Source organism: Onychomys torridus, chromosome 1 (genome assembly GCF_903995425.1).
Source record: "Onychomys torridus chromosome 1, mOncTor1.1, whole genome shotgun sequence".
Lineage (NCBI taxonomy): Eukaryota > Metazoa > Chordata > Mammalia > Rodentia > Cricetidae > Onychomys > Onychomys torridus.
The window spans coordinates 145,726,502-145,870,680 of record NC_050443.1 but is presented as its reverse complement, the minus strand read 5'-3'; the positions used below and the strand labels follow the sequence as shown (position 1 = coordinate 145,870,680).

The window sequence follows — 144,179 nt, the reverse complement described above, 5'->3', positions numbered from 1 at the left end:
ACTAGATAAGAGAATTATAAACACTAAAAGAAAGTGCCCAGAATTCCAAGCAGAGGATGTACTGAAGGAAAAACAACTAAAAGGGATCTTTTAGTTAAAACCAGGTCAAATGACTTACCTAAGACTGCAGGCTTTTATCATCATGGAGCTGTGGGATTTGCTTCACAGGTATTTTTCATATTGAATATTCTGTCTCACTTCTAGCCTTGCTTGGAGGAAAAATTCTATTTTATCCATTTATGTAACAACTGAAATAAAATTAAAGAATGGGATTGGTCTCAGGAGGCAAGTGCATGTACCTTTCAACCAAAAGGGGACACAAGTCATTTTCTGGGTCCATTGTCCCTTGCTCACTAGGAATGATGTTGCCAACATTCAGCAACATCCACTTGGCCCCCTTTCTGATGACAGCTGTACACAGAACATTACTCTAGAACTATTTCCTGCTTGGGGTCTTTTTTCCCTTCCTGTCTTTTGCCTTCAGACTCTAGAGCCACCTTCTGCTAAGGGTCTCTTTTCCCTTCCTGTCTTTTGCCTTCAGAGTAAACCAGAGTTTCTTGATTTACAGATATTTTCAGTGGGATGAAATAGAGAAAGGGCTGTTCCACACACTGAGGGACTTTTAGCAATCACCCTAGTAGATTGCTAGTAATACTGTATCTCCCGGGCATCGAAATCAAAATGCCTCCAAGACACTGTCAAATGTCCCCTCTAGAAGTCTGTCCTTAAATTTTAGTATCCACTCCTTGTTGGGAAGCGCTAATCATTAACTGGACAGACAAATCAGTAGCTGCCAATAGAACATCAAACATGAAAACCACAGCTGCTAAAATAATGGTGTGTTTCTCAGACCCCTTCGCTTTCATCATCTACTATTTTTACTCTATTTATAGCTTCTATCAGATATGCCTTGTGCAGAGAACACATCAATCAATACATGTCAGTGTAAATGAGTTGATCAAATCTTCCTGGGAGTTTTCCCAAATCCCAAATCAATTTAACTGGCTGTTGGCTTTGGGCCATTCACTTCACCTCTGTGAGACTCAGTTTCTTGATTTGCCTAATAGAAACTGATATAGAATCCCTGCTAGTTCTAAACCACCACAACTTATTAGGTTTCTGTTTTTACAGGAAGCAGAATAACAGTATTGCACCCTTGTGAGAGAGGAGAGAGGTGTCATTCTCTGGGGAAAGGCACACATGTGGGAGGAAGCAGAAGCAGGCACTAAAGGGAGGAGGCACTGAAATTTGATGCTGCAGTGTAGCTGAGGCAAGCGCCATCTTCCAACACAGAGACATCCAAAGTTGACGTCTGCATTCCCCCCTCCTTTCAATCTTAGTAAGAAGACATCAAACAGGTGGAGCTTTGCTTTCCTGGATTAAAAAGTTCTTGGAGTATGGGGTCAAAAGACTAAGATTATTTTTCTTTCCATTTTTTTTTCTTGCAAAATCAGCTTTCCTAAAAATGGATTCATGGTTTTTCTTAATCTTTATTTCTAAGATTCCAAAGCTCAATCTTTCCAAAGAAGATAAATAGTTTCCTGAAGTGTGTGTGTGTGTGTGTGTGTGTGTGTGTGTGTGTGTGTGTGTGTGTGTGTTAGGTGGATAGGAAAGACTGGAGAGGATGCTTGCCTTAAGTATGATCATTACTCTGTGAACTTATGCTGGCCTTAAGTGTTTGTATTTTACATGTGACCTGAGTCAGGACAGAGGCTAAAGAGGTTTAGGCAGCAGAATAGACCAGATCAATACACTGGAGACTTGTCATCCAGATAGTTCTTATCTAGCTATACTACCTATTGGCACCTTATTACCTTGATAAAATTAATGATTGCAGTGGATTGTATAGACCCTTCTTTACACTGAAAAGGAAAAGCAGCGCCAGTGTGACTGCCCAGTGAGTTAAAGCAATTGCCACAGCCTCATGATCTAAGTTCAATGCCTGGGACACATATGGTAAGAGGAGAGAATTGATTAGATAGATGGATGGATGGAAGGAAGGATAGATAGAAATAGATAGGTAAACAGAGACAGATAGATAAGAAAATACTTCATAATAAAAGATAAAAACAAAGATCCAACCTTGTCGATGCCTCCTTTCCCTAGTCACCCACACCCATCTCTTAAGCCCCTTTGAAGCAAAATTCCTTGAAAGAGCAATTTACATTCTCTAGTTTCCAAGCCACTTCCATTTCTTCTTTTATCTCTTTCTCTAAAATCAGTCTACAATGCCCTGACATCCACACTGGTAAGTTCAGTCATCACTTTTCACTTAGTTCAAATGAACAGCAGCATTTGAAGCAATTGTTTGCCCCATGCCCTTTGCTTTTTTTTCTGCCTCCATAGTTGCTTTCTCAATCACCTCTCCCCTGGTTGTGACTTGTCTCCAAGCTCCCGCTGTTGAAGTGACCTAAGACATTTTGGAGCTCTTCCCTATTCACAGGTACCCATTCAGTGAGTGCTTCCCTAAGGTAGCTTCCAAAACTCCCTATATGATGATGAGCCCCCAGTGTATCCCTCGAACCCAGATGTGTCTTCTAATTGCATACTTCCTCCTGGACATTGTCCTTTATAGAGACATATCATATCCAAAATTCAGCTGCACATCACCTCAATCCTACACAAAAACCTGCATTGCTCATAATCTTTCTATGGAAGTTCATAAGTTTATCCTTCAAGCCATCCTGGTCAAAAGATTGGAAAGCCTTTTATGCCCTACATCCAAACATCAAGAAGTTCTGCTCATTCTACTTCCAAGACAAACCTAGAATCTGACCTGTCCTCACCTGATTATGGCTCTCCTTGACCTCAGCAGCAGCAGCAGCTCTCATCTAGATGACTGTGACACTTCTAAACTAGTGTGTCTTAGCATAAAGTCAGACCACGGGATCCCCCTACCAGGCTCCTGGTTTCATTCTGATCTCATTTCCTGTTTCCATGTTCATTCCACTCTTCAGACACATCAGTATGCTGCATCCATATATCGGCAGAGTCTCTTACCTGCAAAGTTTCTTCCTCAACATTCAGGTGGTAATCCCTCGTGTATTTTATATTTTATATTTTATAATTAATTTAATTTTACATATCAGCCACGAGTTCCCCTGTCCTCCCTCCTCCCACCTCCCAGCCTCCCCCCCCCTTCACACCCCATTCCCACCTCCTCCAAAGCAAGGTCTCCCCTGGGGATTCAGCTCAGCCTGGTAGATTTAGTTGAGGCAGGTCCAGTCCCCTCTTCCCTATACCAAGGCTAAGCAAAATGTCTCAGCATAGGCCCTAGGTTCCAAAAAGCCAGCTCATGTACTAAGGACATGTCCTGGTCCCACTGCCTGGGGGCCTCCTAAATAGTTCAAGCTAATCAACTGTCTCACTTCTCCAGAGGGCCTGATCTGGTGCCATGGGGACTCCTCAGCTATTGGTTCACAGTTCATGTGTTTCCACTAGTTTGGCTATTTGTCCCTATGCTTTTTCCAATCATGGTCTCAATATCACTTGCTCATATAATCCCAGGGATTGCCCAACAACAGAGAAATGGATGCGATCTACATGAGCAAACTAGACGTGGGGTGGGGGGGTAATGGAGGGCAAGGGTTGGGGGAAAGAGAGCTTAGGGGAGCAGGAGGTCCCAGCTGGATCAGGAACAGAGTGAGAGAACAAAAAAGACATACTATGATAAATGAAGACCCCATGGGAATAGGAAGAAGCAGAGTGCTAGAGAGGTCCCTAGAAATCCACAAAGATACCTCCACAACAGACTACTAGCAATGGTTGAGAGTGCCTGAGAAGACCTACTCCGGTGATTGGATGGCTGAACACCCTAACTGTCATGGTAGAACTCTCATCCAGTGACTGATGAAAGCAGATGCAGAGATCCATAGCCAAGCCCCAGGTGGAGCTCCAGGAGTCCAATCAGCGAGAGAGAGGAGGGATTGTATGAGCAAGAGATATTGTAATGTTTTTCTTAAATGCCTTCTGTTCAGTGAGATCCACCATGACTGCTGGATTGAAAGCTGCAGTCCATGCTCCTTATTTTTCTCATTGCTTTGACAGGAGAGAGGACAAAAGCACTTCAGGAAAGAAGGATTTATTTTGGCTCACAGTTTGATTCTACAGCCCCATATGGCAGGGATAGCTGTAGGAGCATGTGATAGCTGGTCACATGACATCCACAGTCAGGAAGCCAAGAGAGATGAACACTGGCACTCAGCTACTTTTTCCTTCCCAGTCAGTCCTGGAACTCTAGCTCAGGGACAGTGCTGCCCACATTTAGGGTGAGTCTTTCCTCTTCAGTTAAACCTTTCTGGAAATGCCCACACTGTCATGCCAAGAGGTGTTCCCAGGGTGATTCCAAGTCAAGTCAAGTTGATGATGAAGGTTAGCCATCACACAGCCATACACTTCCAGCCCCTCTTGTTTGCATTTACTGTTTACCTCCAGCACTTATCACCTCTTATAAGAGGTGATATAATTTCTTCTTCATTACAATCTATCAACTATGTCTCTTCAATAGGTTGTAAATACTGCAAGGGTGGGAATTATTCGTTTTCACTAATGCATCCCAAAACTCTGCATGGCAGGCCCTCAGCAATAGTCTAGAGTGCATAAAAAGTCCAACAAGGTCAAGCAAGTTAAAGAATAATTATTATTGAGAATCTTGAAAAGTGAGACTTTTGTTGGTAGATTTTAAATATTTTTTTCTACTCTCTTTTAAACAGTAGAATCATAGCATCATTTTATAGTTAGTTTCATTTCTGTTTTTTCTTTGACTATACTTTGTAGACGGGTTCTCTTATTGTTAAAATTATTTTTCTGAGGAGTTTTGCTCTGAATCGGTGTGAGAATTTGCTGACTTAAGCTCCAAAGTGGAATATTAAATTATTTTGATTTTCTTTGCCGTTTTATGCCTGTAAGTCTTGTCAGAAATAATACTGAGGAGTTTCAGTGTTCTACAGAAATAGAAAACTTTACTTAATTCCATATCCTAAGTTGTATAAGAAATAGCACTGATGTGAACATCCTTTTATAGAAGTCTAGATGGTGCTTTCCTTACAATAAACTATTAAAGGAAAAATTATTGGACCCAAAAGTGTCAAGAAAAAAAACCTACAAAAATTATTCTTCTGTATCCCCAAGCTGCCCTTAGAAAAGTTTTAGCAATTGACACTTCCACCAGCGACACAAGGCATGCCTACTATGCCTTGTCCACAGCAGAGTATGCCTTTAAAATGCCAACTTGGTTTAGGGGAGTGGGGTAGCCAGCTTCTTTTAATCAATATTTCTTTGGAACCTTGCATTAAAATGGTTACATTTTAAACTCCTTGGAATACATATGTATTGTGATCAAACTTCACAGGCTTCCTGTGTCTGATCACCTTCCCTTTATATAAAAAGGCTTCTGCATAAGACTTCTGGCTCTGCAACCATTTACTGCTGTGATCTGGAGAACAGGTGATGAAGGCTTGAAGGATTTCTGCAAGAAGAGACAAAAGGATGTGGAAATGCTGGCTGATGCAGAGTGGTACCAAAAAAATGTGCTTGGATGAGATTTGAAGGAGTAAACTGAGACTGAAGAACAGAGAAGCTAAATTAGTGCATCAGACATAATCAGTAACCAGTCCTCATTCGACTTTCTGTCAACAGCACTTGGCATAATTGATTCTCTCTTCATCTCCCTTCTGGAACTCACACCTGCGTTTCTGCCTGCCTCACTAGCTCCTTCCCAGCATCCTTTGCTGAAGATCCTTCCTCAAGGTCCACATCTTTAATGCTGGTGCCACTCCATGATTCTCTCATACATGACTCCCCTTTTCTGTTTTCCTCTAGATTCTGACTTCATCTGACTTGTTGCTTGGCTGTAGACACAGTCTGTATGCTAACAACTCAGACAGAACTCCAGCCCAGGCCTTTGCCCAGAACTACAGACTTGGATCCCCAGCAAGCTGTTGACATGTCTACTTGGATGTCTCTGCTCTGCATTTCAAACTTAATATGTCCAAATGCAAGCTGCTGGCCTCCCTCGCCCACTCTCATTTATCCTGAAAAACAAAATAAACAAAAATAAAACAAGCACTATTTCTACTTCAGGATTGCAACAGCCCCTTAACTTATTTTCTCTTCTTTGGCAAAAGGAAAAAATGATCTGATTGCACAAGCCAGATCATAATTCAGTTCTGTAGAAGCGTCTGGTGCCTTTCAAAGTTCTTACAAGGGATGGTAAGAGCCTGAGTGTTCCAGAGCCTACTCTGCCACCCTCCCAGCCTCATTTCTTCCTACTTGCTTTCATGTTCTCTTCACACTGGACACACTGGCTTGCCCGCTGTGTTCCTCTGGAGATATAGCAGGGAAACACCCCCTCACTAGCGTTCCTAGTGCTTCACAAGACACCCCTGGGGTTTCTTCTCACTCCTTTGGGTCTTTACCCATATACCACCTTCCTAGATAATCTTCTACTGGTAAAAGTAAATTAATTAATTAAAAAAATTATGTTCTTCCCTCTTGGGAGCCCTTATCACTCCACTTTCTCAATAGTACTTATTCCTACCTGCAACATGATGTTTTTAACCATTTATTTACTGTCTCCCTCCCCTGGTAAGGCTCCATGTGCCATAAAAATGGCTGTTTTAGCTCAGGGGGTGCCTGTGATAAGTTTGACCCTGAAGACGTACATCGTGAAAAAGAGGACCAGCTCCCACAAGTTGTCCTCTGACCTCCACATGCATGCGTGTACACACATACAATAAATAAATGTATAAATTTTTTTAAAAGAATACTTTTTTTAAAGATTTATTTATTTATTATGTATACAATGTTCTGTCTGCACGCATCCCCGCAGGCCAGAAGAGGGCACCAGATCTCATTACAGATGGTTGTGAGCCACCATGTGGTTGCTGGGAATTGAACTCAGGACCTTTAGAAGAGCAAGCAGCACTCTTAACCTCTGAGCCATCTCTCCAGCCCCGAAATGTATAATTTTTTTTAAGAATAGCTATTTTGATTACTGCTGATTATTTTCTTATCCCCATCATTCAGTCTAGCCAACAAAAGTTAGTTCATTATTGTTGACAAAGATAAATGGGTGGATTTGTAAAAAGTCCTATACAGTGAAAATATTAAGACTTTATAATATTCTTTTCAGAATTTCAAGTTAGCTTTGTAACTTTCCTCCTGAAAGCTGTTTACCACAGAAGAGCTTCACTATTGCTATTAAACCAGACTCACCAGTATTTTGCTTATTTTCACTCTTATAAAGAAAACATTTCCTTGAGGTGGCTTGATTACAGTTTCAGAGGTTTAGTCCATGATCATCCTGGTGGAGAACATGGCAACTTGCAGACAGACATGGTGCTAATCAGAAGTGCACTGTGACACTGGGAGGACTTTGAGCATAGGAGACCTCAGAGCCCACCCCCACAGTGATGCACTTCCTCCAACAAGGTCACACCTACCCCAACAAAGCCATACCTAATAATACCACTCCTTTTGGGGCCATTTTCTTTCAGACATCTTCAGCATAATGGAAGGAATTGGCTTTGCTTTTACTACAAAGCCTGCAAATATAATTTTTGAATAGATTATCATATTGAAAATAGGTGTGGGATCAGTTAAGGAGAACTAAGAAGTCTCAGGAAGTTGGAGACTGTATCTATTTGTCCAAGCTGTAGAACATTAAAAAAAATGTAAGTAGAATGGCAAAGCCAGCCCACCTGGGCCCCATGACAAGGATGAATTGTATTTGATTCTTGATTCTGTCAGTTACCAACTGTGAAACCTTAGCCATGAGAATTTGCTCTCTGAAATACATTTTTTTTATTCATAAATTGAATCTGCCTACAAGGAAGCTTTAGCTTTAGGGAGGGGTCAACTGCTTATGCTTTCCTGAAGTGACAAACCTGTCTTCACAAGCCATGCATTCAAAGTGGGGGTTATTCCAGATGCTCTTTATATTAATCCCAACTGTGTACTTAAGGGATGAGAAAACAACCATGGGATAATATGAAGCAATTGGCTGCACAGTGACATGGATTTGATCCAAAACTCATTTACCACTCACTCTCCAAAAGTCATCACCAGATCATTCTAGATCTCTTGGTATCACTATCACCTCAGGCTCCTTGTCTAACTTTCCTAAAAGCATCTAGATATTCTCCTTTCCCAATCATTGTTACTCTACCATGGAAACCAGGTTTTTCTGAAGAAAGATATGTTCTGAAGAAAGCATATCATGTGTGCTATTGGGGTACAGCAAAAGTCCTTCCTCCAGAGATTGGATCTTCAATTTAATCATAGTCCAGAGAACTCTAGACCCTCAAGTCACTTGGATCTGAGAACACAATTAGGGTCCTCATATTTCCATGGTGACAGCAGGCATCATACTTCTGCTCACCAGTCAGTAAATTTTTTTGTTATACAAACTGAGCTTTATTTGACTTTACTGTCCATCTAATGCACTGCCCTTGGTAACACTAGGCTGTATTAACAACCATGCCAGATGAGTATGAGTCAAAGAAATTGACTGCCTCACTATACTTGATACATATCACAGAAATTACATCATTATGGGATATAACCATTAATTCCTGCTTTGTTGCTGTTGACATTGGGAAATTTCATTCGAAGTATGCCCTTTAGGAGCACAATCTAATGATAGCATCACACACCAGCATTTGAGGTTTATCAAGCACAACTATCCTAAGGTTCTCAAAGATGTCACTGTTGTCTCCATTTTCCCTTTGTGAAAGAAAGGAATCCTGGTCTTTCTCTGTGAGAATAGCCAGGTCAAAAATTCTCAAGTCCCCCATAATATATCCACATAGCACTTCTACCTTCCTGATCTCAATATAAATTTCTATCTCACTTACTGTAAACCCACATGGTGACCAAGCTTTAAAGCAACATCCTGAAAGATATTCAGTTCTATGAGAGGCCATGTCAATGATTTATACCCTGTCCAGATTTACAGTTTACTCTCTCTAGTACAATCCCCTCTCTTATTGTCTTTCCTGGTTCTCAGCAGAAAAATATTACCTAGTATCTGCAATTTCATAAACTCTCATCCTGGAATCCATTTATTGCAGAGGTTATGCTTGAGTTATCAGCCCACCAATAGTGAGAACCTTTAGCCTAGAGGCAAATCTTGAAGATATTAATACCTATCTTTTGACCACATGAAAGTTGCTGTCCAGTCCTCAGGTAAAGGGAGGCTATTCTTCAGTAAGATGGGGTAGAATTCTGTTTCCACTAGCCTCCAGGATTCAGGAGCATTAGAGATGTATTTCCAAGGTTCTATGTTTCATCCAACCTAACTGTCTTACTGCCAGGGCTTAGTACCCTGCTCTTCCTCTGGAAGATCCTATATCTGACTGTCCTATTCTACTGTTCCATTTTACTGTCTTGCTTGGAATCAGGGTAATTTTTGTTCCAAGGATGTGACCTCTGGTTATGAAATCTCCTTATTTTCTCCAGAGTGGTTCTTGGAGCACTAAGGATTAAAAGTTCCTTTAATTCCACTAGAGAAGCCTTTGGGATTTATGTCTTGAATTGAGAGTTGACTACTCTAAGATTATAATTTTGCATTTGCAAAGCTTCCAGTATTGTTAGCAGAGGTGTGCCTATTCCTCATTCCACATAATTTTCATCCCCCACCCAAACTTCAAGTATAGTCACCATATAACCCAATGTTTCATCTCTTACCTCATGCTACATCCTAGTTAACCACCATGAAAATCTTAGAACTAAGGATGGATTTGTCCAAGGGTTAGCAGTCTCTACCCACCACATGTAATGAGAAATCTATTGTTATCAAACCAGTGAGCAAGTCCATCTTGAGGGTCCACATTCCAGGGCCACACACGCTGCCAACTGTCTAGACTACAGTTTTTCAAGATGCAGGGTGTTGGGCAGAATTTGTAGCCTGCTACTTTAAGGAATGCAATCCCAGTGAAACATTAATAGACAGGACAGAGACAAGCAAGGATAGAGAGCTGATATAAGAGTCCCTTCCAAGATGACCACCATGTGGTACCAATCAATTAACAGGAGACAACTTGTATCTCAGGATCATTTTAAAACAGTTAAATGAGTTGCATTTCGGGACAGTTTATACAGAGGACGGGAGACAAAAGACTTTATATAGTGACTCTCATCTCTCATTGGTCAAAAACTTAGGCCTCAGATGTTAACTAGTCCTTGTTTCTGAGTTGTGCCAGAGGTCTCATGCCATCTCATACACAGAGACAACAGGAATATATACCAGCACAGAGGGACAGTGGCATTGTTTAGCTGTGCCCAGGAAAGGTTAAATGAGCCTGTACTTAGGTAAAATTGAAATAAAGTACATGTGCTGGGAATCCAGAGTCAACTGAGACTTGGAGGATATGGGGTAGCACTGAAAGTTAATATACCAAATCAGGAACCAAAATGCATTTCCCAGCTTCTTCTTTGGTGTGTATGAGTGATTGACAGGCATCCATCATTCTTGACAATGGCAGAGCTAACTAAGTGATGCAGGGGACATACATATAGTAACCTGGGGCCAATTGTCCTTCAAAGAAGGCAGAAGCTTGTGCTTATGAAGGACAGGAAATATGAATGTGGGTACATTTTTGCCACAAGAAATGACAGCTTACTTCTTATCTCTACTCTGGACCTCCTAAATACCTTGGCAGCTATGATCCTGATGTGAAGCTTTATATAGTCTAAGGAAATTCACTCAACAGAGTGAGCATGATGCTGGATGTGGTTGTGAAAATAATGACTAGTTTGTGCCTAGGCTAATTTAGATCCAGTGTTGAAATCCTTTCTAAAACTTCTTTTGCACAACTCAAGGCTTTTTTATCTTTTTCCAAAATATAATTGACTGTGATAGTCACTGGCTCATAAAAATACCATGTGGATAAAAGAAGAGTTCAAATTAGATTGTGATAGAATGATGTTTTTCTTAGAAACCAAGGATACAACACAAAGCATCACAGAAAGATGTCTGTAATACTCCTGAGACCACTGTAATGAAGTCTGCATCTTCATGATCCCCTTGTCTCATTTATAAAATTTCAGCAACCCCTCAGCCTAGACTAGTGGTCCTCAACTTGTGGGTCTTGACCCGTTTTTTTGGGGGGGGGAAGGTCACTTGATATCCTGCATATCAGATATTTATATTATAATTCATAACAGTAGCAAAATTACAGTTATAAAGTATCAATGAAATAATTTTATGGTTGGGGTCACCACAACATGAGGAATTGTATTGAAGGATCAGACTAGGAAGGTTGAGAATTGATGGCCTAGATTCTCAGCTGTTGACTGTTTGCTGTCACTGTTTCCACTGCATCACGGGTTACATCTGACACTCTTAAATTCATCTTGCTTTTGCTCTTAAAATAAGACTGATTTCTGTATCAATCTTTTTTTTTTGAAACCTGTGTCACACTTTGTGATTGTCCTGAAATGTCCCACCTCTGGATGCATTCATACCCAGGTCTGTGGGGTCAGTTTCTGGGACCTCAGACAGAATTGCCAAGTCCAGGAGATCTCTACCATGCCATCTCCTGGCCTGATGCTACACTCTGGGCTAGAAGCCCGTGGCTTGGTCTTCACAGAACTAGGAAGTTTTAGCATGGTTCTTCTTAGAGATGTGTTGATAGTACAGATACATTTAGCCTTGTTCTTTAGTTCTTTTTTTTTTTTTTAATAAAAAAAGACAGTGCCATTGGAGGATGTGGGGCAATTGGAACTCCTATGCAGTGTTGACAGGAAGGGAAAAAAAATGATGCATCTGCTTTAGAAAGAGAATGGGAAGCTCCTAAGATGGCTCAGTCGGAAAAGGTGCTTGTGGCTAAGCCTAACAAACTGAGTTTGATTCCTGGAACCTACACAGTGGATTTAGCCATCTAAACAATTCCTAACAATCCTCTATAGCAGTGGTTCTCAACCTTCCTAATGCTGTGACCCTTTAATACAGTTCCTCAAGTTGTGGTTCATGTCAGCCACAAAAATATTTTTGTTGCTATTTCATAACTGTAATTTTGCTGTCGTTACGAATTATAATGTAACATCTGTGTTTTCTGATGGTCTTAGGTGACCCTTGTGAAAGGGTTGTTCAACTCCCGGAAGAGGCCCAACCCACAGGTTGAGAGCGGCTGCTCTATACAGTACTGTACCTGTAGGCAGAAACACTGTATCATACACTTAAATTCCAAGAGAATTGTTCTTATGTAAGGTGTTTTTGATGTGTTTCTCTATTTTGTTTTGTCTTCAAGACAGTCTCACTGTGAAACCATTCCAGGTTTCATGTGGAGTGTTTTAACGATGCTATTTAGATAAATGGAATAACCCATATAGAGTTTATCTTAATTTTCAAAAGCAAACTGTCAAAAGTCAGCAGGCCTCCAGTCCTGCTCTCTGTGGAACCTGTGGAATGTATGAACCAGTAAATGAAGCTGTAGCTGGTTCCTAGAGCTGCTTCTACCATGGATGTCTTGGGTGACATTTTTGGACCTTTTCCTTTTTGCCTGTGTTTTCTAGTTCTTGGAGTGACATATGCCTCTTGTCATGTAAGCATGCCTTGGTTGATTCTGGTACAGCTTAGGCATGCAGCTTGTTTACCACTCGAACAGCTTCTCCCCTCCCCCACGCCTCTTCCATTTCTGCTTTTCCACCCTTCATCTGTGTGCCTTCATTCCCTCTCTGATCCCCTCTCCCCCGTCTCTCTTGGTGTCTGTCTGTCAGTCTCTCTCTCTCTCTCTCTCTCTCTCTCTCTCTCTCTCTCTCTCTCTCTCTCTCTCCCCTCTCTTCCTCTCCTCCCTCCCTCTCTCTGACTTCCTTCTTTAAAATGGAAAGCTTCCTAAGGGAGAAAAGCTGTGGTTTTGTTAGAGTACAGTAAACTTACAAAGACTTTTAGCTAAATACAACATCTAAGTTTGGCCTTACAAGACTTAGTTCCTGTTAGCAAGGGTGCTAATGTGGACATAGACAAGAAGCCCAGGCTGCACCACTATGCATGGGTGGGAGGGGTTGGGGAGGATAATGGAAGGCAAGAGAGACATTAAGAACATGCCAGAGACCAAGGAGGGAGGGCTCCAAACTAGGCTGTGTGCACAGAGTGAAGAGAATCTGAGAGCATGTGGGCTGATTCCTTCTCTGCATGGTAGATGCATGTGGGACTAGCTAATCCAGGTGGAGCGTCCCCAACTGGAGTCCAAAATATCTCAAAATTCAACAGTTTGAGTTCAGATGTGATGCTACAAATATGAAGAGTTAAAATTAAAATGAATGTACACTAAAATACCACAGAAATTTTCCTTCAATCCTCTGTATAAGGTATTCATAAAACTTATTTACATTTGAGTCCCATCTCCATGGTATCTCATATTATGAAGCTGCAAATGCACTAAAGAAAAAAAACCTGAAACCCTTTTGACCTCTAACATTCTGGATTCATGCAACTAAACCCAAAATAAAATCATTTCTCTTCCGGACTGCATTGACAAGCCTTTCCAGATGCCATGTGCACAGGGATGGTGATGGGATCTGAGAAGAACCTCTCAGAATCAAAGTGGTGAGAACTGCAAATGTGAACTCAGGAAAAAAACACACACAGAGAGACTCTTCCCTTACGTGCCCATAAAGGGGCCATAAGTCAACTTGAAAAACAAAACCCACATATGAAGAAAACAATGGGAAGTATTCCTCCCTCCCAAGTCAACAGATGAGCTCTCTGGTCCATCCCCCACCCACAGTGACTCTTGAGAGACCCAGCCAGGAGCCAGCTCCCATCTGCTTTCATTATTTTATGATGTAGTACAGGAAGATACTTGAAATTTCTAAGAACTAGAAATATGAAATGTGGTCCAGCCAGGATTTTTTTTTTAAACCCAGGCAGCAGGCTTTCTGCCCACAGCTCTCCCATCTGCCCCAGGAATGGTGCCCATTTGTCCCACACCGATTGTGGCTGCGGGGTTTTAATTGGTACTGAACACACAAAGCAAATGACACAGATGCATCCCCTCTGAGAGCTGAGGTGGAATCCAGCCACAGAGAGGAGCTTCCAACTCGGCCACTGTGGGTGGAAGGATGCCTCTGTCCCGTGTGTTTTCTTTTTAACTCCCTCAGCCAGGATTCTGGAACAGCTGACTTAGGTGGTACCCGACTTAGGCTGAGCCTTAGAAACACCTGGTGAGCTTCGGATGCCAACAGGCCCTGAGTGCATCCTAAGGTCAAAACAGTCACAGGCCAGGACTGGGGATACCAGAAGCATCAGTGCTTTTTAAAACAGCTTCCTGGTGATAAAGGACAGATGAACCTAAGGCCTTCTGAGCTCCGCGGAGGAAAATTCGCTTTGTCTCTCAGCGCCCCCCCTCCCTCCCTCAGTCCTTCTTTACCCTTTTTTCTCCCTCTCTCCCACTTTTCTTCTCCTTTCCCTCTACTCTCTTCCCTTCTCGCTCCTTATAATATAGATTTGTGACAGTGACTGTTTTTCCCCAAGTACCCCCATTATACTTTTTTTTAAAGTTACAAATTCCTAAATTTTTATTCCTGGCATCACTACCACAATTTACAGGCTAATATACCTGATGTAATGAGAAGAAAAAGAAAAAGCCACGACAGATGAAAGACCTCAGGAATGTGCATCTAATTGACACTCCACTGCGTTAATCAACAGCTGCACTTTTTGCCAACTGTGGCTGTGACAGCCCTGAGCATAGAGGGTTCCCTATTTGAGCTGCAGAACTTTTAGGACTGTGGATCATTGTTCCTTCCGGGGAAGATTTTTACAGTTCCTCTACTGCAGTGGTTCTCCCCTTCCTAATGTGTGAGTCTTTAATACAGTTCCTCATGTTGTGGGGACCTCAACCTTGCTACTTCATAACTGTAATTTGGCTACTGTTAAGGATCATGATGTAAATCTCTGTGTTTTCCAATATAGTCTTAGGCAATCCCTGTGAAAAGGTTGTTCAACCCACAGAGGGGTCCTGACCCACAGGTTGAGAAGCACTGCTCTAATGCCTTTGGGGTTGCTGTCTTAAAGTAACTTGCAGCTCTCCCGACAACTCCTGTTCTCCCCTGCTAAGAACTGTAACCCTTTTCCGCCATTTTTAAAACCTTCTGCTACCATATCTGTCACCTCTGCCACTAATCCATAGCCACCACCATAAAGATTGCCTGAGACTCTTCCACCAAAACTGTCCCCCTTCGTGGTCCAGAGTTTGACTGCTGTTATCCACTATAATTTCCCAAGTCATTATGAACCCACCACCACCATAGTTACCTCTGCCAACATTTCTTTCTTCATTGTAACCATCATCTCCTCCTCCACCAACACATCCACCATCTTGGCTTGGTTTCCATATCCTTGTCCACCACCACCATGTCTCCTCTATTACTAAAACCAGGATTACTACCATAGTTGCCACCATCACCTCCAACTCAATTATATCTACCATTACCACCTCCATAACTACCTCTGCTGCCACCACGTCCACCACTATCAGCTACTTCCTCCACTAAAAGTTTCCACCATGACCAAAATTACAACCCGCGCCTCCAGAGTTTCCTCCATGACTCATGAAGTTTCCAGATCCACCTCCACGACCTCTCTCTCCATCATCCCTCAGACTACATCTCTTGTTTAGAGTCTTTTCAACTTCACAATTATGACTGTTAACAGTGTGGCATTTCTGAATAACAGTTCCAACTGTGTCATGATCACCCAGAGTTACAAAAGCAAATCCTCTCTTTTATTCACTCTGCCTGTCTTCTGTAATTTCTATGGTTTCAATCTCACCATACTTTTCAAAGTAGTCTCTCAGATTATATTCTTTGTATCTTCTTTAATACCACCAACAAATATTTTTTTCACTATTAAACAGGAGCCAGGATTTATAGAATCCTCTCTAGAAATGGCTCCCTTTGATTCCATCACACACCCATCAACCTTTGCGGCATTCACCTTTTCAACATAAGAGTAGATCACAAAACCTAAGGCCCTGGAACATTTTGATTGGAGATCTCTCATAACCAGGCAGTCTGTAAGTGTGCCCCATTTCTCCAAATGTTCCCTTAAGCTGTCATCTATTGTTTCAAAGCTCATACTACCAATACACAGCTTCCTCAGCTGCTCCAGTTCCTTTGGCTCATGGCCCTCCATTTGAGCCTGGACCTGCCTCTTCCAACTCTAGTTCAAGATCCCATTCTACTTCTAGATACTAAAATATTGTCTAAAGCCATGTTTTCTGTTTTGAAGCATTTTTTTCCTGGGGTAATGGGGACCTTGTTTTTGATCCACAAATTTAGAGCGTGATGTGTAGCACTGTTCATCTGTAGATATTATCTAGCTTCTCTCTGGTTCCTGGCAAAACAGAAAGGTTAGGGGATGACTAAGGAAGCTGGAGAAACCCAGACAGATGACTTCCAATTTCCCCATTATTGTAATGAGTATGTGTACCCATGTTTAGGGCCACATAAGGTTCCGGGTCCTCCAACTCATTCACTGAGTAAAGCATTCATTAAATAAGTAATCATAGACCAAATGAAAACAGCAGAAACTATCCCTTGCTTCCAAGACAACAGATGAGCTTTCTTATCCATCCCTAATCCACAGTGTATCTTAGTAGACTTGGCAAGATGCCTACTCTCCTCTGATTTCATTAGTTTGTGATACTATCCCATGGCCCATGCTAAGTGCCAACTATATACTAATGAATAACAAAATACTTCTTTTAAGGAGGCAAAATGTAGATGTTCAACTATTATACAAATTTTTAAATTTCTAATGAAAATGTTTGATCTGAATCTTCAATATTAAGTGGGAATTAACAGAACACAGAGAACTCTAGATGGAGTAAAGAACACCCAAAGGTTCATGGGTGAGGAACGGCACACACCATGCTAGAATCTGTCAGTCATGCAGGGGCTCACTCCCTGCCAGTTGAGTGTGGACTCTAGATCTGTGGGGAGGAGGGGTAATCCTGCTGCCTGGGGGGCACTTGAGGCTGAGACTCCTTGTTCAAACTTGCTTTAACTGATCCATTCACCAAATCTGATAGCACTGCAAGCCTCTTATGTTTATGCTCTTCCTCTGTTTTATTTTCTGTCTTCCCTGCAGACTGGTGGGGTGGATCCTGGGGGAGGATGAGAATTGATTCACTGAATGGACTTCTGGTCCATAGAAGCACAGCTCAGACACATACACACCCATGAGGGACCAGATAAAGGATAAAGATTTTCCATCTCTACAGGCAAGTTCCCAAGTCTTTGTGAAGCTGGTCCTAGAAATTTGAACTTGCAACAAATTCCTCCTAAGAATAACATGTCAGAGTCACTGTGTTCCCTAGTTCCCACTTCTAGTTCCCAGGGCTGATTTGAGAGGATGCCGTTCTGAGGACAATAGCCAATGTTATATAGTGATGAAAAAGGCCAAGTATCAAAGTGCTTTCCTCTGGTAAACTGTTTAAGCCTCCAAAGAACCTCTATGGTAAGTTTATAACTAGTTCCACTGTAGAGAGAAGGAATTGAACTCAGGTGACCTTTTTTAGTCATACTGTGTCAGTGGCAGGGCTGGAATCACAGCTACTTTTTATCTATCCCCTATACCACCTTTAAATATTCATGACTGTTAGCCAGGCTGACACTGAACTCCTGCCATGTTTTGAGTATGGTCTCTGGGGCAGCAGGTCCTCAGTGGTATAGGAGGGCCATCAGCATACTGGTACATGCTTAACATCTGGATTTCTAGGATGGGAGGTAGGAGGTTAGGCAGTGTATGAAGCCAGGGTTCACAGTATTTGTCACTTGCTGTGGTTCAGATGTCACTAGCAGAAGGAGCAAGAAAAAGAGTGTAAGCAGGCTACTCTTGTGAGCTAACAGGAACCACTTTCCGTTCTCCATCAGATACAGCTTCCACTTACTTGTGATTCACAGCCTACTATTGGACACCAACAGCCAAGGTCATTGTGTAGACATGGACCAGTTTCCATGGAAGAATGGAAAAGGTAAATCTGTTGCCTAAAACATCAGGGGTATTGAGAGGATTCGGAGATCTGCAATTGTGCCCTGGACTGGGATAGTGAAAGGCCAAGGATATTTCATTTCAGCACTTAGACATCATGAGTGGAGCAGGAAGATAGTTGTTGGGAATGAATAAGACCCCAGTGGGAGCCTTGCCATTCCCCTGAGCCTGATGAAGAGAAGGTCTTGCCATTCCCATGGGTCTGAGCCACTGGGGTCCTTGACATGGCCCAGCTCATGTCAACAATATACATTCACTCATGACTTCCTCAACACCCCACAATCATGGAAGAGGAGAAAGAGCTCCTTGGAACATCATGTTCTAAGCCTTGTAACTCAAATCTCTCAATCAATGAGAAATTATCATAGAGAAATACTGCTCAAAATGAAGACATTTTCTGTCTACCTTTCAGTGTGTAGATCTGACTTCCTTCACTACCCTCATCCACCCCAAATGCATGATCAACTCACCCATGTACAGTAATTCATACCTTCCCATTGATCCTAGCACACCAAAGAAGAGTAGAAAATGAAACATGGTGTAGTAGCTTAGGGGGATCTTTGCTGTTCATCAGTCTAGAGTTTCAACTCTGGCCTCTTCTTGTTGTGTAATACTGAGCAACTCTGCCTCACCAAGAAGCTTCAAATAAGTGGAGAGAAGCCCAAACCAAACTGGTCTGAGCTGAAATGTAATGAATGTCCCACAAAGATTACAAAGCCTGAAGATTCAGTGTGCCTTTGATGCCTGTTGCAAGGGACATTGTCACCTGGATCTGAGTTTTGGTCCTTAGTACTTAAATCTACTCCCTCTGGCTTAATCCTGTTCTTCTACTATAGTGCAGTAGCTCCAGAGGCTCCAGCTTCCATGAAAACAAGCACCATGAGAGACTAAATTTTCCTATTAACTTAGGCAAAAGCCTCAGATGTAGTACAAATAGAGCCTGACTGTTCAACCTGGATCATATGCCCATCCATGAGCCAATCACTGTCTTCAGAAGACAATTAATGTCCTGGTTGGTCAAACTGAAGTCACATGCCATAATATTTGCTGAGGACAGACTAAGTTCATGGGGTACTTCTTGGGTAGAAAGTGGGGAGCAAATTCTGCATAGTTGAAAAAACACCAAATATCTGCGTCAGAGAAATTGTAAAAAAGCAAATGATATACCCAAGTAACACACTTAGGAAAGTGCAAAGCATTTCGTGCTTGGCACATGAAGTATTCAATAAATGTCATCACTTATTGATGTTATCTTCACTAAGTTCACACCTTCTGCATCCAAGCTTGTAGACTGGAAATTACAGAATGAATGCTAGACTGTATACTTGCTTAAGTCCAGTTTATCATGGCAGAAATGTAACTCCTTAGACTCCTTTTCCTTAAGACAGTGTTGACATTAGGATCTTGATAGCTGAGACAATCACCTCCATGGTGAACTTTATGAATGCAGAGGGGTAATAGCTGTACAGGTTCACACAAATCAGTTCCACTCTTGTTTCCTAAGATCTACTCTCCACATCTCTCACAACCCACAACTTCAGACTTTGGGGAGAAAATGTTTCCATACGAGCTGAACTATTGAAGAATGATGCCATCCCATCAGCTTCATTCATTGCAAAAATGAAGATAATGGTGTCTCTTCAGTAGGATTGTTTGAAAAGCTGAGTGACAAGAAATAGGTGATGACAGTAGGCTTCTATCAGTAGATCCTGCTTCTAAGCTATTAGAGTATAAATAACTCATTTAATCAATCACCACAACTATATGTAAATTGTACTTCTGGTATCTCCATTTGACAGATGACAATAATGAGGCAGAGGGGAATGGAAATTTGCATAAGCACATAGAAATGATACATTAAACCATTAAAGTTAAAGTTAAGATTTGAATGCTTCAGGAGGCTCCAGAATCTGGACTTTTAGCCACTCAGTTCCAACCTCTGAAGTATGAGTGTGTCTGTGAATACACCAAGGTCCATGCAGCTGTAGCAAGAACAAAAAGCAGGTTTTGCATGCCTGCTGTACATCAGCACCAAGTACTAAGTGTATTGTAGACACTAGCTTACTTCTAAGAGACAATTCAGTAATAATCCCTCTTTCTCTCCACTTGAAGACACTGAGATGAAACCTCATCCCTTGTCTTTGGTTCCACCAAAGGCTATGTGGGTGTATGTGGTCTGTGCTGCTGCCTGAAACCATATTGATGTCCATGGCCTGTATTGCTTTCAAGAGCCATGATGGTATGCATGATCTGTGCTGTGGCCAGAGGCTGTGTAGATGTTCATGGTCTGGGCTCCTACTAGAGGCCATGTTAATGTCTGTAGTCCATGTTACCACCAAAGGCCATGTGGATATGTCCATGGTCTGTGCTGCCAGCAAGGGCCATTATGGTGTCAGTGGTCCATGCTGCAGTCCAGGCTTGTTGATGTCTGTAGTCTGTACTGCCACCAGAAAACATATGCAAGTCCATGATCCAAGCAGCCACTGATTATAAAGAGCAAGGAAGCCTCTTTTGTGGTGGTATTGATGACTGCAGAACCAAAGTTGAGAATGAGAGACCTAGAAGGCTTCTGTGACAACCTCCCTCCTCCACCCCCAGCCCGAAAAAGAAACAGTCTAGACAGGAAACAATTGAAGAGAACTCTTAAAAATTATGATAGAGGTCCTAAGAGTAGCTCTGCACAGTCGATGGTTTCTGGCAGGGGTGGGGGTGGGGAAGGACACGGTTTTCTTTAAGGGGTTGGTCACTGAGAGTTTGACCATGCTCTAGTATATGGACAACACATTTTTTTTCTTTTCTACTTTTTTTGGGGGGGAGTCACAAAAGTGGAGGTGGACCTGAGAAGACTGGGAAGTGAGTATGATCAGGGTGCATTATGTGAAACTGCCAAATACTCAATAAAAATATTATGTTTTTAAAAAAAGAAAGAATTTCAGTGTAGGACCAATCAATATAATGTGCTAAATACAATAGAAAATTCTAGAAATACTCTGGTTTCTGAATGGGAGAGGAGCTAAGCCTTTGGGAGCAAGACAAATAGTCCGCAAGTTCCTAAGATTGCTTCTAGACCACTGGATGTCAAGGCTCTGGGATGGGCTAGCAATACCACTTTTTAGCTGTGCACTAATTGAAAGTTTACAAAGCCTCATCTCATACATTTTCTCTGTTTGGCACACACACACACACACACACACACACACACACACACACACACACCATAAGAAGAATGGTTTTTATTACTTTTCAACACTTGACAATTCCGAGGCTCAGATAAGGCCCCAGAGCTAAATAAATCCAGCATCTCCACTGTGTTCTACATCTCTTCTCTTTGTGCTTATTCTGTATGTGACATAAACGATGGCCATTTATGCATAACTCCTGCTGTGGCCTGGTGGGAAGTTAAATTGCTTCCCTTTAAAAAAGTAAGTCAACTCTACCCATGACCTTTTTATCACAATGATACCCTTGTAATCTGCTGCAGGTTTTTGTTATCTGTTGGTTGCTGTATTAATAGCCCTTCTACGAACAGCTGGGTGTGAAAATTGCAGCAACCCATGTTTTGACTACTTGAAGGATGACTGTGGGCTGGGACCTTCTTCAATAGTCAGACTAGATCAGGACATTATATTCCACCCTATGCAGTTCTGGGTTCCTGAATTGCAGGTGGTATGATCTTGCAGGGATTTGTCAAGAAACTGGCTTCTCAATCTCACATCATCCCTCAACAGTAATTAAATACTTAAAGAGCTTCACTCATGAGGCAAAGGTGTGCAAGGCAAAGGACATGTCCTATCTATGCTTTCTCTTTGTATCTGCCAATAAAATAATAATTCGAAGTGTTTTCTACTGCCTGCCTGCCTGTTTTTATTTCCTTGCAGAGTAGAAATTCCTTTTGTGTTCCAGATGGCACAGCCTGGCATTCTTGGTTGGTGCGGACTTTGTTGGATCTCTCATATATCCCCCAGCTTCCTAGCCTAGTGTACTCAGTGTTTGCATTTGTAACTACAATTTTATAATTCTTAAGAATTAAGTTAAGCAACAATATTAATTACTTCTTTAGTTTTCAAGGAATTTTTAAAAAAGTACTCTGTTTTTATATTTTAGGGTAAAATAAAAACAAGTTGGTTTTCTATGGTGTGTTATCAAATTTGATTCCCCATCTTAAGCTGATAACTGCATTAAGAAGAAGAAGAAGACTGGAAGAGAGTCTACATTCTCTGAGCCCTCTTGGTCCCTCCTAGGATGGACCAGGTGGAATCTGTATGCCTAGTTAATTCAACCTCTTATGTCAGTAATTGCTTGAATTATTCCTTTCCCCACAGTCCTTGCCAATCCAGCATCCTTCTCTCATGATCAGGCAGGCATGTTTTACCAACACTAATTGCAGATGCAGTAACTTCTGTATCTGTGTTCTTCTTTCCTCCTAGTGCAGGAATTTTTGGAGGAAAAATAGAAGAAAGACCACCTACAAAATGACTGTCCATTTGGTACTCCTTGTATGTGCAATACCACTCCCATACCCCTGACTCCCAAATTGATATTTTTCCCTGACTTCATAACTCTGTGCCCAGGTTGCCTCAAGAGTCTCAACTAGTGGAGAGATTTTATCTGGGTCCTGTACCCATGTGAAGGTTAACATCTAGGCTAATCATTGTATCTGCCTATGGGGCGGGGAGACCTTGGGACTCTGTTAAAGTTGGTGGATATAGAGTCTAGTGACAGAAACCAGGGGATGGGGAACCCATAGAACCCTTTTCTAGGGTGACAATCATAGAAGAAAATGATACATGTCATATTCCATGTACATACATTTAATCAAGGAGTAGACATAAGTCTATCTCAGCAATGCCCCACATCATTGAACTTGTTCCTGCAAAGATAAGAAAGATGAACTTGAAGAGATTTTCTTCAATGGAAAAGCTTCTTTGTAATTGATCAGTTTGACTTTTTAAAATGTAGACAACTTATGTCCTCTATATTGGTAAATTTGGATAGAGAGGTGACTTATCATACCCAACAGTTTAATTGCATACCCTTTTGTTCAAGTCTTCATGTCAAATTTTAACCCCACAAGTCATTGCCTGGCCCCAGGGCAAGTGAGTGCAGAGTTAGGAGTTCAGAAACATGATCTCACTTCTTCCCATGAAATAAAGAGCCCCAATTTAAACACACATAAGCAAGGGGCATCTTTACTTGAAGGAAGCAGAGCCCATCTGTTCCAACAGTTTATCTTGCTTCCAGAAGCCACCACCCCCCCATAACCTCCAAACAGATTGGCATCTAAACTCTAGGCTCCTCTCTTGCAACAGTGCTCAGAATAAGCAGTTCCTAACTTAACTCACTTTGATTCAGAAATGCAGGTTGACATGGTGGTCAGGTCTGTGAGTCTGAAACTTAGTTCTTCAGCTGTCACCTGTGTGGTGCTGGGCCAGTCACTTAATTCTCCAGGTTTCCTTTGCAGCACTGCTGTGTTGATTTCATGGGATAATAATGCTGAGCAAGTCTTCACACTCAACATATAACATCTGCTCAATGGAGATACCCTTATGTTACAGTATCACATGGCTCAAAAAAACAAAACAAAATGAAAATTGCTTATCAATTTTAGCCCCCAGTTAGACTCATTAATGTAGACCTGTTAGGTAATGGGGCTTTCAACTCTCTTCTTGCCTCCCTACCAAAGTAACATTATGGCTGTCAACAGCCCTAATGAAGCCTCCAATTCATGGGTACAAGTATGTCACCTTCTCTATGGACCCTTCTCTTTTCAGGGAAAGGGAGACACTATAGGGGAAGTGCAGTTTGTAGCCAATAAGTGGTAAATAAAGTGAGCACACATGTAATTTCACCCATTTCTTGGGCATTTGGAGTAGAAACTGGAAGAAAATGGAGGCTCCTTGATATGTCACTGCCTTTGTATGGACTGCAAGCATTTGAAAGGCCTGAGCAGTTGTGCCCAAAGCCTGAAGGATAGATTTATCCCTTGCACTAAAAGAGGAGCTGGGGAATGTTCTCTACCTGACCACAGCAGAAGACAAGCCTGTCATGGTAACAAATGTTTAAACCCATGTGTCCTATTAGTTTGTTGGTTGGTTTTTGTCAACTTGACACAGCTAGATTTATCTGGGAAGAGCAATATCAATTAACAAAATGCCTTTACCAGATTACCCTCTAGGCAAGTCTATGGGACATTTTCTTGATTAATGATTAATGTGGGAGGGCCAAGCACACTGTGGGTGGAACCCTTCCTGGGAAGGTGGTTCTGAGCAAACTGAGCAAGGCAGGAGGATCAAGGTAGTGAGCAGCATTCCTCTGCAACCTCTGCTTCAGTTCCTGCCTCCAGGTGCCTGCCCTGAACTCCTGTTTTCCCTTCATGAAGGGCAATGACTGGGATGTGCAAGCCAAATAAACCTCCCTAAGCTTCTTCTGTTGTGGTCTTTATCACATCAATAGAAAGCTAACAAAGACATCATATAAATGTCCTAGATGAATTTACATCCTTAGCCCTGTGAAATTGATATATTTTGTTTGGATGAAGTCTTTCTGAGGCACTAAAGGGTGAGTCAGAAAGAATTGTTTGCTTCCTGTGGCATTGCATTTCAAGAGGTCTCTGCTGTCAGATGTCCTTCTATACGCTGTGAAAGTGTGTTGCTTTTGTTGATTGATAATAAAGCAGTTTGGCCAATGGCAAGGCAGAATAAGGTTAGGCGGTACAATCAAACTGAGGACGGACAGAGATGAAGAAAGGTGGAGTCCAGCAGCCACCAGGCATCCACCAAGGAAGCAAGGCATGTAGAAAATGAGGTAATAAGCCATGAACCACATGGCAAAGCATAGATAAGAAATATGGATTAATTTAAATGTAAGAGCTAGCTAGTAATAAGCCTGAGCCATTGGCCAAACATTTATAATTAATATAAGCCTCTGTGTAATCATTTAGGAAGTGGCTGTGGATGGGGCAGGACAGAGAAAAGCCTTCATTTACAGGTCTCTTAAAAAAAATACCATGATTAATGTCTTTTTCAAATTCCCCTCTCTTTCACCTTTTTAGCCAGCTGTGTGAGTTGGAGAGGAAAGAATAGACAGTAATTCTAGGACACTTGTGGTATTGAGAGCACTCAGTGAGAGGTCAGCTCATTCAGTGTTTTTTTCCTGTGTATCACTCTCTCTCCCTTGGGCCAGTAATAATCATTTCAGAGGCGACCATGTCAGACACCTTTCCATTTTAAAAGTCATTTCCTTAATTACAAAACCAAACATACTCACGTATTAATCAGAAGCTACAAAATTGTCCATATAGAGTTGACCTTTCTTTCCTCATTCTACCCCACTCATTACAATTAAATTTATATAATTATATATATATTTCTTTTTTTGGTTTTTCAAGACAGGGTTTCTCTGTGTAGCTTTGCGCCTTTCCTGGAACTCACTCTATAGCCCAGGCTGGCCTTGAACTCACAGAGATCCACCTGGATCTGCCTTCTCAGTGCTGGGATTAAAGGTGTGCACCACCACCACCCGGCTTATTTATGATTTTCTAATCATGTGCCTACATATAATATTGTTTTTGTTTCCATAATAAGATTTTCCTAATAGTCTTCACTTTAATCTTTCACTCAGTGATAAGTCCTTGTGGTGGTTTGAAAGAAAATGGCCCCCAAAGAAAATGGCACCATTAGGAGGTGTGGCCTTGTTGGAGGAAGTGTGTCACTCTGGGATCAGGCTTTGAGGTCTCTTTTGCTCAAATTTCCCTCAGTGTGACAGTCAGTCAATTTCCTGTTGCCTGCAAAATGTAGCACTCTCAGCTCTAGCAACATGTCCGCCTGCATGCTGCCATGCTCCCTGTCATCATGATAGTGGACTGAACCTCTGAAACTGTAAGTGAGCCCCCCTGCTGTGGTTACAAATTGTAATTAGTCATAGTCAATCTCTTTCTAAAAAAAGAAAGATGGACATGATATAGAAATGTAGGCTATAGATATGATAGGATAAAAGGGTAGATTATTGAATCTACTTTCTGAAAAAAGCAACAACTCATTTGAAATATTTTACATTGCTATGGATTTTAGTTTATTGATACAAATTTAAAATTAATTTTGTTATATTGTATGTATATTTCTACTTTTGTTTAAGGTATTATGTTTGTACAATTCATTTAAAACTATAATGTGTAATTAAGAAATACAGATTAATAATTAGTCTTCTATGATAATCAAACTTACAGTCATGTTAAGTTTTCTAGGTATACATAGATATATTTCAATTAGTTAGGTAACCTTCAAACACTTCAAAGACTTACAGAATGTGACATTTAAATGTTTTAAAAACTTAGACTTTTCTGGACAGTGAGATGCATCTGCTCCTGACATCACCAATTTACTTCAAAGGGGAAGATGAGTGTTGAAGACACTCCATATGGAGTTTATCTTCTTCTTGGCAAAACTGGCCATTTGGGCAAGAAACTTCTCTTGCCTGGATTTCTTGAAAGTATTTTATATAGACTAAACATACAGGACCCATGGGAAAGTGACTACTAAACTTTGCCTAAACAGGGCAAGATGGTCCTTCAGGTTTCTGCTTCACAGAGGAGACTGCCAGACATTCTGTCTGGTAGGGAGAAGTGATTGAAAAACTTTTCCAAAAGGCAAGACAATCCTTCAAATTTCCTGCTTCACTGAAAAATCTGCCAGAGACTCTAGGCCTGTAAGCTGAAGATGGATGCCCTGACATTGCAGAGGAACTTTGGGTGACTGTCCAGACTCCCAGGTGTCTCTGTCATTCTAGATTTTTGGAAGTTGCTTACAATGAATACACTTCCTGTTTACTTAAGTATTATTATGTTCCTTCTCAGGTCTTTGATGGGTTGAAGACTAGGTAGTTATAATTATAGTCTTCCTTAGTTGTAATAAAAGATAAATTAGATATTAAACTTCAGACTCACAAAAAAAGATATTTTCTTTAATTTTGTTAAATACAAATAGACTAGATATTGTAACTATAATTCTTGCTTGATAACTGTTTTGTTATATGTAATTTTACTATGTTAAAGCTAAAACCTTCCTTTGTGATTAGGCAGAAAGGGGAAGTGCTGTGGGATGACCTGTATGCTGTGAATATGTGTTGCTCTGATTGGTTGATAAATAAAGGTGGCCAATGGCGAGGCAGAATAAGGTTAGGCAGGACATGCAAACTGGAGAGAGAGGAGTAGAAAGGAGAGTGGGGCAGTTGCTGTGAGCAGCGACCAGGGGAAGCAAGATGTGAAAGTACCAGTAAGCCACAAGACCATGTGGCAATGCACAGATTAATAGAAATGGGCTGAGTTAAGTTGTAAGAGCTAGCTAGCAAGAATCCTGAACCATTAGGCCATAAAGTTCATAAGTAATATAAGCCTCTGTGTGTTTACTTTGGTCTGAGTAGCTGCAGGACTAGGCAGGACACAGGAAAACTTTCAACTACACCAATGCTGTTATTTATTTATTTATTTATTTTAATAAGAGCTGTCATGGTCATGGTGTCTCTTCACAGTAATAAAAAGCCTAACTAAAATAGTCCTGGATCTATAGTGATAGGTCTGCTTTGTTCTTTTTAGTAGATGCATGCAAGTCCAGAACATGGATATGCCCTAATGTCTAAAAAGCAAGCAAACAAACAAAAACCCTAGTCCATGCCTTGGCCTAGCATTTGGAAGGCTGAGACAGGAGGATCATAAGTTTAAGACAAGCCTAGATAACATGGCAAGACCCTTTGTAGAAAAAGAAAAAACAAAACAAAAAGTTTCTTGGGCATTTGGATTGCTTTCTCTATTTTTGCCATTGGAAATTTCTTCAGTAAACATCTTCAAATATAAATTGTACAGTGGCATCTCAAATGAGATGCCTGGAAATGGGAATACTGGATCAAAGCTTGTGTGCCTTCTATGGTCTTATAGAAAGCACTATCTCTCCTGGATCAAAAACATTCTTGCCTTGGCCTGCAACAGATGAGCATTTTCACTCATCTCCTTCGTTACTAAACTGGACGTTCCCATCTGTGTGATGTCTCTGAAACATTTCTTAAGATCTTTGTAAGTTATTTTAAATCCTATATAGGTGTGTGTGTATGAATACAAGTACACAGGTGTCCACAGAGACCAGAAGTGTCTGGTACCCTGGATCTGGAGTTACAGATGGTTGTGAGCCTCCTGGCATGGATACTGAGAACCAAACTCAGGTCCTCTAAAAGAATGGTGAGTACTCTTAACCACGCTAAGTTTTCCTCTATGAAACAGCCTGGCTTATCAATGTCATTTTAAATATGTCTCCAGAATAAAACTCAGGGCAGTCTCTGTATTCTGTTAAGTGTCAGGTACAGAGAACAGATTGTGAATATTCTGAATCCTGCTTCTAATGGCATAGTATAATATAAGTTTTAATTAAATCGGAAATTCATTGTACTTGAGTTTCTAGTCAATTAAAACTGGAAATCATATTTTCACAGGATCTATTTTTAAGTCACGTCTTTCCCTTTTCCTAGCATGCAACTCTTTTTTGTTGGCTTTACTAGTCAAAGTTTTTGTATTTTTCAGTCCACGCACCCATCTGATGTTTTTATATTTTTACTAGAGCTGATGAATTATTTTACTTTTGAAATCCTTTTGTACAACATATTAATCATCCTTACCAATTGCTAAAGAAATGACATAATCTCCCTTCAAAAGTGATTCTCTCTCGTGTACTCCATTCTTTTCTGATCTGGTCTTGGAAATGACTCTGAACCCACTTGTGTTTCTATCAAGCCCACAATCCTCTGTCCAGGCCAGAGGAAATATTCTCTGTCCTTTGCCAGAGTGCTACCCAGATGAGCTGACTATCTGGATCCACTCAACAACCATGCTGAAGAGAAAGGCAAGATAAGCTGGCTGTGTGGAGTTCTTATTTATTTTCCTAGCGGGAACATCCAGTTCTCTGGCTGTCACAACTTTCTCAGTCCTGAGAGGGTTAAGTTCTTGAAGTGCCAAAACAGTTGCATCATTTCAAATGTGCTGTTAGGAGGCAATGAAAAGTCCTTTTCCCAGTAGGGACCCTATTCACATTCCTCCTGCCACATTCTATAGCCACTGTTGTCACATTGTATGTTATGGTTTCTTGTATGTCCTCCCAGATATTCACAAAGGATGGGCATAGAAAACACTGTGGTGACAGGAATTTTTTCCTGCTTCTGGCCTTACATAGTAACATCTTCAATGCTTTTCTCCATCTTCATCTTTGAGTTAGTAAGACATCGCAAGGATGTTCCAGTCTCTGCCCATCAAGGTCTTTCTTCCTTCAGTTACACTTCTGTATCATGTTTTCTCATTGATGTAATCACATCCTTCAAGCAAGCCAAGGCTTTGTCAGAGTTTAAATTTTGTGACAGAGTATCTGTTCCCATTATAAAATCTGGGCCTCCCTGGGCTCTGTAGCCACATGTGCTTCTCTTGTACACTTATCCATCTGTCTCGTCCTAATCTCAACTGTTTTTCCAGCTCTTGCACAGATGTTAGTGGCTACAGATGTCTTTCTCCTGGTTTTACAGAAAATGGGCTCTGGGGTCTGAGGAATCTTTCTGTTCTCCATGCTTTGGGTGGCTTCCAGGCGAACTGTAGAAGATGCTGACTCATACCATGTTCCTCCTGGAACTTAGCATTTTCTTCCTGAATCCTCACAAGCCAGCTGCTAAATGATGGATTCAAAAAAAAAAAAAAAAAAGTGCAGTGGAACAGGAGCCAGCATGTGCCTGTAGTTTGAAGTTCATCTTTTATGCCTTTAGCAAACCTGGGTAACAGTTCTTGCCTTTCAATATTGATGTTTTTTTAAAGTATCTCACAGTATTTATGACTAAGTAAATTTAAACCCTTTTTTCTTCTATTATTGTTATCTGACAAACCTTGGGTTTAATCTGTTCATATACTCGTTTTTCTCTGCTTTCTCTTCTGAATATCTTCCTATTAGGTAAAAAGGAATCAAATCATTTACTTGCCACCCACAGGTCCTGAAGCCTGTGGTAGCTCAGGGTCACTTTCCATTTTGTCGGTATGTGACTCTCCTGAGAAGAGGGACTGAGTCCCAGTCTGTGCTGTGTCCCTGTTCACTTAGTGCCTTTCAGAGACCCAGCAGTGTTGAGTAATGACTAGCCAAATGGAGGGTGTCTAAGAGATCCATCAGGCACAACTGAAAGAAGCAGCTATGGGCATGCACCACTGTAGGAGGAAGAAAGGAAAGAAGGGAGGGGTTGATTACCATCAGGTTGTTCCTCTGAGGTAATGGAAGAGCAGGCCTGGAGTCTGCTGTATCCTGGTTCCATTTAGTTTCTTCTGTGTGCTGGTTGGTACATCACGACCTCAGGCAGATGAATGAACCTGTGTAGCATTGTAACTTCCTCCCTTTATCTTCTATGAGAGGCATTTATAATAACGCTCTTGCCATAGTGAATGTACAGTGAGCTCACGGTAAGTCCCTCCCCTTGTCTCCTTCTGTCACTGTTCTTCATGCTTGTTGCTTAGACTTCTTCTTTTCCTTGGTATTTTCTGCGAGCCTTGGCACTTCTTCAAGGTCTCTATTTCAAGGATGGTTTTTTTGTTTTTGTTTTTGTTTTTTTGTTTTCCAGTAAGGGAATGGTCCCTTCATGCTCCCTTGGATGGGATTCCTCTCTCTAATTGCCAAATACTCTTTTAAACCCTGAACTCCTAGAAGTCCCTCTGCAACCTCATATGTGTGACAATACCTGCCCTCTCTTTTCCCACCGGGACCATTAACAATTGCACTGTTAGCATTTTATTTTTGACAGCTCCATCATTGTGGGGTTGTCGCCTATTTTATTGCTCTGGCAGCAATAAAACAGAACCTATCCTATTATGAACTTTATGAAATCTGTATCCTGAAAGGTCACAGATGTGATCTCTGAAGTATTTTTGACCATCAGCTCCTAGGAGTAAAATCACTTTATAGACATCTTCCCGGAGAGTTTCAAATTAATCTTTCAATTGTGAGCATGTACAACATCAACAATAATAACAGAAAGTGCAGAACTAGCAAATATGTGCGTGTATACACACATGCATATCCATGCACTGACAGATTGCATCCATGTGTAGAAATTCATGTTATGTGTTTTATAATACATACAAAATTAGAAGTTAGCATGATGTATTGACAACATTAAATATAGACAGATTACTGGCTCTAATTCAGCTTCTTATCCTATGCCAAAATATTTTGAAACACTTTTTAAACATTCCCTGTGAAGGCCCACTACACCCAGGTTTGGCAAGGGATTTAGTTTAGAGAGAATTTGATGAGCTTTGTGGTTTACAAAATTGGAAGAAATGCTGATCAAAGAATTCAACCCTTAGAAGCTTCAAGTGCTATTCCAGCCGTCTTCATCAAACTGCCTTAGAGGACTCCATGCCAAGTGAAGCCTCTGAACCACTATGCATTTGGTCAGCTGTATGGAGGGGAATTTGGGGAGGAGATTTTCACATGAGGTCTTAATGAGATATGGAAGGTGATGGCTCAGCTTTACGTGACTATTTTTGCTCTACAGCTTCAGATGCTCTGTGTGCCAATCCCATGGTAAGCACCACCACATATGTGCACATTATTAAGTAAGTCTTACCAAACAATACATCCCATATTCACAAAAGCTGAACAACTAGGTAAGGATAATAATACCTCGTGTTTAATTGATTAGAACCTCACACTCACCTAGGGAAATCACCAGGAGTGTTTGTCAACAGCTACGCTGTTTTCCTATATCTGCCACAGTAAGTTGTTACAAGCCAGGTTGCTTAAAAACAATGGTTTGTCCTTCATTCTGGAGGTCTGAAGTCTGAAATCAAAGAGTAACCAAGACTCTTTCCCTCTCAAAGCTTGAAGCTCACATAGAGAAATTGCCCGGAGTTTTTCAGTCTTTGCAGTTTTTCAGTGCCCCATGATGACTGGGCTCCCTATGGCAGTACCCCCATCTCTGCCTGTCTCCACATGCCTTTCTTCCCTGTATGTGTCTATGTCCTTTCTTCTTATATGGAAGCCTGTCTATATTGGGTGTAACTCAATATAGCTTCATCTAAACTTGGTTACGTGGGCAAAACAATGTCCCATTTACAATTACTGGAGTTTAAACTGAAACATAAAATTTCAAGAAGACACAACATTATCTATTATGATAACTAAAATATTAAAAATAATAGCTAAATATCTTTTCCAGTGTCCCCCACATTTTCCCTAGGGAAAACTCCAACCCCCCCTAATAAATACTGCCCTAATGGCCATGCCTTCCTTAATTAATAAATCCTCATTGATGGACTCAGCTTTCTCCAAGCTTCCAGTCACTTCTGTTTCCCCATCCCATTCTTCATAATGATTACGCATAAGCCTATTTAGAATTACTGTATTCTCACAAAAGACACATCCTTTGTCTATTATGACCAAGCAGTACTTTTTTAATGTTACCAAAATAAAGGTGACAGATGAAAGAATGGTTTTTATATTCAATATTGAACAAAGGTGCATTTTCATTTAAGCTACCTACTCTGTCTGTGTAATATTTAAGATGAATGGAGACTCTGCAAAGATCTAGGGTTTTTAACTATACATTTATATAAATATATAGATGCATATATAAAATCTATGGCCACATGTTGTTCAAAATAATTAATGGTGATTTGGTTTCTGTAGATACAGTTGGGGAAGGTTATCTAATATTGTTCTCTTTGAAACTTTAAGCTCTAATTTTGGGGTTTGATGTTGACTTCCAGGGTGTCTTGGCACAAACTTTACATTGTTTTCCTGCAATTTTAGGCAATCACACATTCCCTGTGGTCAGATGAGTCTCTACAAAATCAATGAGTGCCCATCTCACTCCTCACCCAGCCTCAGACACACACTGAGTAGCTGTGACAACCAATTTCATCCTCTCACTGACCACTCTGAGCTGTGACTCTCCATCTTCTTATAGCCTTCCATCATTGGTATACATAAGGTCTTTCTGTATAGGGCTCCAGTTTCTCAGGAAATGAGCCCAACAGTAGATAAATGGGACCTTAGGGAATTCAAAACCTTCTTGACAGTGAAGGAAACAACTGAGTGAAGAGACAGCTTACAGAATAGAAAAAAAATCTTTGCTAGCCATATATCCAACTAAGGATTAATATCTAGAATCTACAAAAAACTAAAAATGCTAAACCAAAAGATGGGTACCAGGGAGCGGTAGTATGACTATGTACATGAATGAACGTATAAGGAGACACATTGTTATGTATAATCGATGTATGCTAGTAAAAATAACTAAAAGTCCAGAAATATAGTAAGCTAACATATATCCACTGGAAACAAAATAACCAACACAGTCAGTAAATGGGCTTATGAGTGAACAGACAGTCTCAGATGGTGAGGCACAATGATAGTAAACACAGGGGAAAATGTTGAACCTCACCAGCCATCAGAAAAACAGAAATTAAAACCACACAGATGTCAGAATGGAGTCATTAAGAAAACAAAAGCAGCCAGACAGCAGTGGCACACGCCCTTAATTACAGCACTCAGGAGGCAGAGGCAGTCAGATCTCTGTGAGTTCCGGGCCAACTTAGTCTACAGATCAAGTTCCAGGACAGCCAGAGCTACATGGAGAAACCCTTTCTTGAAAAACGAAAAACAATTGAAGAGAAAAAAACCCACAAACACTGACACAGGTGTGAACTAAGTGGAATTCCAATACACAGCTTCTAGAAATGCAAGCTAGCCCAGATAGTATAGAAGTCACTGTGGAGGCTTCTCAGAAAACCAAAAGCTGATCTATCATGTGACCTGGGGATACATACCACTGTTCAGTGTTTACCCAAAGGACTCCACATCAACATATCAAAGACATATTTATGCATCCATGGCTACTGAAGTACTGCTCACAATAGCTAAGTTATGGAACAAAGCTAGGCATCCAACCACAGAGGACTATATGAAGGTGGTATTTATATACAATGGAGTTTTTTCAGCTATAGAGAAGAACAAAATTACATAATTTTCCAGAAAATGGATATAGCTGGAGATTGTCAAAGTAAGCCAGTCTCAGAAATAGTGTCTCTGAATCATCTCCCATGAGGTTTCCAAATTTTTGTAGATGTATGAAATCATGTATCCACACATGCTGTCAAAGTCTAAATGAAATTCTCTAAGGGATCAAAGAAGACTAATATGAGTGGGTGGAGACAGGGAAGGAATAGAAGAAGAATTTGGGCAGGGTATAAGACATACTTACAAGAAAACATTCTTAGGGGACACAGTACAGTGCACTATGAGTATAATATATACACATAAGTCTTAAAATGAGAGACTTATTTTATATGTATGAACATTTTGCTAAATTGCATGTCTATACTACATGCATGCCTGGTGCCCATGGAAGTCAGGAGGAGGCCTCAGTTCCTCAGAACTGAAGTTATACATAGATGGGAGCCACCATATAATTGCTGGGAATTGAACCTGTATCTTCTGCATGAGCAACAAGTACTCTTAACTGCAGAGCCATCTCTCCAGGCCTACAATTAAAAAAAAATTATTTTTAATTTCACCCAAAATGAAAAACTGTGCTTCAAATTTGAACCATATATAGGTGTGTCTTCCTCTAACTTGTTTGCCCCACTGCCTTCTGCAAAGTTTGAGCCTCTTCCAAGAAGCACATTGTATTAACATCTAGTTCCCCTGCCCCAATGGTCTCAACCTGTTGGTCACAACCCTTTTGGGACCAAGGAACCCTTTCACAGGGGTTAAATATAAGGTATCCTGCATATATGATATTTACATTATGATTCATAACAGTAGCAAAATTACAGTTATGAAGTGGTGCTGGGGAATATCTTTCTGTATGCTGTGAATATATGGTGTTCCCTCTATATGTATATGCTATATGTATAATTCTACTCTTGTTTAAGATATTAAGTTTGTGCAGCTCATTTTAAATTGTAATGTATAATTAAGAAATACAGATTAATAATTAGTCATCCATGATAATCAAACTTACAGTCATGTTAGTTAAGTTTGCTAGGTATACATAGATACATTTCAATTAGGTAGGTAATCTTCAAACACTGCAAAGATCTACAGAACATGGCATTTAAAATGTTTTAATAACATAGTTTTTTTTCTCTTTTTTTTTCTGACTATGAGACATGTCTGCTCCTGGCAGCACCAATCTACTTCATAGAAGCTGATGGACATTGAAGAAACTCCATATGCAGTATACTTTCATTGTGGCAAAATTTAGCCACTGGGCAAGAAAGTGCCCTCGCAGGACACAAAATAAAGGACTGCTGATCCTTGCCAAGACAAGATAGGAAGGCTCTTTAGAAAATCCTGCTTCACAGATGAGTCTGTCAGATATGCTAGTCCTGTAGGCCAAAGATGGATGCCCCAACATTGTAGAGAAACTTTGGGTGACTGTCCAGGCAGCCAGCTGTCTCTGTCATTCTAGATTTTTTGGAAATTGCTTACAATGCATTTCCTGTTTACTTAGGTAATAAATACATCCTTCTGGGGTCTTTGATGTATTTGAAGACTAGATAGTTATAATTTTCCTTGATTATGATAAAAGATAAATTAGATATGAAACTTTAGACTCACAAATGTAGGATAGATGATAAAATATTTTCTTTAATTTTACCAAACACAAATAGGCTAGATATTATAACTGTAATTCTTGCCTGATAATTGTTCTATTATATGTAATTTTACTATGTTAAAGTTAAAACCTTCCTTTTGGTTAGACAGAAAAGGAAAAGTACTGTGGGATGTCTTTCTGTACGCTGTGAATATGTGTTGCTCTGATTAGTTGATAAATAAAGCTGCTTTAGCCTATGGCAACGCAGCTTAGAGGCGGGGTGGGTTGGGGTGGGGGTGTGGGCATCCAAGGAGAGAAACAGGAAAGATAAAGGCAGAGTCTGGAGAGAGATACTAGCCTCCACCAGGAGAAGCAAGATGTGAAAATATCAGTAAGCCATGGCCATATGGCAAAACATAGATTAATAGAAATGGGTCAAGTTATAAGAGCTAGCTAGCAAGAAGCCTGCCATAGACCATGCAATTGGTAAATGATATTAAGCCTCTGAATGATTATTTTATAAGCAGCTGTGGGACAGCGGGGCTAGGCAGGACCAGAGACACCTTTTGACTACAAAGTGGCAATGAAAATAATTTTGTGACTGGGGGTCACCACCACTGAGGACCTGTATTAAATGGTTACAGAATTAGGAAGGCTGAGAACCACTGCCCTACAGCCTACCTTTAAGTGTCACAAATGAAGAGAACTACTAGGAGAAAAATTTTTTAAAATCCACCCAGGTCAATTAGATGATTTGAGACAGAATCAAAAAACACAATATTGTTTTATTTGATGTGTGCCTATAATTTTTTTCTCATTTGGGCCCAATAAAATCTATGGCTTGGATTACAGTTTTCATATGGACTAACGTTATATTTAAACCTCCTCAGGTCACTATGGACAATGATAGTTTAGTGAAAATGGAGACTTGACACAAATTTCTGGAATTTAAAAAGAAGTCTGGTAACCAAGTTAATCCTTAGTATTTAACATCAGGTATGCAAGGCTGAGGGTTAGAAAAAGAGGTCATGAGTTTGTCACTCTCCTTGGCAGATGTGGAAGTAATTCAGCATACTTTCAGGGATATATCATAGTGATGAGTACTTGGAACCTTACATATGCCCATATATGTTAGCAGGGTGAGACTGCTTCTAAGAATTTATGTCAAGGGAGTGTTTGCAGGTGTGACATAAAGATGTACTATAAGAATGCCCTTTATAGCATTTTTTCCAAAAATTGTATCTTATCATTATAAATAGTAATATTATTAAAATATAAACATCCATACTATTACTAAACAGTGCTTTGTCCATAAAATGCCACTGAAAAGTTTTCAATAGTTTATCTCATGGCATTATGCTTGCTTATGCTAAACAAAAATAAAGCTTTCAAACAGCACTTAAACATTTCCAACTGTAATTACATAAATGAAATAGAAAGAACATCCTGTAAGGTTAACTGAAAAGAAAATCCTTATCCAGTGACATTATGAAAAATCTTCTTCATTTTTACCTCTTTTCACTTTCTCTACAGTGAATATGTAGTACTTTTCTAATTAAGACATATACATTACTCTGAGTATCCAATAAACACCCTGTAAGCACGACTCTTTCAGATCAGCCATCAAGGATATCCCAGATTACATATTGTTATCAGTCAGTTCCTTTCTCTATAATTGCATGAGCTTTCTTCTGGGGCCCCTTAAACTCGGTCACATCTGTTAGTTGTTTACATCCATCTGAGATTTAGCTTAGCTGAGCCTTCTCTGATTAGGAAGGCACTTCAGTGAAGACTGTAAGCATCTGGTCCTTAAAGCCCCTTTCTGTCATTATGTTGGGAAAGTGCCCCACACCACACACTTTAATCAACCAGGAGTGCCGTTAATGTTGTGGTTTTTAGATCATTATAGTTGTCATCTGTTCTCACAAATCAACAAGACTTTCAATAGCCTCTGTCAATATTGATAGCATCTCAGTAAGGCAACAAGAGTATAGGTAAGGTACCAAAGCACATTCATGAAATTGTAGTGTATCTAACAGACCCCAAAGGTATGTATGCAGTGCTAACTGGTTTGTGAGGTGCTACTGTTTCTCTATTCCACTGACAGAGCTATGGTATTCAGACTGTAACACTGGTAAACCAAAAAGGCTTCAGATCTGAGAACACCCTCAACTTAAAGACCCTGTGCTGGAGGTAAGATGTGCTGTATGTGTATATAACAGTTTAAATGTCCCTGTAGCTAGGTCAAGGAATTCAGAGTAATGCTGTCTTTTTGATTCAGATGTGGACTTGGTGGTTTACTGTCCATGAAACAGAATTTGGTACATAGCAATTGCATGCTGAAAGAGTGCTGGAGAGTCCACAAAGTGAAATGAGTTGTATGGCCTAAAGTACTGCTCCATCTCTCCCTGGTCTTGCTTCCCTCATCGGCAGGCATGGAGTTTAATGCTGCTCTTTGGCTTTCATTCACTAAAGAGTGTCCGTGAAGCAGCTATTCTAATGCATCCAAGTCATGAGCCCCTTTCAATCACATTTTGATGGGTTAGATCCGTAGTTAAGAATGCTTGCTGTTCTTCCAGAAGACCAAAGTTTAGTTTCCAGCATTCAAGGTGGATGCCTTACAACCACCTGTAACTCCAGCCTCCAACCTATATACACGGGACATTCATTCCCACAGACACAGATACATACACATAAATGAAAATAAAGTCAATCTTAAAAACAAATAAATAAGTCTCTGTGGGTTTCTTCATCATTATCTTAACCACCTCCCCTTGCTCCTATAGTCCCTCTTCCCTCTCTTCAACTGGACTCCCATAGCTTGACCTAGTGCTTGGATGTGGGTCTCTGCATCAGCTTCCATCAGTTGAATGAAGGTTCTATGATGACAATTGAGGTAGTCACCAATCTGATTACAGGGGAAGGCCAGTTCAGGCAACCTCTCCACTATTGCTAGGGGATCTTAGCTGGGTTAATCCTTGTGGATTCCTGGGAATTCCCCTAGCATCAGATTTCTCCCTAGCCCGGAATGGCTCCCTCTATCAAGTATCTTTTTCACTGACCCAAATGTGTGGAAGCTCACTGACACTAGACAGCTGGGGAGCCTGCATGGGACCAAACTAGGATCATTGCATGTAGGCAACAGTTTTGTAGCTTGAACTGTTTGTGAGACCCTTGGCAATGGGGGCAGGATTTATCCCTGATGTATGAGCTGGTTTTTTAAAGCCCATTCCACATGGTGGGATGCCTTACTAAGCTTTGATGCAGCGGGAGAAGCTTGGTCCTGCCTCAACTTAATGTACCAGGCTTTGCTGACTCCCCATGGAAGGCCTTACCCTTTCTAAGGAGTGGATGGGGGTGGGTGGGTTGGGAAAGGTGGAAAGGGAAAGGGAGGCAGGGAGGAAGGGGGAACTGTGGTTGGTATGAAAAATGAATAAAAATAAATAAATATAATAAATTGCATGTTTGAAATTCATTTGATTTTAGATTGTGTGACTGAGAATGTCTCTTCAGAAATTATACATATTTACTGTAATACAAAGAACTTTCCACACTGAGATAGACATAATAAATGTGTCATAGTTACCTTTCCCTTGCCATGACAAAATACTCAGACCAAAGCAACTTATAAACTAAAACATTTAATTTTGGGGGCTCACACTTGCAAAGGGTTAGAGTCCATGACCACTATGGTGGGAGCATGGCAGCAGGCAGGCATGGCGTTGTGCTGGGGCAGCTGAGAAGCTCACATTTGATTCACAAGTAGGAAGCTGAAAGAGAGCTAACTGCAAATGACACGGTCTTTTGAAACCTCAAAGCCTCATCCCTACCATGATACCATGACACACCTCCTTAACAAGGCCACACCTCCTAACCTTACCAAAAAGTTCCACCAACTGAGGACCAAGCATTCAAACATAAGAGCCTATGGGAACATTCTCATTCAAACGACCACAAAACGTGTCTGGAAAACTCCTCTTCTTTATACCTATTTTAAAACCGCAGAGGAAACCAACGCTGAGCAAAACTGTGCGACAGTGACACTCTTGCTTTTCTTACTAAGAGATTTTTTTCTTGCTATTCATATTAATATCTCTCTAAGGTCTTTACTCTGACCATAACTCCATCCCTATAGCATCCTTCTTGATGCAGTCACTCCATATCAAGCAAATGACCTAGGGCAGAGCCTCAGAACAGGCTGACCACTCATTTGCATGCCAACCTACAAGTTAACTTAGTCAATCTGCACTGTCTGGACTTTGGTGTTTTCATCTGTAAAATGAGACAAAAATACATAGCTTGCTGGGATTTTGAAAGGCTCTCCATAGCATGCCTGTTGTGGCTTCCATGTGGTGTGCAGTAAATGCTGGTTTCCATCTTCTTCCTCTTTTCTGTGCTCTAGCTCTCTGTAAGGTAAATAGCTGATGATTCTCAATTCATTTCAAGCAAAAGCATCTGGACCTCGAATATTTGGGAGGGACTTTAGAAAATCCACTTTCTGAAAGCAAGAGCCATGTAAACCAGTAATTTAATTCTGCTTCCTTCATCTGTTATGAACGAGGCTTTTACAGGAACACTATCTAGAGCCAGCTGGACAGAGCTAACTCTTGCTTTGTGCAAAGGCACAAACATTGTGACCAAGAAGGGGTCAGAGCTAGCCAAAGGCCATGGGTAACTCAGCCACAACCCAGTCACTTAGCTGTCAGGGGAGGGGCACATGCCTTTCTGTCCTCCTTCTCCCACTCAACAGCGACAAATTTAATTAACAAATGAAAATTATTAAAAATGCAACTCTCTTGAGAATTCTAGATCCTGAGTGTATTTCTTTACAGTTCCCATCTTTGATGCCAGGCTACAGCAGCCTACTGGTGATGGGAACCAAATGGCAGAATGTTTGAGAAGCTGGACCTAGAACAGGTCCTGAGTTAAGGTTTGGTAGTGACACTGCCCTTTTCCTGTCCTCCACTGAGCCTGTTTCCTATTGCAGCAAAGAATAGAAGAATGAGAATGTATGTCCATGTGTCATTTGTGTAGTGTATGTGTGCTGTGTGTGTGTGTGTGTGTGCGTGTGTGCGTGCATGTGTATGTGTGGTATATATGTGTAGTTTGTATATTGTTTGTTATGTATGTGTGATAGGTGTGTTGTATATGTATGGGGTGTGTGGTGTATACATATGATGCATGTGGTGCATGTATGTGGTGTGTGGTGAAAAATTGTGGTATGTATGCATAGTATATATGTGGTGTGTGTGTGGTGTGTGATAGGTACAAACCTTCTGGTTTTATAGTTCAGAGAGGCTTGTGGTTTGCCGTTTCTTGGCAGACTTCAAGAAGATGTGATGATTTTTTGGGAAAGATAAACAGAAAAGCATCTATCTGGTTGTAGAGCCTTCAGCACTGACAGGGTCAGTGGAAGCTCCGTGGCACAGAAGTCAGAACCAGCCCAGTACATACATCAGTTGGTTGTCAACAAAACAGCAGAGAGGATTCAGTGGAGAAGGGAGATGGCTCAGTATCACTTGCCATGCAAGCACGAGGACCAGAGTTCGGATCCCAACGCCAACATAAAAGCCAAGTGTGACACCCTATCTGTAATTCTATCACTCAGAGACAGAAACGGGGGATTCTCTGAGCAAACTGGATAGGCAACAAGAGAGCCTGTCTCAATATTTAAGATGGAGAACAATAGAGGAACACACTAGATGTTAACCTCTGACCTCCACACACATGAACACACATGTGTGTGCACCCCCATGTGTATGTGCATCCACACATGTAAACATTCAGGACATAGATATACAAGTGCAAAAAATGAAAATAGATAAATTAAATCATTGTTTAAAAAATGATGCTGGGATCATTAGAAACTAGCATGTAATTATCAAAAAATAATTTCCATCATGTCTCATAGCATCTATAAAAAGTAAGTAAAAAGAGATTATAAATTTATGTGTAGAATGTAAAGGCATAAAAATTCTACCACCACCACAACAAATTCTACAACAAAACATAAGAGAAAAAAGTCATTGTGCCTTATGTTGATAAAGATTTAAAGATTTCATAGGAGCGATCCCAGAAATCCAGTGAAAGAAAAAGGCTAGATATGCTATACACAGACATTTCACAGCAATTGGAAGGCAGAAGGAGGGCCAAAAGTTCAAGTCCAGCCTGGGCTACACAGTGAAACCCTGTCAATCAACCAATTGACTTACAGATAAGGTAAAGGCACACTTAGTCAAAACCTTTGTAGGAGAATGGAAACACAAGTCACACATGGGATGGAGCTCTTTGGAAATCACAAAGCTGAAAACTAAAAAGGGCTTATGCAATGTATAAGAACTCAGTTAATAAAAGAAACAAAAGCAGATGAAAATTCAGCCTGATCTGTCATCAGAAAATGCAAAGTAAAACCATGGGATATCCTGCACCTGCTAAAGCAGCTAAGAGAAAAACTGTTTAAGTCTAAGTGCTGATGAAGACAGGGAGCCACGAAGAACCATGAAGACAGCTGCTGTGTAAAGGCTCAGGCACATCCTTCCATTCACTTAGCATATGCCCCAGTAACCTCACACGTAGGTATTACACAATCAACTGGATATTTACTGTAGCTTTATTCATGATCATCAAACACTAGAAGTAACTAAAATGTCTTCTAAATGGAGAATTAACAAACTGTAGTCAAGGCACACAATGGAATAATATTCAATAATAAAATGTGAAAAGAGATGAGGCACTGGAGATAGTTATATTAAAAGAAATAAGCCAGACTCAGAAAGGTAAATACCACATTTTCTCTCATGTGAAGAATTGCTCTCGCTCTAGCTCGCTGTGTGTGTGTGTGTGTGTGTGTGTGTGTGTGTGTGTGTGTGTGTGTAACACATATATACTTGTTGGACATTAAAGGAGAAAGGAACTCTACAGGGAGAGCGAATAGGGAAAGAGAGGGAGCAGAATATGTGTCTGAATGCAGAAGGATGGCTGTGAGGTGGTTAGTAGGGGAATAAAAGTAAAGTGCAACAGTGGATATGCATGGAAATATTGCAATGAAACCCATTTCTTTTTATACTAACTAAAAAATTAATTTAAAAATAACAATTTTAAAAAACAGGAACAAAGCCCTGGTGCTGATCATCATGTAGGTGAGTCTGAGATATACTGTATTCAATGAAAAAGGTCTGAAAAAATCACTAACTGACTCCATTTTTATATCATTTTAACAAAGGAATATGTGCATGTGAGTAGCACCCCAAATGTTAGAATGGAGACAGGTAGGACAGATGTGCACATAGAACCTTCCAGAACAACAGTATGGTCTTGGGCAGCATGAGCCTTTGGCTAGCAAACAGTGAGTCAAAGCTTTAGTCCCTCCTAAGACACAGGAAGCAAAAGGGTCTATCAGAGGTCAAGAATATGGATCGTTGGCTCAGATATGATTGAGGCTGTGCATCATCAAACTCCCTAAATATAGTGGGCAGAAATATATGCAAGGCTGCCCATAAAACCTCCAGGGAGAGCGTTGGGATGGGAGCAGGAGGAGCAGAGGATGGAAAAAGGGAATACTGCAAAGTCTGTCTGCTGGTGGCTTTGGTTAGGGTTAGCTCTTCACTCCTTCCCTGTCATAGAGTCCTCTAGCAGTCACAAGCCAAGCAGGGAGGATGATGAGTCTTAGCGAAGCCCATCTGCATGTGAGTTCACAAGCCACCTGGCCTGCATTTTTAATAGATGTTTAGGCTTGTTTAATTTCTTTTCCATTGAAACCATCAACTTTGCATCCTATACTGAGCAAACTGTTTCTTGGTGCTTCTTGGACTGTTTCCTTATAGCTTCAAACATTTTCCTAAAAACAGTTTGTCATTTTATCTTTAGAGTAGCTTCCTCCCCAACTACCCATCCAGGTCTGCAAAGGATGTGCTCTGTGTCTCCAGAGGATGCCCAAAATCCTGGATAACATCAAGCCCTACAAACTCTGCACCCGAATAGAAGTGTGATGTGAAGTTGAGTCCCTAACTTGGGCATGGTAAGAGAGAAATAGTATGACCAAGTAGGACAATTGTAGCAGGTATTCGTCCATCAATGTTACTGGAGTGTATCTTCCTCTTTAAATACAGAATTTTACCTTTCTTTCATATTTTCAGGCCACAGTATACCATTGTTACCAAGGCGTCTCTCAACAAGACTGAAATGCCTGTGGGTCAGTAAAGGGCATGAAGACAAACCACTCTGGAGACAGTTTCAGGGAACAGTGTCTGCTTTATTGTATGTGAACACTACTTATAGAGTGGAAGACTGTGGACTGTAATTGGTTAGCACGTTACCTCAGACTGGACAGTGAACGTTCATACCACCAGGAGCTCCCAGCACATAAAAGGAGATGTGAAGGGTGCACACTTGTCAGCAGGCCAGCTACTGGCTACTACTCACACTACTTCAGAAGTCAGTGTTCTGACTTCTGGGAGTACTCAGGAGCATGGTGTGCCACACTTCTTATTTAGAAGCGCGATGTGCCAGGTAGGCTGGCTGCCAGGTCATGCTTGCATTTTCTTCTACAATAGTAAACTGCAGGTAGCTGACACCAGATGAGGTAAAACTGCGGCTAGCATGGGCCTACTGTGTTACCACACTCCAGTGCCAACAGCATCCACTTAGTTTCTGAATTATTTTTAAAAGAAATTTAACAGGCACCACGGGCTGGTGATGCAGCTCATGTGAAAGAGTGCTTGCCTAGCATTTGTGAGGCCCTGGGTTTAGTCCTTAGTGCCACATAGATGGGGTGGGGGCAGGGGGCATACCTGTGACCCCAGCACTTGGGAGATGCAGGAAGGAATATCAGAAGTTCAAGATCAACCTCATCTACATGGTGAGTTTGAAGTCATCTGACCCTCTCAGAAATGTAAAAATAAGTAAATAGAAATTTAACAAACCCCCACCTCATTTTTATACCTGCCTATATATGGCAGACATCAGAGCATGTTGTAATAACCTTCTATTTGAATTTTTAATCTGCTTTTGTCAATATCTTCAACAAATCAAAAGCTAGAGCCAGCACGACATGTTCAGGATTTCTTCCTTGTTCCTTTGTTTATGTGATAGCATAGTATGACGTCGCCAGCTAACATGTTTGTGTGTCAGTAAGAAATGATGACAAAGCCTTTATTACCTTATCTTACAGTGAACTTGTGCAAGGCAAGATGCCATGGAGGCAGGGCCTCTCCTTTACTTCACAGCATCATCAATGACCAAGCTTCCCTCAGCTTAAGCAGCTCTTACACATCAACACATCAGGCTAACATAGCAGGCCCCCAGGCATGCGCACCCTGTCAGGACAAAACTCAGTGAGTAGCAGCAGCAGAGTGCTTTTGCCAGCTGGTTGGTGGCCACCATCAGGGCTTTCAACTGTCCATCCTGGTGCCTGGTTTATCCTGACCACTCATTTGACGGCATCTTTCCCCCCGCCCCTTGTGTCTACAGAACAATCTTACTAACATTTCAGCAAGGCTCTGTCCCAGCACACCCTCACCAGTGACCTTTGTCAAATACCTTCCTCACCCACCTTAGACATAGCCCTGTTCCTCCTTCTTCAGTCCATACTGTAGAGTTAGGCAACCTCTTTATTTTCTAGTAGATAGTCTTTGTGGATTCAATCCACATCTGATTCAGTTATGAATTTCCCCTACTACTTAGCAGTGTGCTTTAGGCATCAAAGGTACTTAATAATGTACATATTTAGTAAGTTGACCCTGAACTTGACTAACAAGAATTAAGAAATACAACTGGATATCGCTCCACTTGAATTGTAAGCATGGCAAGCAGACAGTAGAAGCCTTAGTTGCAGAAATATAATATGGCTGATGCTGGTGCCTCTGCTCACTGGTCCCAGTGCTCTTTCCTGGTGAACCTTCATGTGGCCTCAGTCTTTCTTGCCCATGCCCTTCCAGGAAGCCTTATCAGTCTGTACAAGTAGACACAGCTGAGGAAGCTGTGGCCTTTAGAATCCAAAGGTTGATACTGTATCTTTGCCTTTGAGCAACCCTGAGGATCTTCTAAAAGTTTTATGCATATTAACTACTTTACATACTCACAACCCCACTAAGAAAATGTTATTATTAACCCCATTTAACAGATGAAGAAGTGAGGAAGAAGCATGGTTCACTACGACATGCAGCTCCAGAGCCAGGGTAGTAAACCAGGCAGCTCACTCTAGCCCAGCAGCATGCTCTATCATAAGCAAACCCTTGAGAGCAGCCAAGAAGTCTCTGTTGTCTGCTCCATTGGTCAGAGCTGGGTCAATGTCCATATTAAACCAGTAACTGACAAGGGAGCCAAGATTAGCTGGAACCAACTCAGTCAATCAAGATTTATCCCTGAACTGGAGGTAGGCTCATCTTTCCAAAGATATCAGCCCTAAAACAAGCTACAGTTCTGTCCCAGAGAATAGGAATAGAGCTAGGGGAAAGAACTCACTGCCAGGGATTGACCCACGGCAGTCCAGTTTCACAAATCCCATTTCCTCTGTGACATTAGTCATCCATGCATGTATCTTTGCCTCCTCCAACTTGCTTGCAAGCACCCAAAGATAGGAATAAATATCACACATCTGCAAATTTCCTATTGGCCCCTGCATAGGACTTTACACACAGAAATTATTCAAGGAATATTTGTTCATTGTAATTGAATCTTCACTCTGAGTTGACTAATTGGAGAGGTCAACAGTTGACCATGCTCAAGGCAGGCAGATAATGCATTTTCACGTAGATCTTATAATCAAATGCGTTCTTAGGCACTTCTCTCTTGCTGTGCAAAAATGCATGAAATTGCACATTAATATAGGTCAGTGCAAAAGCCCAAACTTATTAAATTGTTAGTGTCTTGCACTCAGCACCCTTGGAGATCACAGTCATGTCATGTGTTTATTGTGACTTCACAATTCTACTATATTCGGAAAAGACATTGTATTCAAAAACATACTTCAAAGAGCCATAGACAAGGCTGGGTGGGCCACATAATTGGCAGGTGCTCATTCAGAAAGATGATGTGGTTCAGTAAGGCAATTGTGGCTTCCCTTAGGCCTCTTGTTCCAGCCTGCGGGGACAAGTGGATTCTGAGAGACTGTAACATCCCAATACCTATGTGCCTATTGAATATACAGTAACAGCACCAACCCCCAGGGGATCAGCATGACATTGTCTTATTGTCCTATAGTGAAAAAGGACACCTGCCTAGCCCCCATTCTTCCTGCACCTGTACATAGAGCTCCCCCTCCCCAGGGCAGAAAGCAGCAGTAGAGCCTAAGTACCTGCCCCAAATGTGACATGGGTACAATAAAGAATGGGCAGAAAGAGGAAGAGGAGCCTAAGCATGATCTGGAGCTTGGCATGTGGATGGAAACCTATTCTAGAGAGCCATGGTCCAGGGCTCCAAACTCCACTGTCCCTTCATACATCACTCACAAACACAAATTCCAAGGTAAAATTAATCATTTCAGGCGAGTTATATCAAAGCATTAAGCTCCAAACCTTTTAAGCATGGGACTTCTTAGGGTTCTAAAGTGAAATGTGCCCCATAGACTCATGGGTCTGAACACTTGGTTCCAAGATGGTGACATTGTGTAGGAAGACTTTGGAAACTTTAGAAACTTTGGGGTAGAAGTCATGACTGGCAGAGATGAGGGGTGAGCTTCTGAAGGTTATAGGTAGGGGTGGGCCTCTGAGGGTTATAGGTAGGGGTGGACCTCTGAGGGTTAGAGTTCTACCCAGTTATTGGCCAAGCTCTGCTTCCTGGTCTATACCCTGTGAGAAGCTGCTACTGCAAACGCCTACCACCACGGGCCAAACCACTTCAGCCATCCTGGCCCTCCTTGGCAAGCTGAACTGCACTCCCTGGAACTGTGAGTCTAAATAACCTATCTCCTCTTGAGTTTCTCCTGTTGATCCCATCAGGGAAAGGAAGGAGCCAGATCAAGACCCTGTGCTGTGGCCATCATCTTGTGCCCAGCTAGTGCCACCTAGTTCCTGGTTTCAGCCCAACAAACCATTTGTAGGGAAGATAAAGCACATTGTCAGAAATGCTACTGTGAGGAGAAAGGACATACCCGGGGTGTGGGGGAAGGGAGGGTGCTTGCTCACTGTACGTGCCATTCAGTGTTTCCTGCTCTAAGAGGAGGCTGAGTTGACAGACATGAATTAAGGAACTGGTTGGCATTGTTAAAGTGTTAGGGTGAGGCAACTGGGCTTATGGCATAGTTGGAACCCTTAGGTGGCAGAATAGAGGAGGATTCAAGGAAAGAGAGTGACTTACTCAATCGTCTGAATTCTAGGTAAGCTGTTGCTCAGATAGATATACTGTATTTGATAATATAATATTACCAAGATCTGGTTGGTATTGTAGTCCAGTGCTTAAAAGCCTGGTAGAGTCCTCTGGTTATAGTAAGGTTAAAGGTGGTCAAAGATAAGTTAGACATACCTGTAGTTAGAGTTTTCCTGCCTGGCCCACAGTCAGGACAAATCTCTCTCACCCGCCAGGCCCATAGACTCTCAGACCCAACCAAGTAAACACACAGAAACTTATATTGCTTGCAAACTGTAAGGCCGTGGCAGGCTTTTTGTTATCTACTTCTTTTATCTTAAATTAACCCATTTCTATTAATTTATACTTTGCCACATGGCTCGTGGCTTACCAGTGTCTTTATATGTTGCTTCTCATGGCAGCAGCTGGCAGCGTCTCTCTGCCCCAGCCTTCCACCTCCCAGAATTCTAAAACCATCCTCAAAAAACAAAAGAAAAGGGGAAGTGCTGTGGATATCGCTCTGTGTAAATAAAATTCTGATTGGCCAGTGGCCAGGCAGGAAGTATAGGTGGGACAAGAGAGAAGAGAATTCTGGGCACATGCTCAGCCATCTCCTCAACCAGTCAACCCTGCTCTGCACTGCTCAGCTCTTCAAGAGCAGAAGGGAACAGCTGTTTATTCCTTCCTCTATATTCTAATAGTTTCCTAGCTAAGGGCAACCTCAAAATGGCGATCAAAACTGGAGTGACATCTACTTTATTGCCAAGTCCCTAATGTGTGAAGAGAATTTAGAGAAACAAAAGCCACTTTCTGTTCACAGCTTAATTTTAAATTACTGTCTTGTCAAAGAAAGGACCTCATTTATTTATTCAGATATCCCCTATCACCCTTACTCAAAAGTCTGTGTAAAGAAAACAACTAGAGGTTGTTAAGGAGGAAGAAATAAAATACATCCATTTAGTAGTACAATATGCAATCTTCATAGAAAAGATAACTCATCATTGCTATAATGGTACAATATGAAAATTAATTTCTGGAAATCCTACCTATAGGTAACATGTCATAGTGCACACAATTTGATATAAACAACAAAACCATTCATTTATTAGGAACTCCAGAGGCAGCTAACATCTGGCAGGGATAAAGAAGTATCTGGAAATTAGAGTGGAGAAAAAAAGTACATGGTTATCAAGACAAAAACTTGGGCTGGAGAGATGGCTCAGAGGTTAAGAGCACCAACTGCTCTTCCAGAGGTCCTGAGTTCAGTTCCCAGCTCACAACCATCTGAGAGATCTGGCTCCCTCTTCTGTATACATAATAGATAAATAAATCTAAAAAAAAGAAAGAAAGAATAATCATTTTGCCATGGTGGTGCATTTAAAAAAAAAAAAAAAAAACAAAAAAACTCAGGGGCCATGCTCATCGAAGACTAGAGAAGTTAACTGTGGTGGTGGTTTTGAGTCCTACATGCCAGGTCTGTGTGGCTATGGAAAGAGAAGACTTAGTGTAAAATGACAACATGTGTAGAGAGTGTTCTGGGCACTTGGGATTCCATTACCATTCCCACTGAAGTCAAGGGATAATCAGGGGTTCAGCTCTGTGGTCTCCTGAGGTTACAGAGGTTGACCCTGTACTGATGATGCAGGAGATGGAGATCAAGGTGACCCCTGCAGGGCTACTCCTCAAATTTTAACATGACATTGAACACCTGGGAGATTTCATTGTAATTCAAATCTGATGGGTGAGTTTAGAGTGTCCTTTGGGTGGTTGTATTTCTAATAAGCTTCCTGGTGCTGGATGCTCCTGGCCTGTGAACTCCACTACCAGCAGTGAGGAAAACCCAGGCTTCCTGGTGGGGACTGTCTTGTAGGAGCAAAACACAACTCTTCTAAATTGCTCTCTAGTTCTTTTTCCATCTAGCTCTGCATGTTCTCCATCCTGAGCACCAGAGCTATAATTTCAGAAAACAACGAGCATGACTTCTGTCATATTTGATATATCCTTTAGGTAGATGAGTGCTAGCTGCCGCGGGCCAAGCCTTGAGTTCACCCTGTCCTTATCTTCAAGAAACAAGTGCCATGGGTAAATATCCCCAGCAACTACTGTTAAAGTACCTTTCATTCTTAGGACAAGAGGGTATGTAGGGAAGACCAGAGCCAGTGACCGTGTTTAAGCTAAGTTTGTGTTTTCTCATCTGTGAATATGGATAATAACAAAGACCTCAAAAGCTTGCTTCCAGGATTAAATAAATCTAAAGTCTCTGATACTTGCTTAGTCGATGAATAGTTACGATAATCTCCTATATTAGAAAATGTATGTGGAAACGCAGATACAGAGCATTGGAGGTTGTTGCTTGGAAAACCTCACCCAAGCAGCCACTGGCACACTGATGAGATGACTGCCTGAACTTTTGAGATGAGAACCCAGGGAGAAAACAGCCACTTGAAAGTTTGAGCAAAAGGGTGATATTGTTGGGTTCGCCTTTCCTGCTTTTGGCAAAGGTGACATTTACTCCACAGTTTCTTTCTGCAGCTACAAAGCCAGGAAGAATCTGACAGGAAGAAGAGGAGTGAATTTTTGTTAGTCTACCAAATAGGTATTGAACTCATGATAAATATTCTGAGGGAATGTATTTATTCCATAGCAGGCATGATAAATGGAGTCTGGGTTGACTTCTCAGGTGTCTAGGGATGCTTGCTGAATGAGCTGACCTACAGGAAGATAGAAGGTACCTGGGGGAGCAAGTGTAAGAGACCTAACGGATGTGCTTAAGCATTCTTATACAAGCAGAGATGTCATGGAACTTGTCATCACTGGTGCTTGCTCACCATCACCAATCCTTCTGGGAAGACCCTACCCTCTTTTGCCAGCACACCCACAGGCCCTTGGCTGCCTCTCTCTGAAGCTAATGGGCTGCCAAGAGCACCACCTGTCTCCTGTCAAAGTTGGCTTTGTATTGCAAACGCCTCTCTCTTGGCTGACCATCCTTGCAGTGCCTCCATGGGACTTATCACATCACCAGGTCCCCAAGCTCCTGGTTTGAAGTCTGGCCCTTAGCTGCTGGCCTGAGCCCCTCTGCTAGCAAAAGGCACAGGCTTTGGGAACATAAACCAGTTCTAATATCTTTAAAAAGAAATAGATGCCAGCTTTTTAAATGACCATCTGACATGCCCAGTGAAGTGAAGCTCATCTCCAGATGATTCCCAGCTGTCACAACAGCCCTGTGCCTGACTCACGGTCTTCGCAGAGGCAAGGAGCATGAGCGCTTCTCACATTTGACCTGACAACAACAATTGTGATTAGAGATCAGCTTGAGATACTCAGAACAGCTACTCATAATTACATCAATTAATGCACGTTCGCTGCTTTACTGTTTATGAAGCGTGGTTATGTGCACTGTCATAACATGTTACAGAGTGATGGCATCAGAAGGGAGAACATAGTTGAACTATTTTGCTACCTGTGCTTAGAGGCCGGGAGGAAACATGCGAGTTCTTACACAGGATATCGAAGCAGATTGCCATGCTAAGTGTGAAAGAGTAAGCATTGTCATTGCCAGACAGCCAAGAGACCAAGCAAGCAGTAAACCTTTGGTTTCTCTGCCCCTGTCTTTTCTGGCCACACTGCTGCTATTCTGCTCCTACTGCTACCTATACTTTCTGCTTCTTTCCATTTGAATCCAGGAAGTGCTTAGTGGTTCCTTGCCCAGCGTGCTTCCTCCTGTGGTCTGGGACTAACCAGCTGTTGATGACTTGGTTATGAACTTGCCTGATGATAACCACATTTCCTGGAGAAACTGGTGCTTGTGGTTGTCCTTTGTCTTGGCCTGAACTGTACCACATTTTTCTATATAATGTGAAAGGATTTAGCTTGGCTATTGTCATACCAACCTAAGTTGAGCCCAATCATAGTTCAATAGATCTGGTTGTCTTAGTTACTTTTCCACTGCTGTGATAAGACACCATGACCAAGGCAACTTATAAAAGAAAGAACTTATTTGGGACTTACAGTTTAAGATGCCATGATTATCATGTTAGGGAGCAAGGCAGCGGGAAGGCAGGCACAGTAATGGAGCAGTAGCTGAGAGTGAGAGCTTGCATCCTAATCCACAAGCATAAGCAGAGAGAGAGAGAGAGAGAGAGAGAGAGAGAGAGAGAGAGAGAGAGAGAGAGAGAGAGAGATTGGGAGTGACTCTAGTCTTTTGAAACCTCAAAGACTGCCTCCAGTGACACACCTCCTCCAACAAGGCCACACCTCCTTCCCTAATCCTTCCCAAGCAGTTCCACCAACTGAGGATTCATTCAAATATATGAATCCATAGGGGGCCATTCTCATTCAAACCACCATACTGTCAATTTTGACTTGTCAGTTTGAATAACTAGTTTCTTTCTGGTGCTTTCCCCTGAAGAGTCTTGAGGGATTGACTTACAATATCTTTACTCTCCTACTCTCATGTCCACTCCATTGCCCTGTAAGTTTCCCTTGTAGACAGCAAACACTCAGTACATGCTTGTGGTTTGAGAGTACTTCTAGACTGTGATGAGGCTCCTTGTGAACCCAGCTGATTCAGCAGGTTCATGTGGTTCTTATGCATGAACCCTTGAGGTATGAAGCTGTGTGTTCTGAGCAGAATCAGAGCTGAAGGTACTTCTCCCCTTGAGAGTAAACATGCAAGTGTGGAAGGATGTGCTAATGACTGTGTGTGAGTGAGTGTGAAGTGTGGAGGAGGGAGCTGTGTACATGCATAATTGCTTTATCCTGATCCTCAGATTTTTCCCAGCAGATAAGCTCCTTCCCAGAAACAACTTCCAGGATTCTTTCTTTTAAGATAGTCCTTTAAAGTCTCCTCCAACTACACAGATCTTACCTATTTCCTGAGGGTTGCACCCTAAGGTCTGAAGTGGAAACTGGTTTTGGTTTTTTAACAAAGCCAGACTGCTGCCAGCCTGGGTAGGACACTAAATAGAAGTGAGTCTTCCAGAATAGAGACCAGGACAAAACAGGGAAACAGAAGCCCTGCAGGAGGTGACTGCTGGCTTGGCTAGAACACGCTCAGTTGGATTTCTCTGGAAAATCTGAGTGTCCTGCTTATGACTGCCCACGTGCTATCCTGACCTAGAGACACAATGAGTAATAGGAATTAGTACAGGGGGCAGGAGATGAGAAGGAGGGGGGAAAGGAGTGAAATTTTAAGAAAACTTCAAGGAATTACCAGAAATAGTATATATTTACCAGTAGCCTTCCTGTTAACATGGCAGAAAAGTAGTTATCTACCGTCTATCCATCCTGCCTGCCTTTTTATAAAGGGGTCTAAATTAGCTTCCAAGAACAAGCTGTATGTGGTGATATAATAGAAACCATAGTGGGAGACAAAGATGGAACTGTAAGGATAAACGACTGAATGGAACCAAGAGTGGGGCTGCCTACAAAGTCCCCATGGCCGGAAACCGTGACAGCGAAGCAGGAACAGAAACAGAAGGAGCATCCTGGGAACCCTGGGATTTAGTCTACAGTACCTTGTCTGACGGTCTGGCTGTGTCTAGCTTGGACTCAGCCACACCCTGTGGGGCTCAGTGGAGTGGCCTCTACATAAAAGCAAAGGAGTAAATGTGAGTGTGAGTGTTGTGGACACTAAGATCCAAGCAGCAAGTTTGCTTCGGTTGCATAAGGAACGATAGATAGCAGGAAGAATTTGCGTAGGTACAGGGAATAAAAACCTTGTCAGGGGTTATGAAACAGCAACATTCAGTTTTTCACGGTTGAAAAAACAGCAAATTTTAAAAACTTTATTTTGGAATTAAAAAAAAATAGATGTAAAAGTATGTTGACACCCCATGCCTATAGGCTTCTTCTCTTATCTGATATCTCCCTCTACTGACAGTCCTTGTTTTTTCCCCCTCTTTGAAACTCAGCAGGGGAGTCCTTTGAAAGTGACAAGCCTGTGAAATGCCTTTGAGTCCTGGCTCACAAAGTGGAGAAGGGCCAGGTTTGGGGAGGGAAGTGATAGGTCCATTGGGGAATTGGGGGATAGGAGCTGGCTAAGTTCAATCACCAACAGATACAGTGTCTGGAGATCAGATGAGAGACCCGAGGCAAAGCAGTGGTGGGAAAGTGGTCAATGAGAGTGGATGAAAGAAAAGAGAAGACAGAACATGCTCTGCTTTGAGAGCCCCACCGAAAGGTCAGGCAGATGGGCCAGAGGAAAACTATACAAATTCCGTCATTCCCTGAATGCCTTTTTATAGCGTTTTCTACCAAGGACAATCCACGTTTGGGTACCGGACCTCCAGTGTTGGAAAACTCCTTCCTTACTGTGTGGCTATTTATTATTATTCTTATCATTATTACTACTACTACTAATATTATTGACATCTTTTTGTTATTGTTACCATTGTTTGAGACAGAGTCTCCCAGCAGCCCAGGCTGGCCTTGAACTCCCTATCTTCCTGCTTCAGCCTCCCAAATTCTGGCAGGCACCACCATGGCCAGATGACAATTCTTTTTATTACAGAGCTATTAAACTTGATGAGTTATGACCTGGCTCCCTGCCATTCCCGTCCCTTTCTCACATTCTATCATTGGGCATGATAAAGATAAACAGCCTCATTGTGCATTTGCTCAGTAAATAAATACATTGCTCACAGGAATCCCATGTGATAAATATAGCCAAATAATTAATGCTCTCCTCCATTTCCAAACCTCTTGCCTACCCGTCCCAGAAGCCTTGAGGATAAAATCATTGATGTTGCCTCTGGTCTGTGACGATTTCTGTGTCACAAGACTTCTCTTGCAACCCTTCAGACATTGCACTGAGTAAATGAGGCACATTGTTTTCTCCATCTACAGATGGAGAAACTGAGGCTCATAGAGACATGTGATTTGTATCAGGGAGGCCACATAGCCAATGGAGGATAGACCCCGGCTGGAAAACAAGACCTCACTGATGCTGAAAACTGGACATATGTATCAATGTGAGTCTGTATCTTCTATTCACAGACAGCATCAGACACAGAAGAAGCCCACGCTGGTATTTACTGCCCAGACCAAGTGGTGGTAATATTTATTTGAAAACTGATCATTGGAGTCAGGATATTATAGGGAAAAGAAGCAAAGATTCAGTAGGCCAAGCTTCTCTCCTCGGTGTCTGCACACCCTACTCACCTTGCTACTGGAGGGTAGCTTTTGTTTTTGTTTTCCTTTTTGGCTTTTTGGTTTTTTGAGACAGGGTTTCTCTGTGTAGCCCTAGCTGTCCTGGGACTCTCTCTGTAGACCAGGCTAGCCTCAAACTCTGAGTCCGGCCTGCCTCCGCCTCCTGAGTGCTGGAATTAAAGGTGTGCGCCACCACCGCCTGGCAAATGGCTAGCTAGTGTTTTTCCTCTCCCGAGTGATGCTACTCTACCCTCCCCACAGACCTCATTGCCAAACGATTCATCTGGAAAGGAGTCCTGTGGACCTAAAGATTTTGTCCGTACGTCCAGGTCCCTGGAGTGTGACAGATTTTTTTTATTCTACTATAGTTTGGTTATAATTGTCCCTCCATAAATCAGTTACATAGCCTTGGAGGAGTTGGTTATTCACGTGCTTTGTAGCAGGCAGTGACTTTACTGAAGACAAGAGCTAAAGGCCCAACGCAGTACCTGCCCCCTACCATATCAACTCTGAGAATGAGTTACACAATCAGATGGAAACTGAAAATATTGCTCGTTCCAGATGAGCAGAGGCAATGGAGACAATGAGAGGAGAAAGGGGTGGCAAGAACCAGAGAGTCCAGAGGCTGTGGGACCATAGAAGCCAGAGACTGAATGTTAGCTCCTGTTTCTGTTTTCTAGTGAATGGTTCAGATCCTCTGTCTTGCAATTGGCAAAGAGATTGAAGGGTCTTTGAAACTTCTTTGTCTGTGGCAAAGAGGAAATAGAGAAAATCAGAGGTCTTAAGGAAATGAAGGGAGTTACTGATGACCATGTGTAATGGGGAAGGAAAGCAGGGGCGAGGGCAGAACTGGGGCAGGTGACTGACAATGAGTAGACGATAGATCAATGCTCACAGAGCTGCTGGCTGAGGGAGCAGCCGAGGCAGCCGAGGGCCTGGGCTTAAGTGATTTTGATAACGGTCACACTGTTGAGTCTGTGCTTCTTTAAGGCTTTCTGATAAGAGTGGGAGAAAAGCTGGAGGATTGTGCTGTCTGCAGCCAATAACAAAGCAGAGCTGAGGGCTGAGAGCATGAGGTGAAATCCCTTTCACCTGCTCCCATCTGCTGCTTCTAAACTGCCCAATTTTCTCTACATGCCCTTGGTTTGTGTGAGATCTGGACTAAGTGGATCATCAGAGAAGATCCAGGAACGCTGGTTGGGGGTAAAAGCTGATCATCCGGGACTTGGAGATGTATTTGGTTGAGACTTGAGTATTTACTTTCAACTTGTCTGCAGGTTGGAGGGCAATCAGCCTGTTTCCTTCTGTCCCCTTCCAGGATCTAGACTTCTGCTCCCCTAGTACTATTGGCTAGGTAGGCATAACCTAACTTGACAGAGATAGGAAGACAGATAAGCCACTGGTCTTTATTATAGATCAGTTTCTTAAATCTTAATGGACATAAAAATAATCTGGTTATTTTGCCAAAACAGAGCAGACTCACTTCACCAGTTCCCTGTGTGGGTGGAGCTTGGCTGTCTGTCATCCCTGCTGAGGCTACTGATTGGGTGATGAACTGCTATGGAAGGGCAAGCTATAATAAATCTGACCCTGTGCCCATATCCACTTTGGTAAAACATGTGATGCGCCCACAAGAAATTCTTAGTTCAGCTTTAAGAGTATTTTGTTCCCTTTCCCTAACCTAGAAACATACAAAAAAAAAAAAAAAAATGTAATAGCAGATTCTTAGAAACATGTATTTGGGGTTGGAGGGATGGCTCAGTGGTTAGGAGTACTTTTGGGTCTTCCAAAGGATGCAACTTCAGTTCCCAGTACCCACATTGGGTGGTTCAGATCCATCTGTTACTGCAGTCCTAGGGAATCCAATCCACTCTTCTGGTCTCCGTGGGCACCTGTACATATGGGGCATATCCATACACAAACACACATACATACAAATAAACAAAACAAAATTTAAAGGACCATGTATTTACAGCTTAAAGATATTTTCCACACATTTGTTTGGAAACCTACAAGTCTTGATTTCTTTTTTTATTTTGTTTATTTTCATATTTTGACCTTCGCAGTTTGGTACAACCCCACTTTTGTTGATTTGGCATTCCCTCTGTGGATCAGCTTTCTTCTGGCTTTGGAAAAAGCTTCCATCTTTTACCAGGCACTTTTAACCTGCAGGATCTCCATTTAGCTTAATTGGCATATTTATGTATTGAGATGGGTGCCTAGAGGGCTTGGGCCACAGCATCTTTTGTATAAATCGAAAAAAATGAAATGAGCTGTTCTCACAGTGGTGTGCCCTTCAGTCATGGAGTGCACTAAAAGGCTCATCATTTACAGGCTGCGAAAGCTCAGGGAGATCAATAGGTATAATGCAGCCCAGGGCCATTTAGAAAAGCAAAACTCCGGCATTTTCAAGCCCAATTACTTTAGGAGCTTGGCCATTACTAATTCCCCGTTAAATCCTTCCTAGGCCTCCACTCTGGTGTTAAGGAATGGCCTCAACACAGAAGAATCAGCTTCCAAAGGCTAAGCCAGGAGCCTGCTCCTGAGAGTTGGATAATGTAAACTCTGGGGAGCTGACACTCCTGGCCAGCCAGCCTCCTCTGATCACAAGCCCAGCTGCGGACTGTCATTTTTCAGGTCGCTTCTGAGGCCCAGCATGCTTTGAAGGCAAGTGTGGGAATTGATTCTTATTAGTTTAATATAACTATAGTTAATGGCTTATAGATTTTTATATACTCTGGCCCAGCTCGGCATGTCTATTAAGTCTCTATTACGGTTGACAGAGGACAGAGCAGGTCATAGGACCTGGGAAAAATGCATGGCTTCCCTGCAAGTCAGACTGAGAAATGGCTCCTTAGCCAGAGCTCTTACACCCTCCTAAAGCCTTAAGAGAGAGGAAAGGGACCTATGCCTGCACGCCAGGGAAGTGAGTTTGTGAGCTCAAGAGAGCTCATCTCAATAGGAGCAAAGATAGTACCAGGCAATCACAATGCCCTGCTGGGATGAATTGAAAACAGACAGAGGGCCATCTGCCCCTAGGAGTTTCTGCTCCTGCCAAGATGATGGTGGATGGAAAAAAAGTCCACCTAGAAACTGTCAAGAACCTACTTGGGAGAAAAAAAAAAAAAAAGATCTTTGAAGATGCAATTAAGTTAAGGATCTCCAAATGAGATCATCTTGGATCAACTCCATGGCCTATCAATATAGCAACAGATGGCTTAATAAAAAGAAAAGATGCTAACACATAGGGCAATATGTGAACAGAACAGCCATAAGGACATGAGTGGCACACCTGTGAAGGAAGAAGCTCCAAGGATTACCAGCAAAGACCAGAAATTGGGGTGGCATGGCATGAGTTCTCCCTGTGAAGCAAACTTCCAACTTTTGTTTTTTTGGAATCCTAATCTCTAAGAATTGTGGAAGAATATGTTTCTGTCGTGTTATATTACCTAATTTCAAACTTTTTTTTAGCAACAACCTTAAGAATCTAGTATGATTCAGGCTACTGATCAACCCTGGAGAAACGCATAAACCAAGAAGAGATATGAACTCTGAACACTAGAGATCAAATGTTCAGGTGGGTAACTGCCACTTTGGGAATGGCAGGTAACCTCAGGAATAGTGAAAAATTTGAGGAAGGCTGGTTAAAGTTTACACACACATTGCCTCCTGGCTGTTCAGGACAATCACTAACTGACTCTTCTGCATGGCTTCCTGCAGTTTCCTAGACATTCCCTGTGTATATCCAGGGGATGACATGGGGCATGCTCCAATGTCTCTCAGGGTGATAGCGAATGAAGAGAGGCACAGAATAAGTGGAATCCACTCCTATCCACCTCCCTTCAACCCCCAAACCATTGCTACTGACTCCCTATCTAGCAACTTCTTGCCAGGACTTCAAAGAGGTGATGCTGATACAGAAAGTTACCTAACAAGATGGCAACAAATGACAGAGAGCAGCAATGGTTCTGTGGCTATCAAGGGCTCCTTTCGGGACTCACTACTCCCCCTTCTGCAACTCACCTAAACTCACACACGGGAACTCATCTGAATCAGGAATCCGGGAGCAAGAATTTAAAGTGAATGTTTAAAAATGCTTATGGTAAGGGACTATATTAGGTATCTGAACCAAGAACAAAGGTAAAGCATGACTAAATGAAGACTATAAATAAGTCTGTCCTCATTTCTGCTGCTGTGATAAACACCATGACCAAAAGCAACTCGGAGAAGAAAGGGGTTAATTTTCACTTACAGGTACAGCCCATTACCAAGAGAAGCCAGAGGAGGATCTCAAGGCAAGAAATGAAGCAAGAGATCATGGCAGAGCACCACTTACTGGCTTGCTCAGCTCCGTTTCTGTCACAGCCCAGGCTTAACTACCCAGATATGGTATTGGCCACAGTGGGCTGGGCCCTCCTGCATCAATCAGCAGGCAAGAACATGCCCCATAGACATGTGCACAGGCCAAGCTGATGGACGTGATTGCTTAGTTGAGATTCCCTCTTCCCAGGTATGTCTAGGTCTGTGTCAAGTTGACAGTAACTAACTATAATAATACTATAATCAGTATAGCTGAATAATGAACCACTGAGTTGGAAGATCAGTTGGCAACAGCTGCGACAGGCCATAAGTTGATCTCTTTAATGCATAATGAACCTTTATAAATTTTTTTAAAAATCTGAAATTTCAATTTTTGTTTGTTTGGGGTTAGTTTGTTCTTTTGTTTATTTATCTGTTTTTGAGGCAAGGTCTTGCTTGACTAGGCTTGCCTCAAACTTGCAATTCCCTTCCCTTAGTCTCCCAAGTGCTTGGATTACCATTGTACATCACCATACCCAGCACCAACTATTATATCAATTATTAAATGTACTGAAGATATGAAAAAAGTCCCAGATGTTAAAAACAATATGAAAAACCTAACTCACTGATATAAGATTAATACATTAAATATAATAATAAAATAATATTTTAATCCCTGAGTGAAAAAGTACAAAGCTCTTTGGATATAAAGCGATGAACTTTGGATGACCTTGACAATTGTTCAAATACATACACCATTTCAGAGAGTTATAGATTTTATTGGTGATCAGGTTTTTTGATGATACCTGAAACTAGAGGTTGATAGAAAACAGAACACAAGGCATTAGGGCACTGGGTATACAGAGGTGAGGCTAAACATTGCCAAATAAGGTTAGTGAGACAGGCATGCTCACACATTGCTGGGTTGCAACCTCTCTGGAGGCTAATTTAAAGATACTAAGTAGTCCAGGAATCTGTGGACATGTGTGTGGAAATCTCCAACCTCTGCTCTTCAAAGGAAATTCCTTTGCTTCTTCTCTCTTATTGCCTACAGAGGCGGTCTCTTCATCTTCCCTAGCATCCTCTGTCATCTGTCCACTTGGTCCAGGCTTTACTAAACCTCAAGAAGAGCAGTTTCCATTACATGATGCCTGATGGCCATGGTAGTCATTGTACCAATCTTATATTGCTTGCTTCTGGAATAATCTTTTTTGTATCAAAAGGTATTTCTTTCATTTGTCCAAGCCACCCAGATCACTTCTCAGGTTACTGGCAACTAAATGATGATGATTTAGTTGAAAAGATTTCATAAAAGTTGAGCACACTTGCTCTAAATTGCTCAAGTAGTCTGTCATCATTTGGGTGACTATGAAATACTTCAAAATGTCCTTCAATCACCAAGTGTTGATTTTCTGGCTACATTGTTTTCCAAATCTGTTTGTTTTGCTCAAGTTCTAGAACGTGTCTGATGATGTACAGACAGGTCATATCCAACTGGAGTGAGCATCCCTGGACTTTAGGAGTAGAAATGAAAAGAGCATCTGTGACATATATGCTGTCCAGTTTTTAAATGTAGCCTCCAAACTCATGTGAAGGAGATGGTGAAAGATGGGGCAGGCCAACTTCAGTGACTAAACATGGAGCTTGCCTGCACTGAAGCCATCAGGCAAAGCAACTCTCAGATTAAGCACTGTGTGATACAGACCTCAAATCTGAGAAGAACCCTGCTTCTTCTTGGTTGTCTTGAGCTATGACCTGGATTTCCTCCCAGGAATTTTGGACACTTTATTTAGAACTTTGTTGAGAAGGAGATAGAAGAAAATGTTCCAAGAAAGAATAAATTCATATATACAGCTCACAACGTAGGACCAAGGAATTTAGAAAACCCTGAAATTATAACCAGAAAGAAGCAGGTCACCTTGGCTGTCACTCACCATGGCTTTCACTCAGACACTGTCAATGTATCATTAGCTAAATACTCTCTTTTTTGACCACCCACACTCCTACCTTCTTCTTGCCTGAACCTTTTAAAAAATAATTTCTGCTAATTCTTTGAGACATTGTTATACAGTGTATTTTGATCATATTCACCCCTTTCCCAGCTCCTCCCACATTCACCCTCTCTACCTTCCCCTTCTTACCCACTCAACTTTGAGTTTTCTTCTCCCCACCCCCTCCGTTGAGTCTAATTTGTGTTGCCCAACTAGTCTTGGGAATGGGGCCTGCCCTGGAGAGTGCTTAATTTACAAGGGGTCACATCATTGAAAGAAACTGGCTCTCCCTTTTCTCTCTCCTAGAAGCTATCAATTGCCTATAGCTCCTCAGCTAGTGATGGAATTTCATGCCTGCCTTCCCCTCTCCATGATGGAATTTTGTCTGGCTTGAACTTGAGCTGGTCTTAAGCATGTTGTGACAATCACTGTGAATTCATATGGGCAAGTGTCCTACTGTGGCTGAAAAATACTGTTTTCTTGATGTTATCCACCACCTTTAGCTCTTAAAATCTTTCTGCCTCTTCTTCTATGAAGAGCCCTAAGCCTTGGTGGGGAGAAGTGTGATATGCATATCCCATTTAAGACTGAGCAGTCACAGTCTCTTATTCTCTGAACATTGAACTGTTGAAAGTTAATTGCCTAGGTTAATCTCCATCTATTGCAGGAAGAATCTTTTCTGGTGAGAGTTGAAAGGTGCACTGAGTTATACATCTGTAAGTCATTACGATTCCTTTTAGTACTACATTCATCTAGTAGAATAATAGTATTGGGCTCTCACTTAGCACATATCATCTATCTAGCCACAGGTTCTTGGCTGCTTTAACTGTGCTAGCTATGGGATTCAAGAAGCTTTGGAATCTGTTCCGAAAGTGGTTGGTTACTCCCATAATGTTAACACTACTACTGCACCAGTTGTTATATCTTGTCAGAGCGTTCATTGTTGTAACCTGCAGAGTTCACAGCTGGGTGAGACTGATGCTTACTTTTCTCTTCTGGTCATGGGCATACCACTCTCCAGCACCATGAAAACTAGCCAATAGAGATGAAGTTTCCAGGTGAGTACCAGCTTGCTTCCTCCACATTCTTTGACTCAAATATGTGGTTCCTTCAGCAATAGGGTCTTATAGTCAAATTCAAAGAGGGTAGCTGAGTATTGGTAATAGCCTATAATGTTTGGGGGTCTATGGGACCCTATTTTGCCTGGAATTTTTACAGGGGTTCGTTAACAAAATTTATAGTTAAAGCTGTATCTCTTGGCATGGTGGGATTTCTTGTGTTTAAAACATTCCATTCTTGACTTTTAAGATGTTGTTTGAGAAGATAGCATGTTTAGTCTCCAAACTCATTTATTCATCCAGATTTCCCTGGGGGTGCTCAAGCTGTGTATTGAAGTTTAGCATTCTTACAGATTGATACAGGGTAGTGCAGATTTCTGCAAAATCTACTCCATTTTCCCTAATGCTGAGTTTTGTCAATACTCGTAAGTAAAAGCAGCACCCAGATACTATTTAGGACTTATAAAATGCTGTTGGTTGTCTTTGGCACATGTTTAAACACACTGGGAAAAATGTAGGCTTTATTGGTGATTTTAATGTAGTGCCTGCTATACGGACTTGATAGAAAATGAAGAAGAAAAAGCATGAGATTGAGGCTCCTGGCATGTAAGGAATTGTAGATAAACATTACAGAAGAAGTGTTAGAAAGAGCAAGGGAGGACCTAGCGGCTGTCAACAGAGAGACTGGCATGGTGTGGCAGGGACAAAGGCATGTGGACACTCTATCGGTTTATATCATCTTGTTTAAATGAACACAAAACATAAAGTTTGTTTGAACGACTCCTTGGGCTTGTTTGTAAATGAGAGACTTAGACGTTAAGAACAGTTATTCTCTATTCTCTTTTCCGCCCTATTAAATATGTATATAGTAATAAGCTTTTTTTCCTGAAGAAAATTTAAGCATTTTTTTAAATTCAAATCTTCTGAGACTGAAAGAAAGGAACAAGAATTACATAAACAGCCTGTTTCTATAAAGCAGATTTTTATGAAAAGACTCCCAGCAAAGAATTAGAGAGAAAGAAAGGAGATGATGTAGCTCTGTGTTTTCATTTCTTCAGAGGCTAAGAGTAAAGGACAGCCCAGGCTCTCCTGGAGAGCAAGACAGCAACATTCTCTACCACACCATACCAAGATTCACTCTGCAGTGCTCTATTTGGAGACAGGGGTGTTCGAGTAAAACAGAGAAGTGGATTGATGGTTCAGAATAGTCACCCCACTTTAAGTTCACACATCAGTGATCACTTAGTGCACACCTGAAGAATCAGTGCAAAGGCACAGGAGAAGGACATCTTTTTAAATAGGTTGTATTTGATAGCTGATCCTGAAGTGAACAAATAAAGGAATATACTGATTTGTTAATCTCTTCCTTTATTTGAAAGATCCATATACATTAAATATATGATCAAAAACATGCACAAAAACTTCAGATTAGATGGGACTGAGGTGACAGGTCAGTCGGTAATGTGCTTGTCACACAAGCGTGAGGATCCGAATCAGCTCCCATAACACACATGAAAGACCTGAGCATGGTGGCACATGCTTATAATCGTGGTGTTGGGGGAGAGGAAACAGGTGTCTCTGCCTGAGCCTAACCCGGGAGCTCTAGACCAAGTGAGAGACCCTGCCTCAGAAAGCAGCATAGACTCCATCTGAAGAACACATCACAGCTTCCCCAAGCACACATGCACTCACACACACACACACACACACACACACACACACACACACACACACACGGAGAGAAGGGGGAGAAAGAGAGAGGGAGAAGAAAAAAAGAGGGAAAGAGGAAAGGAGAGAGAGAGACCTATCAAAGCCATCATGAGTATGTGTTGCCTCTACCCATTGTGTACTCTGGCTAAATTTTAAAAGTTAGACAAAATCACATGTTGACAACACAGTATAGTAAAAAGTCAGTAAATTGTTGGCAGGGCATAGATGTGTGTATGTAACTGGAAAAGAACATGTCTTTATCTAGCACACCTTCAGCTATGTACTCCTGAATCTAGCAATCTTGCCTCTAGATATGTTCTCTTTAGAAAATGTCAGCACAGACATATCAGAAGACAAGCAGGAGAATCAACTAAATAACACACTCATTACAGCCAAAAAGATAAAAAAAAAAAAAAAACCAAAAATAACAGGAAAATTAAAGATAAAACTGATAAATAGGTAATGGAAATTTTTCTTAATGTCTCATGCAGGAAAAAAAAAACAGTGAGCAATAGCTGCAAACAAGAATGTGGGTGCTTTTAATATTTGACAAGAGAAGGTGGACACAAAGATTATCCCTTATGATTTCATTTTTATAAAGAGGGAAGTTCTAAAACAAACAGAAAACAACTGGGCTAGGGCTATAGCTCAACAGCAAAGTATTTGTTTAGTGCACAGAAGTTTCTGAGTTTGAGTCCACCCCCCAAATGGCAAAATCTAAGGTGTACTGTTGAGGATAAACATTTATGTGTAAAGGAAAAGCGGAACACAATGACCGTAAGGAGGGGGTAGGGAAGAACATGGACTGTAGGACCCAGGGACATTTGAGACTCTGAGAATGTTGGACTTCTTGGCATGGATATTGGTTTCCCAGGTCACTTCACACTGTTTTTTTAAACTACGTTAAGATGCAGATGTATAAATCCAGGTATGGTGGCTCATACCTGTAAACTCAGCACTCAAGAGACTGAGGCAGGAAGATTTCTGCTATTAGCCCAAATCTAGTCTGATCTACATAGTAAATTCTAGGCCAGACTGGGCTACAGTGTGAGGCACCCCTTACATCTCAAACACACACACATACACACATACACACACACACACACACACACACACACACACACACACACACACCCCACATATAAATGCATATTTAATACAAATTTTCCAAATGAAAATTAAAAGAGAAAAAATCCTAGCCATTATAAAAATAAAGAACCAATTCATGACATCCCTGAGACAACCTGATAAACGACCTCTTTACTCTCCATGTTTGTGAAGCACACCTTCTGTGAGGTCCTGAGATAGCTTCCCACTCAATGGGAAATGGTGTTACTATGTCAGGCCAGTACAGTAAGCTACAGATAAAGGAAAATGCAGTTACTCTGCTGGATTCATCCCTGTGGTTGCTCGCGGGTGCCCCCTGATGGCATCAATGTTTTGGCTAACATATTTCAGGAGTCCTGTCAGTGACTGTCCCTGAAGCATGGCACCCCCAGGAAACTGTACCTTAAGTATGCAGACCACAGGACATGACAATGAAATGATTAGCATGCACATCCTGTGCATGATGACAAAATAGACGCTTTAGGGAAAAATGTTTTTAAAGGGCTTTTATTTGTGCTAAGGGAAGTGACTTGTTACATCACTCTTGTTCCATAAAATAGCCTCAAGTAACTGGCCCATGATGTTTTTATGTTCATGGTGTCAATGAAAAGCAATAGTGAACAAAAGACTGAAAATTTAAAATTCAAGAATTGCCGGCACCCCATCCCAGTCCAGTCTGCTTGTTCCTTTAACCAGTATTAGCTGAACATTTATTACATGCCCAAGGCTGTGCTAGGCATTACAGAGACTGGCTCTATGAAGCATGCACGCTATTGGGGGACACAGACAATAATAAGCTAAATCCTCAGTTTTAGATTGGGATTCAAAGCCATGAAGAAAGTGAAGCAGGGTAGGAGACAGGAGTTACAGGAAGGTACGGGGGTTACGGGGATGTTTCAAGTAGAATGATGAAGGAATTCAACTGGCTTCCAGCATCTATTGCATCCTTCTGGGGACTGAGTGAAACTGACCTTGACTTTGAGTAGAACGATGAAGAGAGGAAGAAAGCGGTCCCCGAAGCAGCTCAGGCTGAGCTAGAGTATTGTTTTCCCAAATAACGGGAGGGAGGGAGGGAGCGGGAGGGAGGGAGCGGGAGGGAGGGAGGGAGCGGGAGGGAGGGAGCGGGGGAGGGAGCGGGAGGGAGGGAGGGAGGGAGGGAGCGGGAGGGAGGGAGGGAGCGGGAGGGAGCGGGAGGGAGGGAGCGGGAGGGAGCGGGAGGGAGGGAGCAGGAGGGAGCGGGAGGGAGGGAGGGGAAGGGAGGGAAGGGCTAATGTTGGCTAATGGCTTCAGGTTGTAGTCCATCGTAGAAAGAAAGTTATAGTGACAGGGGCTTCAGCAGCTGGTCACATCGCATCCACAGTCAGGAGGCAGAGGGAGATGAATTTGGCTTATTTTCTCAATTTTATTAAGCCTAGGACTTAATAAGACATTGAATGATGCCATCTACATATGGGGTAAGTCTTCCCATAGCAATTAACCTGTTCTAGAAACTTCCCCACAGACATGCCCAGAGATTTGTCTTCTAGGACTCTAGGTCCTGGTAATCAATGAAACCATCATCGCTGGCAGAGAAAAAGAACGGGCTGAGAGGACATGGAGATCCTAGCGCTCCAGAGATGAGGGAAGAAGAGGAGGGTGAAGGAGGACTGTCAGAGGGAGGGTCAAGGGGAAGGCACCACGGGAGGGTGTGCCAGAGCCCAGCCTGAAACCAGTTCCTTCCCTCCTCAAGTTGGGTGAAGCCTCTATAACCTGTCTGAACGAGGTAGCAAAATCTATGCTAGGTGGACAAAAGTAAAACAGAATCAGCTCAGCTCTCTCCACTGCCATTTATCATGAGTCCACAACCCTCAGAACCAGCACAGGTTCCGAGAACTCCAGCCCGGCACGAGGTCACATGGCATTTGTAGACAGAAAATGGAGTAAAGGTGTGGGCAACAGAAGCGACATGGTGGGACAGCTCACCCTTTGCCTCTATAGAGAGAACCTCAATGGTTGTCTTCCCTGGCTGAGGCACCACTACCATGAGCGGCTGAGCCCCAGCTGCCAGAGAGAAAACTGCCCAGGCTGTCAGCATTTGTGCTGTGGTTGCTAGGTAAGGAGTCATGACAGGCATCCTCTGCAACATCCACTTTAACTCATTTTGAAAGGATTGATTGCTAAGGATTGATAAGCTAGGGTCTCCCAATATTGACTGGCTCCAGGGACCAACTGAAGAGATCCGTGAACTGAACAAAGGAGCCTGGAGAGTGTGGGGTGAAGGGAAAGACAAGGAATCTTTATTTTCACTGACCTCTAACTACTTATTGTCTAATGTGAGAGACTGCCCCTGGGTTTTATCACACGGCACATTTTCTTAAATCTTTGCCATTTCAGCATTTTCTGTTTTTTGTTTGCTTGTTTTTGTAATCCAGTGTGTACTATTCTCTATATTTTTAAGGGCACTGTGCTAAGGCGTTCCAAGTCCTAACGGATTGCCAGGGGTCTAAGAATCTTCTTGTTACACTGGGTCATGAACTTGTTTGGGAAGAATAGACTTCTCAAGCCATCCTGTGTGGGCGGCCTGAAGATTTGCCCGAGATCAGTTAGAACTACCCCAGGGTGTCGGGCACCTCCAGGGGTGTAGTACCCCGCTTTAGAAGAGAATAATACTAACCAACCCTTCCTGATAATGCAGGGACTGTCCCACCCTGGCTTGCAGGGCCATCAGACATTTCTAGGGATGGACTGCCACCTGGTGGCAAATTTCCTCCCTCATTTCTCTCTGTCCTGTAATTGGGAGTGTTCAGAGCAAATCAGCAGCAGCACCGGGTGGGCTCAGTCTCTTCTCCAGTCTGTCCATTGTCTCAGTCCCACTCAGAACACACCCCGAAAACGGAATTATACATGTTCAGTAGGCGGAAGTGCCTGGCAGGATTCAAACCCCAGTTTTCCTAAGGCTTCTCTTCTAATGGAATTCCTCTTCCCACAAAAGGGAATTCTTAGTAGTCCTATGTAGCCCAGAAGGACCTTGAACGCCTCCTGTCTGCCTGCCTCCACTTCCTAAGTACCAGGCTGGCAAGTGTGTGTCAACACACCCAACTCTAAAAAGATAACTTTTATCTGTGCTCATATCTGGATAAACTTAAATACAGGGTGTTCAGAGAGAAGGTGAGGCTCCAGGGAGCATACACTTTTGACACATCAAGGCTTCAGTGGTCCCAGAGTCTCAGGTCCCTAACCAGGGATAGTCTCCCACCCTTGGTCGACTTGCCCTGGCTCAGACACTATGGTGCTGGCCCCTCTTCACCACTCTTCAGATTTCCACCGCTCCCTGCCAGGCTCCAAGCCACCACTTTTCTCTCCCTTTGAGTTTGTGAGAGTCTCATCTACCTTCCCCGACCCTTGCCCCATCTCTTCCTTCCCTGTGTGACATCCAAAATGTCGCCGTGCAAACATAAGCCTGGACATAGCTTCCTGGACTCACTGACCGTCGTGTAACCTCTCTGTGAGACCTCTTATCTGCCCTGTGAGGGAGTCTCGAAGCTCCTCACCTCCTACACAGCTACAGCAATAGGTGTAGGGTGGGTGCATGGTGGACTTATTGTTATCTTTCACACAAATGGCGTGTATGTGTCTCAGGGCATTTGCAACAGCTGCCCTCCTTGGCCCAAACAGCAAATACCAACAGGGCTCATTCTCTCCATTCTTTCCAGGCCCAGGGTCTCTCTACTCTGCCCCTTGATGATTTGTTTTTCTCTGTATCTTTATCTTCACCTAATGTTGTCTGTATTTCATTCATCTTTTGTTGTCTCCCTCCCACTCTAAAGTGATCTCCATGAGAAAGCAGACAGTTGTCTCCAGTTTAGTATCAGTCCCCCGTGTCTAAAGCAGTGCTAGTCCCGGGACGGAAAATGGAATATCTACAGTTGTAAGAGCCCCATGACCTTCCATCAGGACACCACCCTGCACTTGCCAGTGGCCTGCAGCAAGACTGGCCCCTCCCTGGCTGCTCCAGAATCCAGGAGAAGCATCATCCTGGGTGATTGAAGAAGTAACAATATAAAAAATGACAATATTTGGTTTTGTTAGGGTTTGCTTGGGTTTTTGAAGACAAGGTCTTTCCATCTAGCCCCAGGTGACATGGAATTCTATATGTAAAACAGGCTGGCATGATATTCTATATATGGACTGGGCTGGCATGGGATTCTATATATGGACCAGACTGGTGTGGAATTCCATTAATAGACCAGCATAGTATGGGATTCTATATATTTAGACCAGGCTGGCCTGGAGTTTCATATGTAGACCAGGCTGGCCTGGGACTTGCTGCCGTCTTCCTGTCTATTAGCCTCTCAGATGCTGGGATTACAGATAGGCACTTTCACAGCTAGTCTATAGTATTTGCATTTTAGTTTCTCCTTGGGGACTTTTTAACAATTATTTGTTTCTTAAAGGTTTTCAGATGTTAATCGACACATAATAATGGTAGATATGTATGGAGTTCAAGGTAACATTTCAGTGCATGGGTGTAATGTGTAATGATTAGACCAGGGTGGCCAGCATATCCATCACCTCAAACATGTACTGTCTATCTATGGGAACTACTCAAAATCCTTTCTGCTAGGTATTTTAAACATACAGTTGTCATCTAAACTCATCCTGCTTATTTAGAACATAATCCCTCCCCTGATTGTACCCCTGTATTATTGATAATCCTTTCTTTAATTCCTTCCCATCACCCTTCTCAGCTCTGGGAATCACTATTCTGCTTCTGTGAGGTCAACTTTTTAACTTCTACCTATAAGTGAGAGCATATGTTCTTTGTCCTTCTAAGTCTAGTGTGGTAGTTTGAATGTAATTGGCTCTCAGGGCACTATTAGAAGGTGTGGTTTGTTGGAGTGGGTATGGCCTTGTTGGAGGAAGTGTGTTACTGTGGGGGAGGGCTTTGAGGTTTCCTGTGCTTAGGATACTACCCAGTGTTTTAGGTCCACTTCTTGTTGCCTGCAAGATGTAGAACCCTCAGCTACTATTCCAGCACCACATCTGCCTGCATGCTGAAATGCTCCCTATCATGATAATAATGAACTGAACCTCTGAAACTGTAAAAAAGCCCCCTTCACTAATTTTTCTTGTATGAGTTGTCATGGCCATGGCGTCTATTCACAGCAATAGAACCCTTAAGACAGAATTTGATATGAAGGACATGGTATTGCTGACCATGTTTTTGTTTGGAGTAACATGAACTTTAGAAGTTTGGGTTAGGAAAGCAGTAGAATGCTTTAAGCATTGCTTAATGGGCCATACTAATAGGAGCATGGAAGACAGTAGTGCTGAATGTGGTTTGATAAACTGTGGGGATCAAGATGTTTCAGAGGAGAAGAATGTTAGTACATGGCCTAGAGACTGGTCATGTGATTTTTTTGGGGGGGGGGGTGGAGAATGTGGCTGCTTTTTGCGCTTGTTCAAGGAGTCTGCCTGAGGCTAAAGTGAAGAGTTTTGGATTAATTGCATTGGCAGAAAAAAGAAAATCTCAAAACAGCTTAGTATACACTCTGTCCTGTGGTTATTAGTGGTAACTGATGAAGATTTATAATGAAAAGGAACAAGCTAAGCAAGGCAAATTACCAAATATAAATTTTGAGGAGAAAAAGAGTACCAGGAAGTGGGATGGAGCTAAGTCCTTTGTTCATGGAGATAGATGGACTAAGAAATGGAATAAAGGAAGTGGTGACCTCAGCGCAAGATCCCACCCAGCTAAGTTTCCAACTTGTAGAAAGAAACTAAAGTAACGCTTAGAGCCAGGTATGGTGGGGCACATCTTTAATGCCAGTACTGAGGAGGCAGAAGCTGGCAGATCTTTGAGTTTGAGACCAGCCTGGTCTAGAGATTCAGTTTCAAGATATCCAAGCTTAGGCAGTGAAGAACAGAAAGCTGGTGAAGATGTAATTGAATGAAGTGGCCATGTTCCAGCCTCAAAAGCAGCAGAACTTGGCAGCCTGGGCCATGTGGTTCTGACTTTAGAGTTAAGGATAGAAGAAACGGGTTGTGGAATTTGCCCCTGTACCTAAAGAAAGCTACTAAGAAAGCTGTGTGTCAGGGTTGTCCCTGAATGGAGGCTTAGAGAGGCCATTTCATGAAGCTGTGAAATTGAAGCCTGTATTTCTTTGAAGACTCCAATATATGGGATACCTGCCAAGGAAGGCTGCTAACAGGAAGTGGAACCTGCCTAAGATAAAGAAGTATGTTGCAGTCAACAAAGCTAAAAATAGTTGGAGATCTGAAGAATTTTTTTTTTTTTTTTAACATCAGACATGGAATGCAGAGTTTGGAGTTTGACCAGCTGGTTTTTTGGTCTTGCTTCGGTCCAGTATTTCCTCACTATGTTCCCTTCCCTGTGTTTTGGAATGGTAATGTATTTCCTATGCCATTATATGTTGGGAGTATGTAATCTGCTTCTTGATTTTGATTTTTACAGGTGATTACAATTAAGAGATTGTATGAAACTCAGAAGAGACTTTGAACTTTGAACTTTTAAACATTGTTGAGACTATGACAGACTATGGGAACTTGAAATTGGACTAAAATCATTTTGCATTATGATATTGTTACAAGCTTATGGGGGACCAGAGAGTGGAATGTGGTAGTTTGAATGTAATTGGCCCTCATAATCTCATAGGGAGTGGCACTATTAGGAGGTATGGTTTGTTGGAGTGGGTATGGCCTTGTTGGAGGAAGTATGTCACTGTGGGGGTGAGCTTTGAGGTTTCCTATGCTCAGGATACCACCCAGTGTCTCAGCTGACTTCCTGTTGTCTGCAAGATGTAGAACTCTCAGCTACTATTCCAGCACCACACCTGCCTGCATGCCACCATGCTGCCCATCAGGATGATAATGGACTGAACCTCTGAAACTGTAAGTGAGCCACCCCAATTAAATGGTTTTTATAAGTTGCATGGTCATGGTGCCTCTTCACTAATGGATTATTAAGAAGATGATTTCTTCCTAAGCTAACTGTCTAATTGATAATAATAATGTTAGTTTAAATATTAGAGTTTTGATGATAAAAAGTAAAACAAGGAAGTGTCGCAAAGCTAGGACATATGAGTTTCTATTGAGGAGCCATATAAACTGTGGCTTAGGTTAATGATTAAGAAAAACAGTTCATCTCAGTAGCCCAGTTAGCTTAATTTCGTCTAATCTTAATGTTAGGAGGTATGTTCACAGGTTTTGGAGTGCATCATTAGCTTAAACAAAACCTTATAATAACTTCAGGTTATATCAGACACTTTGATATAGTTTTGAGATGAAAACCACAGAAAATAACCTAAAGTTCACAAGGACACATAGCTGAGCTCAAAAATACAAAGCAGCCCAATTGTTACTAGCTGATGGACTTTCCTTGCTACGGTTGGTTGATGATCAAAGGAGATAATTAATTCCTTATACCCATTTTTTCCCTCAGTCTCCTTATATAAAAAAAAGTACTGTTTGTAGTTGGAGTTTTTCTGCCTGGCCCAGTCAGGACAAATCTCTCTTACCCGCCAGTCCCACAGTCGCTCAGACCCAAACAAGAAAGCACATGGAAACTTACATTGTTTACAAACTGTATGGCTGTGGCAGGCTTCTTGTTATCTACTTTTTCTATCTTAAATTAACCCATTTCTGCTTATCTATACTTTGCCACATGGCTTGTGGCTTACCAGTGTCTTTATATGTTGCTTCTCATGGCGGCGGCTGGCGGTGTCTCTCTCCCTTCTACTTCCCAGAATTCTCTCCTCTCTTGTCCCGCTTATACTTCCTGCCTGGCCACTGGCCAATCAGAACTTTATTTACACAGAGCGATATCCACAGCAACTGTTGAGTGGGTCTGTACCCTAAAGATTTGAAGTAGAGCGGGCTGATTCTTTTTCATATATAAAAGTTTAGGTTTGTAATTCCTTTAAGATTCCTTACACGATTACCTTTCAAGATAAGTAATAAAGTAACTGGCCCTTTCTTTATAACTGCAAAATGCAGCCTGCCAACAAAAGAGTTGGCTGAGATAAAATACTTTCTGCTTGCTCATGTTCTGTTAATCTGTAGCAAGATACTTAGATATAAATGTGGGCTATTGGGGTGATTTTGTTTTTAATCATGTAAGGGAGATTTAAAAAAAAAAACATGTTTTTACCCGCATTCATTATAATTATTCACTTATTTGTAACCACATTGTGATTGCTATATTGCTTGAAAAACTTGGGGCACATAAGCTGCAGGAAAAAAGTATGCAGTAGGAAAGAACACAGAAAGAATACAGAAGAATAAAGGGAGAACCATTAAGAGACAGTGTGTGTTATTTTTCCCTTTGCCCACTCACATATTAAAGTCTAGTATGTGCCAACTCTGTGAATTCCCTTTGAGCCATGTGCTGCTGGAGGCTCATCCCCCGGGCAGCAATAAGAAACCCTAACTGAGACATCTGGCTTATTTTACTTGATATCTTATTTAACGTGATGATACCTTCCAGGTCTATCTATGCTACTGCAAGCAACAGAATTTCATTCTTTATGGTTGAATAATATTCCATTGTTTCTATAGCACATTTTCACTGAAAATTATCAATCAATGAACAACAGTTTATTCCATATCTTGGCTTTGTTAATTACTGTTAACATAGGAATGCAAGTGCCTCTTCAACACACTGATTTTATTTCTTTGGGATAGTGTCAGGATAACTGGATAATAAGTTAATTCTATTTTCTTGAGGAACATCTAATATTGTTTTCCATAATGACTTTACAAATTTATATTCCTACCAATAGTGTAGGAGAGTTCCCTTTTCTCTATATGGATGCCAGCATTCGTTTGTTTGGTTTTCTGTTTGTTTCTCTTTTTTAATTTTTACACATTTTAATTAAAATACAATTACGTCACTTTCCCTTTTCCCTTTTCTCCCTCAAGCACCTTCCAAGACCCCTTCCACTTTTTCCATGCCCCCTACTCTAAAGTTGATAGCCTCTTTCTCCTCAATTTTTATTGTTAAATGTGTGTGCACATGCACATAAATACATAAATGCAACCCACCAAGTCCATTTTTGTTGTTTGTATGTATATGGCTTCATGGCTGGCTATTCTGCAGTGGACAAGTGGCTAGGGGGCCTTACCCCTGGAGGAAGCTCACTGCCCCTCTCTCAGCAGTCATCAGTTGCCTGTAGTTCCTTGTCCAGGGTGGCACCTTCGAGATTTCCCCTGTCTGTATTACTATGTCTATTAACATTGCCATTGTTCTGGTGTCGTGTATGCAGCCATTTCTATGAGAAACTGTTTTACAGCAGGGGGCATCGTAGCCCCTTGTGGATTTAATTGACATTTCTGCTGAGGCTTTTCCAATACTTGTTGGTTATTTGAATATCTTCTCTTGAGAAATATTTACTTAGCTCATTTGCTTACTGTCTAATTGAATGATTATTATTATTTACTATATGGCTATTGAGTTGCTCATATACACTGGATATCAATACGTTGTTGGATTCTAAATTGGAAATACTTTCTCCCATTCTGTATGCTTTCTTTTCTCTCTGGTGACTGTTTCCCTTTTTTCACAGATACTTTTTTTTTTCTTTTTTCTTTATTAAGAAATTTTCTACTCACTCCAATGCTATCCACAGACCCCCCCTCCTCCCTCCTCCGACTCCTCAGCCCTCTTTCCCAAGCCACCCCGCATCCCCACATCCCCCAAATCAAAGTGTCCCATGGGGAGTCAGCAGAGCCCAGCACACTGAGCTTAGGCAGGTCTAAGCCCCTTCCCACTGCACCAAGGCTGTGCAAGGTGTCACACCACAGAGCTGGAGAGATGGCCCAGCCGTTAAAGGCTAGGCTCACAGTCACAGTCACTTCTTGGACAGAACCTCCTTCATCCATTTTTTTTGTCATGAGTGATTTATAGCCATATATATATATATATATATATATATATATATATATATAAACCATGGCTAAGAACAATGTCCTGGTATTTCCCCTACAGTAGTTTTGAGTCTTGCGTTTAAGTTTTTGACAATTTTGAGTTAGTTATGTTCCTTAGGAATGCCTATTTAAAAAAAAAATGTACATTTATCAGGTGTGGTGATACACACCTTTAATTCCAGCACTCAGAAAGCTGAGGCAGGCAGATCTCTGAGAATTGGAGGCCAGCCTGATCTACATGGTGATTTCCAGGCTATCCAGGGCCACATAGTAGGACCCTGTCTCAAAATAACTACAACAAATGTGAAGACCAAGACTACCCCACCCACTGTGAACTCTGACACAGTCTGGGGTGGGTGCCTAAGCATCTGACAGTTTTAAATTACTGCATGATTATAAGGCACAGCCAGGTCTTAGAGATAACTAGTTCAGAAACTGAGTTACCAAAGCACTTCCGTGCTGTTTGCCTCTCATACTCCTCATAAGAGATGGGACAGCAGGTTTCTGTCCCCATTTTACAGGATCCCTGAGAGGATTACTGACCTGGTCATCCAGTAAGTCTCAGAGCTGGGACTTAAATCTGTCTTTTGACACAAAAGGCTCTTTCTCACCCAAGTATAGCAGAAGCCATCTGTAAATAACGCTGTATATCCATGCATAACCATCTCCACTTCTTCTGCATATTTAGACTGCATTTCTTTTTTTGTCTTGCCTCAGTAGATTACTAAACTTGGGAACAGCCCCCAGGCTGCATTATCCACTCAGGACCTAGCATATTCTGGGCTCTGCTCAAGTTAGTTTTTGAATGAATGAATAAATGAATGAAGCGTTCCCACTGTTCTCCAAAAATTCCTGTCCTGCTTTAATGGCTGTACTCTTTTGTAACAGCTACCTCAAAGGTTGGTAATTAGGGCTGGTGAGATGGCTTGGTAGATTAAAGATGCTTGCTGCCATGGTGTGTGTGTGTATTCACACACACACACACACACACACACACACACACACACACACACACCAACAATTAAAAGGTATAATTTTATTTAAGGGAGAGTGGTAGTTTAACACCAAGAATAATTGAGCTCATACCTGGACTAAGGTGCTACCCTCCTCTCCTTCCCCACAAACACTTATGTAGCTAGAAATGTCACTGAGTGTTAGGATAAAAAAAATAATAAATAAAATTCTCTCTGCTTAGAAGTCCACAAACTTCAGGCTGTCATAAATAGGTCTCATTAGAACAACTTGCTTTCCCAGCCAGTCTGCAAATCTAAGTAGACAAAGGAAGAAAGAATAATCATGCATTATGTTAAACTAAGCATTTAATTAAAATTAAAGTTAATTTTCTCTCCAGATGAACCTAATGACTTCTCCAAACTGGAAATGCCCGGTCCCCACCAGGAAACAGGTATTCTCCAGGCTTTCTCTGGCTGAAGACTGCAGGCTGTACACCAGATTTTTTTTCAACCTTGGCAACATCAATGTTTAAGTTTACAGCATTTTTCTGTGGATGGGGGTTTGTCCTGTGCACTGTAGGGATTTAGAGGCGTCCCTCCCCACCAAGACCCACCAATAGCTTAGTCAACACTTTCTCAAAGCTTGTGCCCAGAACTGTACACAATCCCATCTGAGGCTTTCCCTTAGCCTATGTCTTCCTTTCTCTTCCCGGTGTCACCTCTCTGTCCTTTACTTCCCCTTACTGCACTACATGGGCCGACACAACAGGTGTCAAAGTGGTTCTGGACCAGTGACAGTAGCATGGAGTTCTGAGAGTGGCTTATCACTTAACAAGGAAGACCACAGTCCAGATTGAATATGGGATACACACAGTCCAAAGTACAACATGGCTGCTGACTTGCTATGCAAGTCACTATCAATGGGCTAGGGCATCCAATGAAAATACTCTTGCCAGTGAAGCCAGTTGTTTGGACATTTGAAAGCTTTCAGTTACGTGTTTTGTCCATGTACTGTAATACCTGACAGAAACCACCTAAGAGAAGAGATGTATGTATTGACTGCCAGGTTATGGCGATGTAGCCCATGTGGTGGCTAATCTTGATTGCCAGTTGGACTACATCTGGAAACAACTAAAATGCAAGCTGTTGGGCTCTCTTATGAGGGATTTTCTTAGGTTATTTGAGGCAAAAAGACACACCCTAAATCTGGGCCATGTCTTCTGGTGGCAACCCACTGGAAAGGACCCAGAAGAAGGAAGCTTTGGGTTTTTTTGCCTGCTTGCCTTCACTCTTCGATGACAAGTTTATCTATCCTGTTGCTGAGGCATCCCTTCACTGGGATTAGAACCTATGTCTTTGGGGTTCCAACTTAGATTGAAGGTCAGCAGTCAGGAATTAGTGAGAGCCAAAGTAGAAATGATGGTGACCTACAACCCTCAAGGCCTGATTCTCAGCAACCTCCCTCCCTCAGCTGGGTCCCAAATCCTCAAGGTTCCACAGTCTTCTTAAACATATCCACTAGCTGCTGACCAACTGTTAAAACACATGACCCTGTGGGCACATCTCCTAGTCAAACTCTGATTTGAAGGGATTCTGTGCTTTTAAGGACAGTGGAGTTGGATGATTTCCTGCAAATGACTAATGAGGATCTAGGTGCCTTTTAACAATAAAGACCTCATAAGAAGGACTGCAGCACTTTTGGTAGTTTGCAAATAGGCACCTAACTCCTGTAGGCAAAGGGACAAGTTGAGAAGAAGATACATTTAAAAGTCAGGAATCTCAAGACTCTCAAAAGTGTTCAGCCACCATGGTCTGTTACAGTGAGGTCAGTGTTCTGGTTGAAAAAACTTGAGACTCTGAAATGTGAGATGGGGATATGAAAAGATACTTCAGTAGCAGTTCTGAGCATCCTAGCCAAAATGTAGGTTCAGGAAGACATACAAAGTGTTTTCCTATAAGACAACCTCCATCTTCCCTCCCCAGGCAACAACTACCTCATTGCCTCTCCTGGCCATCAGAACAATAACTAAGATTAAATCTCAGCAGCATGCTGGGACTGATGCTGGAGATTATCCTGGAGCAGACTTTCAGGAATTTCCCAGCACACACTGTCTGTCTACCACTAAGGAATGCTGAGAGACAAAATTACAAGGATACTGGACCAAAGCGCTAATGGGAAAAGTGAACATGTAAAGACATACTTAGAGTCACTTTCTCAAGGCATGGTTATTAGAACCTTGATATTATCTCCAAAGGTCAGGTAAAAGACATTGTTATATGGCTGTCCAAATGTCTTGGTAGCAGATGGTAAAAGATAATGAAAACAGTTGGAAAATACAATGAGAAACAGTTCAAATTCCTCAGAATGAATAGCATTCATTTCTAGTTTTGTACCAGGGCTATGTTAGCTCGCCCACCCTCTGTCTTAATATAGTCCAAAGAGATCTGGGCCATCTGGACACCACACAGAATGTCACATCAAACCATTACATCAATAAAACAAAGGCATGGCTGTAATGCTAGAGACCTTGATTAGAAACAAGTACCATAGGGCATGCAGCAAGCCCTACAAAGATTTCAGGATGGGCCACTTCAGTACACTTCTAAGAATCATATGAGAATGGACACAAAGTAGTAACATTTTTGCATGCTGAGACACATCCATGAAGGAAGAGTCACTGAACGGTCACTTTAGCCAGTTGACATTAGTCAGTCTTTAGCAGTGGGTATGAGGGCTGTGTGAACAGAGTAACTACAGTGGAAGATGGGATCTAGATACATGACTACAGCATAAATATTCATTTAACCAAGACTAATCTAATTGCTATGTCTAGTGACCAAAAACCAGATAGGACACTTGATATGGCATTGTGTCCCAAAGAAAGCAGTCAGTCACTTGGTGGCAAGTTAATGACATTAGGGTCTACTCATTCTGAAGGGACCACAGGTTCTTCCTCATAGGATCAAAGTCCTATTTCAATTATGGGTTTCCCTATTTCACATTCACAGAGCCTATAACAATGGTAAATATCAGGATCTATCAGCCTATGAAACACCTGATCCTTGGATGCAAAATTATACATCACAGGAGATGTGCATCAGAGCAAAGCAGGAGCAGGGTAGGAACCACCCAGAGACAGACAGCCTAACAGAGCATTATGATGGCCAATCGAAGACATAGCTGAGGTACTGGCTGAGAGGTAAAAGTCTGCAATAATGAAATATCCTCCAGAATGCAGAACAAGTGGTATACCCCTAAAGATAATACATGTGTCTAGGAACCATGGGATAGCAGTATGAATGGAGCCAATCATTTTCAGTGACCTGGGGAAAAGATTGTGCTTCCTGTCTCAAATTATGGGCTCTTCAAGGTGAAAAATCCACTTCCCCAACCCAACAGGGACACATTTGCCAGAGGATAGGGGAAGAGTCCACTGAATTATGGGTGGCACCTAGACATTTTGGACTGGTTGTATCCAGGACCAACAGGTGAGAAGAGGATGGCTGTCGTAGCCAGAATCTGATCAGTAGAAATTAGGGCTGTGCTGTGGGCTATTTTGATCACACGCTGAAGCTCCCGAAACTGACAATAAAGTTTACTTTGAATCAGAGGGTGGAGCTTATAGCAGGAAACTTAAAAGGTCTTATTAATGAAACCAAACCTGAGATAGGTTATTGGGGTGAATGCTGGAAGATCAGAGACACAGAACAAGCCACAGCTATCTCACCTTGCTAGTTCCTCAGGTGATCCTTTTTCCTCAGGCTGGAAGCTTCTGAGTCTTCCTCCCCATGAATCTCAGCTGAACTGTGTTGCTCCAAAGTCTGAACACTTAACCAACCAAATGCTTAACTAACTACATGCTTTACTCCTTTAGTTCCTGGTCCTCACACCTTATATACCTTTTCTCTTTCTGCCCCCACTCCCTGGGATTAAAGATTGGGTTTCTGGGATTAAAGACGTGGGTCACCATGCTTAGCTGTTTCTAAAGTGGCCTTGAACTCAGAGATCCGGCTAGCTCTGCCTCCCAAGTGCTGGGATTAAAGGCGTGCACACCACTGTCCAACTTCTGTTATGGCTTACTCTTCCCATTTTCTAGCCACCATTTTTGGCTTTGTTCTAGTGGCTGTCTGTTCTCTGATCCCAGATATGTTTATTTCAGGGAACACACAATATTTCAGGGAACACAATACCCACCACAGGAGCTAGCTACTAGCTGACCAAAATTAGTCATAGAAGTTTTAGAGGACCGAGGACATTTAGAGAGATACAGGAAGTAGTAGGGTGGGGCTTAGAAAGATTTTCAGCCTTTATTGATTGAAGAAGTAGAGAGAGAGAAAGGGGAGGCCACTGGTCGCTTCTCACTGCTTCTCTGATCATTCAGATTCTTTCCCCAATATCTGACTCCAGAGTTTTTATTAATAAAGAATAATTAGGTAATTGCTTCAAGGCTATACAATAGAGATAAGAAGGAGAAGATGAAGATCCCAGGAGATCCACTTAGATGCCTTTAGGGTTCTTTAGCCCCCGTTATAACTGTACATATGTATCTTTAATGCACACAAAGCTTTAGAAAAATGTGATTACAAACAGCACCGATGCCTGTGTAAGGCCACCGTCAGCATCTTGTTAGTAGAGAAGGGTAAGATGAGTTCCAATGGGAAGTGGAAAAGGAGGCCCTTGAGCCCCTGTTGCAGCCCCTAGGAGATGATGGTTTGTCCCACAGATCTCTTTCTTCTAACTTTTCCTTGGGAGGACAGAGTTATAGGGACATTGGAGGGGCTTCCTCTCCAGCATACAGAGATAGATTACATGAAGGCTGGATTCTTGTCACATGGGAGTGAACTGTTCCAAGCTCTTCTCAAGGAAGTGTGTATGCTGAGAGGTATTATGACTTCAGAAGCCATCACGGTATGAATGCTACAGCTATGTTCTTCCTAGCTGCTAGTAGCAGTGGCTTATTGGAGCACCACACTAGAGCCCAGACATTCCTACCCTAAGCACCTTCTTTCACAGTAAATCTCTACTCTGGACCTTCCCTGTTGCCTAGCCAAGACTTTCTCAGAGCTTTTATTATTTGAAGGCTTCTTACCACAGCCACCTCCTTTTGCCTCTCCCTTCATAGGTATTGAGTCTAAATCTCTCCTCCACTGATCCAATTCTCCTACTTGTGCTGTTTCATAGATTTTTCTCACAATAAGTTTCTTGGCTCTTTAATCCCTTTAATTCTAACTTGCCATCTGCATCCTGGTGATAGAGTGAGTTAATTTTTCCTTCCATTCTAAAAAGAAGTAGGGTTAGGTCATTAGTCTAAGGTCCAAATTAAATTGCCTATCATTTTTAAAAGGTAAAATTGTAATAATTAGGAAATTATTTGTTGGGGCTGGGGAGATGTCTTGCCTTCACAGTTAAGAGCTCTTGCTTTTCTTCCAGAGGACCTGAGTTTATTAGCCACCTAAGTCAGGTAACTCACAACTGCCTGTAACTCCAGCTCCCAGGGACCAGGTGCCCTATTCTGGACTCCTAGATGGCATCCACACACAGAAACAAACACACAGGCAAAAATAAATCTTTAAAAAGGAAAGATGGTATTTGTTCTTCTTTGAAATCACAGTCGCTTCTTTGCTCCCTTAATAAATACATGCTTTGTCATTATGTCTTTATTGCTCATAGGTTAAAGAAATCATAAGGTAAAACTAATCAGTGCTTTGTAAAGAAAATAGCTTTCACTGAGTGCAAAGGCAAAGTTAAAAGTGTACACTACAAACCTCCCCATTGTCCTTCTTCTGGATAAGAAGACAGAACTGCTGTATGTGGCTTAGGTGCAAAATCATAGAGCAGTGCACATGTGCTGTGTGGGAGTGATTGATTGTAGGCTTTAAGTGGTGCTAATTTTTATTTTCCTATCATATGCTGATGTGACATTCACTAAAAGTGGCACTTGGTATGATGCTCAGATCAACTTTTACCCTGGGCTCATAGTTTTTCTATCACTTCAAAACATGTCACAAAAAAAAAAGAAAAAGAAAAAGAAAGAAAGAAAAAAAAGATAAGGCTAACTTCCTGTTTAGTGGAAGACAAGCAAAACATAATGAATAGTTAGTGTTTAGACTGTAGTAGCTCACATTTTAATAAACTTATGGTATGGAAAAGCAAAGTGCCTTATTCTGAAGCAGTTCTTTTTTTCCCTAAAGGAAAACCCAATGATAATGGCTCTGTTTACTTTATCCTTCTAATAGATGCTGAAAACAAAACCAACTTTGCTAAATTTTCATTTAAGCATTACATCAACATGCCCTTTATCTCTGCTTATACAACTGGGAAACAGAGAACCCAAATTAGTTTTAAAAAACAAAACAAAACAAAAAAACCAAAACCACATTAATTAGAATTCTAAAGCACTTAGGGGAAGGGAGATGTGTGGGAGATCACACCTGACATGCCTTATTCTTATGGGGGGAAGAAGGGAGAACATTTTATAAATCATGCTGAATTGAAAAGGAAAAAGAGAAGACACATTTCCCAGACAGATTTTGAAGCATACAGTTCAAATTTAGGCTTCTCAGTGTCTTGTGGTGTTTAACCATTATAAGAGACCTCAGTCAATGAGAAAGACACTGTGTATCCAAGATAATTCTACTTAGAGAAACAAGTGTATGATACATTTAATTCTTATCTTTGTTGACTGCAATAAAAGTGAAGACCAAGACATTGTAAGGTTTAATTGGAAAATCAAATCAACAATTTGAAGCGCATTCTTGAAACAAGTGCCTCTTGATTTAGCTGCACATTAGGGCGACCTGGGGAGCTCCCACAGTCTCTCCACCTAGCTCCACTCAAGATCAATTAAACGAGAATTACCGACATTCTTAACTCTACAGGTAATTCTGGTGTGCGTCCAAGATTGATACAGATTTCCTTGGATACTAAAGTTATTTTAAGCTTTAAACTATATTCATGTAAGCTACAAACTGAATATCTACAGCTCCACAGAATACCAAATGACCTTTAATTTTGTCAGAGAATTTCAAAAAATTATATTTAAAGAATGATAACTGGCTAATGTTATATCTGATGGTTAGCCTTCTAGTCCTAGAAGTGGCTGTGCAGCCTAGTTTTAAGCCCTGATTGAAAAGGCATCCTTGCTGGGTCCTTTCCTTCTGGGATGAGAACTGAGCCTCTGGGGCGGGGTGAGCTTCACCCCTTCGTGTGTTCCCCTGGCCCAGGACTCTGCTCTACCTTCTGGACAGAGGGGACATCTGGCCACCAGAAAGCAACAGGCATGAGCGTAAATAAAGGCTAACTGCATTGTCTGTCACCACACAGAAGTTGACTCAAATGTCAGTGCTCTTAACTCAATAGCTATAGCAGTGACTAACTTTTGAGATAGGACCTCACCTAACTACAGATTAAACTTTTATCATATAGCATCAAAAACTTCCACACATATGGAGATGTACATTGAGATCATTAGATAGTTGAAGAATTGATAGTTACTGGATTAGAAACAAAATTATAGGATGTAATTCTTTAGTATTATTCTGTAAAAATGAAAAATCTTTTCTTACTCCAAACTAACAAAACTCCTACATGAATCCACATTGACAGCATGAGAGTCAATTTTAAAATACATCACTAATAATTGGTCTTTGTTGTATAACAAATTTTTATTCTCCTTAGTGAAGAGGTCAATGAGTAGTAGGGAATTAGTGTGCACATGTAAGCAGTTACTTGGATGTGTCTTCCGAAAGATGGGATGCTGCTGTCTCTGGAATTGAAGACACAAATATTCCCAGATTGTGTGGTATAATAGGCTTGTTTTTTGGATGGCCAGTGCCCAAATCATGACACAGAGACTTATTAATTATGAAATCTCAGCCTTGGCTTAGGCTTGTTTCTAGCTAGCTTTTATGACTTAAATTAACTCATTTTTGTTCATCTATGTGTTGCCCATGTGACTCATGGCTTTCATCTGTCCTCCTACATGTCCTGCTTCTTCTGCCTCCAGCTGGTGACTCCTTTCTTCTTCCCCAAGACCTCTCTATCCCAAGAAGTCCTACCTAATTACCTCTTTCTGCCTAGATATTGGCCACTTAGCTCTTTATCAAATCTATCACAGTAACACATCTTCACACAGTATAAAGGAATATTCCACAACATTTCACCCTTTTATCTAAATAAAAATGAAAGGTTTTAATTCTAATATAATAGAACTATAAAAAAGCTGGGCGGTGGTGGTGCACACCTTTAATCTCAGCACTCGGGAGGCAGAGCCAGGCAGATCTCTGTGAGTTCGAGGCCAGCCTGGGCTATCAAGTGAGTTCCAGGAAAGGCGCAAAGCTACACAGAGAAACTATGTCTCAAAACAAACAAACAAACAAACAAACAAACAAACTATAAACAATACAAACAATTATCAGTTAAGAATTACATTCACAATGTCCAGTCCATTTGTATCTGGCAAATTTAGAAAAAATACTCCATTATCTATCTTCTCTTGATGAGTCTAATGTTTTGTACCTAATTTACTTTCTATCCTAAATTGTATTACCAACCCCAAACTAATTTTAATCTCAAAAAATTTTAGATAAACAATTTAAGCTTTTATGTCTCTCAACTTTATATACTTTACACCTCTTTTGTGAGCTTTTTCTTAATTTGGTAACAAGAAAAACTGCAACTGTAACTATTTAGTCGTTACCTCCACCAGAGGCCCAAGAAGGATATATTACCTAAGTAAATAAGAAGTGCAGAGCAAACAAAGTCCAAAACTATAGAAATGACAGAGACATTTGGCTACATGGACAGTCAATCAAGGTTCCTCTGCATTGTTGGGGCATCCATCTTTGGCCTATGGACCTAGAATATCTGAAAGACTTTTCTATGAAGCAGGAATTTTTGAAGGACTGTCCTACCTTGTCTTGGAAAAGTTCAGCACTTACTTTTTTGTGTGTCCTGCTTGTCTAGTTTGGACAGCATACTGCCAGTAGTTGAGGCAAGGGCAGTTTTTTTGCCAAAATGGCTAGCTTTTGCCACAAAGAAAGCAAACTCCATATGGAGGCTTCTTGATACCCATCATCCTTTTTTTAAGTAAAATGGTGCTGTCAGGAGCAGATGTGTCTCCCTGTCATAAAAAGCCTTATATTATTAAAACATTAAAATGTCATATTCTATGGGTCTTTTAAGTGTTTGGAGACCATCTATCTATTTAAAATATATCTCTGTTTGACCTTGAAAACATACCTAACATGACTGTAAGTTTGACTGTTATAGATGACTAACTACTAACCTGTATTTCTTTATTATCCTAAATAGCTTTCAAGGACTAAAACTTTACATTATATTTTCAAATGAGCTGCATAGGTACAATACCTCAAACAAGAGTAGAAACATATATAACAAAAGTAACCTTAAATTTGTATCAATATATAAAAATCCATACTAATGTAAAATATTTAAAACTAGTGGTTGTTCAAAAGTAAACTCAACAATATACCCTTTTATCCCATCATTTCTATACTATATTCCCCTTTCCCTTTAGAAAGAAATCTCTGAATCTAATCTCTTTTGTTTAACCTTTTCCTGACTGTGACCAATAATAACTTGTAATAAACCCCCTAAATGAAGACAAGCATTATAATCCATGGAATGTGGGTGTCATGTCCCAAAATCATCCACCCTACCTCTTGGGAATGTGGGTGTCATGTTCTATAGACTGCTTCTTGTTTTCTAGGGATGATGGCATCTTTGGGGAACCAGCATCTTTGAGGGACTCTGAGAAAATAAGGATGACAGTCAAGTTCTGGGAGGGCTAACCATAGCATTTGTTGTCTAGTCTTTGTACAATGGGATGATGCAAGGCTTCTCTGCAGTTCTGGCTAGAATAGTCTGTGAGGCTGAACCATCTCAGCTAGCAACTTTGAGGAAACCACAGCAGAGGTACTCTGACACACTGGATCACCTGGGCTACCCATTTTCACTGGAATCTGGTCCCTTACTTTGAAAACACAAACTTTCTGCATTAACACAAATATGGACTGTGTGTTGTACACAAGCCAGCCAAAGATGATTGTCTTGTTTTGTTTGGGCAGGTAAAATATATGTCACCTGTCTTGTATCTTTTTTTAGGTTTTTTTTTTCATGTCTATAGTTAAGATTTTCAGAGAGTCTACCCCAATCAAATCTGTTCTTTATTAACCTGGAAGGAATCCTGTGGAAACAAAAACAGGACCTTTTCCCCAACATAATACATTTTCTGACTTCCATTTTAAAATTAAGACATTCTTAAAATATTAGGTTGGTTTAATTTAGCAGTTTCCATAATCCAGTGTCTCTCAGAAGCTATTGTTCTTTTAAAACTCAAAGTCAAAAAAAGTACACCTTGTATATTTCCCATCTTTGCATGGTTTATTTTTTATATTACTTTACTCTCTCTTTAAAGACAGTATTATTTTTAAACTATATTTATTTTTCTATGACTGTCTATATCCATTTTCTTTTCTTTTGTCAGCATCTAAGGACATTTTTAAGCATACTATATCTGTTTAGAGGTTTTCTCAGTCTGGACCTGACTTTGCCAAGCACCTGCAGCCATCTCTGACCAGATGAGACAAATCTTAAACTGCAATGTTAGCCTCTGTTCAGCTCAGCTCGGCTGGCCAGTAGCTGCTGCACCTCTGTACACCAAGCACCCACCCACTTGAGAGACTGCAGGATTAGAAAGCTGTACCTGGCCAAAGATGTCCAGAACTGTTCTTAGCTTTCTCAGGTCCTCTGTTTATATATTTGAACCCCTACTTTGGATGCCATATGTAGTTGGATTTTTCTTTGGGCTGCCAGCTCACAAAAAAAAAATGACACAGAGACTTATTATTATGAAAGTTTGGCCTATAGCTTAGGCTTGTTTCCAACTAGCTCTTATAACTTAAATTGATCCATTTCTATTCATCTATATGCTGCCATCTGGCTTGTGGCTTTTACCTCTTCTCCTCTATGTCTTGCTCCCTCTCCATCTGGCTGGCAATACTTTTCTTCTTCCCCAAGACCTCTCTGTCCCCAGAAGTCCCACCTAATGTCTTCATGCCTAGCTACTGGCCATTCAGCTCTTCATTAAACCAATCAGAGTAACACATCTTCACACATTATAAAGGACTATTCCACAACATTATGATGGAGTGTATTCTGCAGCTCCTTTTCTCCTGGGGAGTGTTTACTTGTCAGGGCTTTCTAAGTGTCTGGTATCTTCACCAGTGTCTGCTCAATAGACAGTGCAAACCAGGCTCCTGCAGGCTTTGGATTCTTGTTCTTTATTTTTCTTTCTTTCTTCATCATTTATCAAAGAATTAATGGAAGCTGGCTGTGGTGGCATAAAACTTTAATCTCAACACTTAGGAGGCAGAGGCAGGTGTAGCATGAATCTTAAAAGGTTTTATTAATAAAATAAAATTCAGAGCCAGGTATTGGGGTGAATGCTGGAAGATCAGAGAAGCAGAACAAGCCACAGCCACTTCACCTTGCCAATTCCTCAACTGATCCTGTTTCCTCAGACTGGAAGCCTCTGAGTCCTTATCCAAATAGATCTCAGCTGAACTGCTTCTCAAAAGCCTGAAGTTTAACCATCCCTAGTTCCTCATCCTCATGCCTTATATACCTTTCTGCTTTCTGCCATCACTTCCTGGGATTAAAGGTGTGAGTCATCATGCCTGGCTCTTTCCAGTGTGGCTTTAAACTCAGAGATCCATATCTCCCAAGTGATAGGATTAAAGGCATATGTGCCACCATTTTCTGGCCTCTATATCTAGTGGCTGTTCTGTTCTCTGATCCCAGATAAGTTTATTAGGGTGCACAATATTTTGGGGGAACACTATACCACCACAGGCAGGTGGATTTCTGTGAGTTTTAGTTCACCCTGGTCTACAAAGTGAGTTCCAGAACAGCTAGGGCAGTTACACAGAGAAACCCTGTCTCAAAAAAAAAAAAAAAGAAAAAGAAAAAGAAAAAGAAAGAAAGAAAGAAAGAAAGAAAAAGGAAAATAGAAAGAAAGAAGGAAAAGAAAAAAGAATTAATGGAGTTCAGTTAAATAAAGCAGTCATGTTGAATTTGGAATCCAGAAATTGAGAACAAAGCTAGTACATTCCCTTCCTTCACTGAATGAAAAAAAGTCACCTTCAAAATTCTTTTTTAATTCCTTTCTTAAGTTAGCATACAAAGTAATTGGTTTCATTGTGAAATTTTCATATATATATATGTTTTGTTTTCATTTGCCCCCTCAATGTTTTCCTCATGCCACCTCCCCTTCTCTTTCTTGTTGTGAAATAATCTTTTTGTACACTGTGAATATGTGTCACTCTGATTGGTTTAATAAAAAGCTGAATGACCAATAGCTAGGCAGGATTTGTGGGGCAGAGAGGATGCTGGGAAGAAGGGTGGAGTCATGAGGAAACATCAGAAACACAGAGGAAGTGGCATGGGCTTTACAAAATAAAGGTAACTGAACCAAGTAAAAGAATGTAGATTAAAAGATACAGGTTAATTTAAGTTATAGGAACTAGTTAGAAACAAGCCTAAGCTATCAGTCAAGCTTTTATATTAATAATAAGTCGCCATGTCATTATTTGGGAGCTGGCTGGTGGGACAGAAAAGTTTGCCTTCACTTTCTGGTCTCTTTCCTCTCAAATATCTACTTAAAACAAGAGCTCTTCCCAGAAGGTGTCCTGGACACCTGGAGCTGTTTAGCACAGCTGTGATGGCTGGGACTGCAAAGAAACAGCCCAACCTTGGAAAGAAAATTTTTCTGACTCCTCGGGAGAGTCAGGCCTGGAACTGCTTCAGCAAGGAAGGGTATCCTGACTCTTCGGGAAAGTCAAGATATATCTGGTGTGATGGGGGGTGGTCTCCCCGCAGGACACAGCAATCCTGCTCCTCTCCTGGAGAGCCACAATCTCCGGCTCAGTGTTACCAGCTCTCTTGCTCAGTCCACTATAGGACATCTTAGCAAAGGTTCTTCTGTTCATCTCCCTGTTGCTCAGTCCACTATGGGATGCCCCAGCAAGGTTCTTCTGTGCACCAGTGAATGAAGGTCTTCACCCAAAACTCTTGAGAAAGAGGTTTATTTGGGAAGGAGGAGCTCTGGAGAGTAGCTGCCTCTACCAGAGTGGAGAGAACAGCTGACAACTGATGGGTAGGGTGGTTTATATAGGATGTCTAGGGGACGGAGTTATTTTTATTTTTATTTTTTTTTCTGCCCAGGGATTGGCCAGTTTTGTGAGCAAGGGGCAGAGATGGCCCTGATTTCAGGGCCAAACTGTGTTTCATTTTCTGGCTCAGGTTCCAAACACTAGCTGTGTTTATTTCCCTGGTCCTGGGCCCTAGGGCCAGGATTCTGCTGTCCTGCTCTGTGACTGGTTGGTTTCACAAGTCGGTTGGACAGGGGCAGAGATGACTCTGATCTGGGCTAAACTGTCTCCCACTGGCCTTATCTGAGCCATCCTTCCCTAGTTCTGGGCTCCAGGGTCAGGGTGGTTTTCTTTAGCCAGCCCCTTTTCCCTACAATAGTGTTTCCTTAATGTGCCACAACAATACCCTGCTGCTCTATCCCTTTTGCATGGCATTTATGGAATTTATTTTCATAAGCCTCTTGTAACTGTATAATATAGTATTTTGAATACTGAGGAGCAATTAGGATACATCCTTCTCCTTTCACATGGTAATTCTAAGGATCACTGTGGTACTTGCCACTTTGTTAAAATTGGTGTTATTAGACACAGGAGGCAGGGGCCACATGGGTTTATGGTCTCCAAAGTTTTTCGAGCTACTGAACAAACAACAAGTGTTCTTACAACAAACATAAAGACGCAGAAAAGCCGGGTGGTGGTGGCACACGCCTTTAATCCCAGCACTGGGGAGGCAGAGCCAGAAGGATCTCTGTGAGTTCGAGGCCAGCCTGGGCTACCAAGTGAGTTCCAGGAAAGGCACAAAGCTACAGAGAAACCCTGTCTCAAAAAGCCATTTAAAAAAAAGACGCAGAAAAAAATGAAGGCAGAGGCAGAGACCTGCCTGAGTCAGGTAACCTATGCTAAAGATTACCTGGAGCACCAGATGCTGCAGACACATGGGAAATTGTTCATTCCTTGGGGCTTCAAAGGGGTCCCCGCCCAACCAACACCTCTATTTCAGAACTGTTAGGCAATAAGGTTCTGTTGTTTAGCATGATCAAGTTTGTTTGGTTTTCTTTTAACGTGAATGAGTATTTTGCCTCCGTGTACAAGTACACCACGTGTGTGTGGTGGTCCAGGAGGCCAGAAGAGGTTGTGAGATCCCCTGAACTGGATTTACAGTGAGCCACCACGTAGGTGCTGGGAATCGAACCTAGGTCCTCTCCAAGAGGAAACAGCTGAGCCACCTCTGAAGCTACCACGACCAAGTTTATTACCTAAATTGCTTCCCCGGTAAAATTGAGTAATACCTTAACTATATATTCTGAAGTGGAAAGTGGAGAAAATGTATGCCTAAGAATGGGCCGACGTTAAAAACGCTAAACATGTATGGAGTTTTTCCACAATCACTTACTACGCTCCGCTCTAAAAACTTGGGATGATTTCCGAGATACTTACTAATTTGCCCGGAGATTCAAAGCTAAGTGTGGAATATGGAAAACGTGAGTGTTGGTAAACGAAATGACAACAGAACCGACTCCGGTAAAGCTTTTATCCTCCAAGCACGATTGACGAAAATACACACACGCCAAAAGGGTAGCTACCCGAACGCCGAGGCGGATTGAAGGGTTAATGGGGCGGTCCTCCCGAGAACCTGCGTCTTTCCCAGACGCGGCCGGCTCAAACGTCACTTTCCGGCGCCACTGACTCTTCCACCGGACGGATCCCTTCAAGGGCCAAAACCCGCGGGGTCCAACATAGGAGGTGTGGCGAGGGTGGACCAATTGAAACTATGGACTTCGCGTTTCCCCCTAAGCTCCACCCCTTGACCCCAAACATCATGGCGGAAGAATACAATCAGAGGACCCGGGGCGGGGCCAAATGCGGAAGCGGAAGTGGCGGAAGGTGGAGGAACCCTGCGAGCTTCTGCCCCACGTGTTCGGTGAGTGCTGCGGAGAGGGCGTTGCGGGCAGTGCGGGGAAGTTTTCGCTGGCCGCTCCGGAGCGGGGAGAGTTTTCGGGGCCGTGGACGAGCGGGTGTCTTCAGATCGGCCACCAGGGCCGCTTTCCCGGCCGCTTTTAATGGTTCGGAGTAGGGGGATTGGCGGGAGCCTGCCGAGGGCAGGGGTTAAGAAGCCCTCTGTTAAGTTCCTTAGTGCAGAGCTAGGGGAACTAGCTTCGCTTTCAAGCCCCTGCCAGTGCGGGTCACGGTCAGCCTGCCCTTCCTGTGACAGACCTTGTGCCTAGGAGCGTTGCAGGGAAAACTGAAGAAGTGATCCATAAACCGAGACCTAAAACATGATGGGAGGCGGGAGTATTTTAAGCAGGGGCTCTGCGGTAAGTCCGGGAAGTCTGAGTTAGGAGTACCGCAGACAAGATAAAGGGAAGGGTAGGAGGTTGGAGGCCGTGGTGTTGAGTTTTTGTTTTCTTGTGTAACGGGAAGCATTGTTCTTTGTGTTCCTATGCGTATGAAACGTTGAAGGGTTATTAGAGAAAAGCGGGAGGCGGTTCGTGACAGGCCTTGATTCTCTTAAAGAAAAAAAAGAATGCTTAATTTGCAAGTTCGGTAAGGAGAATTTCGATGGATTTGTACTGAGTATCGGTAGTGGAGATAAAGTATTTTTTAAGGGGATTGAAGGATAACTTACTGATAGGTTCAAGATGACTGACACAAAGAAGTAAATATCACATGCAATGCTCAGGTTCTCTCTTTGAGCAGTAAAGTACATGATACCCCGTTGGCTACGGTGAGAATGGGCAGGGTGAGAAAGATGGGCTGTCGTTGGGGTAGTTTGCAGTGGGAATGCAGAGAATTATGTTTCAGACATAAAGCAGAAGGTGCCAGTTATATGCATAGTCAAAAGTGTCGAGTACACAGCTGTGAAGGTTTAGGAAGTAAAACCTAATTTGCTTGTGTTTGCGTTTGGGTTAGTCATAAATTAATTGATAGTGAAGAAACTTGGCAAATACTGCTTTAAGTGATCAATGTTAACTTCAGGAGTAAACATGACTGCTACAATCCTTTGGTACTGTGAGAACAGTACTTCTTTGCTAACACACACCGGCCCAAGCATAAACTCAGTCTAATGATGAAAATCTTAATCCCAAAGGGGACATAACCTGCAAAATAGAGAGGAGACATGATGACTAAATTAACTGTATCTTGGACTAGGAAAAGGACATGAATGGGGAAGTTGACATCAAAATAAACCCTGTTATACTAGTGTTAATTTCTTAGTTTCCTTACAGTGTAATGTGTTAACAGTAGGGGAGCTGGGGAAATGATCTGTAGGCTCTATATCTTTTTAACTCTTTTGTAAAACACATTGTTTTAAAAGAAAATATGCAGACTTAATATGTAAGTAAAGGTATGGTTAGAAACCTATATATGAAGGCCAGTGGCACAATTGTTTAGCATGTGGTACTTTCATGAAACCTACATGCAGACATGCAAATGTGACTATATCTTGCCATGTGATAAAATGACTGTGCAATTTAAAATGCCCAGTAGGAAACTGAGTGGTTCCAGTGCTGGAATTACAGATACATATCACTATATTTTTATGCAGTTCTAGGCATTGAACCCAGGGCATGTTCCAGTGTTTCCTGGAGAAAGTTGTCAACTACATTTGGAAAGTTGTATATTTCAGTCTTTGTTTTCCAATGGGTAGTTCATAGTAGCAAATTAAGGACTTAGAAAATCTTCCCTTACTTGCTGACTATTGCTGTGTAATTTACTGTTTCTCAAATACATATTAACCTGGAATCCTGCTTTTTTCCCCCCCAAGACTTTCAGTGTTCTGAGGAATAAATCATGCTTAGTTTTGTTTTGATTTTTGAAACAGTATCTTACTGTGTATCCCAGACTGGCCTCCAGTTTATGTTGCCAGAGTGTCCTTGAACTCACAGCGATCCTTCTGCCTCAGTCTCTCAGATCTAGGATTACAGGTGTGTGTCAACATATCCAGCAAGAAATTAATTCATGAATAGAAGTTTCTAATCTGGAAACATTGTCTAGGAATTCCCACAAGTGACTCTTAAGGTCATTTAGAAATGGATGAGCATGTAACTTTTCGAAATGTAGACATGAGCTTAGTGGAGTTTGCCTTTATATCTGTATGTGTTCTGCTTCTTGCAAAGCTTGTAGGTTAGTGAGGGGTATCTGTTACTTTGCCTGTGCTCAGTGGAGGTCACTGAACTCAACAGGTGACATGTTAGGCAGATCCCTCTCAATTAAATATTAAATAGTTTGTTGTGGCTTGGAGGTCAGCAAGGCATCTGGCTGCCTCTAAAACAGTTGGCCAGTCACCCTTATTTCAGCTTTATTGGGTTTTCTTTCTTTAAATTGTAACATGTGCTAAATGCATCCTATTGCTTTTTAAGGTAGATGCCCAAGAAATCGTATGGTAACATCACTGTTACTCATCACTGTTTTTTGGGGTTTTTGTTGTTGTTGTTTGTTTTTTGAGATAGGGTTTCTCTGTAGTTTTGGTGCCTGTCCTGGATCTCACTCTGTAGACCAGGCTGGGCTCGAACTCACAGAGATCCGCCTGGCCCTGCTTCCCGGGTGCGCTACCACTGCCACATCACTGTTTATTCTTAATAGTGGTCTGTATTTAGCCAGTGCTGTTGCTCAAGTGTTGCCTCCCGGTGTGTCACACACTAGGCAGGGCATGTCATGTCCTGGGCTCTTGTTTGTGTTGTATCTTTTTCGCCCTCTGTTTTAATGTCTTTGAGGTGGTTATGGTCTTGGTGGACTTGAGAGCCCCTGGGCTGGATGGTTTATACTGCGTCTGAGCTCAAGGACTGTATGTTGCACTGACTGTTTAATGACTCTTACTGGATAGCAATTTGGTGATTCTTCATGGTTTTGACTTTTGTTTTCCAGAATTGCTATGATGGAAGTCAAAGAGAAGAAAAAATTCACAGGAAAGAGTCCAAAAACAGCAGAAGGAAAGACTAGATTTCATAAAAACAGTGGTAAGAGAGCCTTGCCCACGTGCACTTCCCATGTGCTGGTTACTTTGAAGATATATCTGAAGGGGACGAGGTTTGTAGAGGGTGTCACGTTATTCATGGGCTAGGATTACAGTAAACATGGTGGAAAGAAGTCACCACTGTCCACAAGCTAGCCTGTTCCTCGTGGAATTTCGGCTTTTAAGAATTGCCAGAATGATTGAGGAATGTTCTATTTATAAAAGATCCTTTATGTCAGCAATTTATGTGGCCTTATTGTATTCACATTCAGTCACTGTACAATTCATTTTAATGCTTGATGAATTGGAGCTGGCTAGTACACTCAGCTTTTGCCTTCTGAATTTCAGATGGTGATGTCTCTATTATTCCATCAGGTGTCAGTATTGCAGAGTAGAAAAATCCAGACCTATATAGATAACTGTGTCCTAAGCAGTCTTGTGCTTCCTTGTAATAGTCTTAAGGTATAGCTATTATTATTGTCATCCTATTTGTTAGATATGTATAAGCTTTTTGGCTAAAGATTTTAGCCAAAAAATTTTATTGTAGGTTTTAAGATTTCTCTCAAAATTAGACTTTTTCAGAAATCCATTTTAGTTCATTTTTATGATATGCTTTCTTAAGTAACTGTTCATCTCGTTCTTAAACTCTTATCTTATTGAACCATTGAGATTTTAGTATAAATATTGATGGTAGTGCCAATAAGACAAAATGGAAAGGTACATAATATTTTATGTCTACCATATGCTTAAAACTGCAGAAATATGCCATGTTAGCATGGTTGTTTCTAAGAGGTAAATTATAGTTTGTTATTAATTCTTCTAACTTTCCACGGTTTACATGGCTAACCTATGCAATTTTATAATCAGAAAGTTTTCTCTTAACTTGGTTTGATTATTTAAATCCTAATTTATTCAAAGGGTTAATGTATATTTGAGGAAGGCTGTTGGTTGTACTGAAAAGTGTGTAGTTCTCTGTAGCATGTAGTTGAGTAGATACCAGAGATTTTGGCTCAGAGTCAATGAACTAATAAGTATTCTTTGTTATCACTAGAGTCTAGTTCTTCAAAAACATTCCCAAGGAAAGTTGTTAAGGAAGGTGGGCCTAAAGTTGTATCTAAGAACTTTGAGAAGGGTACCACAAAACCTGGCAAAAAGGGTGTGAAGCAGTTCAAGAACAAGCCACCAGGGGGCAAAGGACCGAAGGACAAATTCCAGAAGCCAAATAAATTCAACAAGAAGAGGAAATTCCAGCCAGATGGTAAAAGTGATGGTAAGCATGGCTCTTAGAGTCTTTGCAGAAGCCTTCCCGGGCCAAGGTGGGACTGGACCATGGTGCACAGGTCCTTCACTGTGTCAGAGACTGCCTGTCCTTGCTCCTAGATGGGCAGCATTTTAGAGTAGAAGGAAGGAAGCACAGCACGTTTCTAGTCAAAATTTCTTGTTCTGTGCTGGTGAGATGGATCAGCAGTTAAGAGCACTTGTTCTTGCAGAGGACCTGAGTTCGATTCCTAGTGCCCACATGGTGCCCACAACCATCTGTAACTCCAGTTCAGGGTGTTCAGTGTCCTCTTATGACCTCTTCAGCTCCAAGCTTACATGTGGTATACACACATGCATGCAAGCAAAACACTCTTAAAATGAATCTAAAAATAAAATGTTTTTAAACTTTCTCATGTTTTTTTTTTTTTTTTCTACCTGAAACTCACCATGAATTCACAGATCCACCTGCATGCACTGTCATGTCCAGCTACCTTTTTTATTCATTTTGTTGGGAGATAGGTAGTTTTAAAATCAGTAACAGTACAGGGCCAACCTAATCATAAAAGCTGGCCTTAAAGACATAGTGTGCTCCAGCTAAAATGTCAACCGTGCTGAATTAAGAGATTTGTAGACTCTGCTCTCATGGGGCTTAGACCAGGCTAATGTGATCAACTCGTTAGATGGTTCACATTCAGTAATAGTTCTGGATAGATTTAGCCATTTAATTCCTTCAGGACAAATTGTTCCCTGATGAGAATTGTTCCTCAGGCTTCTGTTTGTCACTGAAATGAATTTTCAGTCTCTTTATCACGATATCCATGGAGTCACTTCTCACCAGCGTTTGCTCAGTTGTGCAGCGTGGCACCGTGGTGCCTTGTCCCTTGTTGGCTTCAAGCAAGCAGCTTGTCCATACTGACCACACATTCCACCCTGGTTTATTTCCCTAACATGGAGTGTATTCTTACATGGCTCCCTGCCTGCCTGCTGGCATTACTGTGTTCACATTTTCTATCCCGCCCTCCAGCCTGTTCCTTAGTCTTCACTTCGCCTGTGGGTTGCTTGCTGGAGGAGGGACAGCATGCTTGAGGTGGGGGAGGAGAACAGGGGATGTCATCATTTCTCAGTGTGTCTGCAAGACCTTTCCCCACTCCGGTCCCTGTCTTTTTTCTCTGTTTCTAGGTTTTTTCTTCCTCTCCTCATGCCCAGTGTTTGTTCCAGACATTGCTTTTCCTCCTCTTGTTGCTTGTATGGTAGTTTAATGGAGAATGCAGAGACTGTAATGATGTTAAATATAAATGCTAAGACTCAAAACAGAGAAGCAAGGGGCAAGGAGGAAATACTTGGTATTTATATCTAGGTTTTAGTATGACTCAGTTGACTTTTTTTTTATTGTTTTGGTTCTTGTAATGAGTGAATTTTATAATCAGAGAGAAAGAGATTTAGAAATAACTAAATTCCAAAGGATTTGGAAGGAGATACTTATGTAAATAATACTTTAGTAAAATATTCATTTCATTTATCACATTGATTGGTTTTGTTGTTTAACTGATAATATAACTTAATTTCAAAGGTACAGGAATAGATAGATCAATCTGTAGAAGCTTGCTGTGTATTGCCATGAGTGGAAGGCAACTATAAATTGTCCTTGGATTTGTACCTTGTTTCTACCACTGGGTGGCCTTGGATGAATGACTTAGTGTGTGATACATAGCAAAAGGGGGTGATCCAAGTCATACCCACCTCACACTAAGAATTAAATAATGCTTGACAGCTCTCAGAAGAGTGGCATTTTACTTTTGATTTTGTTTTATTTTTGATGTTTGGATTGAATGAGGACCCTCATACATGCAGGTGATCTGCCACTGAACTTCACTGCCAGCTTATATTTTCCCCTTGTAGCTTCTAGAATGAGTGTTGGTCCTGGTGATTGCCCTCTGTTCTAAATTTGTATTCGTGTATAGTGTTTGGAATGTTAAATGCATTGAATCTAATTCTAGAATCAGCAGCCAAGAAACCCAAATGGGATGACTTCAAAAAGCAGAAGAAAGAGCTGAAGCAGAGCAGGCAACTCAGTGATAGGACCAACTATGACATCGTGGTTCGAGCAAAGCACATTTGGGAGAGCTTGAGAAGGTACTGGCACTGAACACTGTCGTTATTAGTCTGTCCAAGACAAGGAAAGCATAGGGGTTTGCCCTGCACAGACAGATGTCCTAAACATCAATGACAGCACCTGGTTTCTTTGATGCATGCTCAGAGTCCCCTGTCACAGCAGCAGAGTGGGGGTCTGCCGAGTGCAGAAATATATGAAATCATTAGGGTAGTGCCAGATAGCTTTATGGAAATGACAGGAGGCAAATGGATTTGATACCTATCCTGAAAGATTTCTCAGAAAATGAAGGACTATTTCCTATCAGCTAGGTTTTGAGATGTTTAAGTATTTGCTATCTTAGATTGTTTTATTATTTTTCTTTGCTTCTGAAGTGCTGGCTGTTAAGATTTAGATTGATGCATAAAATTATACCCTGTGAGATGAGTTTCTGCCTCTGAGAAAATGACTTTTGTCTGACTGCTTCGGAATAATAATTTTAATGTCAGAGGTTTGCTGCCTTCAAAGGAAGAACCACACGGAAGTGGCAAACATATATTGCATGCTGTTCGATTTTCATGTATAAAATAACTTCTTCACATGCGCTTCCTCTGCAGAAAAGACTGTGACAAAGAAAAAAGAGTGAAGCTGATGAGTGATTTGCAGAAGTTGATTCAAGGGAAAATTAAAACTGTGAGTGGAATGTGCTCGCTCTTCCAATTAAAAAGAAATGCGAGTTTCTTTGTTCTTAGGGAAGTGTGTTCTTTCTGTAGTTATGTTTATCAATGCAGCGTCACTTCGGCATTGGTCTGTCCCATGTCGATGCCTGTTAACTTTCAAAAACATGAAAACACAGTTCGTGTAATTCTTGTGGAGGTAATTTTAAATACAACTTTTTTTATTTTTATGGTTTTTTTGTTTGTTTGTTTGAGATAGGGTGTCTCTGTAGTTTTGGTGCCTCTCCTGGATCTCACTCTGTAGACCAGGTTGGCCTCGAACTCACAGAAAGGCATGTGCCGGCTTGTGGGGGTAGTTTTAAATAGGAATGGAATTTGAAAGGTGGTAGACTTTTCTGTCTCTTGCATTTATTTCAGCTATGAAATGTGATAGGAAGCAAAGCCAAACAATAGAGTACCCCATATTTATTTCTGTCTCAAGCAGGCTAGTGCAGTGTAAGCTGAAAAAGTGCCAATTGTGTAAATAGCGGAAACCTGATGGGTCAAGGCGTTGTCTTCCCTACAGATTGCCTTTGCCCACGACTCAACACGTGTGATCCAGTGCTTCATTCAGTATGGGAATGAAGAGCAGAGGAGGCAGGCTTTTGAAGAACTGCAAGGTATGGCCAATGTGCAGTGTTTTTATCCCTTGTGAGAAAGTCGCTTGTTTCCTCTTGGAGTGCTGGAGAATGTCCTAGAGAGCAATTCCGTGTTTTCTGCAAGACAGTTTTGTTGCTATTTCTTTGCATGGGACAACTAGAGTGAGCCGTGTTCCAGAATCATGCGTGGGTTTCTTTCCTCCCTCTGTTTCTGGAGAACTGAAGTAAGGATGTCTGGTCACTGGATGTTTTGTTTCCCCAGGTGATCTGGTTGAACTAAGTAAAGCCAAATATTCCAGGAATATTGTCAAGAAATTTCTCATGTATGGGTAAGTTGTTAGAAAGTATATTTTTCCCTTGGCTTTTGGTTTTGTGCATTCATCTTTGCTCAAATGTTACCTTAAAAATCTCTGGTCTTTGTAATCACTTCCAGACACTGTGGTCTTCCTAAGGCACATCACCATAAAACAGTGACTGAAATTGACTGAAATCATGATGCTGCCTTCTCGGACCTATTTTTATATATTTAAGTTAAAGAACAAAACATTGGAATAACTAATTCCAGTTACTAGTATTTAGAGGGTAGAAAATTGAGGAGCAGATGAACAGACTCTGAGGTAGGTCATTGTGTTAGCCCATGTCAGGGTAGGATGATTTTTCTAAACGTGCTGTTGGTACTTATCCACACCAGCCTTTTGGGTGTGAGAATGTACCAGAATATGATAGCAGCAGAAAAATAAGTGACATGCAATTGGTAACATTTTTTTCCTAACCATTCCTGGCTATTATTAGCTGCTCAAATGCTTTAGATTAAATCTTTATTTTATTTCCTTTTATCTCTTTGACTCTGTCCTTCCCTGACTTTCCTTGTGGTCTGGTTGAAGGAGCTAATGAAGGCACTTTCTGTGTGCTGCTCACTGTTCCTGATGCATCTCAGTTCATCTAGTTCTCACAGCAGCTGTTTCTGTTTTGTAAAGACCACAGGGCTGGGCTGTAGCTTAGTGGTAGAGCATTTGCCTTGCATGCATAAAGTCCTAGGTTCAATCCCCAGTACTGCCAACAATAAATTAAGAAAGAACCTGGTTGGCTCTTTGAGCCGGGGAGAGGAGCCGTCTTTCTCACCAGGGGTCACAGCCTACTTTGTCTTCTAAGCATTGGAAATGCATGGCGTTAGATTTGCCCACTCACAAGTGTCCCTGTAGAGAACGCCCCTCTCTAACACGGATATTTTGTGAGCTGGCCTTTGCAGAAGTAAGTTGTGGGTTTATTGTCACCCAGCTCCTCCTGTCATCTACTTTTTCTGTGTTCCTTTTGATTTTAGAAGTAAACCACAGATAGCAGAGATCATCAGAAGCTTTAAAGGTCACGTGAGGAAGATGCTGCGGCACTCAGAGGCATCGGCCATTGTGGAGTATGCCTACAATGACAAAGCCATTTTGGAACAGAGGAACATGCTGACGGAGGAGCTCTATGGGAACACGTTTCAGCTTTACAAGGTGGCCTTTCTGGAAGTTTGTTCCCCATGTGTTTATTTTCCTGTGTGATCTTTAAGTTACCGGGTCCTGTATTTAAGATGTTTTTACCAAGCTAGTCCTTCAGGAGACAACTCATAGCCGTTCTTTAGATTATATGTCTGTGCAGTAGGAGCAAGTGGTCCCTGCACGCTTTCTCCTGCAGAGTGCTGCCTTTAAATCCCCTTCGGGTCGTTTGTGTCTGTTGCTTCCTGCTGCTGTGTGTGTGATGCCTCAGCACTTCTCTTTCTGCAGTCAGAGTGACATCAAAGACTGTAGTAGTGAGCAGAGCTTTAGACCTGCCCTAGCCAGCTCCGGCTGGGGTGCACTGGCCTTCCTCTCCTTCCTCTGTCTCATGTTTCTTCCCGGGTTTGCCTTACCTTGTCTGGGTCGGATCTGGAGAGGAAGGGTTCTAGAGACCCAGCATTGGGTAGAATAGAGAAGTTGAGTCTGAGGCCAGCCAGTGATGGGACTAGTGCTGCTCTAGAGCCTATTTCAAACCTCAGGACAGGATGGACAGGTGACACGAAGGGATGTGGATTGACTGTGGGGTTGCCTCTGTTAGCTTCAGTTCCTAAATTGAGTTGCTGGAGCATTTCTACTGTGACACTTGACCTTGGGAATCTCCAGTAATTCTAAAACACCAAGGCAAGGATTGTGAGTAGACACATGCTAAGTGCTTGGTAAGACCTGAAGGCTGGCGAATTGGTTGGTGCTTAGCCAGCTCCCCATTTTCATGGCTTCCACATCTTACAACTCAACTAACCAAAACTATTCAGAAAAAATACATGAATAAGATAAAATAATGCTGTGTGGTAGTGGCCCACGCCTTTAATCCCATCATTCCAGAGGCAGAAGAAGGTGGATCGCTGAGTTTGAGGCCAGCTTGCTCTACGGAGCAAGTTCCAGGACAGCCAGGGCTACACAGAGAAACCCTGTATCAAAAAAACAAAAGAAAAAAAAAGAAAAGTGGATGTCTGTACTGGACATGTTTAGATTTCGTTCCTTATTGTTCTGTAAACAACATAGTATAATAACTATTTGTAGATCATTTATGTTTTGTTATGTAAGTAGCATGAGATGGTTTAAAACATACCAAAGGATTGTATGGATTACATATAAATACTTTGGTTTTTTTTTGTTTTTTTTTTTTTTTTTTTTTTTTTTTTTTTTTCCCAGAGCTGAGGACCGAACCCAGGGCCTTGTGCTTGCTAGGCAAGTGCTCTACCACTGAGCTAAATCCCAGCCCAGTACTTGGTTGTTTTATGTGGGAGTCTTAAGTGCCCACGGGTTTTTGTATCCATGGGAGTTGCTTGAGCCAGTCCTCCACAGGTGGTCACGCATTGGCAGATGTATAGACAGGGAATCAGATCATGAGGAACCAACTATTGATGGACATTCGTTCTAGAATTGTGAAACATCTCAGATTTGTTTAACATGGTTGTGGTTCTTCTCCTTGCTTGCTCTGAAGTGAGGCGTTTGATTTTTCCTCTGTTTCAGTCGGCAGATCACCCCACCCTGGACAAAGTGCTGGAGGTGCAACCGGGAAAGCTAGAGCTTATTATGGATGAAATGAAGCAGATTCTGACTCCGATGGCCCAGAAGTAAGGAAGGGTTTTTATTTACAGATTGAAAGAGGTATTTGCAGGAGCCACATTTTACATAACCCTTGCCAGAAAGGAGGCATTTTCCTCCCTGCTATTAATAATTTATCATAAATAAATAAGAGTGTATAACATTTTGTTTGGAACTGTTCTGGATGCAGGTAGACATGGCTCTTCTTGACATTGTATCTTATTGGCTAACTTGTCATAGTGGTTCATAAACATTCTTAAAGTGATAAAACCTTTTTTTCAAAGTAAAGTGTTATACTGAACCTTTGTGTATTGAGGTTTCTAGAGTTGATCATTTAAACTGTACTGTAGATTTTGAAGTTTGTGCTTGTCACCTTCATGTCTATGATACCTGACAGAATGGTTGGGAGCAAAGCGGCTACTACCAGGCAGGGTGGGTGTGACCCCTGATGTCATCTCCCCTCACCCCCTAATCCTGTGTAAGTGTGGACAGCTTCACCTCTCTGGGCCTGGTTTCCAGACCTGTGGCACTGAGGTGATAATACTACATCCTTTGTGGGGTTTTATGAAGATAAATGGTTAAAATACTTGCAGAGCCCTTAGAAGAGTGCTTTGTGCATGGAGGCATCCATGTCTGGTGGGTTTGCATATTCTATGTGAACTTCCAGGTTCTTGATCTTGAACATCAGCCAGCGCTGTGCTGCTGAATTCACCACACATCGTATGGGGGCATAGATAAGTAGGGGTTGTCGCTGCCGGTGGCACTGCTGTGGTCCATTCAAATTGTAATGCTGCTAAAATTACTTTATGATACGAGACCTTTTGAAGAATGCTTGATAGAAAATAACCATTAGGAATTAGGTCTACGTGTGAATTTTAATGAGGTGTCCAGTGCTCAGGGTGGGGGGACGGGGACACTGCAGCTGTCCTTGTGCCGGTTAGGTAGAACACGCTGCAGTAGTGCATCATCTTGCTATAGAGCCTGGAAATGTGTATCCTGCTCTCAGTTGTGATGACGCTAAACCACTGTTACAGTCTAAAATTTTTAGCATCTTAGTATTGCTGAAAGATACAATTGATTTATGACAAACTGTATTTAGTGAAATCCATTTCACTTGCTTAGATGATTTAGGACCATCGGTTACCTGTCTTTGTGTTCCTGTTTTGATAGGTCTGCTTCTCTTTCCTTCCGTTTGCAGGGAAGCTGTGATTAAGCACTCGCTGGTTCATAAAGTATTCTTGGACTTTTTTACCTATGCACCCCCAAAACTTCGATCAGTAAGTCCTTAGTCTCTGTCTTTGAATCAGTGTAAAGCCAGTGTGGTGGCACACACTTTTGAGATTTGGCAATTGGGGGCCTGAGACAGGAGGATAATCATGAGTATGAGGTTTGCCTGACCTCCAAAGTGAGCTCCAAGCCAGCCTGGACTGTGGTGTGAGACTGTCTCACAAAACGAAACAGACTGCAAATGGGAAGGGAAAGTCTTGTAGGACTTTGCGGGCTGATCTGATGTACACAGTCCTTTAGAAACACCAGGTTCCTTTCTCCCTTACATAAACACGGAACAGGCACTGAACAGATCTGCTAAATCTCTTTAAAATTTCTGCCCTACTTCCCACCCCAGAAAAGAATAGAATTGACCCTAGTTTTATTGATGATACTGAATTTTCATATTTTAGTTACAATCTAGAGTGTCCTCTAGCTAATCTGATCTGAAAGGTAACTTACATTGGAGGATTCTTCGGTGTCCAGTAGTTTTAAATTTAAAAAAAAAAAAAAAAAATACCTGCTTTAAAAGGGAGGATACTTAATGTGAAACTAAATGGCCCATGAAAGCCTGGACCTTACGCAATGGAAGGCAGAGGAGCAGTGAAGGTAACTGCACTGTCCTTCAAGTCAGTGGTGGGAATACAAATGAGGTCCATGCCTTACTTCCCCGAGCTTTGCATGTCTCATCCAGCCGTGACCTGTTGTCAGTTGGTTCACATTTTCTAATCGCAAGGGCTGACTAAAATAGCACACCTGATTTCTCTTAACATGTATGCCTATCACACACTCTGGGAATTTTGAAACCCTCCAGTTAGCATGGAGAATAATTTCTCTGCAGCCCCTCCCCACCAGCCCCCCAACCTGTGGCCAGAAGAACAGCACTTGCTCTCTTAGGAATTTCCCTCTTCCCTACAGAACTCGGTATTTTGAAGTTTTTGTGCCAAGAGTGTTTTTTGGTGACAGTAGAAAACAGCATTCAGTCATACCAAATGTCTGGAGTAGGCATAAAGTGGCAAGACCTCTGGAGATCTTGGAAGCACAATTGGAACTTGTGTTACCCTCCAGCCCAATAGCTTTTTATTAATACTTTGAGAATTTCATGCATGTATATAATAATGTATTTTGATTGTATTCTAATTCCTCCCAGGTCCACTCACATCCCCCCCAATTCCGTGCCATCTTTTTTTTTTTTTGATAACCCACAGAGTTCAATTTGTGCTGCCCATATATTCATAGTTGTGGGACCATCTACTGGCCATACTATTAAAGATTGGTTCCCTCCCCTATAAACCATCAACTGTGGGTAGCTCTTCAGCTCAGGGTTGGGGCTTGAATGTTCCTGACAGCAGCTGCTGCTGTGGGTTCATGGATGCACTGGTCCTGTCCTGTCCAGAAGACTGTTTTGCCCTGTGTCTCCTGGAATCTTTCCATCCCCTCTGCCACAATATCCCCTAAGCTTTGAGAGGAGAAGCTATGATGTAAGTGTCCCGTTTATGGTGGAGGACTTTTGGAGAAATTCAGCTCTGTGACCTGAAATCTCTTCTTGAGATTCATCCCTGGAGACGATGTACCTTAGGGTGAAGTGCAGCCCTTTCTCTTTCCAGACTTTGTATATGGTCCCCGAATGTAGAAATTCATTCAGGATCCCTAGAGCTATTGGGTTCCAGAATGCATTTATATCCTGGCTGTTCAGATTTTGAAAATAAGAAATTAAATGTTTTTTCCCCTTTCAGTTTTTACAAAAAGGTTATCTGTGAGTAAAGGCCTATCCTAAATGTTAGCACAGAGAGTTCATTGAGAAATACTATTTAAGTGTTTTGGTACACAATTCATATGACTAGTCCTGTGGTAAACTAAACCACAGACACTTCAGTCAGGACGAGTTTTGATTGTGTTTGTTATATACACGTGTTGGGGAGTATGTTCTTTTCCCAGCTGTTCTGTTTCTGTATTCATTAGAATATATCACACATCACCTGTGAGTACTTTAAAAATAGATATAGTGGGAAATTGGTTATGTTGTTTATTAGAAATTGCTCTGAGCTGTATTCGCTGCTTTTGTTGGAAGGAACTTGTCTAGAAAGAGGCTGGCTGTATAATTACAGCCTGTGGTGGCCGCTGCCTGAGCTCTCTCCTTTTCATTCTCTGCCTTGCTGGTCTCTAGGAATTAATTGAAGCCATCCGGGAAGCAGTGGTGTACCTGGCCCACACACACGATGGCGCCAGAGTGGCCATGCACTGCTTGTGGCATGGTACCCCCAAGGTAAGTGTCAGAGCCGTGCCTCCCCGCAGTCTGGACTTGATGAGCCTTCATCTCTGGATCCCAGTTGTACAAAGTGTCACCTTCTGGAGGTTGTGTCCTAGGGCCTCCCGGGCTTTTGGCGCCTTCTCTGCTTCAGGAGATACCCAAGGCGTCACTGAACCTCCAAGCAGGTGACACATTTGTGCTCAGCCTGGGCTTACGGGGGTTTGGGGACCCGTGCTCTGTTCTTTTATTTTACTCTTTGTTTAATGGTCATATTGAGAATGGGAGGAAGGCAGAGATAGTTAGTTAGCTACACCACACGTGTGTTCCCTGTGTATTAAGTACTCTGAGGGAAAAAGTGAACACTGATCAAGATCATAGAATTTTACATATTTCATCCTTTAAATGTTAGTTGTGTTTTATCTGCCTTTTCCTTATTGCAAATTTAACTACTGCACAAACATATTAAACACATCTGTATGTTAGACTCTTGAAGGCATATCAGACATTGGAAGAGGGATGGTTGTAAAGGTGATTTCACTAGGTTTGCCTGTGCCTTAGACTTTTGTGGGTCCATATTTGTGCCTAAATGGGATGACATAAGCTAGAGATTGTAAAGCTCCTTGTAGAGTGTTTTGGCTCACGCTGCACTGTTTTTCATTCTGTTTCAATCTGGTCTTTTCACTAACGAAGAGACGATGCTGATGAAATGTAACACTACATAAGTATTAACTATGCGCTAAGCTTCATCTATAAATAAATAAAAGTTTATTGAGTCAGTTTTTCCTTTTAAGGACAGGAAAGTGATCGTGAAAACAATGAAGACATACGTTGAAAAAGTGGCCAATGTGAGTACAACAAAAGCATGTTCGTAAAGTCACTAACAGTGAGGTGAATTCATGTCTAGCAGAGAAATCAGAAAACTGCTTCATTTTGTTTATTGTATCTTTTTCTGTCCGTTTTCTAGGTTAATTTGCACACATAGGGTTCATACTATAGTTCTCTCTGCACATGCATTGTTTGTATGTGTGTCTTGCTAGAGATTGAAGAAGGGAGTCTGGCGTCTTTTTAAGTTAAGAATTACTTCTGGGGGAGGAGGTAAATAAACATAACCCAGCAGAATTGAACTATAAATTATTTAGAATCCCAAATGTTACTGTTTAGTTTTGAGGTTTTTATATTTTTATTATTCTGGTCTTTAAATTTTATTGAGACTTCCTTTCAGGCCTCACATTAGGTCTGTCTTGGTATCTTGAACGGAATCATTGTGGAGTATTAATTAATGGTAGTCTGTAAATTCAGTTAGATCAAGGTGGAGTTAGGCCGTCAGTGAATTCGCTGGTTTTCTGGTTTCTAGGTCTCAGCTGCTGAGAGAAGCATGTTCAGTGTTTAGATGGGATAGCAGAAGTACCTGTTGCTTACTTGTGTAATTAATATGGAATGATTGTTGAACTTGAGCAGAAATGATCATCTCTTTGTTCGGTGTGATTGTGCCTTTCAAAGATGGTGCTACTGTGTCTGCATTTGAAATGGAGTTGTGGACCAGCGACTCTATTCTGAATCTATACCACGATTCACTTATCCAGTCTTTTTCTATTGGATCTTGAATTGTCTAGATTCCTTAAATTATCAGAACTCCAGTAAACATTTTATATGTGTCTGTACATATGTGGAAGCATGTCTAGGATAAATCCCCGGAGCTAAAATTGCTAGGTGAGAACATACGTGTTTGTTGTTTTAATGTTGCCAACTGCTTTCCAAAGAAGCAAACCACTTTACATTCTAACCAGCATGAAGATGTCTGCTTTTCCCAAAAGCTGAATTTCAAGAGATGATTGTAGGCACAGTGGTTTTTGTCTAGTTCTTGGGTCAGAATATTTTATATAGTTTGCGTGCTTTTCTTTTTGTTGCTGTGTGTAGATTTAGGGGAGTTCTTTTTTGTTTCTTTGTTTTGGAACTTGTAGATTTTTGCTGTTTGTTTAAGGAGAGACCCACCATGTAGTCTCAATCAACTACGTAGACTGGGATGTTCTCAAACTTACAGCAGTCTTCTGGTCTCCCTCTATTAAATACTTAGATGTATTATAAGGTATAGGGATGCACCACTGAGCCTGGCTCTTGTCCAACTTTTGTATATGGTTTGGGTTTTTGTTTTGTTTTCAGTATTTGTTTAAACATCTATAGCTATTTTCAGAAAAATTCAACAATGTACAATAAATGCAATTGGACAAAGTACACTAAAAATAATTTGTAGTCCTTTGACTCAGCGGTGACTGTTTTGTCTTCTAAAATTTTCTGTGCATGTACAGATAATTTATGTATAAAGTCATAATTTTATGAATGTATGTGTATATTTTATAATGTGTGTGTATATATATAAATCGTGCCTAAGATTATCCATTTCTCTTTTGGTGGTTTTGAATAGTTTCTGTATGTAGTTGTATGCACATCCCCTCCTCCCCCAATTAATCTTTCATTTCGTTGTCTCATTTAAAATTTTCAGGTAGCCATTCATTAACTAGGAGTTTGCTTAGATGTTGCATACTGATTCCTTCTGTTTCTTCTTTTCTTTTTTGTTAAGTCAACCTTATCTCGAATTAGCTAGTTCATTTGAGTGGCTTTGATTCACCTTGTTTGTATAAGGTTGGACAGATTATTGTGTAGGCTATGGGAAGGGTGTGTAAGAGGGAAGTTTTTTGTTTCTTTGTTTTTTTCTTTTTTTGAGACAGGGTCTCACTATGTCATGATAATGTAGACCAGGCTGGCCTCAAACTAACAGTGCTCTGGCTGCCTCTCAGATGTTGGGATTAAAAGTGTGTGCTACCATGCCCAGCTTTCTAGGTTTGCTGTTATTTTGTCTTACTAATTTTTTTATTACATTAACTTATTTAGATTACGTGTAGGGGATAGGTGGTATGCATGTGTGTGGACGTCAGAGGAAAGTCTTGTCCTCTTCTACCATTGGGGTTCTGGGAATTGAACTGCGGTCTTCAGGCTTGGCATCAAGTGCCTTTACTCACAAGGGCCATTTTAACCTTTTCTGTCTCCCCGTTCTTACAGGGCCAATACTCTCATTTGGTTTTGCTGGCAGCGTTTGACTGTATTGATGACACTAAGCTTGTGAAGCAGATAATCATATCAGTAAGTAATTTGGATGGGCTTGAATTAGTTACATTGGCCAGTGTTGGAGTTCAATTTCACATGTTATATGAACATTTGACCTGTGCTTTTGGTTCATATTTTCTGACTTTAGTTGCCTCAGTTGCATCTTATTTTAGAGGCTTGTTCCGTTCCTGTATGAATCCTAATTTTGTAACTGGATAAACACCTAAATGGTAAAAAGAAGACTTGACATTTCTACTTTGGATTATGGGTTGCATGGATTTTTTTTTTTTTTTTTTTTTTTTTTTTTAAGCAAAGCAGTGCTTGGATGTGATTGGTAATTGCCTTATTTAGTGATTCTTCAGTTTAACACACTTGTTATGGACAAGCAGCCTCTGCACAATTGTCCTGTTCATCTGTCCCTATATGCAAGGCTAAGCTGCTGGAGAAGTGAATACTTAAAACCCATTCAACTGTGCTTGTATCACCCTTAACAAAAGTTTTTGTTAAAATCAGGTTTCCTAACCTCCTACTTGTGTCTTAGCAATTACTCTGGTCTAATCCAATAACCATGAGGTGGTGGTAATACTTGAGTAAATGTCTTTATCCCTGCATTTGACTTTCAGAACTCTTGGAAAAGCTAACCCAAAGTAGACATGGTGTTCAGAACTGTGTGTCTCCCGCCATCCTCTGTGACCATCCTTTTCTCATCTTGATTCTGTAGGTTCACCTGTCTTCCTTATGTAGTCTGCACAAGTATTGACTGAACAAGGTAGAGATTGCCGAACTAGGGAAGAGAAATTGCAGTCTTGGTAGCAGTGACCCAAATGGGAAATGTTTTTGAAAGGCCTTAGTGTTTGCAAACGCAGCTTGTTCACCTGTTTGCACCCCAAATGGAGTCCTGGAGAAATCTTAGTGATGATGACACTCTGACAAGGTCTGCAGAGAAAAGCCTGTGGTCAGGTGGGGGTGCTGTGGCCTCTCCAGTCCAGCAGGGTGAGGGTAGCTGAGTGTTTCCGGTTTATCCCTAATAGTAGGGAGAGAGAGGGGAGGTCTGCTTTCCTAGATAGCAGCTATAGATCCCAGCTGTGGGTTTCTCATGCCCCAGCTGCCACTTTCCAACTTTGTTCTTGACCATTTAAAAGTTGGGATGACTTTTGGGGGAGTGGGATTGTGGGAAGGAGCGAGTTGGCAAGCTTTTGTGTCACAGACTGACTATTTTGACATGTTTCTTGTGACTTTAGTACCCTCTTGACTCCAGTCAATCGTGATTGTTTTTCATTCCTGTGACAGAGATGTGAGGCCGTAGAATTGGCTCTGAATAAAACTGTTTCACAGAAATGGAAACTGGCTGGCCCATTGAAAGTTTGCTTTTGTGTAATATTTCACAAAAACGAAAATGTGCGTAACTGTTCCAAATGGATTTCAAGAGAAACAAGCGCCCTTCAGGACCCGCCAGAATTCTCTGCTGGTTGGTCTTTTCCAGCGATTTGTCTCACTTCAAGTTGCTGTTGAAGCCATTTTCCTTCTTGTGCTTATCTGTGTGCGGTCCACAGCTGTGGGACCCACATTCCTGAAGACTAACTTGAGGCAGCTCTCACGGACATGCCTCTCGCTGACAAATGCTCCGCCAGCTCTGTGGATCATTAAGTCCCAAAGTTAGTGATAAAGTTGTGATATGTTCATCACTCTTGCATTTTCCCATCCAGCCACCACAGAATCTGTTGCAGTGCTTTTTAAAAATACCCAGAAAGTTGAGCATTGCCAAACAGTCCATTCAAGGTATTTGTACTTCCCAGAATGTCAAGTTGGAATCTCAACCTGGTCAGCTATACCTTTCTTTGACCTTCCGAAATAAATTCAAGCTGTCTCCCATCTGCTTTCCTTCCAAAGTGAGCTTACCTCCAAATAAAATGTGATCCCATTTATTCTGGTCTGCTTTGCCTGGTTTCATAGCAGTGTTCCTAAGGAAAGGGATGGCTAGCCTAGCCAGGGGCTGTCTGGGAATGAAACAGTATTGATGCATATTTTAAATGCCTTATCTTTAATAAATAACTCAGGTTACAAAGAATAATATACCGACTACTTAGCCTTCCATCATGTGATACAAATAAGTAAAACCTGGGTGATCATAATGGTTCACGATTATAATCCCATCACTTGAGAGCCAACAAGCCATGAATTTGGAATCCAGCCTGGGCTGAATAGTATGATTTTTTTTTTTTTTTTTTTTTTTTTTTTTTGTAAAGGGCTAGATAGTAGTTATTTGAGGCCTTATAGGCCATATATGGTTTGTCTTGTTCATACTTTTAAAGAATTTTTTTTTGGGGGGGGGGGTTGAGGCAGGGTTTCTCTGTAGCTTTTGAGCCTCTCCTGGACTATCTTTGTAGACCATGAACTCACAGAGATCCACCTGCCTCTGCCTTCCGAGTACTGGGATTATAGGCGTGCGCCACCACCGCCTGGCTAAGAATGTTTTGCAATTAAAAAAAAAAAAAAAAAAGAAAAAGAAAAAAATGTTCTTAGCTTAATGAGTGTATAGAAAGTGGGCACAGACAGGACTTGACCTATGGACCATAATTTTTATAGTTTTTATTTTCATGGTGGTGGTTAGTGTTTTTATACTCCTAAAAACTGTTTTTGGATCTCATGTGTGTAGTTCATTTAGTAGAGTGCTTGTCTCGTACCCATGAAGTCATGGGCTCCAAACCCAGCACCACATAAACCAGGTATGTGGTGTATGTTTTAGTAATTTCAGCACTTAGAGGGAGGGTGAAGGCAGGAGAATAGGAAGTTCAAGATTATCTTTGGCCACAAAGCAACCTTGCGGCCAACTTTGAGGCCAGCCTTGGGATACACGAGACCCTATCTTAAGAACAAAAACTGAACTATTTTTGGAGGAGTGGCCGTGTAGTTCAATGGTAGAGCACTTTAGCAGTACACGAGAGGCTTGCTTTGGTCCCTGCCACTGTGAACCAAAAGCAAACAAACAGCAACAAAAACCAGGATTTATTGGCTTTTGCTATTCTATATAGTTCTTAATCATGTATGTGTGGACTCTAGACTCTAGTTTCATTTCTGTAGCTGTAAAACTTAAAAAAACAAATGACAAACAACCATGGTAAAGGAAAGATTTTTATTTGGCTTGTAATTTACCCGTATTGTGAAGGCAGGCTGAGCAGTTAAAGCATCACATCCACAGAACATATCACGAACAGACAGAAGAAATGCCTGGATTCTTGCTTGTTGTCAACTAGTTTTTTCCCTATATGGTCAGTACCCCCTGCCTAGGGAATGGAGCTTCTCACAGTGGAATGGGTCTTCCTACATCATTTACCAGGCAAGACAGTTCAACCAGTCATGTCCAGAGGTCAGCCTGATCTTGATTTCTCAGTGAGACTCTTCCCAGGGGATTCTAGGTTATACTAGATTGACAGTTAAAACTAACTAGTAGAGTCCTGTGACTGTGTTTCCCATCCAGACACTAAGAAAACCCAGTGTTGCTAAGAGTTTTCTTCAGAGGAATTGGTTTTACCAAAATGTCAGGTTGAAATCATAGGCTGATCATCACTCTAATTAAATAAATAAAATCCCAGGCTCCCGCTCTGATCTCTCAGCAACATCTCTACCTCTCACTTGACATTTCCTTAGGTTAATTTTCATTCATTTTTAGCCATTAACTGTGGTCTGGCAGGACTTACAAAGCCCATTGATTGGATGCTCACGTGAGTGAACGGACAAGCTACTCAATAAAGGAGGGGGTCGAGAATGGAGAGGCGACATCATGCCCTAGTGCAGCCAGAAGGTGCACTTGGGGATAAAGCCTTATCTTTGAAGTGCTCAGGCTTCCTGGTCATCTGACCTCCCTCAGCTCTTCCGTTGCTGTTCGTCATTTAGGTCTCTCCTATTTATTCTTAACTTTCTATTCATTCTCTTGCCTATTCTGCTAGACTTTAGCTCCCTGTGGCTAAAGTAGTTTCTATTCGTTTTTCATTCCCACATATGACCTATTATAGCAGTGTTCTTACTACACGCTCAAGTCTCAAGTTTCTGTTGCTTGGTTTAGTTCTGTCCTTTTGGATAATGTGTACCCCAAACTCCATTGCCTGTGTGCACCTTTGTTTTGAATGACTAGCCCTCTTAAGAATGCTGGGGGCCTGGGCAAGGGCTCCCCCTACTTGGTCAGAGCAAATGAACTGAATGTTTCTATGCATAGATGTTGTGCATACTGGCTGCTCCATGAAAGTAGTCCTTGTGGGGGGTATTAGTGGAGTCCACAGATTTGGTGGCTCCTGCCTTTCCTCATTATGCTATGAAAAAGATGTCAGTTCAAGTGCACTGAGGGCATACTAAAGGTTCCCTGTGTTTGATGCATTAAACATCTCATTATCAAAAACATGAATAATAATGCTACTTTGAGATAATGAAAAGAACACACCTTGTAGCGATTTCTGTATATTTTTTCCTGGTGTGATTGAAATTGTAGGTTCATTTTTAGATGGTTAGACCTATTTCTGAAAGCCTTCGTGTTTTGTGTGGAAATCATGTTGTGACCTTTGACTTCTTCAGAGGTAATTCAGAGAGCTGGATGAGGATCCAGCTGCAGTTCTGGAACCTACTTGGGAGAAGGATCATTCAGCACTCTGCAGTGTCTGGTTCCATTTCAGTATTTAGCCAGTGTCATTACTGTTATTAGGCATCAGAAGAACATAGATTGGTGCAGAAGCTGAGGGGAGCCTGGGATTTTATCATCAAACAAACATGAGATGCTGAGTTTTGCTCTATTTTGAGCCTATGGTTGATGATAGTCCTTTGTACTACTAAAATCACTAATTTAGTAATAAATTGGTGTTTTTTGTCTTTTTGGTGGGTTTTTTTTTTTTTTTTGGTTTTGGTTTTTTGTGTGTGTGTGTTGTTTTTTGTTTTGTTGTTTTTTGTTTTTGTTTTTGTTGTTTTTTTTGGGGGGGGGTTCGAGACAGGGTTTCTCTGTGTAGCTTTGCGCCTTTCCTGGAACTCACTTGGTAGCCCAGGCTGGCCTCAAACTCACAGAGATCCACCTGGCTCTGCCTCCTGAGTGCTGGGATTAAAGGAGTGTGCCACCACTGCCCAGCATTGGTTTGTTTTTTAAGGGCAGACTGGGGCTGGAGCAGTGGCTTTACTTCATGGTTAAGAGTACTTTCTGCTTTCCCAGAAGACCCAGGTTCAATACCCAGAACCCAAATAGCAGCTCAGAATTCTCTGAAGGTACTGCATGCATGTTGTGCACAGACATGCTTATAGACAAAACACCTGTACACACAATAAGTTTTTTTTTGGTTGTTTAAAAAAAATAACAATTCTGAGTATATGTCATCATAAGAGGATTTCTTCCTTTTAGTGGAGGGATATGACAGATTGGAGTCGGGATCAGGACTAGTTAGATCCCTGCTTCTGGTCCTGACCTGTAAACTTAGCTAGTGAATGAGTTCTCTCTGTGGCTCCAGGTAACCTCACATGTTTCTCACTGTAGTAAACAGCCTTCATTTGCTATGAATCAGCAGCCTAGCTAAGCATGTGTTAACTTTGTGGTTTACAGGGCAGCTTCCTCTCCTGTGCCTCAGCAGGGAGGTTCTGAGGCATGTGCTTCCTCAAGGCTCATGCTACATTAAGTGTTCCTGCAAATTGACTCTTGTCTATTCAGACCACAGCAGGTGCTGTCCTTAGTAATAGCATGCCATAATATTCCTCATAATGAATGGAGATAGCTCTGACTTTTTAAAAGTCCTTGGGTTTGATCAGTTAATACAAACAGATTGTTCAACAATGATGGCCATAGTAGATAATTAACTGTTCTGAATATAATTCTTTGTGTTTTGATAAGACATGTCAGAATTAACTTCATATTTAGTACACTGAGGGAAATAGCCAAGGGTGTGTTCCTCATTCCCATCAAATTCCAACTGTACTTTGAGAATGTAAATAACACTGCAAGGGTTTTGTTTTTGTTTTTTAACTACATAGGAAATCATCAGTTCCTTACCCAGCATAGTAAATGACAAATATGGGAGGAAAGTCCTATTGTACTTGCTGAGTCCCAGAGATCCTGCTCATACGGTACGAGAAATCATCGAGCTTCTGCAGAAGGGTGATGGCAATGCACACAGGTAACTACTAGCTGATGGCTTGGTGCCTTTGGGCCTCTCCAGGATGCTTGATTCTTCGTGAGGAGCACGTGATCTAAGAAATCCTCATTGGTAAATTCCATTGTTAAGCTTGAGGTTTTGATAGTCTCAAGACTATCCTTGAAAGGAAATGGCAGTACCAGGTTGAATGAAGCGCCTCTGAGCATCTACTTGGCACACAGTAGGCCTTCAAGTGTGTAGTTTGATTTTTGGTATGCTTTACTTTCAAAGCTCTTGGTGTCAAATATTTTAATGTCCCAAGAACAGAGTCTGTGAAGTACTCTGAACACATCCTGTCTTGGTGCTGATTTGTCATTATTTGGTTTAAGATTGCCTGGATATGGGAGGGTTACTTGTTTGTCTGTAGTGTAGAAAGCAGCTTCCTTTATTGAAGTCTTGTTCCTCACCAGGTAGTGTTAAGATCTTGAGAATGGAAAGATGAAGCCCAGCTTGTATTGTAATTGCCTACATCCTCAGCAGAAGGTTAGACAGTTACAATAGAGAGTGCCCCATGTTGTGATAAGCTCCTAGAAGTTTGTGATAACAAGATCTGCTATTTATCTTCCCACCTCATTCAACATATTCCGACAGTAAGAAAGACACCGCCATCCGCCGGCGTGAGCTCTTGGAATCCATCTCTCCAGCTTTGCTAAACCACCTGCAAGGACATGCTCGAGAGGTGGTGCTGGACAAGTCTGCATGTGTGTTGGTATCTGACATCCTGGGATCTGCTACTGGAGATGTTCAGCCTGCCATGGATGCCATCGCCAGTTTGGCAGCAGCAGAACTGCATCCTGGTGGCAAGGACGGAGAGGTGATGTACCGTTGATTAGAGCACTGGCAGGAGAGCCACGGGGCTGCAAAAGCCCCTGTCATGGAGACTGCAGAGTTAACAGTAATCCAGTAGCACATTTGAAAACGATCAGAGCGCCATAGTGGGAGTACTGCCTGGCGTCACATGCTGTGGCTCTTAGATATCTGTGGCTGGCCCTTTACTACCTTTCCAGAATAGTCCATGCTTGCTGTGACAGCCACTTCCTCCAGTGGGAAATGCTATCCTTTTCTCCACTGCCCTCTGCTCCATCGGTGCAGAGGCTAACTCATTGGGCCCACAGTTCTCTGTGAAGTCTTCCCTGGTTTTGACTCATTAAAAAAGACTTCCTTAGCCAGGTGCATAGCTATAGACCTTTACCCTCTGCTACATATGAAATTCAGGGTCTGCTTAAGCTAGATGAGACTCTCAATATACTTTTTCTGATCACTGTTGCTTGTATTGACTTGGGCATGGTGTGATTCTACATTGCATCTTAAGGCCACTGATTACATTAAGTGCTAAGTCGCGCTCAAAAAGCTTGCCATTCGGAAGACACACTGGTTAAGTAGAATAATTACATAAGTTAATATCAAAACGGAAACTATGAAGGACAACTGTGGGTTCTGTGGGGTTGTGTAAGACCCAGTTTGTCCCCAGGTAGCTTTCCTGGAAACAGACGAGCCAAGCTGAACCCTGAAGGGTTAGCAGCGGGGCCAAGCATGGTAGAAAGGGGAGGTTGTACTGCAGCCCAAGGAAAGGAGAGCTACTGAGCCCAAGACTCCCAGTTGGAAATAGCAAGCAAACAGGAGAAAGGCAGAGGCCACATCACACAGGGCCTTTGTCCTGTGCCGGCTTGTAAGCTCACAGAGCTCAGAACTAGCTGGTTGTAGGGAACTACCATTTTTGGAAGCTTTGACCTCCACTGTCACTTAGTCTCACAAAAGCCTTTATGTGCTAAATAGAGTAGCCTTTTGTTATGATCCCTGGCATTCATTGCTCAAGGATATAAAATAAGCTGTTCAAATTCTAAGCCTTTCATTCATTAATCAGAAAAGCAATGAATCTGTCAGGAATGCTTAAAAGATACTCCTTGCCCTTAGAGTTTGGAATCCATTGGAGAGGCACATGCATGCCACTTTTATGCATACCTTTATGCATAAAGCTGAATGCTAACATCTGCATTTTAGTCCAGTTCCAGGAACTTTAAATTAGTAATCTGTATAGTTCTACTGAACGGGCCATTTAGGCTGCAAATACTGGATGCCTTGTGGTAGCAGCACTAAATTATCACAGCAGAGGTGCTGCTGCACTGGGGCAGGGTCTGCCTCCCCTGCTGAGCTCTTCTGCTCAGCATCTTTCCATGTGTTGTGTTCTTGTCATAGCCAGCTTCCCCAGCCTCAGCATCTCCTCAGAGAGGGTCTCAGGCAGGAAGGAAAGCAAGAGTGGGAGGCCTTTTCTTGGCTGGAAGATGGTCTCCAGGCAGGCTTTCCTGCCATGTCATTAGCTAGAAGTGGTTTGAGTAACATCTGCTTCCAGATCAATCTCTGGCAGAGTGACTGGATGGCTAGGTCTGCTTACAGCCATTGAGGATGTGGCCCCTAAGAACACAGCCTTTAGAGGAAACATCTTAGGGGCTACATGTTGACTAATCAGTCTAGCATCTTCTCTACAGCACAGTTATTCTTTCCATTTCTAATTCCTTCTAGCCATGGGTCAAGTCTGACACTCAGCAATGTTTAATACCCATATGCATTTGATTCTGAATAAAAAGGATGCATGGTATTGAGTGCCTGGCATGCTCCTGACACATGGATTGGAAGAGACAAGTGGGTTGTGATCTGAAGCTCAGGCTCCTGGCTTCGTGGAGCAGACCAAATGAATGTATGGTGAAATAGTGCTTTCAGTGGAAATAGTGCTTATTATTTCTCATACTAAATGAGGGGAGACTGTTGCTACTGTGGAACAGTTGGTAAGGCCAGCAAGTAAGCTGCAGAATGTTTTCGTGGCCTGCTGTTTAGGTCATGGTAGTGAATGATACTTAAACACCATGTAGTGTTCTCCCAAGGGGTTTATTTGTATATCAGATCAATGTATTACCAGGGGAAGAGTTGGCAGCTTCACCTGATTTTTAGAACATTGTGTGGTACTGTTCAAACAGAAACTCACCAATCCCTGAACTACCTTGTGGGGGCTGTGATCTCCCACAGAGCTATGCTTGTTGCACCCTGGGAATGTGATGGGTATTCTGGATAAAGATTTCTTAAAACTGTGAAACTTAACTGCATCTGTCTATACATGGGCTAGAGATAGGCCCGTGGGCTGGAGCTTTTGAAATAACACGGTTGGGTCCTTTTGTAGCTTCATGTTGCCGAGCATCCTGCAGGACATCTGGTTCTCAAATGGTTAATAGAACAAGATAAAAAGATGAAAGAAAATGGAAGAGAAGGTAGGCTGTGTGTCTTACATGGAATTTCTGCATTTGTGGACTTTATACTGGTCGTTTAGGTCCAGGTGGGATTTACCAGATGCGTAGAATTCATGCCTGTTCATAGGTAATGATTAAATTTCAAGGGCCAGGCTGCAGCTCACTGGTAGACTGCTTGCCTACGATGCAGTTTGAGCTGGTACAGTGGCTGAAAAGGGTTACAGGTCAGGGATTTGTTTCTTGAGACAGCCTGCAGGGCCATTAGTTCAGGGCGGTACTGTCACCTCTCACTCTAAACTTTAAAATAAGGACTCGGGACTGGTTTTCCTGCCGTTTTTAGATAAGATGCTTTAATAGTCCAGGAATAATAGCAACCCTTCCATTATTGAAAAAGTCGGTGTATAGTTTAGATAAGTTAGATAAACTGTTAATGTCCAAAAAAATTTCCTAATGAGTTTTCAAAATAAAAATGCCAGGAGCCCTAAAACAAGGCTGTTGGCCTTGGGTGGGTGGGTGTCATTTGCAAGCACAAATGGGTGTGTCTGTCTGTTTGGTTATGTATTGTTGTGTGACAAACCTCAGGCTGAGTGGTTCTCTGAGCAGTCATTTGGGGTCTAGTGGAGTAGAGTGTTACGGTAGCTCACTCACCAGGCTGCCACCAGTTTTACCTTGGAACCAGCAGCCTCTTCCTCTTCTTAGACGCTTGGCCTTGCACACATGGTGGTTGATTCGTTTTTTATTTTTATTTTTTGTTTGTGGCATGTATGTGTGTGTGAATATAGACATATGTGTGTCATGGCACATGTGTGGAGGTCAGATGAGGCTAGCTGGCCCTTGTGCTTCTAGTTCTCCTGTTTCTACCATTGGAATTATAGGAGTGAGTGTATAATTATAATCTGAGCATTACATAGGTCCTAGGAACTTGAGCTCAGGTCCTGTACCCACTGATTCATTTCCCTGGCCCCAGTGGTTGGTTTGTAGATTGAGCATCCCAAGGAAACAAAGCATGAGTTCGCTTCTGCCTCATCATTAATCCTCAGAAGTCATCCTGTGTCACTTCTACCATGTGCTCTTGGTCTGGGCAGTGAGACCACCCAGAGTCAGCAGAAGACTTAGACTCCGCCCTTAATGGGGGGCTGACAGCATCTAGAAATGCACACACTGTAGAATGAGTTGCACATAGAGGACACAGTGAATAAGATGCCAAGACCTTGGAAACAGAGTTAAGATGAACAGTGTTTAGGGTTGGGGAGTCTTGGCTAGCCTGAAACTCATGGCAGTCCCCTTGCCTCAGCCTTCAGAGCCGGAACAATAGGCATAATTATTTTTTATATATGGTTATGAAAGCATTGTAGAAATTGCCATGACTAACCCAAATGGTCATCCTTTAGCCACTAACCACGTTATTGGTCCCTTCCAGTTAAACTTTTTTATACAGGGAGAATTGATTTGGGCTGCATGTGAAATAGTGCTGTCAAACATTTATTTGCTGAGTAGATCAAGGTTAAATCATTAAGTATTACAAAGAAATGTAGATGTGACCAAATGAGCTTTTTAAAATAATTTGTTTTTCTTGGGTAATTACTGCCAAAAATAGTTTGGAATTTGCATTAGAGTTTAAAAAATTGGCAGTATTAACATAGTACTAAATCTGTACTAGAATTTTAGTGTTTATAGGTGAGGATTATTTTTAACTTTTCTGTTGAAACATTTGCAAACTTAAGGGTATTGAGATGAGGGATGGGAGTTTGTATTGATGTTCACTAAATTCTGGTCTACTTTACAGGTTGTTTTGCAAAAACCCTTATAGAGCATGTTGGCATGAAGAACCTCAAGACCTGGGCCAGCATAAATCGGGGTGCCATTATTCTTTCCAGGTTGGTGGATACATCATGGAACACTTCTTTACCTTTATTTCTTTTTCTAGAATTTATTCCCAGCAGTGTGGGATTACTCCATCACCCATGGTCCAGGCAAATATTAACAAGTACATGTAGGGGCTGGTGAGACAAACGCATTTGCCACCAAGTTCAACTACTTGCATCTCCAATAACTCCCTCTGATGTATACATACATGCTGTGGCAAGGAGCTGTGCACTCACACACAAACAATAAACAGATGTGACTTAAATTTTTCTTTAAAGGGAGCTATAGAGATGGTTCAGTGGTTAAGGACACTGGCTGCTCTTCCAGAGGACCAGGTTCAATTCCCAGTACCCACATGGCAGCTCCAACCTGTTTATATCTCCAGTTCCAGAGGATCTGACACCCTCACACAGACATATGTGCAGGCAAAACACCATGCACATAAAATAAAAATTTATTTTAAAAAATTCTTTAAAAGCAAATGGAGCTCTTCAGTCCTCAGATTAAAATGTCATCTTTGGGGTGTCAAAGGTTACAGAATTTTGACATGTACAGTGTACTTAGTTTCATTACATTTGTAGTTTTGACCAAAACATAATTACATTTTGTCTTAATGAGTAAGTTGTATGCCTCTGGAAACTGTCACAAAGCTCTTTAAGTCAAGCCTAACTTTAGAGTTTATTTTCATTGTCTTTAGTGATTCTGGAATTGATAAAGGATTTGTTAATTGAGAGAAGTTGATGTGTAAGTGGAGTCCTTGCTTATAGACTGCTCTCTGGACTAGGTTATGTTGAGTTTATAATGTACAGGTCATTTTATAGCATCTGTATGCTTTTGAATCAGTTACTGTTTCTCTCCTGCTCTGTTGCATCCTAGTTTGCGTCTCAGTTATAAAACACTGGCAAATCAGCTTCGGGAAGAAAGGGCTTATTTCATCCTCCAACTCCCGATCACAGTCCATCACTGAGGAAAGTCAGGGTAAAACCCAAGAGGACCTGGAGCAGAGACCGTGGACAAACGCTGCTTACTAGTCTGCTCCGTTTCACCTTCAGCTCCCTTTCTTGCCCAGCCCAAGCCCACCTACCTAGGGCTAGTGCTTGGCACAGTGTGCCTCCATCAGTTAACAGTTAAGTGCCCCCATGGCCAGTCTGATGGAGGCAGTTCCTCAATGAGGTCTCCTCTTCCTGGGGCCTCTACTTGGTGTCAGGTTGACAAAAGCTAACCAGATACTCCAGTCTGAAGCTTCCACCTTGTTTGTGGAGCTTACTGTACAGTGTAGCTGTATGGCTTGTAAACAGTAGATTAAAACTTCCAATATACAGTCTGGTCTTCATGCACAAGAGTTCGTTTTTACATAGTCAGTGTCTTTGAATGTATGGGTATCACGTGCAGATCTGGCTCTCTGTTTCTTAGAGAAATGAGTTCATATCCCAGTGGATGTTAAAGAGTCAGAACCCGTTCGCTGCAACAGGAACTTTTTTGTCCTGCATTTCTTTACCAGGCATTTGGAATGTTAACACCTACTGACATGCTTTCATTCTGCTCAGTTAACTGGAAATTTCAGTGATGCCATGAAATTAATGTGTAAAGTTTGCTCATCACTCAGCACTCCCATGGGTAGATCTCAGACAGAAGAATGATTCAGTGTTTCTTATGGAGCTCTGCCTGGAACTGTATGGAGACACATCAGTGTCTGAGGTTCTAAACAGAAGTTGAATGTGATGTGGCTTTAAATACAGTCGTCTTATTTGCTGGATACTAGAATAGCATTTGTTTGCCAAAAGCCCTGCCTTTTTACATTTTAGTTAAAATATGTGTTTTCTTTTGGGAATATTTAATGCTGTGTTTGCTGTCTCTTAGCCACAGTCATTATTAAGTTACTGAAAGAGCATTTTGGGTGGAAAGAGGAAAAAGCTCTGGATGCTGGCTGAGAAATACCTCTGTAGAGTTCTCTGGCACCTAAGAACATAGGCCCCAGATAGTCTGCCTGGGTTTCAAGCCCTGCCTAACTGTGTGACTTGGAAAAATCATTGAGCTTTCCTGGTTTTTCTTGGTTGTAAAACAAAAAGTTAATAATAATCTTAAAGTTGTCAAGAACTCAGGGCATGTAGAATTCCTTTCACTATGCCTGTGTTTAGCACACACTTGATAGCTGCTAACTTGTACTAATATTATGTACCGTGTGGCTGTTTAGCCAAGGTGTTACTGTAGACAAGTGACAAATCCACTTCAGGGCACTTCGCTAGCACCTGTTGTCATCTCCTATGAGCTATAGGATGCTGCCTGGTGCTGTTAACCCACCTTCCTCTTTGTTGATGTGATGGAAGTTACTGGGACTGGGGACTTTTGAAAATGCCAAGTGATCTCCTAGAATGTGTTTCAGAGGTTGCCATTTACTTGTGGTCCTAAAGAACTTGAGAGGGAAAGGAAAATTGGGCTTAGTGGCCTGCGGTCTGGTACCTGTAACCCAGCCTTGTTTAATGGTTCACATTTATTGTTTACTAAGTATTGAGCTCTAGCTTGAAAAAAATAGCCCTCTGGGAACTGGGAGCCTTGCTCAGTATTGAGCACGGGCTTATCGTGAGTATGGCTTGGTGTTGAGCTTGGGCTTAGCATGAGTGTGGCTATGCTTGGCACCAGAGTGCAGCCTTGAAATGCACATAGTTAATGGTACAGTCTGTACCCAGCATGTGTGAGATCCTGGGTTCAGTTCTCCACCAAAAGCAAACAACCTGGAGGAGAAAGGTGAATTCTCTTGTTAATCCCGTTCTCCAGATCAGGAAACCAGGTCTTAGGCAGTCAATGTGCTCTGGGTTGTATGGTTACTGACAGAAGGCAGGTTTCTTGCTAAATCTAAATAAAGCTCTATTAGATTACGCCCTACCACTTCCATAGCACAGTGTGTTGTAGGTGTAGAGTTCAGTGACAAGGTCACTAACATTTGGCTTTCCTCCTATGCTTTGCTTGCCACACCTGTTCACTGGGGTGAGCTCACCTGTGGAGACAATGCTCCATGCCATCTCTAGGCATGCAGTGCTATGCTGTCATTACGTGAGTAAAGCACCCACTCTCTACTCTTCTGTTACTGTGAAGAGACATCCATGACCAAAGCAGCTAATAAAAGCAAATTTTTTTGTGGGGGCTTACTTACAGTTTCAGAAGGTAAGTCTATGACCATCATGGCAGTAGACAGGCAGACATGGCACTGGAGCAGTGGCTAAGAGCATCTGACCCATAAGCAGGAGGCAGAGAGGTTGAGCAAGTCTGGGTCTGGTATGGGCTTTTGAAACCCCAGCAGCCACACCTCCTGATCCTTCCCAAACAGTTCCACCAACTGGAACCAACCATTCACATATATGAGCCTATGTGGGCCATTCTCATTCCAACCACCACACCTGCCCAACAGTTTTTAAGGCAGGATGCAATTAAGTCATAAGATAATCAAAGTCAATGGAGTCTTGTCTTAGTGACTCCACCCACAAGATATAAAGCATTTCCATAGTTTCAGAATGTAGGAATTCATTTGGTGAATTTTAATTTTTAAACTACATTTATTTGGTGGGTGTGGGTATCTGTGCATACATACATGCCACAGCACACGTGTACTGGTCAGGGAAGAAGTTGTGAGAGTCAGTTCTGCCATATGGGTTCCAGACATGGAGCTCATCGGGCTTGGTAAGAAGGCAGGTGCCTTTACCTGCTGAGTCATCTCACTGGCCCTCATCTGATGAGTTTAAAACAAAAAACAAAAAACCTATGTAAGATACTATACATAGCTACAGGAGATGACTGAACAGCAACTTAGTTACACTGACCATGTGGGTGGTGTAGCAGATTCAAGGCTTTTATGACTTTTAATTTTGTCAACCTTTTCTTTTCTTTAGCCTTCTCCAGAGCTGTGACCAGGAAGTTGTAAACAAAGTCAAAGCTGGATTGAAAAGCCTGATTCCGACACTGGAAAAAACCAAAAGCACCAGCAAAGGAGTCGAAACTCTACTGGAAAAGCTGACTGCGTAGGCATGCAGGATGAGCAAGCTGGAACCTGCTTCCCGTGGAGATGAAGATCCACCGTACTCATAACCGGACACTCTATACATGGAGCCTTTGTTCAAGAACCTATTTATATAAAATTGTTTCTAAAAGAGACTTTCTGTTTAATGCCAACCATCTCATCTGTCAGGCCGAGTACTCCACAGGTCATGGTGTGGCAGTGTGGCGTCCGACTGGTGTGGTGGGCCTGGGTGTGTGCGGTTGAATGGCTTGATTGAGGGCAGGAGACAGCTGCAGTCTGAGGAGACTTCCTGGAAAAGGTGGGCTTTCACAGACCGTTATGACAGAGGAAGGGCGCGGGAAATTCACGTGGAATGTGTGGTGGGAGCAGCGAAGTGACCCGCCCTGGGTGGCAGCCTGTGGTGGGGACAGCTGTGCTAGAGGAATTAGGAGATCGTGGGCCATTGCTAAGGTTAAGGCTGCTAGGAAAGCTTTATCTCTGGCTTTGGGCCTTCAGAGTAAATATACCTTGTGATGGGGCATGCTCCCTTGGGACAGCCCCTAAAATAATCACAGCCCTTAGGGTGAGTAAAAAGGGCTGAAGTTTTAGAGTGTAGAGGTTTGAGTGCAGGTGGGGTGTTCAGATTTTAAAAGTACAGGTGCTTCTCAGCAGCGGAGCTAGAGAAGGTCTGTAGACCACCTGGGCTCACGTAGCAGGCTTTTTCAATACAGAGCCTGTCTTTCCACGTCTGATGGAATGAGACACCCGTCTGGTCTGTGAGTAGTTACGCCCTCTGGGGAATTGGCTGTGCCTTGCCTGCCCTGACTTCAAGGTCCCAGGACCACTACTGTGGCTTCTGGGACTCTTCTGCTGGTGACACCTGTCTCTATTGGTTGGATTCTCAGGGCAGCTGAGCATAGAGTGAGGTGGTAAATGGAGAAAAGACAATTGGATTTTGCTACTGTATGATGAATATATCATTATTTGGGGTGAGTTCTCTATAGAAAGGACCATTCAGAGAGATGAGAGATGGGGGTGCTACACATTCATCCTTAAAAGTGAAAAAATAAGCACATACGTAATTTGTAAGAACACTTGTGCAGCTTGGAACAAAAGCAGCCATCTCCTAAACCCCTAACTCATGCTTCCCTAATGACTTGCATTCTTAGCTCTGGCGGATTCTAAATATGTTTTCTATTACGTACTTGAATATATGCATTTTATATACTTGAGATTTCATACTGCAGAAAATACATGCTTCACCGTTCCTCTTTCCTCTCCCTAGTACAGCTGCATCTGATAAAAGGGTTCTACATACATCGTTGAATTATGACATACTGAGCTGCCATTTTGTACCCACTACCATTTTATTTTTCCTATAATTAGTCACTGTCAAATTTATTTTCACTTACTTGGCTTTTTACATTCCTGTTATTAGATGCCCTTCCTGCAAAACTTCTCGCTAGAATTTCTTAAAACTTCTATTAAGTTGCATTATCACCTCCCCCACAACCGTTTTCCTCTTCTGTTTGTGGCTCCCTGGGGTTATTCTGGCGTCCACTGGTGTTCCATCAGCATCTCCCACTTCATGTGTCTCATGTAGGTCACAGGTGTGCACTACTCACCAGCCATCTGCCTATTTCCTTTGAGTTTTATGCAGAAGAGCAGTGGTAGGTTTAGAACACAGTCTAGTCAGGGAATTGTGGGAGAAAGGTGGATTTGCTGGGGATGGTTTCTGAGAACCCACCTCACCAATCCAGCTGCCTGGCAGCTGTGGTCATGAGGCAGGGTGTTTGAAGATTGTTGTCTTGCCACCATAAGGAAAGATAGCAGACATGCTGAGCAGGGGGTCAAAAGAGTTGACAGCTATCATGATGTTGAGCTGCTGAGTAAGTGGAGCTATGTTAGCCTTGAACTCTTGATGACATGGGAAAATATACCTCCATTTTCACTTACATTCATTTGATTGATTGTAAATTAGATACCGTTATAGAAAGTTGCAGCCCAGTGTGCTAGCCTTGCACATTGCCCAGCATTGAGGTCAATCAGCAGCCCCATCTGGAGAGACTTCTGGCTTTCTGCATGTCCTATAGAATCTCTTGCCCACTGCCATCATCCTGCATCTTCATCTGGGGAAAGCCCATTTCTCTTATACTTTGCTTAACTCTCTTACCTGAATGAGTGATGGCCTCTAATAGGCTTCCTGTGAAAACATGCCTGTGACGTCAAATAGAGTGCTGGCAAGTCTGAAGCTGTACTCTGACTTTTAGACAGTTTAGCTGGGTGTAGAATTCATATATACATAGTTTAAAGTTAATGTAATCACAGAATTTGGAAACATTAATCTTGTCTGTAGTATATAAAGTTGCATTGTAAGTCCAGTGACATCTTGATATTTTATAGGTAAGCTTTGGGATGGTGAAAGAGAAAGTTTATATGAGTCTTTAAAGTCCTCTATCCTCATTCCAGGATCATATGCATAGGTATATATATGATGTGTGCCTCTTGCATCTAAATGAGAAAAGCCAAATCTTTTATTCTGGAAGCTGTATTGTCTCTGGTTTTTCATCCCTTGCTCCCCTTTTTTGATGTTTCGTATTAGAACTCTGGTTTATTTGTATTTTCATTTTGAGTCTAGCCTTTTAACAGCTCAGCGATACCCCACCCTGGCTCAGACCCACCCAGAGGTGGATGCTGTTTTGGACTGCCTTTCTTTTTTCTTGTTTTTATTTCTTTGATTTTCTTTGTGAGTTACTTCCCCCACTTTCTTGGCCATCCCTTCCAGTTAGATGTCTTTTTCTTTTTTCTAGGATGTGAGATGGCTGTGGCTCTTGGGATGCTGGATTTATGGTGGCTTCTTTTGTTTTACTTTGCTTTGCCACTCTTCTGATCCCTCCTAGCTGGTCTAATGGAGGCTTTATTTTCTCCATAGACGAGGCAGCCCCTGAGACCAAGAGAAGAAGGCTGCTTGTAGTCTATTGCTGACTGCACTCTGGGCAGTGGGGTGGTACCTTGCTTCACTGAGGTTCTCCAGGTGGTGACTAGGCCTTTTGGGTGGAACTCGACTGTACTTGGGGGGGGGGGGGGGGCTGTGCTGGCCACCTGCAGCCAGCAAGCACCACGTTACTCAGCACTGCGCAGGTTTTCAAGGACCAATTTGGATCTAGGTAGTTGCTCTCTGACACCTAGTACTGAGCAATTGGAGCAAAATCTAGTCTACAGGTTGAGGGTAGGGTAGGAGTGCATAAACATTTGAGCTAGTCCCTGTTCACTTTGTTCCTGTGGGTTTACACCCTGACTCTTAGTTCTATATAATATATACCAGTTTGTAAGCGGTAGTCTTCAAATGGCTTTAAGTACAAAAACCATAGATCTGGCTTCCTAAAAGACTTATTTTCCATGGGTAAGTGTGGAGGTTTTGAGAGTTTCCATAATCGAAAAGCTCAGTTGATCACAGTTCAGATGGCACATCGACTCCTTGCTCCTTCCAGGACTCAGATGTTGCCCATGAGGAAGGGGTGTGCCCATCTTTTCGAGTCCAATGTGATCGGCATTTGCATAATGGGATAAGTGACTCAGAGGACGGGGGTTTTTTGGGTTTTTTTGTTTGTTTGCCTTTGTCTTTTTGAGACAGTGTCTTACTATGTAGCTCTGGCTGTTTTGGAACTCACTATGTAGACCAGGCTGGCCTTCAATTTACAGAGATCTGCCTGTCACTGCCTCCCTAGTACTAGGATTAAAGGAATGTGGTTTTGTTTTGTTTTGTTTTGTTTTTTTGGTTTTATGAGACAGGGTTTCTCTGTAGTTTTGGTGCCTGTTCTGGATTTTGCTCTGTAGACCAGGCTGGCCTCTCATGGAGTGCTGGGATTAAAGGCATGAGCCACCACTGCCCAGCTTGGACATGGCTTCTTACATGACCAAACTCAAAAGACTCTTTAAGATAAGACTTAGCATTTCCTTTTATATTTTCAGTGAAATTTTATACAGATTGCATCTTAGAGCAGGAAAATCTCTTCTAATAATAAATCTTGGATGGCAAAATGGCTCAGTGGGTGCCTGCTACCAAACGTGACAACTTAAGTTTGTTTCCTAGGGACCTACTTGGTGGAAGGGACCGGCTCCCTCAAATTATCCTGTGACTTCTATAGATTTACTGGAGCATGACTGCATCACACACACACACACAGAGTATAAATTTTTTTAAGCTAAATCTTGCAGAGGTGTGTATATATGTTCAGAATAATGTGAGTAGAACACAAGGAAGGCTGGCTTCTCTGAGCATGCCCATAAATCCAGTACTTGGGAGGCGTTGGCAGAAGGATCATGAATTTGAAGCCAGCCTAAGCTAAGTGAAGAAGAAAAAAGAATAAGAGAGCACAGTGTCTCAGAGCATCTGTTTATATGGCGCCAATTATAGGATAATCTTTCTGTACACTGAAGATGGGTCTGTTGTACCTTGTCTGCCTATAGCAACTTCTGTTTGGTTTAATAAAGAGCTGAATGGCCAGTAGTTAGGCAGGAGAGGATAGGTGGGATTTCTGGGGAGAGAGGAATTCAGGAGAAGACTCAGAGGGACTCAGTAACAAGACATAGAGGAAGTTGAACATGACAGTATGGAGGAGAGGTAATTTATATGGCAGAATGTAAATTAATATAAATGGGTGCTGTGGATATCACTCTGTATAAATAAAATGTTGATTGACCAGTAGCCAGGCAGGAAGTATAGACGGGACAAGCAGAGAAGAAAATTCTGGGAAGTGGAAGGCTGAGGGGAGAGACACTGCCAGGCGCTGCGATGACAAGGAAAATGTAAGATACTGGTAAGCCACGAGCCACATGGCAGCTTATAGACTAATAGAAATGGGCTAAATATAAGAGTAAGAGCTAGACAATAGTAGGCCTGAGCTAATGGCCAAGCAGTTTAAATAATATAAATGTCTATATGTTTATTTTATAAATGGATTGTTGGACTAATAGGACTTGGTGGGGCTGGAGAAAAAGGTCTCCAGCTACAAATGAGTTAATTTAAGTTATAAAAGCTAGTTGGGAACAAGCCCTACGCTAAAGGCAAAGCTCTCATAATTAATAAGTCTTTGTGTCATTATTCAGCTACCAGTCCAAAGGAAGTCCGGTTACAGCCAGTTACATTGAACTAAACAATAAGCTCTACCACTTGGAGCTGGCAGTATAGCTCTGTAGCAGAGAACTTGCCTAGCATGCAGGAGGCCATGGGTTTCATTACCAGCAGCCCAAGAAAGAAAAAGCAAAGCATGGCCAACTTGGACTTGTGATGCTGCTTAGCCAGGGAGACAGGTCATACCATGTTCTTTCCTTTCTAAATGTGGGACACCACCCAAGTGCCCCAAATCCCTTAGCCTATGTTGTAGAGAACCAGGAACCCTAAGTGAGTGGATTATCCACATGGGCGTGGCTATGTCAGTAATCCCAGTGTCTCAGCACCATGGGAATAGCAAAGCCTTCCCTGGAGATTGGCTAAACCTGCCTCCTTGCTCAGCTGTATGCATTCCTGTTCACCTGTGTATAATAAACCCAGCTTCTCCATGAGCGGTCCCTGCCCCCCTGATCCCAGCTTGTCTATGAGTCTGTCTTGTCTTCCCTTGCCACACCAGTCAGGTTTCCAGGACCCAGCTCCACAGAATAAAGCACTGTGTCTGGATGAATTCTTCAGATCTTCACATGAGCCATCTCACCCAGGAGATGCAGTGTGCTATTTGTCTTGTCCGTGTTTCATGGTTAGTGCAGAGTAGCTGCCCTGCATTCATTAGCCTGCAAACAGTACTGTGCACATGACTGTACTCCAATAGTGCCTTCGAAGGCATTGCTGATGCCTCTGCTCCCAGAGCTGTCAAGGAATGGTGCTTTGGGCTCTTCCATAAAAAGGAAAATGTCTCACTCATTTACAATATTTTACCCAACTGGTAAGCATGTTTGCAAGCCCGTAAATGGATAGAGCTGCAAAGATATGGGAATAAGACATTTTGGCCTGTGTTCTGTTCTTAATTACATCTTGGGAGAACAAGGCTGTCTCTTAGCTCCTCATGTGTAGACTGCTTGGGGAAGGGATAGTGGTCTGGTAAGGTCATGAGAGTCATCTGACTTTGTGCTCTTTACAATTATGCATAATGAATAATTTAGATATTTTAAATCACTTGTAGATGCTTGAAAACAGACTCTCCTTTGAAATCACACTTGTCTTGCACTTAAAGCTCATATTCCTAGCCCTGTTCACGCATCCGCCAGGGAATACAGATGGCACGATGTGCTTCATCACCAGCAGGCAGCAGTGGGACTCAAGGCCAGCGTCACGGTAGGAACATGCTCTTTGGGAAGCATTTGACCAGATCAGCGTCTCTGCCATTTGTATTTCAATATCTAAAGTAGTAAACATGGGTCTGCAGGAAATAACAGCCTTCCGGGCACATGTGTTCGTCTGTCTGGCACCTTGCCAGCAGTTGAGTTTCATGGTCATCTTGGATGGGAAGGAGGAAGTCGGGCCTCAACCTGGGAATCATGACCACAGGTCCCCAAAATCACAATTGATTCTTTGGGGAACAGTGATTGGTTAATGGGCTAAAGCAGTCTGCTTAATTAATAGCATGCCATCGGAACCTAGAACATTTGAGTTCTGCAGCTTCTGTGAAGCGAATAATGAAAGATGCACTCCTCAGAATCCTGGGGTCAGTCCTTGGACCCTTGGCTGCAGCTGTTTGCACAGGTATTACCATTCTCCATTACTTCCATTCTGCACACCATAAAATTACTCCTTAGCAAATCCTTCCGTTTACAACTTAACAGTGATGTATTAATTGGTATGAGCAATAATTGGAAGGCAGCTTTTGTTCTCGGTGATAACGTAAGGTAACAGTTCAGGGCTCAAGGTCTGTTAAGGCACAGTATTCTGCCATTTCCTGTCTTCTCTGCAGCAGTCTGGTTTGCTTTTCTGTAATAGCCTTTCAGTCCTTGGATTCTTTATTGCTGGACCTTCCTAGGGGTCAGCAGGGTGAGAAGGCATATCTTCTGGAACACATTTGCACCCAGATCACACCCCTTGTAGGAGATGATGTGAGAGGCAAGAGAGGGTATTGTCGGGGAGCACCAGCCTGGAAGGACGAGTGTGAAGCCAGCTTTGCAGTTTGGGTGACTGTTTGCACAAGTTCAGCTTCAGTTTGCTCAGTGATGAGATGAAGATAATGCACACTTCCCCACTCTCTATGAAGATTAACTGAGTTTGTATGGGAAGCACTTAGAACTGGACCCAGCCCAATCCGGGTTGTTCTCTCAGGCCTGGCTTCCTACACAAAGGTGGAATCACTGACAGTTGGGAAACTCTTCAAAAGGCCCTGTGACAACTCTGCAACTTGTGACACACTGTGAAATGAACTCTCTAGGCTTTGGAGGCAGAATATGACTGCCTCTCTGCCTCCCTTCCCTGCACACTGGATTCCCTGGAGCTAGGCATTAACCGCTTCTGCTATTGTCTAGGGTAAGTACAGATCTGCAAACCCCTACAGTCACTTCTGCCTACAGGTTAGGAAGCCTGAGGGAAATCATCTGAGCCCAAATAGAATCCTTTTGAAATGCAAATAAGCCAGATAGAAATAGCACCTTTAGCTGTTGCCTGTCATAACACCTTGCTGTGAAGTCTATCAACTCCATTATGTCAACGCATAGAGCAAGAAAGGGAGGCTGTTTCCAAGGGGAGAAGGAAGGGGGGGAAACAAGGTCATTTCTAGGCTCAGAAGGTGTAGGTACAGCAGAGAAGTAGGGCCTTCCCATTATTTGTAGTCTTGGCCTCCAGAGGTCAAGTTTGAGTCAATGCCAAGAGGCAAGACAGACTAACCCCAGGTGGTGGTTTTGTAGCATAAATACTTTGGATTTTTTTTATTTTTTTTATTTTTTTGAGAAGTGGCTACTATAGGGGTCTGCCAAATAGCCAGCAGGTGATCTTGATCCTCGGTTTCTTCATTTATAAAGCACAGCACCTGTGTTAAGCCATCTACGTAGTATTTAGTGGGCAGCAGAGTTGCTGAATATAAGCAACCCACTGCCCAGATCTGTCTCCAGAAGATCTGCTAATACAGTGTGGCTTTGATTCTGACTGAGAATGTAGGCAAATGTTGCTCTCCAGAGCCCTCCACTCTCCTCTGTATGAAGGTAGGAGTACCTGAAGATCTCAGGATACTGTGTCAGCCTCATAGAGCCTGTGTGTGTAAGGATGCCTTGTAAAACCATATGTGGTCTGTGGTGATATTGTGTCCCCCAGTATATTGTGCACCTTAATAAACTTATCTGAGGTCAGAGAACAGAACAGCCACTAGATAAACATAGAGGCCAGAAAATGGTGGCACACACACCTTTAATACTAGCATTCTGAAGGCAGAGATCCATCCAGACCTCTATGATTTCAAGGCCACACTGGAAACTGAGCCAGGCATAGTGACTCACGCCTTTAATCCCAGGAAGTGATGGCAAGAAGCAAAAAGCTATATAAGATGTGAGGACCAGGAACTAGAGGTCTTTTTAAGCTGTTAGGCTGTTAGCAGCAGCAGAGCTGAGATCCATTTGGATGATGACTCAGAGGCTTTCAGTCTGAGGAAACAAGATCAGCTGAGAAGTTGGCAAGGTGAGGTTGGATGTGGCTTGTTCTGTTTCTCTGATCTTTTAATATACACTCCAATACCTGGCTCCAGGTTTGTTTTTACTAATAAGACCTTTTAAGATTCGTGTTACAGTGGTCAGATGTTCCTAGACTTGTTTTGGACCCACATTACAGATTTAAAAGAAAGACCTACTGTCTGGCTAAAGGATCCGGATTTGATCCATTCAAGCATGCTAGAGCAATGTCTGCCTGTCCACAGGGCATCAGTCTTTCTAAGGGAGACATAGCTGTTTGAAAAGTGGAGGCTAATATGGTGTGTAGAATTGCAAACGCTAGCTATCCAATAGCACAGGAAAACCCTGAAATGAGTTGACCTCTATTACCCATGTTACTCTAAATTTGCCATCTTATTCTAGGATCATCGTGTGTGTGTGTGTGTGTGTGTGTGTGTGTGTGTGTGTGTGTGTGTGTGTGTGTTTTCAATCTGCTGTATCTTCTTTGAACTTTCGTGTGTGTGTGTGTGTGTGTGTGTGTGTGTGTGTGTGTGTGTGTGTTTTCAATCTGCTGTATCTTCTTTGAACTTACTATACCATCCTACTTATTTTTTAATTGATAACTTATGTAAATCTGTGGTTCATCGTATGTTTGTGTAAGGATGGAAATTTCTTTTCAGTTACAATGCTGTGGCTCATTGTTTCTGTGTTAGGTGCTTTGGATGTAATTATGTTACTTTGCAGCCTTTCTGTTCAGCAAAACAAGACAACATCTGGCCCGGGTAAAAGGGAGATGCAGGCTTCCCACTGCCACTGTGGCTTCATCAGCAGTGCGGGTATAGATATGCTGTGAAGAGCTTTCTTGCATTCAGATTGCATTTAAGTTTGCTTTGAAGAAAATGTTTGAGTGACATTTTCAGTTGCTGAGTGTCTTAGCTAGTGTTCTGTGCTTTGAAGAAACACCATAATAAGACAGCCTATAGAAAGAAGCATTGAATCGGGGCCTTCATTACAGTTTCAGAGGGTTAGTCCATGATCATCATGGCAGAAAGCATGGCGGTAGGCAGGCAGACATGCATGAAGCTGGAGCAGTAGCTGAGAGCTTCCATAGTTAAGATCCACAATCATTCAGCAGAAAGAGGGCAAGAGTGGGGGCCTGGCATGGGCTTTTGAAACTTCCAAGCCCACCACCTCCAACAAGGCCTCGCCTCCTAATACTTCCCAAACAGCTCATCAGCTGGGAACCAAACATTCAAATAATGAGCCTCTGGGGGCCATTCATATTCAAACCACCACACTAATAAATATTAAAGCTGCTTTCTGGCTTGAAATTTGTTCCTTGAATTTTTATAATTGAGGAAAGCAGGAGACTTCTCTCATTAGAAGGCCTAAGTCAGGGAACTTGGCCCATACACAGCTTATGATAGAATTGTTCAGATCAAGAAAAGCACAGAACGTGCAGGGAACATTTGTTTCAAGACTAAAGTGGGAAAAAAAAAAAAAACCCAAAAACTCTGATATTCTATGAAAATGAGGAATGATTTAAAATATCTCTCTAGAGAAGCTGCTTAAGGCAGAGACCAGAGAAGCTCAGTCAAAAAAAGGCATGGAGTCCCACAAGTGGGGAGGAATAAGCTTGCCGCTCATGTTTAAGTCAGTCAGCCATAAAAAGGAAGGCTGGAAAAGCAAGTGTCTGCGTGCCTACATATATTCCCTTAGCTCTCCCTGGGGCTATTAGGGTGGCTTCTTTTTTCTTTTTCCTTCTATACTCACATGGAGTCTAACTCTCTCTATACTCATATAGTCAGTTCTGCGTATAGGTAGATCCAGCCCACTGACGATCGAGAATAGTTTTGAGACTGTGTCATGTATCTCTGGCTAGCCTGTAACTTCTGATCCTCCTGCCTCCACTTCCCATGTTACTGAGATTACAGGCATGTATCAACAAACCCTGCTTATGTGTTGCTGGGGCACAGACACAGGGAATATAAGCCAGGTGATACTTTCCAAATAGAAAAGCAAGCTCCTCTCATGCATGCCTGGCAAACACTTTGCCAACTGAGCTGTATTTCAGAACCTCAAGAAAAAAATTTTTTAATGTTTTTGTACAGGAGAGGTGGAACGATCAGTGAGCATGAAGGTTGAGTTCACATTCCCTAGCATCCATGTAAAAAAGCTGAGTGTGGCAGCATGCAAATCCCAGAGCTTTGAGAGGAGAGGTGAGGTAGGATCCAGGGCTTGTGGGCCAGCTAGTCTTGTCAAATAGATGAACTCCTTCCTGTGCAGCAAGAAGCCCCACCTCAGAAGATAAGGGAGAGCAGTGGGGAAGACACCTGATTGACCTCTGGCCTCCACCCCCACCACGAATACCTGTACACAGGCATGTACACACACACACAATGTGTGTGGTGAACATATGTAGACTTTTTTCTTGTCATTTCTTAAGCAGTAAAAAAATAATTACTTGCACAACATTTACATAGGTATTATGTATATTATGTAAATATTTAGTGGGTGGCTTATAATGTACAGGGAAATTTGCTTCAGTGAGCATGTGGACTTTATCAACATATCCTGAGGGGCCTAGAGCCTATGGCCATAGCTGTCTAGAGACGAATGATATTGCCTGTATCTTGGGGCCAGTGTTAGCCACTGGCTTCCTTCTCTGCCTCATGTGTTCCATGTGTATGCCAGAGACTCTTGTCAGCGATGCAGTATGAGGTAAGGGCAGACAGGACCTGAACAAAGCAGTGGCCTCCAGTGAGAGATGTGGCTGAGGCAAGGAGTCCCCATCTTCTTCCTGGACCACAGTGAGGGAGAGGTATTCTGACTTTTTCTGTACTAGTCAGTATCTGCTAAAAGTCTTTCCTACTTACCCTACTAATAACTGTACTCTGGGAATAAGGTAAGACACAGCTTCAGAAAAGGCTTTGAAGTGTGGCCTAAGAACAGTGAAAGATCTGTGGGTAGACAAGAATTCTAGGCCCTCTCCCCCATTACATAAGCATGTGACTTGGGCTGAACTAGTCAAACTCTGAGTCTTCACTCTGTCCCCCATATGAAGGGGACCTTGAGATACATCAGGTGGTTTTCAGACCAGACCCCCGAGTCCTAGTTTCTGCAAGATGCATCAGCAGCTGAGTGGAGCAGGATCAGGGCAGAGCAGATTGGAGTCTAGTACCCCCTTCCCCGGGGTTCAACCAAGTCAGCCCAATTGTGTCTGCTTAATGTGTGCAGATTTGGAGTTAGACTCCTTTTTGTGACTGTGCTGTGGTTAGGAAACAACAACCTAAAGTTAGAGAAGCATTCATCAATGTCATCTCCTGTGTTCTTCCAGATGAAAGGGTCTCTGATTACCTGACTATGATGCCCTTCCCTGTGTCCTTGGTGCTGCTGGGCAAGAAAGCCTTAGGCTGGAGACACAGTTCCCGTGAAAACAACTAAGCCCTTCCTGCAGATAGCTCAGAGCCCACACTACATAATTGTGTTTCCATGATTTAGCATTTCTTTCCAAAGGAAGGATCCTAAATTGCACAGAACTCTAGGCTCCACGCTGCCTTGTACTAGCCCTCTCCTTCTTGCTAGGCAGGCATTTTTACAGACCTGTCTGGAAATGTATTAGATCCTTCCAGCCATTTAGAGAGTAGGAGGGAGCAGCTTCATAAATTCAGTCTGGCTAAGTCAATGATGTTCTTGCTAATGAGGCATATTGTAAAGCATCAGGTAGGACTTCCTCTTCATCTCTTCCACCATCACGGTGGCATAGCTTTGGGACTAAGAATGCATGCTTGAAGATGACCTTCCCAATTCCAATCCTTCTCTGTTGCTTTCTATTATGGATACAGGTCATGCTGGGTAGTTTTTGCCAATTTGAAACAAAGTCACCTGTGAAAAGGATACCTCAGTTGTGAGATTGCCTCCATCAGTCTGACTTGTCAGCATGTCTGTGAGACATATTTTTAATTGCTGGCTGTCTTAGAGTCACTATTGGCTGTGATGAAACTGTGACCAGTGGTAACTTGGGGAGGAAAGGGTTTATTTGGCTTACATTTCCCAAGTCACAGTCCATTCAGGGAAGACAAGGCAGGAACTCAAACCAGGGGTGGGGCAGGGGACAGAACCTGGAGGCTGCACTTGATGCAGAGGCCATGGAGGACTGCCATTTACTGGCTTGCTCCTCATGGCTTGCTCAGCTTGCTTTCTTACAGCATCCAAGAGGCACCACCCACACAGGCTGAGTCACATCAATTGCTAATTACCGAAATGCCCTACAGGCATGCCAACTGCCCAGTCTTATGAAGGCATTTTCTCGGTTGAGGTTCCCTTCTCTTAGGTGACTCTAGCTTGTGTCAAGTTGATATACAATTAGTTAGCACACTAACTAATGTGGGAGGGCCCAGACCACTATGGGCTGTGCCAGCTTTGGTCAGATGGGGCCTAGGCTCAGTGAGCCAGAGAGCAGTATTCCTGCCTGGTCTCTGTTTGAATTCCTGCCTCCATGTTCCTGTTTGAGTTCCTGCTCTGACTTCCCTCCATGATGGAGTGTGATGTGTATAAGCCAAATAAATCCTTTCCTCCTTCCTGCCCGTTGGTTTTGGTCAGAGTTTTATCATAGTAGCAAAACAAACTAGGATGCACCTTGACAATCTCTTCAGGCTCCATTTTTTCTCATCTATAAAATAGATAACAACTCCCCATAGAACTGTGAAGAAGAACCAAGATACCATGGCCGAATGGGTTTGGAATAGTCAGCCTGCATAGATAGTTCACATAGATTCACCTACCTTAGTGCCACTGTTGGGTGAGTGGTCACAACTGGTTTACTCTCTCAAAACCCCAGAAACCGGCCCCTGATTTTTTTCATTTTTTTTATTTTTTGTGGGTGTGTGATATGTATACATGTTTTTTCAAGTGTGATATACATGTGCAAGGGGCACACATATGTGGATGCATATACATGTGGAAACCTAGGCTTGATATCAGGATCATCCTCCATCACTCTTGCAACTTCATTCATTGAGGTAGGATCTCTCAATACAACCTAGAACTCACTGCTGTGGCTAGTCTTGCTAGCTAGCTTGTTCTGGTGATCCTGCCTTTGCCTTCTGAGATCAGAATTATAGGCAGGATATCAGACCTAGATAGCATTTATGTGGGTTCTGGGGATCCATACTGGTCTGGCAAATACTTTTAACCACTGGGCTATGGTTATATAACCAGCACAACACACTAACACACGGACATGCACACCCACACAGAAAAAGAGATCACAGAGAGAGAGAGAGAGAGAGAGAGAGAGAGAGAGAGAGAGAGAGAGAATATACACAGAGAGAAACCACATACACACACACACACACACCATCACCACCACCACCTTTTTTTTTCTTTTTTAGAACCTTGATCTTGAACTGAGTAATCAAGTATCCAGATAACTGTCATTTCCAGCTTTTTTTCACAGAAAACTGTCTTGTTTTGCTGTTGTTTTCGTTTTTTATTGTTTGGAGTGCGATATGAGAGGTGATGCTGTGCTCTGACACAAAGTCATGCTAAAGCAGGGTGAGCACTCTCCACTCTATTCCCTTAGACCCAACTGTGATCACTGGACTCCAACCATTGTCCTGGTGAACATGTAGACAAGGTTCACACATGGCAGTGAAAATGGGGAGCAGAAGGAAGTATGAGTCGCTGGAGGCTTCTTGGTTCTGCAAAACTTTCCCTGGGTGGCCTCCTTCTTGATTTCTTATGTAGTGGTTCTTGAATCTATGGAGGACTCATTAAAGAGTTCTGTATCCTCCCCAAAAAGGTTGCGATTGCACAGATTTGGTTTGAAGTCTAAGGATTGACATTTCTAACAAGTTCTGAGTTGATGTGGATGAAGGGGTTAAACGCTCCCACTTTCACAACTGAATTTAGGTGCCAGTTCTCTGAGAAGGGCAAACAGGTGTCTTTTCCAGCAAAGGGCCATTTATCTACAAGGCCCTACATTCAGGGTGGAGGGAGAGAACGAACACAGAGGGTCTAAGTCAGCCTCACAGTGTCTCAAGGACACACCCAGCAGCCCCTTCTGAGTCATGTCCCAGCTTGTGCAGATATGTCCAAAAATAATGAGACTAAACCTCAGCCAATTAAAAATATACTAATGTAACTGCTGCTTGTTTAACCAATTATGAAGGTGACCCTGAAACTCCCCTTAGCCGTGCTTAAAAGGAGCCTGCACATCCCTCTCAGGGTCGTCACCATTTTGCACAGGTGAACGACCCCACATGCATGTGGTCTAATAAACGCTCTTGGTTCTTGCACAGTTTGAGTCTGGGGTCTTCCTGCAGCGTTTCCTCAGCCCTACATGGTTGGCAGTAGGAAAGCTGAGACTGTGTGACAGGAAGTAACGTCTCCCCTGCATAAGTCACTGCTGTTCGGGACGTTCTGCTATTATTGACATTTTATAGTTCACTCTTCTTGTTCTGGTAAGTTAAAAAAAAAAAAAAAAAAGCACAGTAAAAGGTTGCTCAAAGTGAATCAGTAAGCCAAGGGAAATTGCAAATTGAGTTGCTATCCTCTGCACTATTTATGCATCAAATTTTGTGCACAGAGGAGCATGGATGTGCTAGGCATGGATCAAGACCAAGATAGGGACTTGGTGCCTAGTGGACATTCACAGGAGTGCCGCTCGGTCAGACTGATAGCCAGTTAGCTTGTTATTTTTCTCTTTCTGTGACGGAATAACTCCTTAGAGCAACTTAAGGAAAGAAAGTTTTCGCATGATTCAGTTTGATAGGTTAGTCCACCATGGAAGGGAAGATGGGGAGAACAGCTTGAGCTCTGGAGGCAAGAGCAGAATAATGCAGCTGGTCCCTATGCCTCTGCAGTCAGGAAACAGGAATGTTGCTGCAGAGCTGAACCCCCCCACCTCCCCACCCCCTCCAGCCCCCGCCTATATTCAGTCTAGGACCCAAGCCTGCAGGATGGTGCTACCCACATACAGGGTGAGTCTTCTCAGGTAAACCTCTCTAGAGATGCACTCACACATATACTCAGAAGTGAGTCTCCCAGGGGATTCTAGATCCAGTCAAGTTGATGGTGAAGATTAAGCATCATGGCCAGAGCCTGAACCTGAAAGAGGATAATGAAAAAAAGCCCATGGCTTCCCCATCACTCAGTCTGGAAAGGAGTATGAGTCCTGCAATTTAAGGGGATCACAGAACCCTCTTAGTGCAGCAGTAGCCAATCCTACCTGCTCCTTGAACTCATCTAAATAGTTTAGCCTATTTATCAGGGATTCTTGGGTAATTGCCTAGGGTTGGGATCTAGTACCTGGAATATTAAAATACCTTTGATGAATTTACTGTGGCTTTTCAAGTTTGAAAACCACTGGTCTAGTCCTCCAGAGAGATTGGGTAGCTGAATCCAAAGTTCCTGGCTTAGAGTTAGAGGTATCTCTGCTGTACTGTGGAGTGTACTTTAAGACACCTGGATGCTCTTTGGCCTGCCCAAGGCCAGGCGCAGGTTAACCCTCCCTCCATAGGCAGTGCTGTGATAACTGCGATAACGTGTTCCCAGCTTGCTAACAGCTCGCCTCAGCTCATCAGTTTCCCTAACAAGATTTTCCTTGGTGACAGAGAAACAGATCATTTTAATTAGCATTAGATAATGAATTTAAATGGCATTGCGGTAATTCCAAAATCTCCCTTAACTGTCCTAAATAACATCAAGCAGGCAGTGCCCCAGTGGGATTTATTGCTGAGAAATATCCATGGCAAGAACACAGTTCTTTAAAGGCTCTTTACGTGAGATTATTTTCCCTTGGACATACAGTCAGGCTAGAACTACACTGTAGGGACCCACATGTCATCTGGTGGCCTTGCTTTCTGGCTCTGTGACTATCTGCTCATTTGTCTGTCCCTGAGTAGAGAGAGTTTGTTCTCTGTCTCCTGAGGAGGCCCCATCGATTCACAAAGCTCTCTCTCCTGCTCATCTGAGATATTCCCCTGTGTCTTCCACCTCCTTTCTCAGTACTGTGCTCTTAGAAATCGTTCTCTGCTTCTCCGTGCTATGGGAATATTTCTGAGAGCACTGGATTTGAATAGATGGCATCTTAGAGTGAATACACTACTGTCATAGGTCCGGGACCAATAGAACCAGAGAATAATGTGTTCTTGTGGCCCTGGAGGATCTTGCAAGTCGTTCCTCTACACATCATTGCTGTGAAATCAGTTGTGAATTTTTTTTCGAGACAGGGTTTCTCTGTGTAGCTTTGCACCTTTCCTGGAACTCACTCTGAGACCTGCCTACCTCTGCCTCTTGTGTGCTGGGATTAAAGGCATGTGGAACCATGCCCAGCTTGTCAATATTTTTGATTCACATTTCTCAAGGAAGGCAAAGGAATATGTGGGCCACCTTCAATCTACCAAACCATGAGCATGCCTGTGCTGGCTAGTTTTTATGTCAACTTGACACAGACAGGCTAGAGTCATCTAAGAAGACAGAAATACAACTGAGAAAACATCTCCAGATCAGGATGCAGGCAAGCCTGTTGGGCATTTTCTTAATGACTAATGTCAGAAGGTCCAGCCTGTTGTGGGTAGTGCTACCACTGGGCTGGTGATCCTGGGTTTTATAAGAAAGCAGGCTAAACAAGCCAGTAAACAGCACTCCATGGCCTCTATGTCAGCCTCGCCTCCAGATTCTTGCCCCCTTTGATGATGTACTGGGATTTGGAAGTGTAAGTGAAGCAAACCCTATCCTCCCCAAATTTTACTTTCCATCAGAGTGTTTCATCACAGCACTAGACATTCTGACTAAAACAATGCCCTTTTGTTATTGTGGGGTTGCTGTGGATGTCTTTCTGTGCATTATGAATATATGTATTGCTCTGGTTGATAAATAAAATGCTGATTGGCCAGTAGCCAGGCAGGAAGTATAGGTGGTAAACAGATAAGGAGAATTCTGGGAACAAGAAGGCTGAGTCAGCAGATGCCAGCCCACCGTCCAGGGAGCAGCATGTAATGGCACACAGGTAAAGCCACAGAACATGTGGCAACATATAGATTAAACGAAATGGGCTGAATTTAAATGTAAGAGCTAGTCAGGGGTAGGCCTGAGCTAATGGCCAAGCAGTTTTAATTAATATAAGCTTCTGAGTGATTATTTTATAAGTGGCTGTGGGATCCGTGGGGCTGGGCAGGACTGCAGAAATATGTCTCAGGCCATATTCTGATTTAGAAAGAGTGGCTCTGAAGACTTGGTATGGTAGTGTATGCCTATGATCCCAACACTTGGAAGGCAGAGGAAAGAGGATTGCGGTAAGTTTGAGGCTAACCTGGTTAACATAATGAGTTTCAGACTTGTCAAGAATAGATACCAAAACCCTCCCCCAAAAACCAAATAGAAAAGAGAGAGAGGTTCTGCCTTCTCTTCCTAGCTGGCCTCACCTTCCTGGGCACAGACTGGTCATCATTAGACTTAGCTGCTCTGTGATAACATAGGTCAGTAACATGACAGGCACATATCAACTATTAGCTTTTCTTGGTGATGTAGAGTAAATGGACTTGAGAGTCCTAGTCTCTGAGATTTGAACTACAACTCCTGATTGATTGGCATGGTTTGAGGACAGCCTCATTAGCTTTCTCTGGGTGATTTAACATCTCATATGAAGTATAGTATGAAGAACTGAATACTGTAATCCAGGAGTGGTTAAATAGAACACAGCTGTTACATTTCTCAACTTGATATCCTGCCCATTAATTCCATCATCCCAAAATGACACTTGGACTGAGTTATAATTCCTTGGTCTTTTCCACAGAGTACGTGCACCTGGCTTTAGCTTCCCGACATCCAGATTCCTTCCGGTGTTAACAGCATGATTTTTCTTTTTCTCTTTCTTTCTTTCTTTCTTTCTTTCTTTCTTTCTTTCTTTCTTTCTTTCTTTCTTTCTTTCTTTCTTTCTTCTTTTTCTTTCTTTCTTTCAAGACAGGGTTTCTCTGTGTAGTTTTTGGAGCCTGTCCTGGAAGTCACTTTGTAGACCAGGCTGGCCTCGAACTCACAGAGATCCGCCTGCCTCTGCCTCTGCCTCCCAAGTGCTGGGACTAAAGGCATGCGCTACCACTGCCTGTCTATAATAGCATCATGACTTTTCTTGATCAGCCTCTTCACCACCCTGATTCTCTGTACCCAGAGGGAGAATGTAATGGAAGCTTCTGTCAAAACTGATGAAGAGGATGGGTTCTTTGTCCAGCAAGTTGCAATACTGCTGTGATAAAAGCTTTGAGTTACTATTGCATGCAGCCAATGCAAAGAAAGGTAAAATGGAAGGAAGAGGGGCGGGGATACCCAAGTCTATCTGGCATCATCGGAACCCCAACTCAATGGTGCCTGAAGTCAGATTTAACTTGCAGTTTTCAGTCAAAATATAAAATCAGGAAAATAAAGTTTACTTCATGCACCAAATAAAAATAGAAAGCACAGTCCAGGAGGGTTGGACCCAAAGGTTGTAAGAAACTTAATGTATCAGCAAGAGCCCTGCGGATGAAGCAACGATGATAAAGCATGTTATTCTTGTCATGAATGACTATTAAAACTTACATTCCTTTTCAGGTAACTGTGCTCTGTGAGTTTACACATTCACTTCTAATTGACTGAAAATTTTAAGGTCCATGCTGGCCTGGGAAACCTTGACTTTTGCTGGTGGGTGGAGCTTGCATTTCTGAGGAAGGGGGCTGTTTTCAGTTTTGGTTATATTCCCATGGATGTTTGCGGGAAGAGCTTATTTGAACTCTGGCCTCCAGGAAGCTCACTAGCTGCCCCATGCTCGTCATTCTCTCAGTTCAGCATGACTGGGCACTGTTGTTCTTACTCCTTTGTACTCTCACTCAGTTCTCATGGCTGCCATCCCATAAACTCATGGCCTCTACAAAACACGTACGCCTCTTTACAGAATGCAATTCAAGGACGATTCTCAATCTGACTAGTAGGAGGGGAATAACAAGAGTGAGATGTACCCCAAGTCAAGCCCTCCCCCCAACATGTGAAACTTAACCAGTTGACTAGGTCAACTAATTGTCCTTTCTCAGTTAGGTAGAATACATGGGCATGACAGCCCAGGTCTCAGGTTCAGGACTACAGTCTCTGATTTACTGATATAAAATGCCGCTTTGTTCTCTAATAAGGGCACATAGCTCCTCCTTGTTGAGCAGCAAGTTTTTCAAGAATGCTCCTGTTGGTGCACAGTTGAGTCTAAATTGCTTATTTCATTAGTGGTTTTTTTGTTTGTTTGTTTTTGTTTTGTTTTGTTTTGTTTTTTGTTGTGTTTTGTTGTTGTTGTTGTTGTTTGGTTTTTCGAGACAGGGTTTCTCTGTGTAGCTTTGCGCCTTTCTTGGAACTCGCTTGGTAGACCAGGCTGGCCTCAAACTCACAGAGATCCACCTGCCTCTGCCTCCCAAGTGCTGGGATTAAAAGCATGTACCACCACCACTGCCCAGCTCATTAGTGTTTTTTAAAGAATTTGAAAATTTCTCTGTGAGTTTGAGGCCAGCCTGGTCTACAGAGTGAGATCCAGTGATTTTTAAAGAGCTTAAATATATTGATATGCTACCCTCCCCCCCAATTTAAAAACTGTAGTTAAGGGGGAAATGCCCTAGAAAAACTCAATGTTCAAAGTATTTGAGTAGAAAAACTTTGTATGTGTCATTATTATATGGGTGGGGAGAGCAGTATTAAGAATAGTGTTAATGGGGCTGGAGAGA

The 144,179-nt window shown here is 42.1% G+C and overlaps 1 protein-coding gene and 1 pseudogene across 3 annotated transcripts; one reads left to right on the top strand and one right to left on the bottom strand.

The window, feature by feature from the left end:
* Window positions 1-15,494: 15,494 nt before the first annotated feature.
* LOC118578100 lies at window positions 15,495-16,138 on the bottom strand (annotated as a pseudogene).
* Window positions 16,139-91,098: 74,960 nt separating this feature from the next.
* Window positions 91,099-123,983, top strand: Pum3 (pumilio RNA binding family member 3). Of its 3 annotated transcripts, none has more exons than XM_036208539.1 (18): window positions 91,099-91,172; window positions 94,118-94,209; window positions 95,257-95,475; window positions 97,463-97,598; window positions 98,172-98,247; window positions 98,797-98,890; window positions 99,132-99,198; window positions 100,191-100,365; window positions 101,881-101,984; window positions 103,154-103,232; window positions 105,389-105,487; window positions 106,264-106,317; window positions 108,530-108,610; window positions 114,572-114,714; window positions 115,324-115,546; window positions 117,905-117,992; window positions 119,758-119,848; window positions 123,722-123,983. In XM_036208539.1, exons 2-18 carry the CDS (start codon window positions 94,125-94,127, stop codon window positions 123,852-123,854), a joined length of 1,947 nt encoding a protein of 648 aa, XP_036064432.1. In that variant the 5' UTR covers window positions 91,099-91,172; window positions 94,118-94,124; the 3' UTR covers window positions 123,855-123,983. The 3 variants fall into 3 exon arrangements, with proteins under 3 accessions (XP_036064432.1, XP_036064449.1, XP_036064440.1); XM_036208556.1 differs by lacking the exon at window positions 91,099-91,172 and adding an exon at window positions 91,188-91,266; XM_036208547.1 differs by lacking the exon at window positions 91,099-91,172 and adding an exon at window positions 91,277-91,566.
* The last annotated feature ends 20,196 nt before the right edge of the window (window positions 123,984-144,179 follow it).

Excerpts from the sequence above, each read along its gene's own strand:
- Pum3 (XM_036208539.1), top strand. The coding sequence starts at position 94,125 with ATGATGGAAGTCAAAGAGAAGAAAAAATTCACAGGAAAGAGTCCAAAA. Across the intron at positions 108,611-114,571 it reads TGAAGCAGATAATCATATCA|GAAATCATCAGTTCCTTACC; the intron begins GTAAGTAATTTG and ends TTAACTACATAG. Across the intron at positions 119,849-123,721 it reads GGTGCCATTATTCTTTCCAG|CCTTCTCCAGAGCTGTGACC; the intron begins GTTGGTGGATAC and ends TCTTTTCTTTAG.